This window comes from Scyliorhinus canicula, chromosome 8 (assembly GCF_902713615.1).
Source record: "Scyliorhinus canicula chromosome 8, sScyCan1.1, whole genome shotgun sequence".
Taxonomy (NCBI): Eukaryota; Metazoa; Chordata; class Chondrichthyes; order Carcharhiniformes; family Scyliorhinidae; genus Scyliorhinus; species Scyliorhinus canicula.
Window position 1 is genome coordinate 47,428,166 of NC_052153.1, and position 143,397 is coordinate 47,571,562.

Below are 143,397 nucleotides of genomic sequence, written 5' to 3' on the forward strand. Positions count from 1 at the left end.
TGCCCTGCCTCAGCCCATCAACTGCCGAGACCCTCATCCAGACTTGACTATCCCAGAACTCCCCTGGCAATTCTCCCTTCTCATGTCCTTAAACTTGAGTTCATTCAAAAGCCCTGCTGCCCATATACTAACTTGCACCAATTCCACTCACCCATTACATCTGTGCTTGTTAATTTACATTGCCTCCCGGTCTACCAACACCTTGGAATTTCAATTTTCATTCTTGTGTTCAAATCCTTCCGTGACTTCACTTCTCCCCACTTTTGAAATCTCCTCTAGTCCTTCAGCCGTCCAGGAACTCTACATTCCTCCTGCTCTAGCCTCTTATGCATCCCTCATTTTCTGACTTCTGTAACATCCTCCTTCAATCTCTCTGCTTCTCCAACTCGCTTATTTCCTTTAAAATGCTCTTTATAATCTATCTCTTTGACCAACAATGCTAACGTCTCCAGCTTCAACTCACTGTCAATTTATTTGTCTGATTTTGCCTTTGAATAAAACATCTCAATGAGCTTCAAAGTTGAAGTGCTAGAAATGCGTGTTGTTGATGAAATGGCTGAAGTTCATGTCGCTAAGATGAATAATTCATGGTATCTATGTTTACATACAAAAAAGCTTTTAATGGATTTAACAATCCTAAAGATAGCAATCCCAACAGTCAAATGGTTTGATCATTTCCATTTTCAGGAATGTGCAGCTCTTAATTACAAGTGACTAATTACAGTGACAGTAATGATTTTCAATGTGGTTCATCGGTGTCTCATCAGTCATCTCGACGCATATTTCCACACGGTCCAAACTTCTGAATCATGATATCAGGTTTACCTTTTCTGAAACATAAAGAGAGCAAAGGTTAGGATGAGATCAAAATCTTAAAACAGGATTATTGTTGGTAATGTATAATGTTTGAGTCTGACACTAATGATATGGAAGTAGATAGTTACAAGTATCCTAACTCTGACAGAATCCTGTTCGCCAGTCACTCCTCTGCTCATTGGCCTACATACATTGGCCCCTGGCCCAGCATTGCCGCCATTTTAAAATTCTCATCCTCATGTTCCAATTCTTCCAAAGCCTCGCGCTTCCTTATCTCTGCAACCTTCTTCAGCCTTAGAGCCCTCCAAGAACCGTGCTTCCTTCCAGTTCCAACCACTTGTTCAACCTTCACCCAACCATTAGTGTTAACACCTCAAACTGTTCTGGACCTCTCCTCAAGAATTGCAGAAAGCCTCATTGTAGGTACGGCACCTTATCTGAGATATAATTCATAGCGTGTTTGGAAAAAAAATGAAAGCATTTCCAAGTCATTGCAGTCTTACTGAAAGTTAAGTGAAAGAGGTAGGTTTAAAAGGAGAAAAAAAATTGTCTTTCCCCATCTCAGGGTGTCTCAAAGCTCGTTGGGGCAATGAAGTACCTTTGAAATATGGTCACTGTCTCCGATTTTAAGGGAAGAGAAGGAGTTAAGGGGTGTAGGAAGGAACTTTCAGGGTGTGGGACCCAGGTGGTTAAAGGCATAACTGCCTTCTGGTGAGGGGAGAGGATGCACAAGTCAGGTTGGGAAAACATTCAATTGCAGTGTGTGTAATATTGAATTGTTTCACTGCACCGACACCGTAGTGGCTGAAACTGTTGAACAATCCGGAAGAAACAAACTAGAATTATGTCCATATAGGGTAGAAATTGATCACAGTGCACAGATTGGCCAGCGTAAATTATTCCCTGGTCATTGGAATGCAATGTGGAGCTAGGTCTGTACAATAAACTGTTCTAATGGGGAAGGGCAGTACCTTTGTGTTCAAATCCCTCCACAACATACTCCAGGAGTAGCAAAAACAGAACAAAGGATCAGGAATCCTGAATACATAGTCCCCTTCTCCCCAAAGGATTGTGGTAATGTCTATCTTTTGTACTTACGGCCCCATCATCCTGTGTAGCTCATTACATGTAAGTAAAGTTACTGATCGCTATTTTCATTACCTATTTTCATTACTCTACTGTTCTAACCTGCAGAGACCTACAGGGATGGACCAATTATCCTCCCCGTAAGTCTCGTAGAATACAAGCTTCCCTGTTGAGGAACGGGGGCCCATTAGCGGAGTAATGGGGCTGGATTCTCCTTTTTGGGACTAATCCCCACGGCGTCATGAAAACTGTGGTCATTTACGCCAGGAAAGCTGGCATCAAAAGGCCACAGATTCACCATTTTGCGGGGGGCTAGCAGGCAGTCGTCATAGAGCTCGCAGCTCTAGCTGCCGATATGGCCCCCAGCACTTCCGGGTCAGAGGCCGCGCATGTGCACGGCGGTGCTCCATGGCGGACTCAGCCCGCGGACCTGGCCCGGCAAAATAGTGCCCTGCATCAACCGCTTGTTCTCCCCGGACTGCCCGCCCACATTGCCCCCAGCCCCTACCCGCCAATCGGTCCTCCCCCGACTGTGGCGACCCTGGACTGAGTCCGCAGCCGCCACGCAAGGATCCCAGACTTTGAGATCACATGAGTCCCACACCGTCGGGAATTCGGCCGGTCGGCAACGGAGCATCGTGGGGCGGGCCTCAGGCAATGGCCTGAGGTGGTGGATACTCGGCGCGGTGTACTTCATGAGTACGCCGATTATCGGAGGGGTGGTTGGGGGGGGGGGGGGGGGGGGGGGGGGCGGAGAATTTGAAAACTGGTGCCGCTTCCGATTTCGGCACCAAAACGGATTCTCCGCCCCATCCCCGAATGGGATTTTGGCGTCGGGGAGCGGAGAATCCAGCCCATGGACTCTGGCAATAAAAGCTCGGCCCAAAAGCTCGGCTCGGTTGGGACCTGATGTGTATGGTGTAAATAGTTGTTTATTAATAAAAAACAAGTTTCTTTTCGCCTCTCGTTGTGGATTCCTCTGTGGTCACTAAATCTGCACAAGCTAAGGTGGCAGCAAGGATGATGCCCTCTAGACACAGTAGTCTTGAAAAAGAAGTTCCCATCTTTTAGATAAAGCAGCATTCTACATTTCCAAGCAGCAGATATCTCTTGTCCATAAGGTGAAACTTACTGAACTGCATTGCAGAGATGGCATTCATTATCATAGGTGATCCCATCGGTTCCACAGACGGGGATATAGCTCTTTGGGCATGTTTGGAACAGCTCTCTTAGCTGATCACAAATGGGCTGAAACAGAGAACACAGTCACTTGTAGTCACACAAAGCTCTGAAGCAAAAGTGGAAAAGAAAATGAGAGGTACATATGCACGAGAAAGTAAACCGGTCACAACTCACCTCAGTGGCTTCATCAGAAAATGTGTATTCAGTAGCTGGAAGACAAAACACGGAGGGAAGATCACCATTGTGTGTGGGAACAACGCATTGGGAAAATAAACTCAACTCCCAGCTCTGGCAACTTCATGGGAGGCTATTTTAGAGTTTGGATTGGAAGGTTACATCTGTCAACCTTTGAGTTCAACTTTTCACACCAAGGATATAGAATCAGAGAATCAAAGAATCCCTGCAGTGCAGAAGGAGGCCATTCGCCCCATCGAGTCTGCACAGACCCTTCGAAAGACCACTCTGCCTAGGCCCAATCCCCCACCCTATTCCTCCAACTCCACCCTAAGGGGCAATTAGCAAGGCCAACCCAGCTAACCTGCACATCTTTGGACTGTGGGAGGAAACCGGAGCACCCGGAGGAAACCCAGGCGCACACGGGGAGAACATGCCGACTCCGCACAGAAAGTTACCAAAGTCAGAATCGAACCTGTAGGTGCAAAGGCACAGACATGATGAGCCAAGTGGCCTTTTTCCGTACCGTAAACGTTCTTTGATTCTATGATTGCAGGTCTAGAATTCTCCCATCCCCCCCCCCCCCCCCCCCCCCCCCCCCCCCCCCCCCCCCCCCGGCAAAAGGAGTGAATGCTTGGATAATTGAAACTTTCAAGACCGAGATAAAAAGGGCAGGATTCTCCGACACTGCGGTGGATCGGAGAATCGCCGGGGGGGGGGATCCCGCGACGCCGCTTCATGTTTCGCCGGGGCCGGTGCGGAGACGGCAACCCACGCGCATTTGCGAACTCGCGGCGCCCGTACCAGCAGCTGGAGCTGCGTGAAGCGTTCCAATGCCATCCTGGCCCCCTGTGCAGCGCAGGATCACTGATCTTAGTGGCCAGATGATGCCGTCGTAAAACACTCCGGCGTTTACGACGGCATCAACACTTAGCCCCAGGATCGGAGAATCCCGCCCATAAACTTTTATTAGGCGAGGGATATGGGGAAATACATGCAAGTAAAATGGAAATACTACCAAGTTTCAATTATTCAGCAGTTTCCCTACGACACATTAAGTGTTCTGCAATGGATTGATTGATTAAATCTGAACCTGTCCAGCTTTCCCCTCAACTCCTTCCCCCTTTACCCTCTCCCAAACTCACTGGAAACACTGGACACAAGGGATTCCCAAATATTCCTTGTGACTGCTGGTGAATGCACTGCATCATACAGCACCACCTCAAAGAGGACAAGGGATGGAGACCATCATTGCCTTTCATGTCAACCCCACTCCACTCCATTCATTAATTTACGTTAGGGTCAAAGAGGTCAATCAACTGGGCCCTGTGTCTCTGCCTGAGAGGATAGTTACTGGGCACTAGCCACAATTTCACAACAATAGCAGCAGGCTGTGCCAAAACCTGTGAACCCAAACTCGTTACCACAAAATTAATAAAAAGACATTGCTGGAAAAACTCAGCTGGGCTGGCGGCACCTGCGGAGGGAGGAGCACGTTTCAAGTTGAATCTGTCTCTACTTCAGAACTGAAGAACTGAGTTCCGAAGAAGACACACATTCAACATGAACTCAGTTTCTCTCTCCACAGATGCTGTTGAGCTTTTCCAATGTTCCCTGTTTTTATTTCAGATTTATTGCATCTGCACGATTTTCCTTTTTTTTAAAAGTGAGCAGGAAATACTTGCACCCACTATGTGGCTGAGCAGAGCTCCTTCTGTCTAGCGATGGGTGTACTCCAAAGTCCAGTGCATTTCACAAAGCAATTTTTAAAAACAGAGATAGGAAATTGAAGAGCCCACAGTACCTAGGCCAGCCATGAGTGAATAGCAGAGCAGACTCGATGGGCCGAGTGGCCTAATTCTGCTCCTAGGTCTTATGGTCTAATGGAAGCCTGGGATCTACATCCGTTCAGTTTGTGAGAGCGACTGTCTATTGAATATATTATAATATACGTTGGTTATGTGAATGGACAATTTGTCCATGGTGTCTGACTAGGTGCTATCAGCCTAATCCCACATTCCAGTTCTAGCCTTGCAGTGTATGGCACTTTGAATGCAAGTCCAAGCACTTTGTGAATGCTATGGGGTTTCTCATCTTACCACCCTTTCAGGCAGTGAGTTGCAGATCCCCATCACACTCTGGGTGAAAATATTTCCTCTAAACCTTCTATCTCATACACTAAATCTATGCCCCCTGGTTATGGACCCCTCAAGCAAAGGGCCTTCCTATCCACTCCAACTAGACCCCCTCATAATCTTAGACATTTCAATCAGGTCCCCTCTTCAGCCTCCTCTGCTCCAAAGAAAACAACACTAGTTTATTCAATCTTTCCCGTAACCAAAATTCATCAACCCAGGCGGCATCCTTTAGAAATCTCCCCTTTCCCTTTCCCCTCTCTTGTTCACTTACATCTTTCTTCCAGAGTGGTAGCCAGGACTGCACACAGCACTCCAGCTGTGGCCTGACTACTGTTTTATACATAACTTCCTTACTCCTCTATTTTAACTCAGCTAATAAAGACAAAGGCAGCAAGGGTATAGTATATATGACCCTTTATCAAGTCACCTGGACTTGAAACGTTAGCTCTTTCCTCTCCCTACAAATGCTGCCAGACCTGCTGAGATTTTCCAGCATTTTCTCTTTGGTTTCAGATTCCAGTATCCGCAGTAATTTGCTTTTATAAAGGCTATAGTATATACTCTGGACTTCAATGATCATCATCAAGAGTGGCTCAGCACCACGACTGACCCAGCTGGCTGAGTCCTGAAGGACATATATGCTAGACTAGATCTGCAGCAGGTAAAAAGGGAACAAGAAAGGGACAAACCTACAATAATAATCACCTTTATTGTCACAAATAGGCTTACATCAACACTTCAGTGAAGTTAGACATCACCAATCAATCTATCACAAATGCATCCATCCATGACAGCATTGATAGGAATGGCCACCAGATAATGAGAATGAAATCAAAGCCCCATCTTTATAATGAGGACTGAATGCTGTATGGCACTGCCACTGTGTTAAACAGCATGGATTCAAACAGATCTAGCCACTCAAAACTGCATCCATGAGGCCCTATGGACCATCTGCAGCAGAATTGTATTCAACCACAAGCTGTTTCAATACAGCTGCAACACTGGCATCTACCCAACCATGTGAATAATTGCCCAGGTATGTCCTATCCACAAAAAGCAGAACAGATTCAATCTGGCCAATTGCCACCCCATCAATCTACTCTCGATCATCAAAGTGACAGAAGGTTCAAGCAGCACTTACACAGCAATAGCCTGCTCTCTGATGTTCAGTCTGGATTCCGCCAGGTCCACTCAGCTCTTGGCTTCATTACTGCCTTGGCCCACACATGGACAAAAGAGCTGAACTCAAAAGGAGAAGTGAGAGTAACGTCAGGGCAGCATTTCACTGAGTGTGGCTTCAAGGAGCTCTTGCAAAACTGAAGTCAATGCAATCAGAGGGAAATCTCTCCACTGGTTGGAGTCATACCGAACACAAAGGGTGATGGTTGTGGTGGTTGGAGGCCAATCATCTCAGCCACAGGACACTGTTGCAGGAATTCCTTAGGGCAGTGTTCTGGCCGCATCCATCATCAATGACCTTCACAAGGTCAGAAATGGGGATGTTTGCTGATGATTGCACAATGTTCAGTGCCATTGCACAATGTTTACTAACTCCTCAGATACTGAAGAAGTCCATGTCCATATTCAGCAATACCTGGACAGTATTCAGGCTTGGGTGAGAAGTGGCAAGTGATATTCGGGCCATACAAGTGCCAGGCAGTGATCATTCCCAACAGGAGAGAATCTAGCCACCTCCCCTTGAGATCCAATGGCATTGCCATTGTTGAATCCCCCACTATCAACATCTTATGTGTTACCAGTGACCAGAACCTAAACTAAACCTGCCATATAAATATTATGGCTACAAGAGCAGGTCAGAGGCTGGGAATTCTGCAATGTGTAACTCACCTCCTGACTAGCTAAAGTTTGCCCACCATCCATGAGACATAAGGTTGGAATACTTGCCTGGATAAGTGCAGCTTCAACAACACTCAAAAAACTCAGCACCATTCAGGCCAAAGCAGCCCGCTTGATTGGCACCCCATCCACCAATTTAAATATTCAGTCCCTCCACCGCGGTACAGCTGTGTGTACCATATGCAAGATGTACTGCAGCGACTCGCCAAGCCTCCTTCGGCAGCACCTTCCAAATTTACCTCTCCCACCTAGAAGGACAATGCCGAAGATGCCAGCTGCGAGTACCCCTCCAAAATACACACCATCCTGAGCTGGAATTATATCACCATCCTTCACTGTTGCAGGCTGAAAATCCTGAAAAGCCATCTCTAACAGCTCTGTGAGTGTACCTACAGCAGATGGACTGCAGCAGTTTAGGAAAACTGCTCAGCACCATCTCCTCAAAGGTAATTAGGGATGGGGAACAATTGTTGGCTTTGCCACTGATATCCCATGAAAGAACACAAATAAAGTTTTCTGTATGCCTTCTTGACCATCTTATTTACCTGTGAGGCCACCTCCCAGGAGTTGGACTCCCAGGTTCCAAGGTGTCTCTGGCACTTATTCTTTCATGGGATGTGGGCATCACTGGCAAGGCCAGAAATTATTGCCCATTCCGAATTGCACTTGGGATGGTGGTGCTGCAATCCATGCACCGTAGTGACTCCTGCCACTGCTCAAACTCTGAAACCCGGAGTTCAAGCTACTCTTGGTGAGGCTTCCTGCACGTGTAGATGTTCAGACCATGACAAACATTTTGAGTTTCCCACATGACACAGGACATGCACCCCATGGGACTGAGGTTCACTGTCAAACATCTACTTTCTTGACTATTAACTAGAAACATTGAGCAGTTGCTCAAAAATTGGCTCCTTCACTGGTTGCGATGTCAGTTTAGCTGTTGGAGGTGGAAATGTTACTGGAGGATTTCCTTCAGTAATGTCTTTCAGGAAAAGGGAACTTGCCATCCATTCTCTGTCTGACCCAAATGCAACTCCTGTATCACACTACATGGCTGACTCTGTATGGATGATAAATACACCCCTGTCCATGTCACCATCTCGCAAGAACAAGCTTATGTCACCATCTCGCAAGAACAAGCTTAACAGCGTTGCTGTCCCACTAACTAACCACGTCACCAACTCTACCCCAGTTCACAGTGACACTTTACCTTGGAGCCAGACCTTTGAGGTAACTTTTGGGCAGTGATACTCCACCTGGTCTGCCGCAAATTCCTTTGGTTCCTTGATTTTGTTTTCTTTCTAAAAAGCTAAAGTAAACTAACATTGAAGCTGTACAGAGCTCCGGTCAGACCTCACCTGGAGTGCTGCATCCAGTTCTGGGCATAATACCTGAAGAAGGATAAATTGGCCTTGGAGGAAGTGTAGCACAGATTCACTTGAACAATATTGGGGCTTAGAGTATTAAAGTCATGAGAGAAGGTCGCACAATTTTTACTGGTATTCCTTTGAGTATCAAAAGTTGAGGGGGGATATGATTAAAGTGCTTAAAATATTAAATGATTTATTTGGGTAAATGCAGAGAAATCATTTCCTCTGTTGGGGCATCAAGAATAAGGAAGCATAATCTTAATATTCGAGCTGGGCTCTTCAGGAATGAGCTAGGTTATACAGCACAGAGACACATTGTTCAGCCCAACCAGTCAATGCTGACATTAATGTGCAACTCGAACCTCCTCCCATCATTCCTCATCTATAACCCTGTATTCCTTTCTCCCTCATACACCTATGTAGTGTTAGCTTAAATGCATCGATACTATTCCTGTAAATATCCCTGGAGCAGCAAGTTCCACATTCTCACCATTCTCTGGATGAAGAGGTTTCTTCTTAATTTCCTATTAGGTTTCTTAGTGACTATCTTATATTGATGGCCTTCATTGATGGATCTGGTTCCATCAATGTCAGCCTCTGACCTGCTCTTGTAGCCATAACTTTTGATACTCAAAGGAATACCTGGGGGCTGATTTAGCTCACTGGGCTAAATCGCTGGCTTTTAAAGCAGACCAAGGCAGGCCAGCAGCACGGTTCAATTCCCGTACCAGCCTCCCCGAGCAGGGGCCGGAATGTGGTGACTAGGGGCTTTTCACAGTAACTTCATTGAAGCCTACTTGTGACAATAAGCGATTTTCATCTTCCCCACAGGAGGAAACATTCTCTGTATCCACTCTCTCAAAACCTTTCAGAATTTTAAAGACCTTTATTAGGTCACCCCTCAGCCTTCTTTGTTCAATGGCAAAGCGATCCAGCCTGGCAAGTCTTTCCTGATTTGTACACCCATGAATTCCGATATCATCCTCTCATGAATCGCCTTTGCACCCTGTCCAGTGCCTCGATATCCTTTTTAGAATATGGTGACCAGAACTGTGTAGTCTAACCAAGTTTTATTACAAATTTAGCATAAATTCCCTACTTTTCAGTTATAACTCTCTGGAAATAAACTCACGTTTCATTTGGTTTTGCTGTACCTCTGTTGACTTGTACCATGACTTCAAGTGATCTGTATATTTACACTCACAGGTCCCTTTGCCTCTCTATCTACCCCCATATTTTCCAAGCAATGTGGGGATCTCATTTTTCGTACCAAAATGCAATACTGCACTTACTTATCCAGGTAGTTCAAGGGACATCTTTTGACCCAGTGGGTAGTATAAATATGATCTGAAGTAGATTAAGGTATAGGAACAGGAAGGCCTTATGACTTGCAGGATTGAGCTGCCATTCAATGATATCATATGGCTGAACCACCTTCCTGCTCTTTCGCCATTTCCCTTAACTCCCCTAATGCCCAAAATTGATTTATCTCATTCCGGAACATAGTTAATAACTGTCTTGTTGACTTGTATGGTATTCACGGACTCCATTTTCAAAACTTCAAACATCAGTCTCCATTCGAGTCAGAATCTAGATCTGAAAGTGTGAGGCCCAGCGGAATGATCTGAGTCCAATTCATTAGTTGCTTAGAGATTATTTAACTTAAAATGGTAATAAATAAAATCAGGTGATGGGAGGTATGAAAGTCCATGACTATAGACAGCGACATTGTGGGTCAAGTGAGAGGCATTGGCGTAGTGGAATTGTCGCTGGACTAGTAATCCAGAGACCCAGAATCATTCTCTGGGCATTGGGGTTCGAATCCCACACCCATGGCAAATGGTGAAATTTGAATTCAATAAAAACAAATCTGGGATTAAAAGTGTAAAAGGGGACCATAAAACCATTGTCGATTGTCGTAAAAACCCATCTGGTTCACTCATGTGCTTTAGGGAAGGAAGTCTGTCATCTTTACCTGGTCTGGCCTACATGTGACTCCAGATCCACAGCAATGTGGTTACCTCTTAATTACCCTCAGGGATGGGCAATAAATGCTGGCCCAGCCAGCGACGTCTACATCCCATGAACAAATTTTAAAAATGAAGAAGAACTTACCATCAGTGCAGAGAAAATACACGAAAAGAAGAGCAAAAGCTGAGCATGGTTTCATTCTCCAGCAGCACAAGCCCTGAGTCAGTAGCTTGCAGCTTTCGTTTCGTACTGACACTTGTCTCTCAATATTACACCGTACAACACAGAGCTGGTCTATATAAAGGGAAGGCTGCTCAGTGACTCATTGGGCAATGCGAATCGTGCAGGAGGCAAATATAGAGTGAGGATGGCTGAGTGTTATGTGTGAGGCAACAGATAACAGTAATATGCTGGAACAAGTGGTACAGTGTTGAACAACACAAGATGAACCTGCAAGGACGCGGTCGACTGATGGTCACCCACGGATACCATCGCTTCGCTAGAGTACAGTGAACTCTTTGTTATGCCCTAACGCTGAATGTAGCAAATAATGACAACTAACTGTGTCCTTGTGTATAAACCAGGGTTGCCAGTATGTTAGCCACAAGCCACAAAAGGCTAATTGGGAATCCAGATGTGATTAATTGCAGTTTGGATTATTAAGTAGTATCATAGAAATATAAAGTTAAAGACGGAAATAGGCCATTTAGCCCACTGTGCCTGTGTCAGCCCTTTGAAAAAACTACTAATTGGTTCCACTCCCTCACCCTTTCCTCATAGCCTGCAAAGTTTCTCACTAAAAAGTACCCATCAATTGATCAACTTGTCCCTCGATTCGAGGATGACGTGTACTCAGGGCTTCGTGTTTCTGCCACGGATCTTCACGAGGCTGAACAGACGGATTCTTCACCCACCAATCTTTGGGCATGGGGGCAGAACATCCAATGAGCCTGTGGGATTCGGAGTTCACAGTTTCCTTCCTTTTCTTTCCTTCTCTGCCACCTCTCTGCCTCATCACTAAGGCATTAAGGGACAAACTCCTCTCGGTCATTAATGTCAATGCTGCCGTTATCAAGGAGCACTTCAGAGTGTCATTGTAGCATTTCCTTTGTCCTCCCCTGAGACGTTGGTCATTTGAATGTCGAGAATACAGGACCTGGTGGGGAGGTGCTTTTTGGCCATCGGGACATCGTCCAGGATATCAAAACTGATTTTACAGGAAATTTGCCTCAATGCATGTGGGTCTGGCTTCAAGGGAGGGGGGGGGGGGGTGGGGGTGGGGAGGGGGGGCTAGTTTGTTCAATGGTCCTTCTATTTAATCTGGAGAATGCGTCTGAGGTCTTGCTGGTGTGTCCCAGATACATAGTCCAGGTCTCACTGTAGTACAGGAATGCAGTGACAACTGCTCTATACACCAGGACTTTGCAAAGCACCCTGTTGTCAAACACTCACTGCTATAGTTTGCAGAAAGCTAAGCTAGCGCAGCTGATCCGGTTTTGGATCTACGCACCAATGGTGGCCTTTTGAGAGACATGACTGCCAAAGTATGGGAATGCCCAACATGTTCCAGAGTCTCTCCTTCAACATATATGGGGGGTAGAATATTTGGCTGATCAGATGTGGGTTAATATATGAGTTTTGTTTTGTCAACATTTAGGGGCTGGCTAAATCTCTTACATGAAGAAATCAAAGAGGTCGAAAATAACTTACAAATATGGTGTAGAGTGGGCAATGACACTTCAGTCATCTGCAAATTGTTGATCATGAATGTGTATGGTGGTCAGATTAGTTTTGGCATGGAGGCAACTGAGGTTAAAGAACCTCTAGATGGTATTTAATACTCACACCAGAGGGCAGTTGATCTTTAATGATGTGAATAGTCACTGTCAAGTAGATTGTGAATGGCATGGGGGCTATCACACAGACTTGCCTGACATTGGTCTGGACTTTGAAAGGGACTGTTTCAGATCTCTCACGCAAGACAGTTACAGTCATATCATCATGAAGCTGTTTTAGGATTGTGATGAAGCTTCTTGCACATCCAAATCCCTGGAGCACAATCTACAGAGCCTTGCAATTTACTGAGTCAGTCAAATGTTTTGGCCAGGTTGATGAATGTGACGAAGAGTTCCTGGTGTTGCTCTTGACATTTTTCTTGGATTTGTCTGGTAACCAAGACCATGTCAGAGATTCCTCTGATAGGTCTAAAGCCACACTGTGTCTCTACGAGGATTTCTTCAGCCACAGGAGGTACGCTATTTGGGATCTATCCAATTTCTCTTTGAAAGAGATTACTGAGACTGCTTGCTTTCAAGCAGTGTGTTCCATATCATAATAATTCACCATGTATAAAATTTCTTCTCATCTTGTTTCTGTCTCCTTTGCCAAACACCTTGGGCGGGATTCTCCCCTACCCGGCAGAGCGGGCCGTATTGGCGCCGAGGAGTAGCGTGAACCACTCCGGCGTCGGGCCGCCCGGAAGGTGCGGAATCCTCCGCATCTTCAGGGGCTAGGCTGGTGGGGTTGGTGCCACGCCAGCCGGCGCCAAAGGGCTTGGCACCACGCCAACCGGCACAGAAGGGCCTCTGCCGGCTGGCGCGAGTTGGCGCATGCGCGGGAGTGCCAACATGTGCTGGTGTCATCCCAGAGCATGTGCAGGGGGGTTCCTCTCCGCGCCGGCCATGGCGGACCGTTACACCGGCTGGCGCAGAAGGAAAGAGTGCCCCCACGGCACAGGCCTGCCCGTGGATCGGAGGGCCCCGATCGCAGACCAGGCCACCGTGGGGGCCCCCCCAAGGCCAGATCTCCCCCCCCCCCCCCCCGCCCCCCTTGAGGACTCTGCAGGTCGCATGCAGAGCCAGGTCCCTCCGGTACGGACCTAGTGTATTTTACGCCGGTGGGACCCGCCGAAAACGGGCGGCCACTCGGCCCATCGCGTGCCGGAGAATCGCGGGGGGGGGGGGGGGGGGGGGGGGGGCGCTGCCAATGGCCCCCGACCAGCGCGGCGCAATTCCTGCCCCCGCTGCAAAACTGGTGCCGCAGAATCTGGCAGCCGGCATCGGGGCGGCGGGGCGTGATTCACGGCACCCCCCCCGGAGATTCTCCGGCCCAGCGGGGGGGTCGGAGAATCCCGCCCCTTAAATCTGTTTCATCTGGTTACTAACTCTGCTTGCTGATCCACCTCGTTCCTTGTTATTTACTCTCTCAAAACCAATTATGCCTTTTAATACCACGATTAAATCTCCCTTAGTTTCCTCTGCTCTCAGAGACCAGCCTCAGTTTCCCTAATCCTTCCATGTAACTGAAGTTCCTCACAACTGGTATTATTCTAGTAAATCTCTTCTGCTTCCTCTTAACATTCTTTCTAAAGTCTGGTGCCCAGAATTGGACACAATACTGGGACCTAATCAGTGATTTATAAAAGTTTAGTGTAAGTCTGTTTTATGCACAATGGTCCAGACTTTTGTCTCCAAATGGAGGCGGGAATGGGATTGGAAAACCTGAAATATTCAATTTTTAAACATAAATTAGAACTAGAGGACTGCAGGATGTCGTAGATTATAATGTTAGACTTTGTAGATGTAGGCCGCAGCATGAAATTTAATGAAATGAGTAGTTGAAATTCAAAGTGCTATGTAGCTCATGCAATGTGGGTCAAAGATATGTAAATAGATCTTAGTGCAGAACAGAATATGTATTGCTGTGTTTTGAACGTGGAATTTTGCGGGGGATGGGTGGCCATTGGAATAATTGAGGAGGAATTTCTTCTCTCAGAGGGTAATGAATCAGTGGAACTCCTTACCGAAGAGGCTGGGTCATCGAGTATATTCAAGGCTGAGATAGACATATTCTTAATCAGTGAGAGAATCAAGGGTTATGGGGACAAGGCGGATTTGGAGGATTATATCAGATCAGCCATGATCTGATTGCATGGCAGAGCAGACGTGATGGGCCAAATGGCCTACTTTTGCTCCTACGTCTTATGGTCTTAAAATTGTCTGAAGGTGACAAATATTGGATAAGGGTCGTAGTGGCAGATGAGTGGCAATTTTGCAGTATAAAAGGATTTGCAGAGTTTGTTTTAGTCTGCTCTGGGAAGGGGCTGAATTCAGTGGGCTGAATTCTCCACCTTGCGAAGCCGCAAACGTGAACCGTGATCGGGTGGAGAATCTGGCATCCGGCCAAAATTGAGGTCTGCGCCCGGGTAACGGTTTAGGCGCCATGCTCCAGTCCCTCCCTCGCCACGAAAGCGAGATTGGTGCCCCGTGCCAGCAAGAACATGCAAAACCGACATTTGCATGCATGTGATTGGCGGGTTGGACACAGCATGCTCCACCCTTCCGCTCCACTCCGCTCCTCTCAGACAACGTCTCGCGAGTGTGAAATACTACAAGTATTCACAAACGAGGTGGGCACCATGATTGCGGAGGGGAATTAGCAGGAGCCTAAAAAAACACTGAAACCCCGTTGAAAGAGTTGGGCTTGCTGAGGGATGGCTGCCTGGGCCGGGGGAAGTAGCGGATAGTGTCTTGGTGCCAGGTCCCTGGATTTGGGGTGTTACCGTCGGGATAGCGATGGCCTGGCTCAGACCCTCATTGCTTCAGTCTGTCTTTGCTGCTACTCACAGGCTCCTGGCTGCTCACACTGCTGGTGCTGCCTGTGTGCCAGGTTAACCTGGTCTTTTAGGACTTCTTACTGTGCCCACCCCAGTCCAACGCCGGCATCTCCGCATCATAACTTGTATGCGTTCATTATACTTTTGAGCTTGTTAAATTTGCTTGGTTATTAAAGGGATTAAGATATTAAACCTGTCTGCTAGTTGGGGTGTGCAGACAGCAGGTAGATCCAGGAGGCGGCTACATAAACAATAAAGTTTGGGATCTTCTGGACTCCAACCTCGTCAGTATTCCAGGGAAAATATATCAAGCGTGTTGCTTGTCAGTTCAAATTTCCACCTTGCTTCCACTCTGACCTTTCTGTCCTCGACCTGCTGCAATGTTCCAAGACTCTGGCTTGAGGAACAGCAATTCATCTTTCGATTTGGTACTCTGCAGCAGCGATGGGCAATTTAGGCTAGTGAGTGGGCCACATGAGTGGCCCTCCTTCACCTCATTAAGCAGCAAGATTGAAATCGGGCTGTTTATTTACCATCACCCCATGATTAAGATTCAATACATTTAATACATGCAAAATATTTGATATTGAGTTACAGAAAATGCTCAACCATTTATATATTAATAGAACTATCAAATGATAAAAACAAAATAAATATAAACACTGGACGCAGAGGAAGCACGCAGCTCTGACAGTCAATGTGTGCGATCAGCACGCACCTCACTTCACGTGCCCTTGCTTTATGTGTGTATCACTTCAGTCATACCAGGAGGAAAAAACTACACGGATGGAAATCAGTGGAATGTGGCAATCCTGCGCGTGCGCAACGGTCAACAGAATGTCTTGTGGGCCACACTAAGAACCCAGATGGGCTGCATGTGACCCCTGGGCTGCAGGTTGTCCACCACTGCTCTACAACCTTCTGGAATCAACATTGAGTTCAACAATTATAGATGATAACCTCTGCTTCCATTTTGTTCTTCTTTTTGATGGTTCAATGTTGATTCATTTCTTCCTTTATCCCTCGATGTTCCATTCAGGCCTCATCTGGACACATCTTTTGCTTCTTTACTGTATCCATCACCAATTTCTTTGACTCTTGCACCACAAAACCTTTAATCTCTTCTGCCTTCCAACTAATCACAAACCTCTCCTTTTGCTTTTTCTGCCCGCTCCCCCTTTCTACTGACTCAAAACCTATCACACCTTTATCTCCCAAAATTCAAATCCCATCGTGCCTTTGTTGTGGAAGTGAATTTGTTAAATCTAGCAACATATTAAGATTCAAGATGGCGCCGGAACGTGGTGACTCTCTGCGAGCTCTTCCAAACAGATCCTCTTCCTACACCTCACTTCCCTTGCCCTTGCTAAAAGTTCTAACCGTTTAAAACTTAATTATAACACTTATATAATCACTAACCATGTTTTTTTACATTTACTTTCAGGTCTGGAGGTTCTCTGACTTCCGAGGATCAACCCACATGACCCGGCCCAACCACCCGGCAGGACTCGAAAGGTGAGCTGATCCCAACCTTGAACTGGAAGCGGGAGAGGCCCAACAGAGAATCCTGACCCCGACCTCGCATGGAAAATGCCTGACCTGGCAACTAGACCCGTCATCCAGCCACATGACCCGGCCCAACCTGAGCCAGAGAGGCCCACTCAGCACCCAGACTCACCTGAAGAAAGAAAGGAAGAATATTGACGTGGATGCCGGATCAGGACGAACTAGAGTCCAGATCCCAGGAGCGCCCGATCCAACCACCGGTGCTAGATCCGACCACATGATCCAGCCTGACCTGACCCGGCCGGACCTGACCCAGAAAGACCCTGCTAGCGATCCAAATACAACATAATCATCCCCAAAGCAGAGAAGACCCCACGCAAGGGCCTGAACATACCAAAAGGAAGACCCGACCGCACGGAACCCCAGGACCCAACCGGATCGCAAACCTGCCCCCCTGGCAACTTAAAAATCCCAAACGGAGCCCAGGACATCGCCAGGTGCAATCACTTACTTTCCACAAGGTCAGACATCTCATCAGATCTTGGGACCACCCAGAAGCAGCTGCCGACCAAGGAAATGAGGGAAACATGCTGGTCAACAGCAACGTGGTTGCAAGTCTCCTCTCCACAGCTACTCCTAGCAAACATCCAAGTGATTGAAAACAAGCTGGAGGAGCTTAACACTAAACTTACCTCTCAGAGGGAAGTGAGAGACTGCTGTGTGCTCTGTTTCACAGAGACATAGCTCATTCCTGCCTCACCGGACTGTGCCATGCAACCTGATAGCTTCTCAATTCACTGGATGGACCACAAGGCGTCCTCGGGCAAGGCGAAGGGTAGAGACCCTGGTAACTGCTGCTCCTCAGACCTGGAATACCTGACCGTGAAGTGCCGCCCGCACCACCGTCCACCGGTTCTCACTTCTGCCATTATCATGGCAGTCTGCATCTCACCCCAGGTGGAAATGAAGAAGGTGCTTGATGAATTGTACATCGCTGTAAACAACCTGGAAACGGAATACCCGGAGTTCTTGTTCATCGTGGCCGGGGACTTCCACCAGGCCAACCTCGAGAGTGTGCTGCCAAATTTCCATCAACTCATCCCCTGTTCTTCCAGGGGCCCTAACATCATTGACCACTACTGCACAACCATCAAGGGCGCCTACCACTCCATCCCCTGACCACATTTCGGAAAATCAGACCACATTACGGTGCACCTTCACCCGGAATACAAGCTGAAACTTAAGCAGGAGGAATCCGGTTAAGAAGGTCATGCAGTGCTGATCCGGGGCAACAGAAGAGCTCCTACACGACTGCTTGGAGTCAGTGGACTGGTCCATATTCAAGAGTGTGGCGGCCAATTTAAACAAGTATACCACCCCTGTCACAGACTTGGGCTTTTCACAGTAACTTCATTACAATGTAAGCCTATTTGTGACAATAAAGATTATTTATTTATTATTATTATTAAGTGTGCTGAGGACTGCATGCCAAAGAAGGTGGCATGCGCGTTCCCCAACCTGAAACCATTGTTTAATCGGGAGATCCACCCCCTACTGAAGAACAGGTCTGAGGCATTCAAGGCAGTTGACCCTGACCTATACAAGAAATCTAGGTACGATCTCTGCAAAGCCATCAGAGATGCCAAGGGGAAATACCAGACTAAGCTAGAGTCCCAGACTTACAACACAAACTCTCGTCAGTTGTGGCATGGCTTAAACAACATAACAGGCTACAAAGCAAAGCTGATTAGAATCTCCAGCAACAGAACACCCCTCCCTGATGAACCCAATGCATTTTGAGCAGGATGCCAATGAACCGATGTCAACTTCCCCAATAGACTCAGAGACACCCATACGTACCGTCACACACTCCGAAGTTAGATTGGCCGTCTCGGAAATTAACCCATGGAAAGCAATGGGTCCTGATGGAGCCCCTAGTTGTGCACTCAGATCCTATGCGGACCAACTGGTGGGTCTGTTTTCGGACATCTTTAACCTCTCCCTACTCTGTTCCGAGGTTTCCACCTGCTTCAACAAGACCACTATCATACCGGTGCCAAAGAGCAACCAGGCAACGTGCCTCAATGACTACCGTTTCGTGGCCTTGACATCTATAATTATGAAGTGCTTTGAGAGGTTGGTCATGAGACACATCAACTCCTTCTCCCAGAATGCCTTGATCCACTGCAATTCGCATACCGCTACAACTGGTCCACAGCAGATGCCATCTCCCTGGCCCTACACTCATCCCTGGTGCATCTCGACCTCAAGGACACCTATGTCAAACTCCTATTCATTGACTACAGCTCCGCCTTCAACACCATAATCCCAGCCAAGCTCATATCAAAGCTCCAAAACCTAGGACTTGGCTCCTCCCTCTGCAACTGGATCCTCGACAATCTGACCCATAGACCACAATCAGTAAGCATAAACAACAACACCTCCTCCACTATAGTCCTCAACACTGGGGCCCCATAAGGCAGTGTCCTCTTCCTCCAGCCCTGGTCTGGCAAGTCCTCAAATGACAGATACTGCTGGTACACATGAGGCCTTATGTGGCGCCTCTTTCCCACCTCCTTCTTCTTGGCCTGTTAGGCGGCTGGCTCTCCATCCTCACCAACTAACTCCTCTTCTTCTGGGGCAGGCATCACTGCTGCAGGGAATCTCCTCGAGGAGCCCCAGCTTGTATAGCCTCAGTGCATCCCCCCCGGGCCATTTGTCTGCAAAGGGTGAAAGTCAGCCAGACATAAATAATAATAATCTTTGTTAGTGTCACCACGAGGCTTACATTAACACTGCAATGAAGTTACTGTGAAAATCCCCTAGTCGCCACTTCTGCTGCGACGCTTTGGGCTCGTTCCAGTTTACTGGCAAATACATGAGAGGACTTCAAGACTTCATAGATAGCATTACACTGTGCTCTGTGCTCACAATGAGAAGATGTCCCTTGGCAGTGGCATAAACTTCAGGGGGCCCAAAGTACTTTACAGCTAATGGGGAACTTCTAAAATGTAGCCATTTGTGGTGAATGTATTGCTGTAACAATCCACCATATGCTTATCTGTATCACGCTGTTGCCCATGTGGGCTCCACCTATGGACTATTGTATGGTATTACCTACAATGTAGCATGCTGGGGCCTGTGTGGGCTCCGCCCCTGACTCCACCCCTTGAGGGGAGGTATAAAGAGCAGTGGCCCTGTAGGCGACTCTCAGTAACAGACCAGTCGCAGGCAGGCACTGTTCTAGTTGATTAAAGCCACAGTTTACTTCTACTCCTGGTTTCGTGTGAATTGATGGTCACATCACCATTATTATAACGTAGGGAACAATGGCGGCTAATTTTTGCACAGCAATGTCTCACAAACAGGAATTAAATAAAGGGTCTAATGATCTGTTTTAGATGTTTGTTTAGCAAAATAGTCTGCCATCATAATGCAGTCTCCAAGACCCTGGCTGAATTTCTGATGGGTTCAATGAGCTGCCAGGATTCATATCGTGTGAAGCATTCCTGTCCCAATCTATACTTTGTCCAGCCAGATTACACTGACAAATCCAGGCCCATTTGTACCTGATTTTGAGGCAGAGGGAGCATTCATTGTGATATGTCACCCCATCAGTTCCACATACTGGTTCATATTTGCTGGGGCATTTCAGATTTGTCTGGGTCCTCCCGCAGAGCGGCTAGAACAAAGAAGAGAATGACTTGCAGAGGTTCGTAACTCCAGAATTATACATACCAAAGCATTGCTGAAATCGAAAGTGGAAATGTTTTTAATTTACCTGGACAGAATTTTCAGTCATGTCTGCAGCTGCAGGTGTAAGGAGAAAAATAAATCAGTTCATTGATCCAGTGGATTGTTGCTGATTAAATCAAATAAATATATCTTGAGGGGAGAGAGAGAGGAAAAATAGGAAGTAAGAGCACAACACCTTTCCTGATATCAGGGCACCCGAACTAACCCCCTTTCACTGCCATCAGAGTACTTTGGAAGCATCGTTAATATTGGAATGATGGAAACACGAGAGTCAATTTGCACACAACATTCTCTCAAAAGACAGCAAAGTGACCAGGGTTTGATTGATAAATATCATACAGGACATGCTGTTTGTCTTTGAAATTTTTCCATGAAATGTTTTATGTTCACTAGAGAAGGCAGTTAAACATCACAACACTTCTAACAGTGCAGTGCTGCCTCAGTATTACAGTGAAATGTAAATCAAGGTTATGAGCTTAGGACTTCCGGTGGCGGCAATGCGCAGTTGAGCCGCACGTTCGGCGATCCCGCGATTAACGGACTTCGGGGCTTTTTTAAAGGCCCCCAACGGAGCTGAGGAGGCAAATCCCGACGGGGGAAGAGGCCAGGAGTCGCCCCAGTGGTCCCATGGTCCGGACCAGGAGCGGGGCAGGGAGAAAATCGACGGAAAAAACACCCAGAAAAAATCGGGACCTGAAAAACAAAATGGCGGCCGGCGAAAGCTTCGAGGAGCTGAAGAAGTGGGTCCAAGAGCAGCAGACGACTCTGCTGCGCTGCTTCCAGGAGCTGAAGGTGGAGCTGCTGGAGTCCATCAAGGTAACCAACAGGGAACTGATGGAGACCCAGACAGCCCAGGGGGCTGCGATCCGGGAGCTGCAGCAGCAGGCCGCCGAAAGGGAGGACGAGGTCGTGGCCGTGGTGGGGAAGGTGGAGGTGCACGAGGCCCTCCATAAAAGATGGCAGGAGCGGTTCGAGGAGCTGGACAAACGGTCGAGGAGGAAGAATTTACAGATCCTGGGCCTCACGGAGGGGCTGGAGGGGTCGGACCTAGCGGCCTATGTGGTGATGATGCTAAACTCGTTGATGGGGGCTGGGTCCTTCCAGGGGCCCCTGGAGTTGGAGGGGGCCCACAGAATTCTGGCTAGGAGGCCCAAGCCGAACGAGCCGCCGCGGGCGGTGTTGGTGAGGTCCCACCGGTTCGTGGATCGTGAGGGTATGCTCCGATGGGCCAAGAAGGAGCGGAGCAGCAAATGGGAGAACACGGAGGTGTGGATCTTCCAGGACTGGAGTGCAGAGGTGGCGAGACGGAGGGCCGGGTTTAACCGGACAAAGGCGGTGCTCCACAGACGGAAGGTGAAGTTTGGAATGCTGCAGCCGGCGCGTCTGTGGGTCACCTATAAGGATCGACACCACTATTTTGAGTCCCCGGAGGAGGCGTGGGCCTTCGTGCAAGCCGAGAAACTGGACTCAAACTGAGGGTCCCCCGGATGGGGGACGCTGTAGAATACTGTATTTATTTATACTGTAGGTGTATTTGTGGGGTTTAGGGTAAGATGTGGGGTGGCCGGAGGGTGGGTGGGGTGATATCGTACGGGTGTTTTCTTTATGGGTTTTCTAGCAGGAGTTGGGTGGACGGGTTTGGACTGAGGGGTAAACGGGGTGTTTGGGGAGCTGGAGGAGTGGACTGACAATGGGAGTGGCCCTGGAGGAGGCGGGGCCCGGCAGGGCAAAAGCGCGGGCTTTCTGCGGGGTTCCCGCGCTGGGAGAGGGAGGGGGCGGGTTTTCTTTTCCCGCGCAGGAGCGGGGGAGGGTGGACTGGTTGATAGGCACTATGGAGGAGGGGCAGTCCCATGTTGGGAGGAGCCGAAAGTAGGGCGGGAGCCGCCGGGGTCAGCAGAAGATAGCTGGCTCACGGGAGTGCTGTAGAGGGGGGGCGCGGTTAGGAGGGGTCCTAGCCTTTGGGGGGGGGGGGGGGGGGGGGGGGGGGGGGGGGGGGGGGGTACCGGGTTGCTGCTGAAATGGTCAGGAAGGAGCTGGAGGATGCAGGGGGTGCTGGAGGGGGGGAGTTGCCACCATGGGAAACTGGCAGAGCATGGGACGCTGGCCGGGGGTGGGCAAGGGATGTGGTATGGCTAATCGGCAGGGGAAGGGGGCAGGGAGCCCTCGGATCCGGCTGATAACCTGGAATGTGAGGGGGCTGAATGGGCCGGTCAAAAGGGCCCGAGTAGTTGCGCACCTGAAGGGACTGAAGGCGGATGTGGCCATGCTCCAGGAGACACACCTGAAGGTGGCGGACCAGGTCCGGCTGAGAAAGGGGTGGGTGGGCCAAGTATTCCACTCAGGGCTGGACGAGAAGAGTAAGGGGGGTGGCGATCCTGGTGGGGAAGAAGGTGTCGTTTGAGGCATTGAAGGTGGTGGCTGACAGTGGCGGGAGGTACGTGATGGTGAGTGGCAAGCTGCAGGGGGAGCGGGTGGTGTTGGTGAATGTTTATGCCCCAAATTGGGACGATGCGGGGTATATGGGGCGTATGTTGAGCCGCATTCCGGACCTGGAGGTGGGGGTCCTGATCATGGGGGGGGGGGGAGACTTTAACACGGTACTGGATCCCCCATTGGATCGATCCAAGTCCCGGACGGGTAGGAGGACGGCGGCGGCTAAGGTGCTGAGGGGATTTATGGACCAGATTGGGGGGATGGACCCTTGGAGGTTTGCGAGGCCAAGGGCCAGGGAATACTCGTTTTTCTCCCAAGTACATAAGGCCTACTCGAGGATTGATTTTTTTGTCCTGAGCAGGGGCTGGTTTCGAGGGTGGAGGATGTTGAATACTCTGCCATTGCCATTTCGGATCATGCCCCGCACTGGATGGACCTCGGGCTGGGGGAAGAGAGGGACCAACGTCCGCTCTGGCGCATGGAGGTGGGGCTGCTGGCAGATGAGGAGGTGGCCAGGAGGGTCCAGGGGTGTATTGAGAGATACCTCGAGGCCAATGATAACGGGGAGGTCCGAGTGGGGACGGTCTGGGAGGCATTGAAGGCGGTGATGAGGGGGGAATTGATCTCCATCCGAACCCATGGGGAGAGGGGGGAGCAGAGGGAAAGGGAAAGACTGATAGGGGAGATGGTGCAGGTGGATAGGAGATATGCGGAGGACCCAGAGGAGGGGTTGCTGGGGGAGAGGCATAGCCGACAGGCCAGATTTGACCTACTGACGACCAGAAAGGCGGAAGCCCAGTGGAGGAAAGCACAGGGGGCGGTGTATGAGTATGGGGAGAAGGCGAGCAGGATGCTGGCACACCAGCTCCGGAAGCGAGACGCGGCCAGGGAGATTGGGGGAGTGATGGATAGAGCTGGGAAGGTGGTGCGGAGGGGGGTAGATGTCAATGGGGTCTTCAGGGACTTCTATGGGGAACTGTACCGGTCTGAACCCCCGGTGGAGGAGGGTGGAATGGGGCGCTTCCTGGACAAGTTGCGATTCCCGAGGGTGGAAGAGGAACAGGTGGAGGGACTAGGGGCGCCGATTGAGTTGGAGGAGGTGGTCAAAGGGATAGGGAGCATGCAGTCGGGGAAGGCGCCTGGGCCGGACAGGTTTCCGGCTGAATTCTATAAAAAGTATTTGGACCTGTTGGGCCCCCTGTTGGTCCGGACCTTTAACGAGGCAAGGGGGGAGGGGGGCTCTGTCCCCAACTATGTCACGGGCGCTGACTTCCTTGATCCTGAAGCGGGACAAGGACCCTCTGCAGTGTGGATCATATAGGCCGATTTTGCTGCTGAACGCCGACGCTAAGCTGCTGGCAAAGATCCTGTCCACTAGAATAGAGGATTGTGTGCCGGGGGTCATACATGAGGACCAGACGGGGTTTGTGAAGGGAAGGCAGCTGAACACAAATGTGCGAAGGCTCCTCAATGTCATTATGATGCCGGCTGTGGAAGGGGAGGCGGAGATAGTGGTTGAGTGGGAGTACTTGTGGGAGGTGTTGGAGAGGTTTGGGTTTGGGGAGGGGTTTATCCGGTGGGTGAGGCTGCTCTACGAGGCCCCGATGGCAAGTGTAGCCACGAATAGGAGGAGGTCGGAGTACTTTCGATTGTACCGGGGGATGAGACAGGGGTGCCTCCTGTCCCCCTTGCTCTTCGCGTTGGCGATTGAGCCCCTGGCCATGGTATTGAGGGAGTCAGGGAACTGGAGGGGCCTGGTGCGGGGTGGGGAGGAGCATCGAGTGTCGCTGTACGCGGACGACCTGCTGCTGTATGTGGCGGACCCGGTGGGGGGGATGCCGGAGGTGATGAGGATCCTTGGGGAATTCGGGGGTTTCTCGGCGTATAAGCTGAACCTGGGCAAGAGCGAGGTGTTTGTGGTGCATCCGGGGGATCAAGAGGAGGGGATTGGTAGGCTCCCACTGAAGCAGGCAGGGAAGAGCTTCAGGTACCTAGGGATCCAGGTGGCTGGGAGCTGGGGGGCCCTGCACAAGCTCAACCTCACAAGGTTGGTGGAGCAGATGGAGGAGGAGTTTAAGAGATGGGATATGTTACCGCTGTCACTGGTGGGGAGGGTGCAGTCCATCAAGATGACGGTGCTCCCGAGGTTTTTGTTCCTGTTCCAGTGCCTCCCCATCCTTATCCCGAAGGCCTTTTTCAGGAGGGTCAACAGCAGTATCCCGGGATTTGTGTGGGCGCATGGAACTCCGAGGGTTCGAAGAGTGTTCCTGGAACGAGGCAGGGATGGGGGGGCTGGCGTTGCCTAACCTCTGTGGGTACTACTGGGCGGCCAACGCAGCGATGGTGCGTAAGTGGGTAATGGACGAGGAGGGGGCGGCGTGGAAGAGGATGGAGGCGGCGTCTTGTGTGGGCACGAGCCTGGAAGAGCTAGTAACGGCGCCGTTGCCGCTCCCTCCAACGAGGTATACCATGAGCCTGGTGGTGGCGGCTACCCTCAAAATTTGGGGGCAATGGAGACGGCACAGGGGAGAAATGGGGGGCTCGATGGAGGCCCCGATACGGGGGAACCATCAGTTCGTCCCAGGGAGCATTGATGGCGGATTTCTGGGCTGGCACAGGGCAGGGGTTAGGAGGTTGAGGGACCTGTTTGTGGAGGGGAGGTTCGCGAGCTTGGGGGAGTTGGAGGGGAAGTTTGGGCTCCCCCCGGGGAACATGTTTAGGTACATCCAGGTGAGGGCGTTTGCCAGGCAGCAGGTGGAGGGGTTCCCCTTGCTGCCCCCACGAGGGGTGCGGGATAGGGTGCTCTCGGGGGTGTGGGTCGGAGGAGGGAGGATCTCGGACATATACCGGGTAATGCAGGAGGTAGATGAGGCCTCGGTGGAGGAACTGAAGGGGAAGTGGAAAGAGGAGCTGGGGGAGGAGATTGAGGAGGGGACGTGGGCGGATGCCCTGGAGAGAGTGAATTCCTCCTCTTCCTGTGCGAGGCTTAGCCTCATACAGTTCAAGGTGCTGCATAGGGCCCACATGACTGGGACAAGGATGAGTAGGTTTTTCGGGGGCGAGGACAGGTGTGCTAGGTGCTCGGGGAGCCCAGAGAACCACGTGATGTACCATCGATTGTACGCGAGGCGAGTGATTTACCAAAGTCTGGCTTTAATTGACTAGAACACAGCTCTGCGATCGTCTACAGTGGAAAGGGACGATCGTCAGGCGTCTGAGCATTTATACCTCGTTAATAGAGGCGTGGTTAACTCAGCCTCTCGGCCAATCGGTCGAGAGGCACATGACCGACCAGGGCCAATGGTAAGCCGACGTTCTGGCCCAATGGCAGACGAGTATGCAGATCATATCACCACACCACGCCCATATGTTTTGGGCGTGCCCAGCATTGGGGGAGTTCTGGAAGGGGGTAGCAAAGACGGTGTCGAGGGTGTGGGATCCAGGGTCGAGCCAGGCTGGGGACTCGCAATTTTTGGGGTTGCAGTGGAGCCGGGAGTGCAGGAGGCGAAAGAGGCCGGTGTTCTGGCCTTTGCGTCCCTAGTAGCCCGGCGGAGGATCTTGCTCCAATGGAAGGATGCGAGGTCCCGAAGCGTGGAGGCCTGGATCTCGGATATGGCGGGGTTCATTAAATTGGAGAGGGTGAAATTTGCCCTGAGGGGATCAGTACAAGGGTTTTTCAGGCGGTGGCAGCCTTTCTGGACTTCCTGGCGGAACGGTAGGGAAATAGGCCGACAGCAGCAGCAACCCGGGGGGGGGGGGGGGGGGGAGGGGGGGTAAGGATTGGGAGGAGGGGAGGAGGGATAACTGTGCACATGGGTTTGTGGAGGGTGCTAGCTCTCTCCTTTGTTTTTTTTTCTTTTCTCTTTTTCTTTGTTTTTGTTCTTTCCTTTTGTTTGAAGTTGCTCTTGAAGCTGGGGGGGTATTGTTCATGGGGTGTTACCCCATGGGGTTGTATGTTAATAGAGTTAAGATGTTTATGTTTTGTATTTTGTAAAAATTTCAATAAAAATTATTTATTAAAGAAAAGAAACAAAAAAAGGTTATGAGCTTATGTTTCTGTAATGGGGTTTGAGTTTATGGCCTTTAGTGTCATTGGGAAGAAACCGATCACTCAGCCAAGTTACCTCAAACACAAATGTAGCTGACGGCAGAAATCAGCTGTATTAATCTCGAGATCCTGGGCACATTTGCAAGAACCCGCTGTTATGTCTTTGTGTACATTTATTAGGTTGAGTTGACCGTTCTGTTTTATGCGTGACAAGAATCACATATAAATGAGGTGTAAATCAAAGCACCCTTGGTAAAAGGCCATGGAACCCGTGGCACCTGAGTGTTTGGCCCTTACCAGAACTGTATTGCTCTATCTATTAAGCCTGGCTCCTGAGCCAGGGGTGGTGGGATTGAGGCACCCATACAGATGGTGTCACACTTCGCAACCACATGCCATGCAGGGCGGTCAATGGGGTGCGCAGCAAGATGGCTGCCTTGCAAGCTGTGGCAATGGCTGTCTGTGCCTGATGGCTTGGTCCCATGGGTGACCACCCCCACCCCTTCCCCTGGTCACCCCCATCACTCCCAGCCCCCGCCCTGCTCAGCAATCCCTGCCAGTGGCAGGTCTGGCATCCTGCAGTCATGCCTCTGCCTGTTCTATCTCCTCTCTCTCCCTCATCAGCCACGGTGCCTGTTTCCCGATTTTTAAAACCACAAGTGAAATTTGCCATTGGTAATTTCTCATGCCGGAGACGGAGGTGGAGGGGGAGCATCACGGAGGCCTCGGAGAATACCGGGTCAGGCCCGTTAATGATATGCGGACGACGTTTACTTTATGTGCGGAGTAGAACGCTTTGACGCCGCTGTCGAGACGCTGGAGCATGGCATTCCATCAGGAACTCGGGGCCAGCCATCATTTCCGCCTCACATACAATTCTCCACCCAATCATTTGTTCCGATTCCGAATTCGGCCTGTGGAGAATCCTGCCCATGTCTTTCAAATGATGAATGTTTTGATTCTGTGGATACAAAGTGAATGTTCCGCCCCCTCAAAAACAGCGTACGAGTTCGCCACACGCCGTCCGAATGGCCTCAGGATCTCACCTGAGGCCCTCCCCCAATTCTCCGCCCCCTGTGGGCTGAGTCCCCAATGGCATGGGGCGCGTAGCCTCTCACATTTTGGGGACCTCGCATGGCAACGCCGCTACAGTCGGGGGGGGGGGGGGGGGGGGAGTGGGTAGAACCGTTCCGTTGGCAGGGGGGCTTCAGTGGGGGCTGGGGGCACTGGTGGGGGATGGTCCAGGTTGGCAAGGGGGGTTACAGAGAGGCTGTTTTTGGCAGGCCAGGTCCGTTCCCGGCCTGCGCCATATTGTATGGTGTGGCTGCCGCAGGTTGCCGCTGTGCACATGCGTGGCCACAGACCTGGCCATTCTGCGTCCGTATCGGCAGTAAAGCTGGAGGTTTTATGTGGTGCGGTTGCTAGCCCTCCTCCAGATGGAGAATTGGTGCGGGGGTGTCGCTGACTTTATGGTCACAAGACAGGCCGATGCTGCGCGCCCAGGCAGCGAAATGAGGCGACTAGGGGCTTTTCGTAACTTCATTGAAGCCTACTCATGACAATAAGCGATTATTATTATGAGGAGTGAGAAAGTGGATCTTGCAATAAGAGGGAGTGGGTGAAGTGAATAGTATAGTGGCATTTACGAGGAAGCTAGACATGCGGGAGAAGGAAATAGAGGGTTACAATAATCACGGGAGAAGAGGAAAGATGGGAGTAGGCTTGAGTGGAGCATAAAAACCCACATGAAGTGTTTGGGGTGAATGGCCTGTGCCTGTACCCTCGGTGTAATCCTATGTTAGACTCTGCACACCATCATTCTCAGAGTCCCAGATCTCATCGATGGCAGGGACAAAAGAAGGCTGAAAATACCGGGGCAAATTCCCACCCATACCTGCATGTGTAGGCATGTGACACTGTCCTCCTGCACGCAGATTAGCTAACTCTAGTTTGTATCATGTGGGTTTCTAGTTTATATACGGTCAACTCTCCATTTCTATAACTGTTTCCCCCCCCCCCCCCCCCCCCCCCCCAGTACACAGGAGAACTTCACCAAACCTTTATACAAAAGGATGTGACTAGTTGCCAGTATTTGTTACATTCAGCCTCAGGGAGGAGGGAAGTGAGATAAAGGGCTTGTTGTGTACGTCAGTAAAAGGATGGCAACTCTGGGTGGCCTTCAAGTGATTGTATCCTTGTAGGTTCTCACTGTCCTGGACTTGTCCATTGTTCAACATTGTAGCACTTGTCCCAGTTTAGTGCCAGTACCTTTTTAGTTGCCTCACACATACACTTGGCCTTCGTCTGCCTCACACATCTTCTTAGTCCATGTTTCCCACATTGCTGAATGAGTCAGTGACCAACCTCCCCTTTATATAAAGCAACTCCACCATGTGCAGTGTAACACTGAGAGACAAGTGTCGATACAAGAAGACGATTGCCTGCAACTGACCCAGCGCGTCCGCTGCAGGGGAATGAAACCATTGTCCACTTTAACTCTGCTCTCCCTGTTCTTACTCTGCATCATGGGTAAGTTCCTTTTCATTGAGCTGGTTTTGGTCATGGACTTTCATTTTTCCCACTGCCAAGTTTGACTTCTTATCATTTTAATTTCTTAGTTTAATTATGTGTGTCCTGCTAGTGAACTAATTCTAGTGATGCCTTTAATCATCCTCAGGATGTTCCACACACTTTATTACCAACGGATTTCGGGCAATATTTTTACACATGCCAGTATGGCAGTCAATGTACACAGCAAGATCCCACAAACTGCTAATGAACAAACAACCAGTTAAATCATCATTTATGAAGCCTGCAACCACCTGGGATTCCTATGAAAATTGTGTATGGGCAAGTTCAATGTCATGGGCAGATCTTTGCAGGATTTTGTTTGAAGACCCTGTGCAAGATTGATTTGCCCAGAAGCAGGCGGGTCATCTTTCATTCTAACTCTCTTCCCGCACTTGGCAGTGCACAGAGGCAGAACCTTTGTCTGTTTCCAAAGCCACTGATCCCTGGAACAGATCACTAGTCTGCCGTCTGGAGTTTTCGCTTGAGGGGCGCATTGCCACATCAAGCGTGGATGGTCATGAGTCTCGCCCGCTCTTACCGCCAGCCATTGGCGTGTTTGGAAGGATTTGCAGGTTGTTACTCAGCCTGTTTCTGGTGCCAAGCACGCCCTTTCCTCACCCATCTGGTCCTGGGTGGCACATGAACCCGAAGCTTCCTGCTGAGGCAAGGATGCTACTCCTACCATCTTTAATCATTTAAGGATAACAAGGCCCACAAGCAGTTTATAGACACTCCTTAAAGTAAATGCTGCAAACCAGGCCCAACAAGGTAGGATTACCTGAATTATACAGCTGGACAGAACAAGGTCCTTAGAGTATGAGCCACTGTTTGCAAATTCCCTTACATTCCCATCACTAGCCCTCCCTTCTGACCATACCCCTCCTTCTGACTTGTTGCCATTCTTCCTCAGTGCTGTTGCAATGCAAGCACAGCTTGAATTTTGATTTTGCTTCACCTACGAGCTGCCTGTGCCTTTCTGCAATTTGCTGGCTTGACAGAACTGAGGGCTGGCATCCAAATTTATTAGGAAGTCACGACGGGGGGGGGTCGCAATTAAAAACAGAAAAAATAGGAGCATGAGACGGCCATTTGGCCCTTCGAGTCTGCTCCGCCATTCATTCTGATCATGGCTTATCATCCAACTCAATAGCCTAATTCTGCGTTCCCCCCATATCCTTTGATTCCCTTTGCCCTAAGTGCACACTCTAACTGCTTCTTAAAAACAGGTAATGTTTTGACCTCATCTGCTTCCTACGGTAATGTATTCCATAGCCTACTACTCTCTGGGTGAAGAAATTTCTCCTCATCTCTGTCCTAAATGGTTTATCCATATCCTCTGCCAGTGGCCCCTGGCTCTGGACACACCCACTATCGGGAACAGCCTTCCTGCATCTACCCTATCCAGTCCTGTCCGAATTTTATAGGTTTCTATGAGATCCCCCCTCATTCTGCTGAAGTCCAGCAAATACAATCCTAACCGATTCAATCTCTCCTCGTACGTCAGTCCTGCCATCCCAGAAATTGTGATGATAAGTAGATTGTCATCTGTATTATCATCTGAATGTAAATAATAATATATGTATATTTGAAATGAAATGAAACGAGAATCGCTTATTGTCACAAGTAGGCTTCAAATGAAGTTACGGTGAAAAGCTCCTAGTTGCCACATTGTGGCTCCTGTTCGGGGAGGCTGGTACGGGAATTGAACCGTGCTGCTGGCCTGCCTTGGGCCGCTTTCAAAGCCAGCGATTTAGTCCAGTGAGCTAAACCAGCCCCAACTACAATTGTCGTTGTTGCAGCATCCAACCAGCAGGTGGTGGGAGTATGCAGGCACATGACCCGGATGCACCATTGGGTGGATTCTCCGACCCCCATGCCGGGTTGGAGAATCCCCGGGGGGGGCAGCGTGAATCCCGCCCCACCGCTCCGATACTGACTGCTGACAGCGACCACCTGGCAATTCTCCGGGCCCCAGTGGGCCGAACGGCTGTCAGTTCTTGGCCAGTCCCGCCGGCGTGAAATGGACATGGTCCCAAACGGCGGGACCTGGCTTTTAGGCTGTCTAGTGGAGTTCTCGGCGGGGTGGGGGGGGGGGGTTGTCTGGCCCGGGGGGGGGGGGGGGGGGGGGGTTCACTGTGGCCTGGCCCGCAATTGGGGCCCAACGGGGTCCTTCCTTCCGCACCGGCCTCTGTAGGACTCCACCATGGCCAGCGCAGAGAAGAACCCCCCTGCGCATGCACAGGAAACACGCTGGCCGGTCCACGCATGCATGGAACCACGCCGGCGGTTCTGCGCATGTGCCAACTCGCGCCGTCCCTTCGGCGCCAGTTGGCGTGCCGACAATCCCTCCGGCGCCGGCCTAGCCCGCGGAAGTGCGGAGGTTTCCGCAACATCGGAGTGGTTTGCGCCGTTCTTGGCGCCGGCGTTGGGCCATCCCGCCAATTGTGGGAGAATCCCACCCCATGTGATCCAGGAGAAGGTGTTGGTAAGGAGTTTGTAGCAGTCGCAATAATCACCACGTAAGCCCTATTTCCATACAATTAACGAGAGCCATCCCATATCCAACAGCCTCCCGCGATCCAATGGCCTTCCCAGCAAGTGGTCACACGGGCACCTCCTTTTTAAGAGCATGAACCCGATGGAAGGGCTGCTGCGGGAACCCGAGAAGGGGGGCAGCCATCTTCACTCACAGGCAAAGTGCCCGGGGGCACTGGGCTTGCTGCCTCTGTGCTCAGAGGGGCTGGGGGTCCAGCCTCGGTTGGGGTGGTCTGCCATGGGGGGTGGGGGTATTGGAGCTTGTGGGGGGGGGGGAGTTCTCTGCTGGGGGGGAACTGGGTGCGGGTCCACCATGCCAAACCCTGAATCGTGTGTACCCGATCCGGGGCAACCCTTGTTCCTGGCTGTCTGCCCCACCGACCACCCATAACCCCCACTGACTGCGGAGGCCTCTGGCCATGTGGCTGAAGGCCATTGTGAATAGGGAACTAGCAGTCGTAATTAGGTGAGCACTTCACACACCCCAAGTGGATTCCCGTGGGTAGATGTGCCATTTAGCATCTGGGAGTTATTACCCAGCAACCCAATCAGACCATGATACCTGGTCACTGTGCCTGAACATTGCAGGAGGCAACACCACACACACAGCAGCCAAGATCCGAACACCCCGGGGCTCAGCCCCAGTCCCTGAGACATTGCCTTGAACAGAGGATGGGTGAGTGCAATAAGGAGGGGACCAGCGCCGGTCCAGGTAATGTTATGTCCTAGTGCCAGGGGTACAGGGTCTGGACTCTGGTGAGCGGGGGCCCCAGTTACGGCCAGATGTGCGAGTGCAGGGCGTGCTGGGGATTTTTGGGGGTGTGGGGCAATGGAGGGTCCTGGGATGGAAGACACCGCTGTTTGTCAGTCTCTCACCCTCTCCCAATTCCTTACAGATATTGAATGGAATGGACAGTATTTTTTTTTTTTAAATAATTTTTATTGAAAAAAAAATTTTTTAAATAAAAATATTTACCCCAACTAACTATAGAATATTACAAAATATTCCCTCTTAACAAATATCCCCCCCCCCGCCAGAACTCGCGCGCGCGTTGTCCCTCCCCCCCGCCCACCTCCCCAAAAACAAACAAAGCAACAATCAACATCAAATATGAACTGCGAACTAATTTGCCCGCATTACAACCGTAAATAACCCACCACCCCCGTTGTGCCACCCCCCCCCCCCCCCGGGTTGCTGCTGCTGCGACCTCTGTACCCTATCTCTGAGCCAAAAAGTCGAGGAAAGGCTGCCACCGCCTGAAGAACCCTTGTACCGACCCTCTCAGGGCGAATTTGACCCTTTCCAACTGGATAAAGCTTGCCATGTCATTAATCCAAGTTTCCACGCTTGGAGGCCTCGCGTCCTTCCACTGTATCAGTATCCTTCTTCGTGCAACTAGGGACGCAAAGGCCAATACTCCGGCCTCTCTCGCCTCCTGTACCCCCGGCTCCACCCCAACCCCAAAGATCGCTAGTCCCCATCCTGGTTTGACCCTGGATCCCACCACCCTCGACACCGTCCTTGCCACCCCCTTCCAGAACTCCTCCAGTGCCGGACATGCCCAAAACATATGGACATGGTTCGCTGGACTTCCCGAACACCTGACACATCTGTCCTCACCCCCAAAAAACCGACTCATCCTTGTCCCCGTCATATGGGCTCTATGTAGCACCTTAAATTGAATGAGGCTAAGCCTCGCACATGAGGAGGAAGAATTAACCCTCTCCAGGGCATCCGCCCATGTCCCATCCTCTATCTGCTCTCCCAGCTCCCCCTCCCACTTGGCTTTCAGCTCCTCTACTGATGCCTCCTCCGCCTCCTGCATTACTTTGTATATGTCCGATATCCTCCCCCCTCCGACCCAGACCCCCGAGAGCACCCTATCACTCGCCCCCCTACTGGGGAGCAAGGGAAACCCTTCCACCTGGCGTCTAGCAAACGCCTTCACCTGCAAATGTCTAAACATGTTTCCCGGGGGAAGCCCGAATTTCTCCTCCAGCTCTCTCAGGCTCGCAAACCTCCCATCTACAAACAGATCCTTCAGCTGCCTGATGCCCACCCTATGCCAGCTCTGGAATCCCCCGTCCATGTTCCCCGGGATGAATCTATGGTTCCCTCTTAACGGTGCCTCCATCAGACCTCCCACTTCCCCCCTGTGTCGCCTCCACTGCCCCCAGATCTTGAGGGTGGCCGCCACCACCGGGCTCGTGGTGTACCTCGTGGGAGGGAGCGGCCATGGAGCCGTTACTAGGGCCCCCAGGCTTATGTTGCCACAGGACGCCCTCTCCATTAGTTTCCAAGCCGCCCCCTCCCCTTCCATCATCCACTTGCGCACCATCGATACATTAGCCGCCCAGTAATACCCCGAAAGGTTGGGTAATGCCAGCCCTCCACTCTCCCTACTCCGCTCCAAGAAGACCCTCCTCACCCTCGGGGTGCCGTGCGCCCACACGTAGCTCATGATGCTGCTCGTCACCTTTTTGAAGAAGGCCCTAGGGAGGAAGATGGGCAAGCACTGAAATAAAAACAAAAACCTCGGGAGGACCGTCATTTTAACGGACTGCACTCTGCCCGCCAGCGACAGCGGCACCATGTCCCACCTTTTAAATTCCTCCTCCATCTGTTCCACCAGCCTGGAGAAGTTCAACTTGTGGAGAGTCCCCCAGTTCCTTGCCACCTGCACCCCTAAATATCTAAAACTCTTTCCTGCTCTCTTCAACGGGAGTCTCCCGATTCCCTCTTCCTGGTCCCCTGGGTGTATCACAAATACCTCACTCTTACCCAAGTTTAGTTTGTACCCCGAAAAGTCCCCGAATTCTGCTAACAGTTCCATCACCTCCGGCATTCCCCCTTCTGGGTCTGCCACGTATAGCAGCAGGTCGTCCGCGTATAGCGATACCCGGTGCTCCTCCCCGCCCCTTGTCAGCCCTCTCCACCCCCCTGAGCCCCTCAGTGCCATCGCCAACGGTTCAATTGCCAGTGCGAAGAGCAGGGGGGACAAGGGGCACCCCTGTCTGGTCCCCCGGTGGAGCCCAAAATACTCCGATCTCCTACCATTCGTCACTACACTTGCCGTCGGGGCCGAATAGAGCAGCTTCACCCATTTAATAAATCCCTCCCCAAATCCAAACCGTTCCAGCGTCTCCCACAGGTACTTCCACTCCACCCTATCAAATGCTTTCTCCGCGTCCAATGCCACCACTATCTCCGCCTCCCCCTCCACTGCCGGCATCATGATGACGTTTAGCAGTCTCCGCACGTTCGTATTAAGCTGCCGCCCTTTCACAAAACCCGTCTGGTCCTTGTGTATCACCCCTGGCACACAATCCTCTATCCTGGTAGCCAGGATCTTTGCCAGCAGCTTGGCGTCCACATTCAGGAGCGAGATAGGCCTATATGACCCACACTGCACGGGGTCCTTGTCCCGCTTCAAGATCAGAGAGATCAGTGCCTGCGACATTGTCGGGGCAGAGCCCCCCCCTCCCATGCCTCGTTGAAGGCTCGCACCAGCACGGGGCCCACCAAATCCGCATATTTTTTGTAAAATTCCACCGGGAACCCGTCTGGCCCCGGCGCCTTCCCCGACTGCATATGCCCAATCCCCTTGACTAGCTCCTCTAACCCTATCTGCGCCCCCAGCCCCTCTACCAGCTCCTCTTGGACCTTGGGGAACCTCAGTTTGTTCAAGAAGCCCTCCATCTCCCCTCCCCTCGTCGGCGGCTCTGACCGATACAGCTCCTTATAGAAGTCTCTGAAAACCCCATTTACTTCTGGCCCCTTCTGCACTACGTTCCCACCCCTCTCCCTCACTCCCCCAATTTCTCTAGCCGCATCCCGCTTGCGGAGCTGATGCGCCAACATCCTACTCGCCTTCTCCCCATACTCATAAATCGCGCCCTGCGCCCTTCTCCACTGTGTCTCCGCCTTTCTGGTGGTCAACAGGTCAAACTTAGCCTGCAAACTGCGCCGTTCCCCCAACAGCCCCTCCTCTGGTGCCTCCGCATATTTCCTATCCACGTCCAGAAGCTCCCCCACCAGCCTCTCCCTCTCCTGTCTCTCCCTCCTTTCCCTATGTGCCCGTATGGAGATCAGCTCCCCCCGGATCACCGCCTTCAGGGCCTCCCATACCATCCCCACCTGCACCTCCCCCGTGTCATTAATGTCCAGATATCTTTCAATGCTTTTCCGGACCCTCTTACACACCTCCTCATCCGCCAGCAACCCCACATCCAGGCACCACAGCGGACGCTGGTCTCGCGCCTCCCCCATTTCCAAATCTACCCAGTGTGGCGCGTGGTCTGAGACCGCTATGGCCGAGTACTCCGCTTCCCGTACTTTCGGGATCAGTCCCCTGCTCAATACAAAAAAGTCAATTCTAGAATAGACTCTGTGGACATGGGAGAAAAAGGAATACTCCCTCGCCCTCGGCCTCCCAAACCTCCAGGGGTCTACCCCTCCCATCTGCTCCATAAACCCCTTTAACACTTCTGCCGCTGCCGGCCTCCTACTCGTCCTTGAACTCGATCTGTCCAGCACGGGGTCCAGCACTGTGTTGAAGTCCCCCCCCCATGATCAGGCCCCCTGCCTCCAGGTCCGGAATGAGGCCCAGTAGGCGCCTCATGAAGCCAGCGTCGTCCCAATTCGGGGCATACACGTTAACCATCACCACTTTCTCCCCCTGCAGCCTACCCTTCACCATGACATATCTACCCTCTTTATCCGCCACCACCTCCGCCGCCACGAACGACACCCTCTTCCCTACCAGGATCGCCACCCCCCGGTTCTTTACGTCCAGTCCTGAGTGGAACACCTGTCCCACCCACCCCCTTCTCAGGCGGACCTGGTCCGCCACCTTCAAATGGGTCTCTTGCAGCATTGCTACATCCGCCTTCAGTCCCTTCAAATGCGAGATTACTCTCGTTCTCTTGACCGGCCCATTCAGCCCCCTCACATTCCAAGTGATCAGCCGGGTCGAAGGGCAGCCCGTCCCTTTCCCCTGCCGACTAGCCATATCCTGTCACCTGCTCGCCCCGAGTCAGCCCTCCCTTTCTGACCCGCTCCCCATGGCGATGGCGCCCCCCCCCCCCCCCCCCCCCCCCACCCCTCCAGTCCTCAACTTCTCCTCCCTGGCCTTTTCAGCAGCAACCCGGTAGCCCCCCCCTTCCCCCCTCCCCCTCCCCCCCCCCCCACCCCCCTCCCCCCCAGGCTAGGACCCTTCCTAGCCGCGATGCACCCTCCATAGTACTTCCGTAAGTCAGCTGGTTTACGCTGACCCGGCTGCCCCTGCCACACTCCGACTCCTCCCGGCATGGGGGACGCCCCCCCCCTTACCACCCCTCCTTGACCCCGCTCCAGCGCGGGAAAGGGAGCCATTGCTGCCCACGCCCCTTACTCTCACCCCCCTCCCTCCTCTGCCCCGTGCGCGGGAAACCAGAGGAAAGCCCGCGCTTTCGCCCTGCCCCTCCCCGCCCCTCCATCTTCAGTTCCACCCCCGTCCCCGATCTCACCCCGATAAATACAAAACAACCAAAAACCCCACAAGAAACACATACCCCCGGCACTCCCCCCCCACCCCGCCCCCCCCCAACATAACAATATAAATAACAGAAAAAGAGAGAAAAAACTGGTAGAGAGAAAAAAAAAAAGGGTCCAAAAATACGGCCAAGTGAAAAACCAACCAAAAGAAAGCCACGTGTCCAGCTTAAAGTACCAGAGCGGCAACGACCGCCAAGTATCCCCTGGTTCTAGTTCGAGTCCAGCTTTTCTTCCTGGACAAAGGCCCACGCCTCCTCCGGGGACTCGAAATAGTGGTGCTGGTCCTTATAGGTCACCCACAAGCGCGCTGGCTGCAGCATCCCGAATCTGATTCTCTTGGCATGCAGCACCGCCTTCGTCCGGTTGAACCGGGCCCGCCGCTTTGCCACCTCCGCACTCCAGTCCTGAAAGATCCTCACCGTCGAGTTCTCCCATTTGCTGCTGCTCTCTCTCTTGGCCCACCTCAGCACCCTCTCCCGGTCACTGAATCGCTGGAACCGAACCAGCACCGCCCTCGGGGGTTCGTTTGCTCTTGGCTTCCTGGCCATTATTCTGTAGGCCTCCTCCAACTCCAGGGGCAAAGGGATGGCCCCTGCCCCCATCAGTGAGCCCAGCATTTCTGCCACATACCTCGGGAGGTCCGACCCCTCCAGCCCTTCTGCCAGGCCCAGGATCCTCAGGTTTTTCCGCCTCATGCGGGTATCCATCTCCTCCAGTCGGTTTTGCCATCTCAGGTGGAGTGCCTCGTGCACCTCCACCTTTCCCACGAGGACCGTGGCCTCCTCCTCCCTCACAGCCATATCCTGCTGCAGCTCCCGAATTGACGCCTCTTGGGTCGCCTGTGCCCCCATCAGCCTGGTGGTCGTCGCGTTCATCGACTCCAGCAGCTCCACTTTCAGCTCCGTGAAGAAGCGCAGGAGAACGGCCTGCTGCTCCTCCGCCCATTTCCTCCAGTCCTCGGGTGCGCCGCCGGCCGCCATTTTGGATTTCTTCCCCCGCTTTTTTCGGGGAGCTGCTGCCGCTTTTTTTCCTGCCCCATTTCGGGTAACGACCATAAATTCTTCAGGGTTCTCCTCTGGGAACCTTCCCCCACCGGGAGTTGCCGTTCCAGCGCCGTTAGGGGCCCTCCAATCGGCCCGAAAACACCTTCCTCACAGGAGCAGCCAAACGTGCGACTTAGCTGGTCATAGCCGCAACCGGAACCCGAATGGACAGTATTTTTGACATGGTGGAACTAGTCCTCATGGTGCTGGGCAGCCAGGCGCCAGAGATGGTGGTAGCAGCGTCGGCAAAGGCTCAAGGCAGGGCCCACCCCACACCCAGAGGACCCAGCCGTCCATCAGGCCAGGGTGAGACCCACAGGGGGAGGCCTGCGGCTGCCCAGGGTGCACCAGCTTCGCTGATCTTTGAGCAAATGACGGACAGCGTGTGCCACAGGAGGCTCTGCCTCAACAGGCAGATGGTGCGGCACCTGTGCCATGTCCTCATGGACTTGGCACCATGTGGAAAAGGAAGACACCCGCTCCCAGTGGATGTCAAGATCACCGCATCCCTGAACATTTATGCCTCAGGATCATTCCAGGCTGGGGACCTGTGTGGCATCCCTTAGGCTGCAGCCCACATGTGCATCTGACAGATCACGGACACCCTGTTTGTAAGGGCAGAAAATTATATACACTTTGACCTGGAACACGCCCAACAAAAGTCCGGGCAGCGTGATTCTGTACCATCGCCGGGATGCCCAGCTACACTAACTGGGCCATCTGGGAGTGCCCTCCATTAACAGGAAGGGATTCCACTCCTTGAATATTCAGCCCGTGTGTGACCAGCATCTTAAGATCACGCACGCTTCCCAGGGAGTGTGCACAACAGCTACATCCTGGGGCAGCTGGTCATCCCCGGCCTCTTCGAGAAGCACCCCAGGGTGGACAGCTGGTTGTTGGGGAATAAAGGGTACCCGCTTAGGACCTGGCTAATGATGCCACTACGGAGCCTGGAGGCCGAAGCTGAGACCTGGTAGAATGAGGCCCAAGTGGCCACTCAGATTCTCATTAAGCAGTGCATCGGACTCCTCAGGATATGGTTCCAATGTCTGAACTGCTCCGGTGGCACCCTACCAGGGAGGCCCTCATCCAAGTCTGCTTCTCATAGGACATGGCCTAGTCCATCATCACTACCCTTCCCCCCAAACCTCCCCTCCCCTCTCCCTTCCCCACTATTTCCGACCCTCCCAGTGTCTGTGGTGGATCACTCCAGGGTGCTGGCACATTGTTAGCGGGTCACTGTCGAGGGCAGGGGTGGGGGTGGTGATGATAACCCGCAGAGAGCTGAGCGCTGGTGCTCCTCAATCTATGCCATAGTCTGATCCCTGCCTGTCTGCTGAGTGATCGCTCACGCCCATCACCTGCACACGGTGTGCCAGTGTAGGGAGGGGTAGGTCCCCCATGCCTAGGGAGATAGGCAAGGGTTTGATGGTCATCCCATATTGCATAAGAAAGTGCCAGAGGTGTCATACTGGTGGTCGTGAAGGTTTTTTTAGTGTATCTCACATCACCACTGCCCACTCTCATGATGGTGCCGCCCTACTCTCATCACCACCCCGTCAAAACCCCACCCCCTCCCCAACTCACACTGCCCACCCCACACCCTGCGTGCTCCTCTTCCCCCTCCCCCCCAGTGCCACCTCAATGATCCACGACGTGCTTAGCTTTCCGTGCTCCACCCCTGCCTCTAGGTGTATCTTCTTGTGGCACTTAGTGTCACTCCTGGTGATACTGCCCAAGCTGATGGCCCCTGCCACTTCCTTCCAGGAAGCATTGACTGCCCTGTGGTTCACCCTCTGGGACTTTCAGGGGAACAGGACATCCCTCCTGGCCTCAACCGCCTCTAGGAACCTTCCCAGGTCTGCATCCCCAAATCATGGGGCCGGTCATCTCGGCTCCATGGCTGTGAGCTGAGTGGGGTTGGCTGTGCAAGAGCAGTTTATGTTCTGCTCTTCCTTGTTAGTGGGGGGCTGGCGAATGCGGTGCCGGTGAATTGGCTGGCGATCCTTGATCCGTGGGGCTTCCTTAAGTGGACCAATTAACGTTGGATTGTGGTGATGGTCTCGCCTGGCCAAGTACCGGGAAGCTCACGGCAGTTCCTGCTCGCTACCACACTTTCGTTGAATTGTGCCCCAGTGGCGCGATTCTCTGCTCCCGCGGAGAATCGCGGAAGCCATCGTGAAAGGGGCCGTCTTTCACGATGGCCTCGGAGCCTGCTCCCGGCACCCGATTCACCCCCACCGGCGGGGCTAGGAGCGGGGCTCCGGATTTCTCGCCAGCGCGGCCTTGACGCTGCCGTGAAGGCAGCGCGCCGAGAATGACACGCGGCCGGCGCCTATATGATGTCAGCCGCGCATGTACAGGCCTATCCCCTCCCGAGCACAGTGGTGGTGCTCTTGCCCCAATCGGACGCCTAGAAGCCCCAAACGGACTTCTGCCGCCCGTTTCACGACGGCAGCGACCAGCTGTGTTTGCCGCCGTTGTGAAACGGTCGTGAATGGCCGGCCGCTCGGCCCATCGGCCGCCGTGAAAAACGGCAAGCAGCGATTCGGCCAGCGGGGGGGGGAGGGGGGGGGGGGAGCATTAGTCAGTGATCACCAGTCTAACATCATTACCATTATGCCACCAATGCTGACATTGTAAAAGTTGTGGGGCGAGATTCTCCGCACCGTGGGACAGGCCGTGACCCACGGCAGCCTTCACGCCCACTTCCGGGGCCGATTCTCCCCCCCGGGCGGGGCTAGGAGCGCGGCTCCGTGCGTCACGGCTGCGCGGCCTTGACGACGGTCGTCAAGGCCGCACGTCAAGTGCACGGCGGCTGACGCGGCCGATGACATCAGCCGCGCATGCGCAGGTTGGACAACGCCAACCCGCGCATGCGCAGTTGGCGTCTTTGTCCTCAGCCGCCCGGCAAGACGTGGCGGCTTGACCTTGCCAGGCGGAGGAGGGGAAAGAGTGCTTCTGTTTTGGACGCTGGCCCCTCCCGAGCACAGTCGTGATGCTCCCGTGCCAATCGGGCCTCTAGATGCCCCAAACGGGCATCTGGCACCCGTTTCACGACGGCAGCGACCAGGTATGTTTGCCGCCGTTGTGAAACGGTCGTGAATGGCCGGCCGCTCGGCCCATCGGCCTCGGAGAATCGCCGTTCGCCGTGAAAAACGGCAAGAGGCGATTTGTGGCGTGGGTCGGGCGTGGGGGGGTGGGAGAATAGCGGGAGAGCATGAAAAATGTCGGGAGGCCCTCCCGCTATTCTCCCACCCGGCGTGGGGGGCGGAGAATTGCGCCCGTGATACGGATGCAGGTATTTCTTTTGTAAACCCCCTTCTAATTTTGCCAAAACACCACTCCCTGCATTCTCCATAAGCCTCCCTCTGTCTCTGTCAGAGCTCTGCTGAAATTTAAAAACCTTACTTTCCATTCACATGACTACCCCATGGCCCCTGACCTTAAGTGACAAGGACAATTTTTATTTCATGTTATTGAACAATCCTTATACAATCTGTTTTGCTCAGGAACTTTCAAACATACTGCAGGAGTGGAGATGGACTCAAAATGAAAGCAAAAATGTTCCGACGCTCTCTCTTCATTGAAGTTACGGCATCAACGAGGGAGAAGGGATCAGAAAAGAAATGGGTGAAATTTAGTGATTTGTAGTTTAAGCTATTTGTAGAAAATCCTCGAACAGGTTCACAAAATACAGGTTGGGAATGAGATCATATATCATCAACACCAAGAGATGGGGCTAAATCACAATCATAATTCAGAAAGAGGCCATTCTGTCCATCATGTCTGTGCCAGCTCTCCTTGGGAGAAACCTAGTGCCACTCTGTTGCCTTCTCACCGTGACCCCACACATTCTTTCCCTTCAGAAAGCAATTCCCTCTTTTTCTTTTAACAAACAATTTTATTGAGGTATTTTTTGGCATTGTAAACAGTAACAGATAACAGAAATGTGAAAACATCAACGGAAAACCAATACTTCAATCAAACCATACTGCACATGCCTGCTCCTCTCCCATAGACACTACCCGCCTATTTATCCCTCCTACTGTATTCCCCCCCCCGCTGACGCTCACTCTCCCGCGAAGAAGTCGATGAATGGTTGTCACCTTCGGGCAAACCCCAGTACAGATCCCCTCAAGGTGAACTTAATTTTTTCCATATCCAGAAAACTTGACATGTCCGAAAGCCATAGTTCGGTCTTCGGGGGTTTTGAGTCCCTCCATGCCAGCAGTATTCGTCGCCTGGCTATTAGGGAAGCAAAGGCCAGAACAGCGGCCTCTTTCTCCCCCTGGACTCCCGGGTCTTCTGAAACGCCGAACATTGCCACCCCTGGACTCATCACCACCCTTGTTTTCAGCACCCGGGACATGACCACCGCAAATCCTTCCCAGTACCCCCTAAGCTTAGGACATGCCCAAAACATGTGAACGTGGTTCGCTGGTCCTCCCATCTAGCGCACTTGTCCTCTACCCCAAAAAATTTGCTCATCCGAGCTACCGTCATGTGGGCCCGGTGAACAACCTTAAATTGAATCAGGCCGAGCCTGGCACATGTTGCGGTTGCGTTTACCCTACTCAGGGCTTCCGCCCACAGCCCGTCCTCCATCTCCCCGCCAAGCTCCTCCTCCCATTTGGGTTTCAGTTCCTCCGTCTGGGACTCTTCCCCCTTCATGAGCACCTTGTAAATATCCGAGACTCTACCCTCTCCTCCTTCTCCTCTAGAGACTATTCTGTCCTGGATCCCTATTGGCGGGAGGCATGGGAAGGATGGGACCTGTCTGCGTACAAAGTCTCGCATCTGTAAGTACCTAAAGTAATTTCCCCATACCAGCCCAAATTTCCCCTCCAAACCCCTCAGACTCGCAAAGCTCCCCTCCAGGAACATATCGCCCACCCTCCTCACCCCCGGCCGCCGCCATGTTCGAAACCCTCCATCCATGTTCCCGGGGGCAAATCGATGGTTATCACATATTGGAGCCCAGACAGACGCACCCACCTCCCCTACATGCCTCCTCCACTGGCCCCATATCCGCAGGGCCGCCCCCACTACCGGGCTGGTGGAGTACCTGGCCGGTGACAGCGGTAGGGGAGCCGTGACCAGGGCTGCCAAACTGGTGCCCCTGCACGAAGCCACCTCTACCCACTCCCAGATAGACCCCGTACCCACTGTCCATTTCCTTATCATGGTTATGTTAGCCGCCCAGTACAGTAGTAGTTAATCAGACTCGGCAATGCAAGTCCTCCCTCGCTGCGGCTCCTTTCAAGCATCGCCTTCTTCACCCGCGGGGAGTTTCCCGCCCAGACAAAGCTCATGATGATTTTGCCAGTCCTTTTGAAGGAAGACCGTGGGATAAAGATCGGGAGGCACTGGAAGATGAACAGGAATCTAGGGAGGATTGTCATTTTTACAGTCTGCACCCTCCCCGCCAGTGACAGCGGGAGTGCAGCCCATCTCCGTAACTCCCTCTTCATTTGTTCTACCACCCTGGTCAAATTTAACTTGTACAACCTGCCCCAGTCTCGTGCCACCTGTAACCCCAAGTACCGGAATCTTTCCCCAACCAGCCTAAATGGCAGCTCCTTCAGCCTATTCTCCTGGCCCCTTGCCTGCACTACAAACATCTCACTCTTGGCCATATTTAATTAACACCCTGAAAACCGGTCAAACTTCCTCAATGTTTCCAGTATATTTTCCATCCCGGCCAGTGGGTCCGACACGTACAGGAGCAGGTCGTCCACATAGAGAGAGACCCTGTGTTCCCCCCCCCCCCCCCCCCCACCCCCCCAGTCATTCCCTTCCACCCCTTCGCAGCTCTCAACGCAATCGCCAATGGCTCTATGGCCAGCACGAACAGCAACGGGGAGAGTGGCCATCCCTGTCTGATCCCGCAATGCAGTCTGAAACAATCTGACATTATCCTGTTCGTCCTAACGTTGGCTTTTGGGGCCTGGTACAATAGTCTGACCCAATTAACCAGTCCCTCCCCGAACCCAAACTGTCCAAGCCCCTCCCACAGATAGCCCCACTCCACCCTGTTGAAGGCCTTCTCAGCGTCCATTGCAACCACTACCTCCACCTCCTTGCCCATTGGGGGCATCATGATCACATTAAGCAATCTTCTCAAGTTAGCTGTCAGCTGCCTGCCTTTCACAAACCCTGTCTGATCGTCCCCAATCACCCCCGGTACGCAGTCCTCAATTCTAATCGCCAGGACCTTGGCCAGGAGCTTGGCATCCACATTAATCAGGGAGATTGGCCTGTATGACCCGCAGGATTCCGGGTCCTTGTCCCGCTTCAATATCAGCGAGATGGTGGCTTGTGACATCGTCGGCGGCAGGGTCCCTTTGTCCCTTGCCTCATTAAAAACCATAGTCAGGACGGGTCCCACTATCTCCGAGAACTTCTTGTAAAACTCTACTGGGTATCCATCCGGCCCCGGGGCTTTCCCCGACTGTATGGCCTCCTCCGCTCTAATCGGGGCCCCCAGCTCTTCCACTCGCCCCCCACCTACGTTTGGGAAGGTTAGTCCGTCCAGGAACCTTTTCATTTCCTCCTGCTCCTCCGGGGGTTCTGAAGTGTAGAGCTTACTATAAAAGTTCCAAAATACCTTATTCAGTCCTGCCGGGTCCTCCACTCTGCTCCCCTCCCCATCAACCACTCTACTTATTTCCCTGGCTGCCTCCCTCTTCCTGAGTTGCTGCGCTAGCAATCTACTGGCCTTCTCCCGATGCTCATACACCACTCCCCTCGCCTTGCTAAGTTGTTCCACGGCCCTACTCGTGGATAGCAACCCCAGTTCCGCCTGTAATCTCCGTCTCTCCCTGAGTAGGTCCTCCTCCGGGGACCCCACATGCTCCTCGTCTATCCGGTAAATCTCCCTAACCAATCTGTCCATTTCTGCTCTGTCCGCCCTGACCCTGTGAGCCTGAATTGAGATCAGCTCCCCCCTCACTACCGCCTTCAGCGCCTCCCACAGGGTCGCTGCTGAAACCTCCTCCGTATTGTTCACCTGCAGGTAATTTTGCGTACACTTCCGCAGTCTCTCACATATCCCCTCCTCCGACAACAATCCTACGTCTAACCTCCATTGCGGCATTGGTAGTTCATCCCGCACCCCCCCCCCGACCTGCAGGTCCACCCAGTGCGGGGCATGGTCCGAGATAGTGATTGCCGAGTATTCCGTATTCTTTACCTCCCCTACACAGTCCCTGCTCAAGATTAAAAAATCAATCCTAGTGATGCAAGATCAATTGCAGAAAGACTCTACCACTTGGGCTCTCCAGGGGCTGTCGCTGGGAGCGACATGGCAGTGGCGACGATGTTTGGTGCTGGCGGAAACCACTGAATTCTACACCCTGGACTGTGAGAGTGACCGTACAGAATCCTTGGATCGGGACAGAGTGGGATCCGGAGGCCAGGGAGATCCTTTCATTGGTGGGGTGGACCACGAGGGAGCAGCGCCTTACCGTATCCGGGTGTATGAAGCTTTCGGTGCTCCCGGAGTCCAGCAGGCAAGAGGTCACGTGGCCGGTGATTTTCACCATTGTCGAAGCGGTGGGCAGGTTGTGTGGACGAGACTGGTCCAGCGTCATCGAGGCGAGCTGCGGGTGGTCGTCAGAGGTTTCGGATGGAGAGCGTCGGCGGCCCAGGTCATGGGATGTCGTTGATGTTCCTGCCCCGTGGGGAAGATAAGATGGTGGCGTCCGGAGGTCCTGTGGGGAACAAAACGGCGGCGTCCATGGGACGCACATTGGGACAAGATGGCGGCACCCACATTGCGGGGGCAGGACAAGATGGCGGCACCCAATGGCTGCACGTGGCCCCGGGAGGAGAAGATGGTGGCGGCCTTTGTGCGTTTGGCAGGGGGGAGGGGGCGATAGCGGCGACTACGCGGACCTGGCACACTGCTGTGAACATAGAACATAGAACATAGAACAGTACAGCACAGAACAGGCCCTTCGGCCCTCAATGTTGTGCCGAGCCATGATCACCCTACTCAAACCCACGTATCCACCCTATACCCGTAACCCAACAACCCCCCCCTCCCCTTAACCTTACTTTCATTAGGACACTAAGGGCAATTTAGCATGGCCAATCCACCTAACCCGCACATCTTTGGACTGTGGGAGGAAACCGGAGCACCCGGAGAAAACCCATACACACAGGGGGAGGACGTGCAGACTCCACACAGACAGTGACCTAGCCGGGAATCGAACCTGGGACCCTGGAGCTGTGAAGCATTTATGCTAACCACCATGCTACCCTGCTGCCCCTTTTTTTTTCTTTTTTTTTTTTTTTTTTTTTTTTTTTTTTTTAGTTCCACATTTGTTTTTATTTCTCACAGCTCTCCTGACAGTTCTACAAATCTGTATAAGAACATATTGCATACACACAGATATGAAGCCAGAAACTGAAACCGTACAAAAATGTTCTAATCAATGCACAACTACTGGTAAAAAAGTTTGCAGCTGAACCCCGTGCTCACTGCTGACTAGTATCGATCAATCATTTAAATACATAGTAAAATACAATCTTTCAGCAAATGGAGCTTTTGTGCAGACTACAAAAAAGGGAATTTATTATAATACTTGATTATCTTTTATAGGCAGTTTTGTTAATGAGTTGTGGGAACAACTCTCATTAAGGGGTAAAGAAGGAGAGAGCTCTGTTTACGTGAAGTGGCCCTTTTTGCTACAAAACTTGCAAGTGGTGGCGCGGGCCGGGCAGCATTGGCCGGGGTGGTTCTGTTGGCCGCAGAAGTAGCAACGGGGACCCCCGGGGTGCGCGGATTGGCATGTGGCGCAGGCGTATTGGCTAGGCAGGGCCCCAGCTGGGGGGGTCATTTGCAGGGTCCAGGAGGGATAGGACGGGTGAGCCGCGTGGCGAGGCGGGGAGGCCTGAGCATTACGGGATGCGACCATCATGGAGAGGACTAAAGTTTTTGTCTCTGCTAGGTCGAGCGTGGCCCCTTCCAGCAGTCGTTGTCGGATGGGGTCCAACCCAATCCCCGTTACGAACTCATCGCGCATGAAGAGATTAGAATGTTCGGTGGCCGTAACAGCCTGACAGTCACAGTCCCGGACGAGTGGGATTAGGGCCCGCCAGAAGTCTTCGATAGACTCACCAGGAGTTGAGAGCGAGTGGCGAGTACGTGCCTGGCGAAGATCGTGTTCGCTTTCTGCACGTAGTTCTCTTTTAGGAGTGCCATGGCTTCCGCGTAATTTGGGACGTCCTGGATCAACGGGAACACACCTGAGCTCAACCTGGAATACAAGACCTGTATCTTCTGAGCCTCCATCGGTGTGGGGGTCGCAGCGTTGATGTAAGCCTCGAAACAAGCTAGCCAGTGATTAAAGTCCTTTCTGGCGTCGGGCGAGTGCGGATCCAGCTGCAGGCGATCTGGTTTGATTCGGATATCCATCTTGTTGAAAATCTGACTGCAATATATTGATGCACGATCAATTGCACAAAGACTAAGGTTGGGTACAACTGTGGCTTTATTGCAATCAGATGCGTGGCCTCCTGCTGCAGCTGGCGAAATGGCAGATCAATGGAGGACACGCATATTTATACAGCTCCTAGTGGGCGGAGCCAGCCGGCAGGGGCCACCGGCGAACCTGTAGTACAGGTCCTACCTTACATCACCTAACAAAGGTGTACACAGTGGTTCACCAAACCTAGAATATACTTTATGAACATGCGAGTAGAACGAGTAGCCCCTTCCCGGCGGCTGTCTGGCTCTCCATGAGTCCACTGCCCTCATTTGCTCCATGAACCCTTTCAGCTCCCTTGCCATTGCTGGGAGTCTACCCGTTCTGGGACATGATTGATCCAGCCCTGGGTCAAGGACCGTATTAAGGTGTCGTATTCAATATTTTCCCCGCTTCTTGACTGTGATAGAGAAATTCAAACAGCATTCATTAGGTAAGCAAAACTGAACTTTATTTACGAATTAGAACTGGCTGCTAGCAGTATGGCTGAGACTTGAAGTCGGAAAGCAGTCAATTACAAACTGCTGAGTCCGTCCCAAGTCTGCGATATTACAGAAGAATAAGGCGATTTTTATACATTATAGGATCAAGATAACATGAATACAGCTTGGTCAGGAATTTGATCGAAAGTAAAACATAAGTAATAATCGTTACAATGGCGTCACCTTGCTGACCTTTAGAGGACTCGGGTCTCATGTCATTATCTTGTCTTTGTTTTAAGCGATGGACAAATTTGTTTAAGTACAGGAAGAGACAGTTTTTTAGCTTATCGTATATATTTAGACTCCTCTGGTCTCATGACGAACGCGTCTTATCTGAGTTTTAGAGTCAGCCAGTTCTCGGGTCAAGTTGACCTCGGCTGTTTGTATCTGGGCCTTAGGTTATGCGAAGTCAGTTTAAATTCAATTGTACCAAGAAGACTTGACTAGTTTTCCCATCATGCCATTATTTGCTTCACACAATACCACAAAGGTCCCTCCCCATTATCAACTTACGTGAGTCTAGATCTGGGATCTACCCCAGCACTCTTTTGATAAAGTCAACGTCATCCCAGTTCAGAGCATATAATGTTCACCAGCACCACTCTCCTCCCCTCCAGCTTGCCCCTTACCATAAGGAATCTGCCCCCGCCGTCTGCGACTACGCCCTCCGCCTCAAATTCAACCCGCTTATTGATCATAATTGCTATCCCCCTGGAATTAGACTCCAAGTCCGAGTGGAAGACCTGGCTAATCCAGCCCTTCCTTACCCTAGTCTGGTCAGACACTTTCAGATGTGTCTCCTGCAACATAATTACGTCCGCCTTCAGAGCCCGCAAATGCGCGAACACACATGCCCTTTTGACTGGCCCATTTAGTCCCCTGACATTCCAGGTGGTCAGCCTGGTTGGGGGGCACACCGCCCCCCCTCCCACGCCGGTCAGCCATAACCTTTCTTGGGCCCGCCCCGGTCCATGCGTCGCGCCATTCTTGGCTCGCCTCTTGGCCGCCTCCACCCCCGACCTCCTCTCCATTACCTACTTCAGATCCCCCCCCCCCACGTCAGCAGAATAACTCCCACCCCTTCCCCCCCCAGCAACATCCCCCGATAACCCCACCCCTGCCATCTACTGGCTGTATTTCCCCCCCCCCCCCTCCCCACCTGACTCCCTTGACTAGCCAATCTGCTAGCCCGGTGACTCATCCCTCCGGCGCCCACTTGTCTCGCTCCCATTGTTTCCCCGACTTCATCTCCCCACTCCCCAGCACACCATCCCCCACTCCAACCCACTGGAGCAATCTCACTTTAAATGGGAAAGATCAAACAAGATGGAAACATCAAACAGCACCGCGAAGCTGCTCCAGGTGTAATACAGTTCCAGCCTTGTGCACAGAAAAGTGTTAACCCCCGTCCCTTTCCGAGCATTAATAAAATAACACCGCAATAACCCAGTACCCATACATCACCCATCCGAAACAGACATAAAAACCATAGACATAAATGAAACGAAAGCCCCCAACCAACATCTTTAATCCCTATTACTGACCGGCCACCCTTATGTTACAATGAAGGCTCCAGCACACCCAGAGAACTCGACAAAAGATACCCACCACAGCAGAAAAAAAAAGAAAAGCAACAAAAAAGGAAAAAGACCATACGAGGGGGAGTCATAAACCCAGTCATAATTTTGATTACCTCTTTTCACCCTCTTTCCTCCAAGGAAACCACTCCCAACTGCTCCAATCTATTTGTGTAACTGGAGTTCCTCATCCCTGGGCAATTCCTGTTAATCTTTTCTGCACTCTCTCTAATGCCTCCACATCTTTACTCAAGCAGGAACGAGTAGACTGCCGCGGAGTGAACCTTCTTTGGATATAATTTGGAAGAGAAAACCTGAAATTCGATCCCATTACCACGGTAGCACAGTGATTAGCATTGTTGCTTCACAGCAGCAGGGCCGCACGTTCAATTCCCGGCTTGGGTCACTGACTGTGCGGAGTCTGCATGTAGTCCCCGTGTCTGTGTGGGTTTCCTCCGGGTGCTCCAGTTTTCTCCCACAGTCCAAAGACGTGCAGGTTAGGTAGATTGGCCATGATAAATTACCCTTAGTGACCAAAAAGGTTAGGGGTTGTTGGGTTACAGGGATAGGGTGGAAGTGAGGGCTTAAGTGGGTCGGTGCAGTCTCGATGGGCCAAATGGCCTCCTGCACTGTATGTTCTATATTCTATGTGCTTGTTAGGTGAATTGGACATTTTGCGGCAGGATTCTCCCGATCAGCGAGGTGGCCCGACGCCGGCGTAAAAAACGGCGCGAACCACTCCGGCATTGGGCCAACTGGAAGTTGCGGACTTCTCCACACTTTCGGGGACTAGGCCGGCGCCGGAGGGGTTGGAGCTGTGTCAGCTGGCGCAGAAGGGACTGCGCGAGTTAGTGCATGCACAAAACCGCCAGCGTGGTTCGGCGCATGCGCAGACCGGCCGTCGTATTCTGGCGCATGCGCAGAGTGGTGTCATCTCTGTGCCGGCCATTGCGAAGCCCGACAGGGGCCGGCGTGGAAGAAAGAAGTGCCCCCATGGCACAAGCCCGCCTGCAGATCGGTGGGCCCCGATCACGGGCCAAGCCACCGTGGGGGCCCCTCCCGGGGTCGGATCCCCCTGCGTCCCCCCCCGAGGACCGTACCAGCCAACTTACCTGCCAGGTCCCACCGTGTGGGACCATGTCCAATCCACGCCGGCGGGACTGGCCAGAAACTGACGGCCGTTCGGCCCATCGGGACACGCAGAATTGCCGGGTGAGCCGCTGCCAATGGCCTCTGATCGGCATGGCGTGATCTACGCCGCCGCCCGAAAACCGGCGCCGGAGAATACGGCAGCCAGCGGCGGGGCAGGATTCTCGCCGCCCCCTGGGGATTCTCCCATACGGCGGGGGGTCGGAGAATCCCGACCCAGAATTCTCCCACTGTGTACCAGAACAGGCGCCGGAAGGTGTCAACTAGGGGCTTTTCACAGTAACTTCATTGCAGTGTTCATAGAATTTACAGTGCAGAAGGAGTCCGCACCGGCTCTTGGAAAGAGCACCCCACCCAAGGTTAACACCTCCACCCTATCCCCATAACCCAGTAACCCCACCCAACACTAAGGGCAATTTTGGGCACTAAGGGCAATTTATCATGGCCAATCCACCTAACCTGCACATCTTTGGACTGTGGGAGGAAACCGGAGCACCCGGAAGAAACCCACGCATACACGGGGAGGATGTGCAGACTCCACACAGACTGTGACCCAAGCCAGGAATGGAACCTGGGACCCTGGAGCTGTGAAGCGGTTGTGCTATCCACAATGCTACTGTGCTGCCCAATGTAAGCCTACTTGGGACACTAAGAAAGATTATTATTATGTCATTTATGTCTAAACGTCTTCCCAGCCTCATTAATTTACCCCTTGTGGTAAAAAAATCAGTGTAAATAATTGAAGCCTTGGGAAGTTCACAACTCATCATTATTTGTAAAGGGTGGAAATGAATGTTTTAAGCTACCTCGATATCAGTCATGCACTCCAATGACATGTTGATGAACTGATGTCCAAAGAAGCTTTTCAATCTTTGGCATCACAGAAATCTATTGAAAATAACCGATAAAATGGACCCCAGTGAGGTTCAGTTAAAGAAAAATTAATTTAAAGAAATCAAAATGAAATAATAAAAGGGACTTTGATTCTTGCTGTGCCTCAAATACTTGAGTAATCTTACATCCTGTTTTCAACCAGGGTTAATTGGTGAAGATTCATGTATAAATCCCTTTAGCCTGGGTGGGTTATCATGAGCTCAGGAGCCAGGCTCAATAGATAGACCAATACAGTTCTGGTAAGGGCCAAACACTCAGGTGCCACGGGTTCCATGGCCTTTTACCAAGGGTGCTTTGATTTACACCTCATTTATATGTGATTCTTGTCACGCATAAAACAGAACGGTCAACTCAACCTAATAAATGTACACAAAGACATAACAGCGGGTTCTGGCAAATGTGCCCAGGATCTCGAGATTAATACAGCTGATTTCTGCCGTCAGCTACATTTGTGTTTGAGGTAACTTGGCTGAGTGATCGGTTTCTTCCCAATGACACTAAAGGCCATAAACTCAAACCCCATTACAGAAACATAAGCTCATAACCTTGATTTACATTTCACTGTAATACTGAGGCAGCACTGCACTGTTAGAGGTGTTGTGATGTTTAACTGCCTTCTCTCGTGAACATAAAACATTTCATGGAAATCCTTCAAAGATTATCAATCAAACCAACATCTGGTCATTTTGCTGTCTTTTGAGACAATGCTGTGTGTAAATTGACTCTCGTGTTTCCAGCATTCCAATATTAACATACATAGAACATAGAACAGTACAGCACAGAACAGGCCCTTCGGCCCTCGATGTTGTGCCGAGCATTGTCCGAAACCAGGATTAAGCTATCCCACTCCCTGTCATTCTGGTGTGCTCCATGTGCCTATCCAATAACCGTCTGAAAGTTCCTAAAGTGTCCAACTCCACTATCAGAGCAGGAAGTTCATTCCACACCCTAACCACTGTCTGAGTAAAGAACCTACCTCGGATATCCCTTCTATATCTCCCACTCTGAATCTTATAGTTATGCCCCCTTGTAACAGCTACATCCACCCGAGGAAATAGTCTCTGAACGTCCACTCTATCTATCCCCCTCATCATCTTATAAACCTCTATTAAGTCACCTCTCATCCTCCTCCGCTCCAAAGAGAAAAGCCCTAGCTCCCTCAACCTTTCCTCATAAGACCTATCCTGCAAACCAGGCTGCATCCTGGTAAATCTCCTTTGCACCCTTTCCAATGCTTCCACATCCTTCCTATAATGAGGTGACCAGAACTGCATACAATACTCCAAATGTGGTCTCACCAGGGTCATGTATAGTTGCAGCATAACCCCGCGGCTCTTAAACTCAAGCCCCCTGTTAATAAACACTAACACACTATAAGCCTTCTTCACGGCTCTATCCACTTGAGTGGCAACCTTCAGAGATCTGTGGACATGAACCCCAAGATCTCTCTGTTCCTCTACATTCCTCAGAACCCTGCCGTTGACCCTGTAATCTGCATTCAAATTTTTTCTACCAAAATGAATCACCTCGCACTTATCAGGGTTAAACTCCTTCTGCCATTTTTTGGTCCAGCTCTGCATCCTATCAATGTCCCTTTGCAGCCTACAACAGCCCTCATCTCATCCACTACTCCACCAATCTTGGTGTCATCAGCAAATTTACTGGCCCACCCTTCAGCCCCCTCCTCCAAGTCATTGATAAAAATCACAAATAGCAGAGGACCCAGCACTGATCCCTGTGGTACACTGCTGGTAACTGGTCTCCAGTCTGAAAATTTTCCATCTACCACCACCCTCTGTCTTCTATGTGATAGGGAATGCTTCCAAAGTACTCTGATGGCATGGTGATATCTGATGGTAGTTCGGGTGCCCTGATGTCAGGAAAGGTGTTGTGCTCTTACTTTCTATTTTTCCTCTCTCTCTCCCCTCAAGATATATTTATTTGATTTAATCAGCAACAATCCACTGGATCAATGAACTGATTTATTTTTCTCCTTACACCTGCAGCTGCAGACATGACTGAAAATTCTGTCCAGGTAAATTAAAAACATTTCCCCTTTCGATTTCAGCAATGCTTTGGTATGTATAATTCTGGAGTTACGAACCTCTGCAAGTCATTCTCTTCTTTGTTCTAGCCGCTCTGCGGGAGGACCCAGACAAATCTGAAATGCCCCAGCAAATATGAACCAGTATGTGGAACTGATGGGGTGACATATCACAATGAATGCTCCCTCTGCCTCAAAATCAGGTACAAATGGGCCTGGATTTGTCAGTGTAATCTGGCTGGACAAAGTATAGATTGGGACAGGAATGCTTCACACGATATGAATCCTGGCAGCTCATTGAACCCATCAAAAATTCAGCCAGGGTCTTGGAGACTGCATTATGATGGCAGACTATTTTGCTAAACAAACATCTAAAACAGATCATTTGACCCTTTATTTCATTCCTGTTTGTGAGACATTGCTGTGCAAAAATTAGCCGCCATTGTTCCCTACGTTATAATAATGGCTACAGGTTAGAAGTTCCCCATTAGCTGCAAAGTACTTTGGGCCCCCTGAAGTTTATATCACTGTCAAGGGACATCTTCTCATTGTGAGCACAGAGCACAGTGTAATACTATCTATGAAGTCTTGGAGCCCTCTCATGTATTTGCCAGTAAACTGGAACGAGCCCAAAGCGTCGCAGCAGGACCAGGCACATTCTTGTGAAACAGTGCTGGGCTTCCCCACCCATCTCACCCGGCAGCCCGGTAGCACGAGTGGATAGCACTGTGGCTTCACAGCGCCAGGGCCCCAGGTTCGATTCCCTGCTGGGTCACTGTCTGTGCGGAATCTGTATGTTCTCATAGATTTCATAGAATTTACAGTGCAGAAGGAGGCCATTCGGCCCATCAAGTCTGCACCGCTTCTTGGAAAGAGCACCCTACCCAAGCCCACACTTCCACCCTATCCCCATAACCCAGTAACCCCACCCAACACTAAGGGAAATTTTGGACACTAAGGGAAATTTAGCATGGCCAATCCACCTAACCTGCACATCTTTGGACTGTGGGAGGAAACCGGAGCACCCGGAGGAACCCAGGCACACACGGGGAGAAGGTGCAGACTCCACACAGACAGTGACCCAAGCCGGGAATCGAACCTGGGACCCTGGAGCTGTGAAGCAATTGTGCTAACCACTATTCTCCCTGTATGTGCGTGGGTTTCTTCTGGGTGCTCCAGTTTCCTCCCACAGTCCAAAGACGTGCAAGTTAGGTGGATTGGCCATGATAAATTGCCCTTAGTGACCAAGAAAGGTTAGGAGGGGTTATTGGGTTACGGGGGTGGGGATGAAGTGAGGGCTTAATGTGGGTCGGTGCAGACTCGATGGGCCAAATGGCCTCCTTCTGCACTGTATGTTCTATGTTCTATGTTCCCTACTGGCTACAAAAAGGTATGTAACTCTGCATTAGAGTATTTCAAAGAAAATCATTCTTGGGATATGGACGTTGCTGTTAAGGCCAATATTTATTCGCTAAGCCCAGTTGCCCTTGAGAAGGTGGTAGTGAGCCTTCTTCTTCAGCTGCTGTAGTCCATGTGCTGAAGGTGCTTCTGTGATGCTGTGATGTGTAGTGTCCCAGTATCCTGGGTTGGAGGTTGGTGGTGTATTAACTTCCTTATGGAAGTGACACACCTAAGACTGAAATCAAAGTGGAATTGAACTTCTGCTCACAGTCTGTCTCCCCTGACTTGTACCAGTTAACCCCCAAAGGCCCAGCACACTTTTATTCCTTCCTCGCCAGACTTGATTAGCTCGATATGAGAATGTCACACAATGTGTTAATATCCAATTTAAGTAGAAGCTGTGCTGGAGTGATAGAGTTAGAGAGGAAATAGCACATTGTGGGTACATAAGGACACTCCATTTGGATACCACATTGGGTCAGGAACACAGCAAGGTGGCCCGCTTTCTCTGCAACCCCACCTGGTAATGCTTCAAAGCACAACATCCTTGTTGATATAATTTCGTCCTTGTAAATGACACAAGGAAACTCACGTCTTCCTAGCCTTTCAGGTAGTGGATGATTAACTTGATCAGACCGTAGTCTGTACAAATGCTAAGTGTCTGCGCTGGGAGTGCTGTTTTGACTGAGTGAGAGTACATTTTGGAGTTAGGTGGAACTGGGAGAAGGTGAAACTGGCAGCTGAGACTACTTGGGAGAGAAGTGATTGGTAAGTCTGCAGGGAGCAGAGTCGGAGAGAGGAGTTCCAGACATTGCAGCGGAGAGGGGAACAGCTGACCGGTAATTAAACAGATTGCAACTCGGGAAGGTAAGGAGGTGCTCTCTCTCTCTCTCTCTCACTCGCACTCTCACTCTCACTGAAACTGACAGAGTTTCAACTGCGGAAAAAAAGAAAGGATGGCCCAGGAAGGCAGTGATATGATTGGCTAATAGGGAAAGTGTATCAAATTTGAAAAACCCCCCGGGCAGCACGGTGGCCTAGTGGTTAGCACAGCTGCCTCACGGCGCTGAGGTCCCAGGTTCGATCCCGGCTCTGGGTCACTGTCCGTGTGGAGTTTGCACATTCTCCCCGTGTTTGCGTGGGTTTCGCCCCCACAACCCAAAAATGTGCAGAGTAGGTGGATTGGCTGCACTAAATTGCCCCTTAATTGGAAAAAATTATTGGGTACTCTAAAATTTAAAAAAAAAATAAAAAAATTTGAAAACCCACTTTATTACAGTTTATAAATCACTTTGACACAGAGGTAATAGGGAGAGATTGTAAGCGAACGTTTATGAAGTAAATAATTAGGGTTTAAAAATTCAATCAAAAGCTAATTAAATAAAATAGAGATGGAGAGTCAGGTGATGTGTTGTTTCTGCATGACGTGGGAGATGGTGGAGCCTATTGCGGTTCCCAGTGAGCGTGTCTGTAGTTGCTTGTGCAACTCTGGCTCAGAGTTGATGAGCTGGAGTCTGAGCTTCGGATACTGCCACACATCCGGGAGGGGGAGAGGAACCTGGACACTGTGTTCCAGGAGGCAGTCACACCCCTCAGAATCACTAGGGTTGCAGGAGCCTCAGCCTTTATCCCTGTCCAACAGGTTTGAGATTCTTGCTCCCTGTGTGGACGGGAAGGGAGACTGCAGGGAGGATGAGCAAACTGAGCACAGCACCGTTCAGGGAGCCATTCAAGTGGGGGGGGGGGGAAGAATTGTAGTCGGAATCGGGGATAATATAGTCAGAGGCATTGACACTGTTCTCGAGATGGTCCCATGATGATCGAGAATTCTAATGGTTGTGTTGCCTATCTGGCGCCCATGTTCAGGGGGCAGGATTCTGTGAGCCTGAGGCTAAGTGTTGACGCTGTCAGAAACGCCGACAGCCTCCTGATCAGATATTCTGACCCCTACAGGGGGCTAGCACGGCACTGGAGCGGTTCACGCTGCTCTAGCTGCTGATCCCTGTGTGAACTGGGCGCTGCGGGATCCTCGCATGCACAGTAGCACTGACGCCAACGCGCGCATGCACATTGGCTTACCTCAAAGTGCCTGCCCCAACGCAACATGGCGCAGGACTACAGGGGCAGGCGCGGAGGAAAGGAGGGAGCCAGCCAGAGAGGCTGGCCCGCCGATCGGTGGGCCCCGATTGCGGGCCAGGCCACAATGGAGGCCCTCCCCCAGGGTCGGACCTCCCCTCCTCCACCCAACAGGCCGCCCCCTGCCCCTTCCACGGCGAGTTCCCGCCGGCTGAGAGCAGGTTTGGATGGCGCCGGAAGGACTCGGCGTTTTTATGACGGCCGCTCGGTCCATCCCGGGCCGAATACCTGCTCTGCGCTGTCGGGGCGGCATGGCACGATTCGCGCCAGTCGCGGGGATTCTCCGGCCCGGCCCCGGGCTGAGAGAATCCCGCCCAGGATATCTCATCTGGGCTGCAGAGGAATTTGGAGTGGGAGGGTAAAGATCCAGTTGTTGTGGTCCACATTGGTACCAATGACATAGGTAGAACAAGGACAGAGGTTCTTCTAAGCAGGTATGAACAGCGAGGAGCTAAATTAAAAAGCAGAACTGAAAAGGTAGTAATCTCTGGATTGCTACCTGAGCCACGAGCTAATTGGCATAGGGTCAATAAGGTTAAGGAGGTAAATGCGTGGCTCAAAGATTGGTGTGGGAGAAATGGATTTGAATCCATGGGACATTGGCACCAATACTGGGGCAGGGAGGACCTGTTCCGAAGGGACGGTCTTCATCTGAACCATGTTGGGACCAGAGTCCAAGCGAATCGCGTAACTAGGGCTGTAGATAGAGCTTTAAACTAAACGGTTCAGTTGTAGGGAAAACTAGAAAGCCCAATTTAAAGGAGGAGGTAAGAGTGCAGGTTAGCAATATGGTAGATGGTTACCACTAGTCCCAGCAAGGTGAGAGACAGAACAGGTGAATGTCTTTATGCACCAAGGAATTATAGAAAAGTGGGGAAATTTAACATTTAAAAAAAAAAAAATTTTGAGTACCCAATTGTTTTTTTTTCCAATTAAGGTGCAATTTAGCGTGGTCAATCCATCTGACCTGCACATCTTTGGGTTGTGGGGGTGAAACCCACACAGACACGGGGAGAATGTGCAAACTCCACACGGCAGTGACCCGGGGCCAGGATCGAATCCGGGTCCTCAGCGCCGTAGGCAGCAGTGCTAACCACTGAGCCACCATGCCACCCAAGGGAAATCTCACATTAAAACAAATTTAAATGCTTTGTATCTAAATGCAAGGTGCATTTGTAACAAACTTAATGAGCTAACGGCGCAAATAGGGAAACGGTATTCAACAGACTCTTGGGATTGAGGGCAGACCAGTCCCCAGGGTATGATGGCCACATCCTCGGGTGTTAAAGGAAGTGGCAGCAGAGACGGTGGATCCATTGGTTATAATATTCCAAAATTGCACGGACACGGGAAAGGTCCCAGTAGATTGGAAAAATGCTAACGCAAAGCCCTTATTTAAAATGGGAGGGAGGCAGAATGTGGGAAATTACAGACAAGTTAGTTTAACATCTGTTGCTGGAAAATTGTTAGAATCAACTATCAAGGATGTAATGTCCAGGATATTTGGAATGCCAAAGTGCTTTCGATCACAGTCAGCATGGTTTTATGAAGGGCAAATCATGTTTGACTAATTTGCTTATGTTCTTCAAATATGTAACAAGAAAAGTGTATAATGGGGATCCTGTAGATGTAATATATCTGGACTTCCAGAAGGCATTTGATAAGGTGCCGCACAGAAGGTTAATTCACAAGGTGAGATCACATGGGATTATGGGTAACTTGTTAGCTTGGATAGAAGACTGGCTGACAGACAGGAGACAGAGAGTCAGGATAAATGGGTCTTTTTCTGGATGGCAAGTTGTAAGTAGTGGAGTGCCACAGGGTTTGATCCTTGGGCCCCAGCTATTTACAATCTATATAAATGCTTGGATACAGGGATAGAAAGTTCTATAGCCAAATTTGTAGATTACATAAAAATAGGTGGGGCAGTGAGTTGCAATGAAGAAATAAGAACCTTACAAATGGATATAGATAGGCTTGGAGAGTGGGCCAACATGTGGCAGATGGAGTTTAACATGGAAAAGTGTGAGGTCATGAATTTTGGTCAAAAAAATGGAAAGGCAACTTATTATCTAAATGGGGAGAGACTTCGGGGTGCTCCGATGCAGAGGGATCTGGGTGTCCTGGTGCATGAGTCACAGAAAATGAGCATGTATGTGCAGCAGATAATAAGGAAAGCAAATGGAATGTTGGCATTTATAGCAAAAGGAATTGAGTATAAAGTTAAGGAAGTGTTGTTGCAACTGTACAAGGCATAAGTAAGACCGCACCTGGAGTATTGTGCACAGTTTTGGTTCCCTTTTTTGAGGAAAGATGTAGTGGTGTTGGAGGCAGCTCAGAGGAGGTTCACTACATTGATTCCAGAGATGAGGGGTTTGTCGTATGAGGAGAGATTGAACAGTTTAGGCCTCTACTCTCTAGAGTTTAGCAGAATGAGGGGAGATAAAATTAAGGTATACAAGATGCTAAAAGGTATGGATAAAGTAGATGTGGAGCTGATGCTTCCTCTTGTGGGACATTCAAAATGAGTGGTCATAATCTTAGAATAAGAGGTAGCAAATTTAACACAGATTTGAGGGGAAACTACTTCTCCCAAAGGGTTGTGAATCTGTGGAATTCGCTACCCCAGAGTGCGGTGGATGGAGGGATAGTGAGTAAATTTAAGGAGGAGTTAGACAGATTTTTAATTGGTAATGGGTTGAAGGGTTATGGAGAACAGACAGGACAGTGGAGTTGAGGCCAGGATGGGGCCAGCCATGATCACACTGAGGGAGTTAGGCTCGGGAGGCTAAATTGCCGACTCCAGCTCCTAGGTCATGTGTTCTGGGGAGGAGTTGCTCTGGCTGATTTTGCAATCCAGCTCTTGGTCTGTAGCATTGTAGGTAGAAGATAAGGAACATGTCAGCCACGATAGAATGGCGGTGCAGACTCGGTGTGCCGAATGGCCTCTTCAGCTCCTATATCTTATGAACTTATTTGCAAAATATCAACCCTGCAGATTTTGTAGTTGAAATGGAGGGAATCAGTACCTTCCAATTCCTGCAGGGCCCAGACGAGACTCAAGTTTCTTTGTTTGCTGGTATTATTCAAGCATTTGCAGGGTAGCTATGCCCATACACGATGGAATATAAGCTTCTCGATCAACTACAATACATCATTCTTATACTGTTACACAGATAATAGTGCATTTGCATATAGAAATCATAAATGAACATGATTTGATACTTCAATACAGTTACCCAATCAATATTCATACACGTATACAGTGATTATACCATCACGTTTACACCATAGCTATGACCTTCAGCACAGAGTTACAATGGATAAAGTCGCATCTTGTATCTTTGTCACAAGACTCCCACCGGGACTCAGTTCCCACATAGTCTTGCAGCTGCATCTTGAGTCCCAATAATACAATTTTACTTATATATTGTTATTAACCCTTACCTTCCCCTTTCAATACTCCCGCAATACACAATAATTAATAATAATGAACATAGAGCATTAACTGTAACACAGAATTTGTACATGACGGGCAGCAGTCACTCAAAATGTTGTGGTTGAAATGCCTCTCCAGAGGCGCTGCTGACCCTTCCCTGAGGGAGTGCCAGACAGTCGGAGATCTTGGATGGAATCTTCGTAGCACTTTCGAAGCAGCTTTGGAGGCAAAGGGCCAGCAAAGAATCTTAAACCCCCAACCGGACACCCCCCAAAATTGCCTTGTTCTTGAATTTCCCCGCGGTGGGTTGCCTGGGGAAACGGCGTGCTGTTCCACGGAAGCCGCCCTCGCTAGGCTTCCCAACTCGCCATCCGTAAGGGCAGAGAAGGTGGTTGGGTCTTGTTAATGATTCACCTCCCGTCAGATCGCGACACCATGCAGTTGGCAAACGGCAGCAATGTCCCAGGCCTGGAAATTTCCATGCATTTCAAATGATTTCCAACGGAGGGAAGATTTTGCCTGTTGCCTTTCAGCCAAGACTTTCAAAGGTCTGTCTGCCATCTCATCGGGCAGATGTAAAATATCCCATAGAATTCATAATTCATGACTGGAATTATTATTGAAAAATGTTGTCAAAAACCTTAGGAGCGTCGGTAGTTGGATTTGTGCTTCTGAGTCAAAGGTCAAAAGACAAACCTGTGGAAAGTCTCAGCGCATTAGAAACGTTTTGTTTGTGAATCAGTCGTGCCCCTTTATTGTGCTGCTCTGTGTTGTCCAAGATACGTTTGCCTGTCTATGAGAGGTTGATCTTGACTCTCCCTCCCAACAGGCCTCTGTTGCCTCCCTTTGCCCTCGATCACATTGTCACTCTCGGCCAGGTCGATTCCAGTATAACAGATGTTTTTTGCATTTCAGGACTACCAACAGTATGATCAACATTCAGAAGTTTGAAAAATGTTGAACACAAGGATCTCCAAAGAATCTCAGCTGAACATTGAACCGACATGATCTTTCTGACCCATTGCAATTCAGAATCATTCACTTTGCAGCATAAAATGAATCATTTGCACATTGTCAATTTCTGAATAAACTTGTTGCGTTCTGCATTCTGTTTGAAAAAATAGATTCCCAAACTGTAGCACTGAATCTTAACTCCCAAAAGCAGGCGGGGTGGAACCTTGTCACAGGTTAACTCACAAGAAATGTGGAAAATGAACCAAATCTGCCTTAGACTTGCCCCATTTCAGTTTTAACGGATCTAGGACAAGGAGTGGGAATATTATGCTTGTGGGAAGTGGGTTATCCATATAAGTATTATATTGTGCTTTGATTCTAACAGTCCTTTTAATTTAACTATTGGTTCTCGGGAAATTTGACGGCTTAAAAGAGGCAGAAGGACTTGGAGCAAGAGCAGGTCAGAGGCTAGGAATCCTATGGTGATAAACACACCTCCTGACCTCCCAAAGCCTGCCCGCCACCTACAAGGCACAAGTACAGATTGGAATGATATACTGTCCATTTACCTGGATGAGTGCAGCTCCAACAACACTCAAGAAGCTCGACACCATCCTGGGAAAAGCACCCCACTTGATTGGCACCCCTTCCACAAACATGCACACTCTCTACCACCAATGTATGGTTGCAGCTGTGTGTACCATCTACAAGATGCACTGCAGTAACTCACTGAGATACCCTCAATCACGACACAGGAGAGAAGATAGATGATTCAAAGGCTTTAATCATCTGAGAACTGTACAGTAGCCGAGAGGTGTGCTCATCACATGTGGCCTGAGTGAGCCTGTCTTATATACCGTTTCCTGGGGGCGGAGCCAGAGGCGGAGTCCCCCAGGGTTCCAAGCCCGGTCTTAAAGGGCCAATGCATTAAAGGTAAGGAACCATTATATCAGCTACTGATAGCATTCATCGCACTTACCAAGGTTCCTTAGACAGCAGCTTCCAAACCCATGACCACTACTATCTAGAAGGACAGGAGCAGCAGACACCTGCGAACCCAACAACCTAGAGGTTTCCCTCCAAGCCACTCACCAATCTGACTTGGAAATATATCGCCGCTCCTTTACTGTCACTGCGTCAAAATCCTGGAACTGCCTTCCTAACAGCACTGTGGGTGTATATCGTGGAAATCATGATAAAGACAAATTCCTCGAGGTTCGATTTAAGGAAATTTATGTACACAAATATATTTGCGGCGAGAGAGTGCTCCAGCTGCAAAAGTCAGTGCACTGCACTCTGTGATTTGATTGAAGACAGCATGTTTTATAGTCTGAAAAAAACAGCTTGAAGTAAACAGGCATGTTTATATTAAATAGACCTTGGAAAGTACGTAAGATGAAATACGTAGTACGTATGTTCTTGCCCTTGGCTAAAAACAACTCGAGTACACATTTTATCTTTTGGAGGATAATGTATTTTCATAATAAGGTCAAGACCAGAATATTAAGCAGTATTTTGTTTATGTTACCTGACCTACTTATTTTAGTCCAAATGCAGGGTTGAACTATAGTCAAGCATTTCCCAGCATGCTTCAAAGTTGGTTTATGTTAATTTCCCTTCCACAGCGTACCTACACGACATGAACTACAGTTCAAGAATGCAGCTCACCACCACCTACTCAAGGGCAATAAGGGATGGGCAGTATTACAATCACAGGAGTCCCAGGAAGGATTCAAATCAATAGGTTATTGAACAAGCCAAAGCAAAGCCGCAAAATGGCGGGGAGTACAACCAGTCCCAGCCGGATTATACGAAGATGTTGGTTCCCTTCCTGGCTGGTTTTAATTGGTGTGTTTCAATGACCCCTGCTTTTAGATATCCAGCCCTCAGCAGGGAAGCTCGTATTCCAGGGGCCCCATAGGGAAATTAATCTGAGCATCCCCGTGGGTCTCGTAGGGTTATTACATGCCTACCCCACCAAAGTCCGTAAGCCCCTCTATCGTAGAGGGTGGGGGAAGCCTCCTCCTTCACTTCAGCCATGGTTCCAGTTCCAGTGGTTCCGGAGTTGAGTCCGGGTGTGTGTAACACGTTGGGGAGTATCACTTCCACATCAATCGTCTGGGGGTGCTAACGGTGACCGCTCCCTGCTCAAATGCACAAACTGTTGTCCAAGACCATGGACGCTTGTGTCTCCATGTCTGACCCTGAGTCTTCCACTTCGCGCAAATCCTTGTTCTGTCCTCTGAGGGGTGTTGCCACTTGGCCCTTGGGTGACAGGCAGGAGGGATGGAGGGCCGACTCATTCGGCTGGGCCGGTCCTGGTACGGGCTCCCTAATTTTAAAGTATTACATGTACTTTCTCACCATCAGCTCCTAGGTTTTCACCGTGAATGAGCCCAGTCCAGTCCTTTCCATTATGGTCCCTTGTAGCCACCGGGCACCACCTCCGAAGTTCCGCACATATACCGTGCCCTCTGGCAAACACCTCTGTCCTGCGGCGATCTCCTGTGGTATTGTTTCTGAAGATCCTGTCTCTCTCCCGTCTCCTGCCAATGTCAGGAAGTGTCAGGCTAAGCCTTCGGCCCATCAGAAATTCTGCCGGCGCGGCTCCGGTCGTTGTGTGTGGTGTGGTACAATAGCTGAATAGGAACCGCACCAACTTAATATGCATGGATCCCATGGCCTACTTTGTATGCCTTTCTTAAATGTCTGTACTGCCCGCTCAGCCAGGCCATTTGAAGAGGGATGGTCAGGGGTCACCCGAATGTGTTTCACCCCATTCACTCTCATGAAATGTGAGAATTCCTTGCAAGTAAATGTGGTGCCTTTATCTGTAACCAGCCCCTGTAGGATGCCATGGATACTGAAAGAAAAGTGCAACTGCCTGATGGTCACTCTCAAACTGGTGGATGGCATTTGATAGATATCCAACCATTTTGAGTAGGCGTCCGTTATTAGTAGGAACATCGAGCCTTGAACAGGTCTGATGAAGTCAGCATACAACCATACCCACAGTCGACCTGGCCACTCCCAGGGATGAAGGGGCACTGCTGGTAGGAGCATTTGATGCTCCAGACACACGGTGCACTGCTGGCCAACCGCTCGAGGTCACCATCAAGTCCTGGCCACCATACGTTGCTCCTGGTGAGCATCTTCATCTTGGATACTCCCAGGTACCCGTTGTTCAGATCCTGCAATATGGTCTTTCTGCCTTAGCTCGGGACCAGAACACGGGCTCCCCACAAGAGGTTGTTGTCCTCCATGCCAAGCTCATTTTGCTTAATGGTGAAAACCCGCAGCTCCTCGAGCAGTCTCCCCTGCTATCCCCCATGCAGGACGATGTGACGTAATTTCGCTAAGATTGGGTCCTTTTGCGTCCACTCATGAATCTGTGAGGCTGTGACCGGCAAGGTGTCCGTAAAATTCAAGGCCATTGTGACTTTGTTTGCTACTGGTGGGTACAGGGGGTGCATTGGAAATGGGAGATTCCCAGGCTTTCCAGCCAGTTGAGCTCATCATCCACCTTCGTCAACAAGGCCCTAAATACAGATTTGTTTACGTTTATTTTCATTCTGTATAAAGAGAAAAAAACTAATGAAAACATTTTAAAAAGAGGAAATGTCAATCAATAAAGGAATTTCCTGCCTTTAAATTAAATGAAGGCCTGCATGCAGTTCAAAACATTCAGTGCTTGCTATTTTGCTTTGTCTGTTGATATATGCCTGAAGGCGAACATTATAGGATGTGCTGCACAACTGATTTCACAACCTATCATTATCACAGAGGGGTATCTGTCAGTTCACAGTATGATTAAGAGATCCAGTTGGTTATACATTCTTTAGAATGGGGCTTTGATACAAATGTTTATTTTCATATGGGATTAAGGACTTGAATTAAATGCTTGCTTTTATAGTGGATTATAGTGTCAGCACAGTAGCATAGTGGTTAGCACAATTGCTTCACAGCTCCAGGGTCCCGGCTTGGGTCACTGTCTGTGTGGAGTCTGCACGTTCTCCCCGTGAGTGCGTGGGTTTCCTCTGGGTGCTCCGGTTTCCTCCCACAGTCCAAAGATGTGCAGGTTAGGTGGATTGGCCATGCTAAATTGCCCTTAGTGTCCAAAATTGCCCTCAGAGTTGGGTAGGGTTACCGGGTTATGGCGATAGGGTGGAATTGTGGGCTTGGGTCGGGTACTCTTTCCAAGAGCCGGTGCAGACTCAATGGGCCGAGTGGCCTCCTTCTGCACTGTAAATTCTATGAAATTCTATGAAAGTAATTTAAGGAACTTAAGTGTAGTGAATGGATTTCTAACCAATGATTTTTTTAAAAAATGTGAGGTCATCAGTAGATGCTTAGAAATTTATTTAATTTCAATTAAAAATATCAAAAATGATGGACTAGGAGAGAAACAGGAGTGGAATTGTTCTGGAAATTAGTTGATTAAAACGGCAGAGTGATCTTCTGCGCTGAATTTAAACTTTAGGATTTATTACTCTTGGGGATAACTTCAAGTGACAGGAACTCACCTTCTATACGGTCTATAATTGGTGAATGGGTATGGAAGAGTTGGAGCTTAACATGGGGCATGAGGGGCCATAAGGATTGTTTGGGGGACATACCCTGGCATGTGAGACATGAGAGGTCATGGAACTGTTTGAAAGGCACATGTTGGCGTGGGCTCAAGAGGGACCATAGGGGTTGATTAGGGCATAAATTGGTATGGGGGGGGGGTACCTTTAGAACTTACCTTTCAGAATGCAGACTATGGGGTGCCATGAACCACGATTCTTTGAAGGGTGGCCTGGCTTCATCAAATTGCCTATCCCTGTAGTGAAGCCAGCCAGGTGGGGAGTGCAGAGTGCGGGTTAATGACCCAAACCATTCCCCACCCGTTAAAGTCACTCCTGAAAATCAGAAACCTTGGGAATGGGGTCAGAAATTCCAGTCATCCCTACTGCGCAAATACCCAGCCCCAGGTGTCAAAAAGTCTTAGGTGGGCATTGGTGAGGCGTTCCAGAGCATGTCCCAGTCACTCAGGATTATGTCCCAGAGGCAGGTGGGCATTGGTGAGGCACTGCAGAGTGTGACCCGGTCACAGAGGGGCATCGCTGAGGGCATCGACAGCATGGTGCAGACAATGGCGAGCCACCACGGCTAGCACAGCCAAGTGATACAGAGGCCTCTGGAGATCAATCCAGCTTCATGAAGGGAGCTGTTTATTTACATTATTTGCAATGCACATTGATCTGAAGCAATGCTCAAGGTTAAATTTCTGTCTGATGGTCACATATCAGCTGCACGTTCATCGAATGGAACCCCTTTCGATTTGTATAGAGCCGCCTGTCATCTGCAGCTGCTTGTAGAGTGACAAGCATCTCGTCGATCACCTCCTGGGCCTGTCGACAATGGCAGTAGACCCCGCTGCACGGACATCCTGGTGGGCTCGGTGCACATTGAAATGGATGTAGTGCGGCAACTGGGCATCTCGGGCCTGCATGATGGCGCGGAAGCACCCATGCACCGAGCTCTGTGAGATACCAGATAGGTCCCCACTTGGCACCTGGAAGGAACCTGTGGCGTAAAAGTTCACCTTGACGGCCGCTGGGAGTGGGTGTCCTCCCCATTCCCCCACAGTATCAGGTGTGGCGTGACCTGGCAGATGTGTTGCACTGGCCCCTGCTCAGCTGGAATCTTCCATGGCATGTCCGGTCCGGCAGATCCTTGAATAAACGGTGCTGTCAGTACATGCGAGGCCTCATTTGGTGCCTCCTTTGCACCTCCTCCTCCTTGGCCAGCTCTCCATCCTCAGCGGCTGCCTCCTGTTCCTCGGCGATAGGCTCCATTGCTACGGCTTCCTATTCCTTGAGCAGCGCCAGCTCGTACAGTCGCAGGGAATCCCCCAAATCTGCGGTGACTAGCAGGAAGGCCACCATTGCTGATTGAATTCCAATATCCATTGACTGCAGGGGGTGAAAGGCCGACATGTTAGCATGATGCATACTCCTGTGTCCAACCAGTTCCAATGGGCTACATGGTGCCCCCGGTTGGCACTTCATACTCTGCCCCTGCATGTACCCCCCCACCCCCATCACCGCACTCCTGGCCCCATCGGTGCCTGGCATCGATAATGTGGGTTGTTAGTGGGATGCACTGCAAGATGGCTGCCTTGCAGGCTGCAGCAATGGCGGTCCGTGCCTGGACACCACCCCAGCCCTGTCACCCCGGCCACACGCCCCGTTCGCCCGTCACCCAACCCGAGGCCATGGCACGGACCCCCACCAGTCAGCCCGGCCAGTGTTCGGCCCAGCCGCCCATGTCGCTCCGTGTCGCTCCTCCTCTCTCTCCCTCAGCTGCCACACCACCGGTTTCACGATTTTTTAATGCACAAGTGAACCTCACCACCGTGAATTTGCCCCAGTGGAGGCGGAGAATAGCAGGTCAGGCCCGCTGATGCTATGCCAAGGCCTTTTACTGTACGTCTGGAGTGGAATGCATTGACACCACTGTCGAGCAGACGGAGAATTGCGATTTTGTGTGAAATTAATACCCGCCACAATTTTGGCGTCGGAACTGATTCTCTGCCCAGACACAGAGTATCTCCAGTGGGTGGAAGCTGCCTGCGCAGCACCAGGGGAAAAACCAGGTCACAGTCATGTTGAGGGCTGCCATGCTGAGCGGCACCGTGGCACAGGGGCTAGCACTGCTGCCTCACAGCTCCAGGGACTGTGCAGAGTTTGCACTTTCTCCCTGTGTCTGCGTGGGTTTCCTCCGGGTGCTCCGGTTTTCTCCCACAGTCCACATATGTGCAGGTTAGGTGGACTGGCCATGCTAAATTGCCCTTAATGTCCAAAAGGTTAGGGTGGGGTTACCGGGATACAGGGATTGGGTGGAGGAGTGGGCTTAAGTGGGATGCTCTTTCCAAGGGTTGGTGCAGACCCGATGGACCGAATGGCCTCCTTCTGCACAGTAAATTCAATGATCTAGGATCACCGGGGAAATCCATGGAGGTGAAACGAGACAGACCGGGGTATTGCACGACAAGGCCGGCCCAAGACAAGTGCAGAGATAAGCATTTATGTCCTGGGCGAACCTCAGAGCTGGGCACTGAAGTGTACATGACTGGACTTGTCAGGAAAAAAGCTTAAATTGGCATTGAGGAACATACAGGCCCTTCATAAATTCTGTAAGAATCATAAGACTCTGTTATTTGCAGGTTTGCGTGTTCCTCAAATCTTCCCCCACCCCTTCCCCCTTTGTCGGAGGCAGCACCGACCCCAGCCCATCTTCAACTCCAATATGTCAAAACGCTGCCAGCTGACACATCAGGAAAACTCCTGACTCCTGTTTCACAACGCAAACATGAATATCCAACCAAAAGAGTTGATTGTTTATTGCAGGGAGCAGACTGGAACTCCAGGTGGCCCTCTTGTGGTTGTATCCTTGAGTGTTTGATCTTCACCTGTATCATTGATGTACTTTTTTGCACTGATGCATTTTGGCTCAGGAACGCTCAGCCTGTCATTTTGGGTAAACATTAACCAGCTGTATGTTTCACTGAGCAGCTTTCCTTTATATAAACTAGCTCCGTTATACGAGACAAGTGTCAATACAAGTGGACGACTGACTCAAAGCTTCCTCTGCAGGAGAATGGGGTCGTTCGCAGCCTTTGCTCTTCTCTCCATGTTCTTATTCTCTGAAATTGATAAGTGCCTCTTAATATTGCTGTTTACAGTCATGGGTCCGGATTCTCCACTTGCTGACGCCGATATTGTAATCGGTGATCGGGCGGAGAACCCCTGTTTATGACTGAATTGGGGGCAGCACCTGTTCTTGGATGTTCTGCCCCCTCCAAAACGGCATAATCTAGGAGTACGGCACACGCCATTGGGACGGCCTCAGGACGTTACCTGAATGCCCTCCCACAATGCTCCGCTCCCGATGGGCCGCGTTCACGATGGCGCAGGACAGGTGTGCTCTGTTTTCCTGAACCCGGCGTGGTGGATGCGGATTGCGTCCAGCGCCGCCACAGTCGGGGGGGTGGGCGGGTGGTAGCCGTGCTGCTGGCTGGGGGGAGGGCAGGGGGGGGGGGGGGCTTCGGCAAGGACTGGGGGGACTGTGGGGGCCGCCCGGGGGTGGCGAGGGTGTGTCCTAGGGGGCACTATCTGGCAGGTCGGGAGCATGCATGGCTGGCGCGGCCACGGAAACTGCAATTTCCCAGGCCTTTATATCAGGAAGGCCGTGCGTTATACGTGACACGGCTCGCTCGCCCCTTACCGGCTGGAGGATCGGTGCTGGGACCCCGACGATTGTTTCGTCATAAAACCAGACTCTTCCTCTGGACATAGCCGCAAAATCGGAGAATCCAGCCCAAAGACTTTAATTGCTTCTCACGCTCATATTTATTTATTACCATTTTGTTTCTGAGTTAAATAAGGACTGGAGTCTGCACATTCACATTATATCATTTGATCTGCAATTGCTTAAGGCTTACGGCTCTGGTAGTTCTGGACGGCGGCTTCATCAACACATGTGGGTTTTTTAAATGTTTCTGCGATGCTGCTGCACTTGTTCATTGAGCATTTCACGTCCCATTGCTGATTGGTGAAGAGTCTGACTCGCAGCTTGAATGGTGATTGTGACTGAGTGAGAGTGTTGGGGACGGTGTTAATCTTTCCAAAACACCCACTGTAGCCCACGCCAAGCAGGGATGGCACTCCAGGATATTTAGTGAAGGGTTCTCAGTAACATAACATTAAAGTGATTTCACGCCCTTCCATATTCACGGGTAAGCTCCAAAAGAGGCCAGTTCCAACAAGCAGTCTTGCAATAGTATACGTATTTCCCATCTGCACTGTTAATGAATTGTAATTTAGGACAATATCCGTAGATATTGAACAAGACAATTGTGACATTATGGGAATGTTCAGAATGCAATGGGTTAATGTCATATCATAATTAACCACTAGATGGAGCTAGATGCAGAACCATATAAGGCACTGACTCACAGGCTTCTGATAGATGGCTGGAGAGGAGAGCACAGGAAAGTGAGAGAGATCAGAGTATAGTTATAGGTAGAGTGTAGAGACTAGTATTAGCTGAATGTAGATTGTACATTACGAGACTGTTGCTTACTATAGGAGTAAGTGGTCGAGCTTTAATAAGTAGTGTAAATAAATGTGAGCTTTGTTAATGAACTTAGCTTCTGTGATCTTTGTGAACATTGCAACATCCACCCTGAGAACAAGAATCACAAAGAACACAGCAATGATGACCCTTCCTTCAGTTCCTAATATGTATCAATTCTGAGAGACTTGGCCACGCAGCCCCCGGGCTCTCAGGCCTCTTGATCTTCCAGTATGGCGGGTGGGAAGTGCACACTGACTACAAACAGGAAGCATATCTCTCACCATATTGGCAAAAAGTGGATATGGTTGTGTCAGGAATGTGCGACCTGATTATGCTAATAACAGAACTTGTTATTTAGATTAAGGTCCTGGGTGATTTGTAGGGCCCATGTTCAATACAGTTCTGCTCCATTACTCACAACACTCTGAACTCAATACAACATGGCACTAATCGCCTGGAAGGCCCTGATACTTAACACAATGCAGAATGTGTGGGGATGTTCCTCTCAAACCTAGATTACAAGAATGTGGGCAACTCACCCCCCAGACATAAATCACCCCCCCCCCCCACTGACCACTGCCACCCACCCCCCCCCACCCTCCACCCCAAATCATCGAATGTCCTTGACCCCCACCCCAAAGCCCAGTCACCCAGCCTTCCTCATTCAGCTGAGGGCACAGCGATTCCAGCAGAAATTTTATCTTTATTAATGATACTGCATCCACTGAAATGAGGTCTGAGGACCAATATCAGGATCTTCATCAAACTCATTGGCACTAACCCGTGCTTGACTTTCTGGGACAAGCTGAACTCCACCCCGGCTGCCTCCCTTTCCTCCGGGCCACCGGCCACGTCCAGGGCCCTCTGCTCTGCCACTGTGAGGGGGCCGCAAGCCCAACAGTCCCCCTCCAGTCTTCTCTTGCTCCCAGCGGTTGTGGGCAGCCTTCTCCTGCGGAGGGTGGGGGGATATGACAGTGTTAGACAGTCTGACGCATGCAGCCCAGGGGGTGGGGAGCTGGTGGCCTCAGTGGCCAGGGCACCCGGCCATGGCAGCCGGTATGGGTGGGGGCATGCAGTGCAGGGTGAGGGTTCGGCTGCCCTCTGGGTTGGGGGTTAGGGTTACGGGTGTGTGTGTCAGGTGTTGTTGCCAGGGGCACAGTGCTGCCTACTCACCTTGGCCGTCCTGAGGAGGTTGTATGCAGTTCTTTCTTGCACTGCTGGCTGGTCTGGACGGTGGTACTCACGGCGCTCACCGCCTGTCACCCGCGCCCGGGCACAGGGAATAGCGGCCTCCCTCCCTGGCCAGGCTACAGGGTCATCTGCCTCTCCTCCACCGCGTCCAGGAGGGTCTCCAGCTCGACCTCGGTAAAGCATGGAGCTGCTCTCCTTGCTGCTATCTTGTTGGCTAGGATGAGTGTGTGGGGAGTGAAGTGTGTAAATGTGGCTGCAACTTGTCAGCCTCCTGAGTGTCAATCTTGGGCCCGGCGAATCCCGCACCGTTTCTCATTGGAATGGATTGTGTTCCACGTGGTGCCAGTGCCAGCCCCTCAACAGTAGCTGAATCAGTCCAGGTGCCGCACTAGTTTTGCTGTCGTGGAACTCCATGAATTTGCACTGGCGTCAACACTTAGCCTCAGAAATGGGAACTGCGCCAATGCAACTTTATCCCTCCTCAAGTCAGGAGACCAAAACTGTACAGAATACTCCAGTGCTCTCACCCAATGCCTTATACAGATGCCACCACAATTCCCTACTTTTATACTCTATTCCTTTATCCATAAATGCCAGAATTCCATTTGTCTTCCTTATTAGCTGCTGTGCCTGCATACTAGTTTTCTGAGATTCATGCACAAGGACACCCAGATCCTTCTGCACTGAAGCATTCTGAAGTTTATCTCCGTTTAGATGATGGGTTGCTTTTGTAGTTTCCAGCCAAAATAGAAAACCTCGCATTTATTTCACATTTCTCCCTCTTTTATTTTTATGCTCACTGATTTTCATGGTTTTATTTTAAAAGTTTCTTCTCCGGTAGTTTTTAAAAATCTCTTTGCTGTGCCAATGATCAGCAAACTCAATGATAGCCTGCTCAACACAGACTGCACAGAACCACAGGAAGGGAATAGTTTAAAGATTAGATAATCACCATTACAAATGTAGCCCTATTTTTAGCATAAACAGCAGTGATCAATTTATTAACAAATATCACCTGTTTTAATTGACAAGGTCTTCTCCATTTATCGCTGTTGTATGAAATACCACATTTAAATAATCATGGGGTGCATTCCCTGTTTTCTAGAATAATTTGCGTTTTACGGCAAAACTAACGGCGCAACAGCTGCGCCTATGGTCCGCCCGGTGGGAGCTAGCAGCCACGCAGCCACCTGCGGATACGGCTGGAGAATTGCCAGGTCCAAGGCCACACATGCGCACGGAGGCAGCCTGCGGCGGCTGCACTGTGCAACATGGCGCCAGCCGCATGCGGACCCGGCCTACCAAATAATGTCCCACAGTGACCCTCCTCGCCACCCCCAGACGGCCCTCCACCAGTTCTCCCAGCCCTCACTGAACCCCCCCTAGCCAATGGCATGGCTCCCCCCCCCCCCCCTCCCGGCGCTGGACACAGTCTGCAGCCGGGGTCCACAAAAAAAAGTACCATAAGTGTTCCACGCCATCGGTAACCCGGCACATCGGCAGCCAAGCATTGGGAGAGGACCTCAGGTGATGTCCTGAGGCCGTCCATACGGCGTGTAATGTACACCCTGAGTATGGCATTTTTGAGGGGGTGGAGCATCGCAAAAGCGGCGCCGTCCCCGATTTCGGCGCAAACAGGGATTCTCCAGCAGATTGGCGAACGCAATTTTGGCGTCAGCGACCGGAGAATCCCGCCCCATGTGTCAGCTCTCTCTAACGTGTGTCTTGAAGTCCCATTCCAGAGATTTGATCAGATAACCTGGCTGGCATCCCAATGGTGGCTTGGTAGCATCTATTGACCAAGTTGGTCAGGTCCTAAAGGGATAACTGTTAGACCTGGTCTGTGGCAGATGGGGAGGGAACTAATAAAAGAAAAAACCATATTTGGTCTCATCCTCACCATCCACCTGCTGAAGGCACATCTGTCCATGATAGTATCGGTGGAAGTGACCACCATACAGCTCTTGTAGAGACAAAGTCCCATCTTCACATTGAGCATGCTCTCCATCATGTTGTGAGCAACAACCACTGTGCTAAATGGGATAGATTTTAAACAGATCGATCAACTCAGTACTGGGCAACCATGGGGCACTGGGTGACAACATCAGCAGCAGAATTGCATTCAACCACAATCTGTAACCTCATGGCTACCAAGGGCTGGATTCTCCGATTTTGAGGCTAGGTCCGGTGGAAGTGTCTAAGTTTACGACGAAAAAATCGGCGAGGCCCCCAGCACCGATCCTCCGACAGGTGAGGGACGAGCAGCCGAACCACGTAAAGCGCACAACCTTCCCGATAGAAATGCCCTTGGAATTGCCAGGTCCATGGCCACGCGTGCGCACAGCGCCGACCTGCAGCGGTTGCGCCGTACAACATGCCGCATGCGGACCCGACCTGCCAGATAGTGCCGCCCTGGACACCCTCTTGCCACCCCCTCGCCACCCCCCGGGCCACCCCCACCAGTCCCCCCAGCCCTCTCCGAAGCCCCCCCGGCCAGCAGCACAACTTCCGCCTGACTGTAGCAGCACTGGATACAGTGCACAACCACCAGGCAGGGTTCACAAAAACTGAGAACTCATGTGTCCCACGCCATCGGGAACTTGGCCTATCGGGGGCGAGCACTGGGGAGAACCGTCAGGTAACTTCCTGAGGCGGGCCCAGCAGCGTGCGGCGTACTCCTCAATGGAGCTGTTTTGGAGCGTGCTGAGCATCCGAAAACAGGTGCTGCCCCCGATTCAGAGGGGAATGGGTCCTGGAGCTGCCAGCCACGTTGGGAGCAGAACCCCGGAGGTGGACTTCCTGGGGAAGGCGAAAAGACCTTCATGGGTTGTTCCGTTAGTCGTGGTGCACAGGAGCAACCGAATGGAGTGAAAGGAATCGGGGAGGACCTCCTGCCAGTGAGAGGCCGGAAGATTTCTGGACCGTAGGGCCAGCTGGACGGCCCTCCAGACCGTCCCATTCTCTGTCTCCACCTGCCCGTTTCCCCTTGGGTTGTAGCTGGTCGTCCTGCTCGAGGCAATGCCCTGTTGAGCAGAGTGTCTGTGTTTCACTCTCCATTCCAGAGTGTCCGTGTTTCTCTCTCCATTCCAGAGTGTCTGTGTTTCTCTCTCCATTCCAGGGTGTCTGTGTTTCTCTCTCCATTCCAGAGAGTCTGTGTTTCACTCTCCATTCCAGAGTGTCTGTGTTTCACTGTCCATTCCAGAGTGTCCGTGTTTCTCTCTCCATTCCAGAGTGTCTGTGTTTCTCTCTCCATTCCAGGGTGTTTGTGTTTCACTGTCCATTCCAGAGTGTCTGTGTTTCACTCTCCATTCCAGAGTGTCTGTGTTTCTCTCTCCATTCCAGGGTGTTTGTGTTTCACTGTCCATTCCAGAGTGTCTGTGTTTCACTGTCCATTCCAGAGTGTCTGTGTTTCACTCTCCACTCCAGGGTGTCTGTGTTTCGCTCTCCATTCCACAGTGTCCGTGTTTCGCTCTCCATTCCAGAGTGTCTCTGTTTCTCTCTCCATTCTAGAGTGTCTGTGTTTCGCTCTCCATTCCACAGTGTTTGCGTTTCACTGTCCATTCCAGAGTGTCTGTGTTTCACTGTCCATTCCAGAGTGTTTGTGTTTCACTGTCCATTGCAGAGTGTCTGTTTTTCACTCTCCATTCCAGAGTGTCTGTGTTTCACTGTACATTCCAGTGTCTGTGTTTCACTGTCCATTCCAGAGTGTCTGTGTTTCCCTGTCCTGTCCAGAGTGTCTGTGTTTCCCTGTCCTGTCCAGAGTGTCTGTGTTTCACTCTCCATTCCAGAGTGTCTGTGTTTCACTCTCCATTCTAGAGTGTCTGTGTTTCACTGTCCATTCCAGAGTGTCTGTGTTTCCCTGTCCTGTCCAGAGTGTCTGTGTTTCACTCTCCATTCCAGAGTGTCTGTGTTTCACTCTGCATTCCAGAGTGTCTGTGCTTCACTCTCCATTCCAGAGTGTCTGTGTTTCTCTCTCCATTCCAGAGTGGATGTGTTTCACTCTCCATTCCAGAGTGTCTGTGTTTCACTGTCCATTCTAGAGTGTCTGTGTTTCACTCCCCATTCCAGAGTGTCTGTGTTTCTCTCTCCATTCCAGAGTGGATGTGTTTCACTCTCCATTCCAGAGTGTCTGTGTTTCTCTCTCCATTCCAGAGTGTCTGTGTTTCACTCTCCATTCCAGAGTGTCTGTGTTTCACTGTCCATTCCAGAGTCTGTGTTTCACTGTCCAATCCAGAGTGTCTGTGTTTCACTCTCCATTCCAGGGTGTCTGTGTTTCACTCTCCATTCCAGAGTGTCTGTGTTTCACTCTCCATTCCAGAGTGTCTGTGTTTCACTGTCCATTCCAGTGTCTGTGTTTCTCTCTCCATTCCAGAGTGTCTGTGTTTCACTCTCCATTCCAGAGTGTCTGTGTTTCACTCTCCATTCTAGAGTGGCTGTGTTCCACTCTCCATTCCAGAGTGTCTGTGTTTCACTGTCCATTCCAGAGTGTCTGTGTTTCACTCTCCATTCCAGAGTGTCTGTGTTTCACTCTCCATTCCAGAGTGTCTGTGTTTCACTGTCCATTCCAGAGTGTTTGTGTTTCACTGTCCATTGCAGAGTGTCTGTTTTTCACTCTCCATTCCAGAGTGTCTGTGTTTCACTGTCCATTCCAGTGTCTGTGTTTCACTGTCCATTCCAGAGTGTCTGTGTTTCCCTGTCCTGTCCAGAGTGTCTGTGTTTCCCTGTCCTGTCCAGAGTGTCTGTGTTTCACTCTCCATTCCAGAGTGTCTGTGTTTCACTCTCCATTTCAGAGTGTCTGTGTTTCACTGTCCATTCCAGAGTGTCTGTGTTTCCCTGTCCTGTCCAGAGTGTCTGTGTTTCACTCTCCATTCCAGAGTGTCTGTGTTTCACTCTCCATTCCAGAGTGTCTGTGTTTCACTCTCCATTCCAGAGTGTCTGTTTTTCTCTCTCCATTCCAGAGTGGATGTGTTTCACTCTCCATTCCAGAGTGTCTGTGTTTCACTGTCCATTCTAGAGTGTCTGTGTTTCACTCCCCATTCCAGAGTGTCTGTGTTTCTCTCTCCATTCCAGAGTGGATGTGTTTCACTCTCCATTCCAGAGTGTCTGTGTTTCTCTCTCCATTCCAGAGTGTCTGTGTTTCACTCTCCATTCCAGAGTGTCTGTGTTTCACTGTCCATTCCAGAGTCTGTGTTTCACTGTCCAATCCAGAGTGTCTGTGTTTCACTCTCCATTCCAGGGTGTCTGTGTTTCACTCTCCATTCCAGAGTGTCTGTGTTTCTCTCTCCATTCCAGAGTGTCTGTGTTTCACTGTCCATTCCAGTGTCTGTGTTTCTCTCTCCATTCCAGAGTGTCTGTGTTTCACTCTCCATTCCAGAGTGTCTGTGTTTCACTCTCCATTCTAGAGTGGCTGTGTTCCACTCTCCATTCCAGAGTGTCTGTGTTTCACTGTCCATTCCAGAGTGTCTGTGTTTCACTCTCCATTCCAGAGTGTCTGTGTTTCACTGTCCATTCCAGAGTGTCTGTGTTTCTCTCTCCATTCTAGAGTGTCTGTTTTTCACTCTCCATTCCAGAGTGTCTGTGTTTCACTCTCCATTCCAGAGTGTCTGTGTTTCTCTCTCCATTCCAGGGTGTCTGTGTTTCACTCTCCATTCCAGAGTGTCTGTGTTTCACTCTCCATTCCAGGGTCTCTGTGTTTCTCTCTCCATTCCAGAGTGTCTGTGTTTCTCTCTCCATTCCAGAGTGTCTGTGTTTCACTCTCCATTCCAGAGTGTCTATGTTTCACTGTCCATTCCAGAGTGTTTGTGTTTTTCTCTCCATTCCAGGGTGTCTGTGTTTCACTCTCCATTCCAGAGTGTCTGTGTTTCACTGTCCATTCCAGGGTGTCTGTGTTTCTCTCTCTATTCCAGAGTGTCTGTGTTTCACTGTTCATTCCAGGGTGTCTGTGTTTCTCTCTCCATTCCAGAGTGTCTGTGTTTCACTCTCCATTCCAGAGTGTCTGTGTTTGACTCTCCGTTCCAGAGTGTCTGTGTTTCACTGTCCATTCCAGAGTGTCTGTGCTTCTCTCTCCATTCCAGGGTCTCTGTGTTTCTCTCTCCATTCCAGAGTGTTTGTGTTTCACTCTCCATTCCAGAGTGTTTGTGTTTCACTCTCCATTCCAGGGTGTCTGTGTTTCCCTCTCCATTCCACAGTGTTTGTGTTTCACTCTCCATTCCAGAGTGTCTGTGTTTCTCTCTCCATTCCAGAGTGTCTGTGTTTCACTATCCATTCCAGAGTGTCTGTGTTTCACTCTCCATTCCAGAGTGTCTGTGTTTCACTCTCCATTCCAGAGTGTCTGTGTTTCACTCTCCATTCCAGAGTGTTTGTGTTTCACTCTCCATTCCAGAGTGTCTGTGTTTCACTCTCCATTCCAGAGTGTCTGTGTTTCTCTCTCCATTCCAGAGTGTCTGTGTTTCACTATCCATTCCAGAGTGTCTGTGTTTCACTCTCCATTCCAGAGTGTCTGTGTTTCACTCTCCATTCCAGAGTGTCTGTGTTTCACTCTCCATTCCAGAGTGTCTGTGTTTCACTGTCCATTCCAGAGTGTCTGTGTTTCACTCTCCATTCCAGGGTGTCTGTGTTTCACTCTCCATTCCAGAGTGTCTGTGTTTCTCTCTCCATTCCAGAGTGTCTGTGTTTCACTGTCCATTCCAGAGTCTGTGTTTCTCTCTCCATTCCAGAGTGTCTGTGTTTCACTGTCCATTCCAGTGTCTGTGTTTCTCTCTCCATTCCAGAGTGTCTGTGTTTCACTCTCCATTCCAGAGTGTCTGTGTTTCACTCTCCATTCTAGAGTGGCTGTGTTCCACTCTCCATTCCAGAGTGTCTGTGTTTCACTGTCCATTCCAGAGTGTCTGTGTTTCACTCTCCATTCCAGAGTGTCTGTGTTTCACTCTCCATTCCAGAGTGTCGGTGTTTCACTCTCCATTCCAGAGTGTCTGTGTTTCTCTCTCCATTCCAGAGTATCTGTGTTTCACTCTCCATTCTAGAGTGTCTGTGTTTCACTCTCCATTCCAGAGTGTCTGTGTTTCACTGTCCATTCCAGAGTGTCTGTGTTTCACTCTCCATTCCAGAGTGTCTGTGTTTCTCTCTCCATTCCAGAGTGTCTGTGTTTCTCTCTCCATTCCAGAGTGTCTGTGTTTCACTCTCCATTCCAGAGTGTCTGTGTTTCTCTCTCCATTCCAGAGTGTCTGTGTTTCTCTCTCCATTCCAGAGTGTCTGTGTTTCTCTCTCCATTCCAGAGTGTCTGTGTTTCTCTCTCCATTCCAGAGTGTCTGTGTTTCTCTCTCCATTCCAGGGTGTCTGTGTTTCACTCTCCATTCCAGAGTGTCTGTGTTTCTCTCTCCATTCCAGAGTGTCTGTGTTTCAATCTCCATTCCAGGGTGTCTGTGTTTCACTGTCCATTCCAGAGTGTCTGTGCTTCTCTCTCCATTCCAGAGTGTCTGTGTTTGACTCTCCGTTCCAGAGTGTCTGTGATTCACTCTCCATTCCAGAGTGTCTGTGTTTCACATTCCAGATACATTCCAGAGTGTCTGTGTTTCACTGTCCATTCCAGAGTGTCTGTGTTTCTCTCTCCATTCCAGGGTGTCTGTGTTTCACTCTCCATTCCAGAGTGTCTGTGTTTCACTCTCCATTCCAGAGTGTCTGTGTTTCTCTCTCCATTCCAGAGTGTCTGTGTTTCTCTCTCCATTCCAGAGTGTCTGTGTTTCTCTCTCCATTCCAGGGTGTCTGTGTTTCACTCTCCATTCCAGAGTGTCTGTGTTTCACTGTCCATTCCAGAGTGTCTGTGTTTCACTCTCCATTCCAGGGTCTCTGTGTTTCTCTCTCCATTCCAGAGTGTTTGTGTTTCACTCTCCATTCCAGAGTGTCTGTGTTTCTCTCTCCATTCCACAGTGTTTGTGTTTCACTCTCCATTCCAGAGTGTCTGTGTTTCACTCTCCATTCCAGTGTCTGTGTTTCACTGTCCATTCCAGAGTGTCTGTGTTTCTCTCTCCATTCCAGAGTGTCTGTGTTTCACTCTCCATTCCAGAGTGTCTGTGTTTCACTCTCCATTCCAGAGTGTCTGTGTTTCACTCTCCATTCCAGAGTGTCTGTGTTTCACTCTCCATTCCAGAGTGTCTGTGTTTCACTCTCCATTCCAGGGTGTCTGTGTTTCTCTCTCCATTCCAGAGTGTCTGTGTTTCACTCTCCATTCCAGAGTGTCTGTGTTTCTCTCTCCATTCCAGAGTGTCTGTGTTTCACTGTCCATTCCAGAGTGTCTGTGTTTCTCTCTCCATTCCAGAGTGTCTGTGTTTCTCTCTCCATTCCAGGGTGTCTGTGTTTCACTGTCCATTCCAGAGTGTCTGTGTTTCACTCTCCATTCCAGGGTGTCTGTGTTTCACTCTCCATTCCAGAGTGTCTGTGTTTCTCCCTCCATTCCAGAGTGTCTGTGTTTCACTGTCCATTCCAGAGTCTGTGTTTCTCTCTCCATTCCAGAGTGTCTGTGTTTCACATTCCAGATACATTCCAGAGTGTCTGTGTTTCACTGTCCATTCCAGAGTGTCTGTGTTTCTCTCTCCATTCCAGAGTGTCTGTGTTTCACTCTCCATTCCAAGGTGTCTGTGTTTCACTGTCCATTCCACAGTGTCCGTGTTTCTCTCTCCATTCCAGAGTGTCTGTGTTTCTCTCTCCATTCCAGAGTGTCTGTGTTTCACTCTCCATTCCAAGGTGTCTGTGTTTCACTGTCCATTCCACAGTGTCCGTGTTTCTCTCTCCATTCCAAGGTGTCTGTGTTTCACTGTCCATTCCAGGGTGTTTGTGTTTCACTGTCCATTCCAGAGTGTCTGTGTTTCACTGTCCATTCCAGAGTGTCTGTGTTTCACTCTCCATTCCAGGGTATCTGTGTTTCACTCTCCATTCCACAGTGTCCGTGTTTCGCTCTCCATTCCAGAGTGTCTCTGTTTCTCTCTCCATTCTAGAGTGTCTGTGTTTCTCTCTCCATTCCAGAGAGTCTGTGTTTCACTCTCCATTCCAGAGTGTCTGTGTTTCTCTCTCCATTCCAGAGTGAATGTGTTTCACTCTCCATTCCAGAGTGTCCGTGTTTCACTGTCCATTCTAGAGTGTCTGTGTTTCTCTCTCCATTCCAGAGTGTCTGTGTTTCACTCTCCATTCCAGAGTGTCTGTTTTTCACTCTCCATTCCAGAGTGTCTGTGTTTCACTCTCCATTCCAGAGTGTCTGTGTTTCACTCTCCATTCCAGTGTCTGTGTTTCACTGTCCATTCCAGAGTGTCTGTGTTTCCCTGTCCTGTCCAGAGTGTCTGTGTTTCACTGTCCATTCCAGAGTGTCTGTGTTTCACTCTCCATTCTAGAGTGTCTGTGTTTCACTGTCCATTCTAGAGTGTCTGTGTTTCACTCTCCATTCCAGAGTGTCTGTGTTTCTCTCTCCATTCCAGAGTGTCTGCGTTTCTCTCTCCATTCCAGAGTGTCTGTGTTTTTCTCTCCATTCCAGAGTGTCTGTGTTTCACTCTCCATTCCAGGGTGTCTGTGTTTCACTCTCCATTCCAGGGTCTCTGTGTTTCTCTCTCCATTCCAGAGTGTTTGTGTTTCACTCTCCATTCCAGAGTGTTTGTGTTTCACTCTCCATTCCAGGGTGTCTGTGTTTCCCTCTCCATTCCACAGTGTTTGTGTTTCACTCTCCATTCCAGAGTGTCTGTGTTTCTCTCTCCATTCCAGAGTGTCTGTGTTTCACTCTCCATTCCAGAGTGTCTGTGTTTCACTCTCCATTCCAGAGTGTTTGTGTTTCACTCTCCATTCCAGAGTGTCTGTGTTTCACTGTCCATTCCAGAGTGTCTGTGTTTCCCTCTCCATTCCACAGTGTTTGTGTTTCACTCTCCATTCCAGAGTGTCTGTGTTTCACTGTCCATTCCAGAGTGTCCGTGTTTCTCTCTCCATTCCAGAGTGTCTGTGTTTCTCTCTCCATTCCAGGGTGTTTGTGTTTCACTATCCATTCCAGAGTGTCTGTGTTTCACTCTCCATGCCAGGGTGTCTGTGTTTCACTCTCCATTCCAGAGTGTCTGTGTTTCTCTCTCCATTCCAGAGTGTCTGTGTTTCACTGTCCATTCCAGATTCTGTGTTTCTCTCTCCATTCCAGAGTGTCTGTGTTTCACTGTCCATTCCAGTGTCTGTGTTTCTCTCTCCATTCCAGAGTGTCTGTGTTTCACTCTCCGTTCCAGAGTGTCTGTGTTTCACTCTCCATTCTAGAGTGGCTGTGTTCCACTCTCCATTCCAGAGTGTCTGTGTTTCACTGTCCATTCCAGAGTGTCTGTGTTTCACTCTCCATTCCAGAGTGTCTGTGTTTCACTCTCCATTCCAGAGTGTCTGTGTTTCACTCTCCATTCCAGAGTGTCTGTGTTTCACTCTCCATTCCAGAGTGTCTGTGTTTCTCTCTCCATTCCAGAGTGTCTGTGTTTCACTCTCCATTCTAGAGTGTCTGTGTTTCACTCTCCATTCCAGAGTGTCTGTGTTTCACTGTCTATTCCAGAGTGTCTGTGTTTCACTCTCCATTCCAGAGTGTCTGTGTTTCTCTCTCCATTCCAGAGTGTCTGTGTTTCTCTCTCCATTCCAGAGTGTCTGTGTTTTTCTCTCCATTCCAGAGTGTCTGTGTTTCACTGTCTATTCCAGAGTGTCTGTGTTTCACTCTCCATTCCAGAGTGTCTGTGTTTCTCTCTCCATTCCAGAGTGTCTGTGTTTCCCTCTCCATTCCAGAGTGTCTGTGTTTTTCTCTCCATTCCAGAGTGTCTGTGTTTCACTCTCCATTCCAGAGTGTCTGTGTTTCTCTCTCCATTCCAGAGTGTCTGTGTTTCAATCTCCATTCCAGGGTGTCTGTGTTTCACTGTCCATTCCAGAGTGTCTGTGCTTCTCTCTCCATTCCAGAGTGTCTGTGTTTGACTCTCCGTTCCAGAGTGTCTGTGATTCACTCTCCATTCCAGAGTGTCTGTGTTTCACATTCCAGATACATTCCAGGGTGTCTGTGTTTCACTGTCCATTCCAGAGTGTCTGTGTTTCTCTCTCCATTCCAGAGTGTCTGTGTTTCTCTCTCCATTCCAGGGTGTCTGTGTTTCACTCTCCATTCCAGAGTGTGTGTGTTTCACTGTCCATTCCAGAGTGTCTGTGTTTCACTCTCCATTCCAGGGTCTCTGTGTTTCTCTCTCCATTCCAGAGTGTTTGTGTTTCACTCTCCATTCCAGAGTGTCTGTGTTTCTCTCTCCATTCCACAGTGTTTGTGTTTCACTCTCCATTCCAGAGTGTCTGTGTTTCACTATCCATTCCAGAGTGTCTGTGTTTCACTCTCCATTCCAGAGTGTCTGTGTTTCACTCTCCATTCCAGGGTGTCTGTGTTTCTCTCTCCATTCCAGAGTGTCTGTGTTTCACTCTCCATTCCAGAGTGTCTGTGTTTCACTGTCCATTCCAGAGTGTCCGTGTTTCTCTCTCCATTCCAGAGTGTCTGTGTTTCTCTCTCCATTCCAGGGTGTTTGTGTTTCACTGTCCATTCCAGAGTGTCTGTGTTTCACTCTCCATTCCAGGGTGTCTGTGTTTCACTCTCCATTCCAGAGTGTCTGTGTTTCTCCCTCCATTCCAGAGTGTCTGTGTTTCACTGTCCATTCCAGAGTCTGTGTTTCTCTCTCCATTCAAGAGTGTCTGTGTTTCACATTCCAGATACATTCCAGAGTGTCTGTGTTTCACTGTCCATTCCAGAGTGTCTGTGTTTCTCTCTCCATTCCAGAGTGTCTGTGTTTCACTCTCCATTCCAGGGTGTCTGTGTTTCACTGTCCATTCCACAGTGTCCGTGTTTCTCTCTCCATTCCAGGGTGTTTGTGTTTCACTGTCCATTCCAGAGTGTCTGTGTTTCACTGTCCATTCCAGAGTGTCTGTGTTTCTCTCTCCATTCCGGAGTGTCTGTGTTTGACTCTCCGTTCCAGAGTGTCTGTGATTCACTCTCCATTCCAGAGTGTCTGTGTTTCACATTCCAGATACATTCCAGAGTGTCTGTGTTTCACTGTCCATTCCAGAGTGTCTGTGTTTCACTGTCCATTCCAGAGTGTCTCTGTTTTTCTCTCCATTCTAGAGTGTCTGTGTTTCTCTCTCCATTCCAGAGAGTCTGTGTTTCACTGTCCATTCCAGAGTGTCTGTGTTTCTCTCTCCATTCCAGGGTGTCTGTGTTTCACTCTCCATTCCAGAGTATCTGTGTTTCACTCTCCATTCCAGAGTGTCTGTGTTTCTCTCTCCATTCCAGAGTGTCTGTGTTTCTCTCTCCATTCCAGAGTGTCTGTGTTTCTCTCTCCATTCCAGGGTGTCTGTGTTTCACTCTCCATTCCAGAGTGTCTGTGTTTCACTGTCCATTCCAGAGTGTCTGTGTTTCACTCTCCATTCCAGGGTCTCTGTGTTTCTCTCTCCATTCCAGAGTGTTTGTGTTTCACTCTCCATTCCAGAGTGTCTGTGTTTCTCTCTCCATTCCACAGTGTTTGTGTTTCACTCTCCATTCCAGAGTGTCTGTGTTTCACTCTCCATTCCAGTGTCTGTGTTTCACTGTCCATTCCAGAGTGTCTGTGTTTCTCTCTCCATTCCAGAGTGTCTGTGTTTCACTCTCCATTCCAGAGTGTCTGTGTTTCACTCTCCATTCCAGAGTGTCTGTGTTTCACTCTCCATTCCAGAGTGTCTGTGTTTCACTCTCCATTCCAGAGTGTCTGTGTTTCACTCTCCATTCCAGGGTGTCTGTGTTTCTCTCTCCATTCCAGAGTGTCTGTGTTTCACTCTCCATTCCAGAGTGTCTGTGTTTCTCTCTCCATTCCAGAGTGTCTGTGTTTCACTGTCCATTCCAGAGTGTCTGTGTTTCTCTCTCCATTCCAGAGTGTCTGTGTTTCTCTCTCCATTCCAGGGTGTCTGTGTTTCACTGTCCATTCCAGAGTGTCTGTGTTTCACTCTCCATTCCAGGGTGTCTGTGTTTCACTCTCCATTCCAGAGTGTCTGTGTTTCTCTCTCCATTCCAGAGTGTCTGTGTTTCACTGTCCATTCCAGAGTCTGTGTTTCTCTCTCCATTCCAGAGTGTCTGTGTTTCACATTCCAGATACATTCCAGAGTGTCTGTGTTTCACTGTCCATTCCAGAGTGTCTGTGTTTCTCTCTCCATTCCAGAGTGTCTGTGTTTCACTCTCCATTCCAAGGTGTCTGTGTTTCACTGTCCATTCCACAGTGTCCGTGTTTCTCTCTCCATTCCAGAGTGTCTGTGTTTCTCTCTCCATTCCAGAGTGTCTGTGTTTCACTCTCCATTCCAAGGTGTCTGTGTTTCACTGTCCATTCCACAGTGTCCGTGTTTCTCTCTCCATTCCAAGGTGTCTGTGTTTCACTGTCCATTCCAGGGTGTTTGTGTTTCACTGTCCATTCCAGAGTGTCTGTGTTTCACTGTCCATTCCAGAGTGTCTGTGTTTCACTCTCCATTCCAGGGTATCTGTGTTTCACTCTCCATTCCACAGTGTCCGTGTTTCGCTCTCCATTCCAGAGTGTCTCTGTTTCTCTCTCCATTCTAGAGTGTCTGTGTTTCTCTCTCCATTCCAGAGAGTCTGTGTTTCACTCTCCATTCCAGAGTGTCTGTGTTTCTCTCTCCATTCCAGAGTGAATGTGTTTCACTCTCCATTCCAGAGTGTCCGTGTTTCACTGTCCATTCTAGAGTGTCTGTGTTTCTCTCTCCATTCCAGAGTGTCTGTGTTTCACTCTCCATTCCAGAGTGTCTGTGTTTCACTCTCCATTCCAGAGTGTCTGTGTTTCACTCTCCATTCCAGAGTGTCTGTGTTTCACTCTCCATTCCAGTGTCTGTGTTTCACTGTCCATTCCAGAGTGTCTGTGTTTCCCTGTCCTGTCCAGAGTGTCTGTGTTTCACTGTCCATTCCAGAGTGTCTGTGTTTCACTCTCCATTCCAGAGTGTCTGTGTTTCACTGTCCATTCTAGAGTGTCTGTGTTTCACTCTCCATTCCAGAGTGTCTGTGTTTCTCTCTCCATTCCAGAGTGTCTGCGTTTCTCTCTCCATTCCAGAGTGTCTGTGTTTTTCTCTCCATTCCAGAGTGTCTGTGTTTCACTCTCTATTCCAGAGTGTCTGTGTTTCACTCTCCATTCCAGGGTGTCTGTGTTTCACTCTCCATTCCAGGGTCTCTGTGTTTCTCTCTCCATTCCAGAGTGTTTGTGTTTCACTCTCCATTCCAGAGTGTTTGTGTTTCACTCTCCATTCCAGGGTGTCTGTGTTTCCCTCTCCATTCCACAGTGTTTGTGTTTCACTCTCCATTCCAGAGTGTCTGTGTTTCTCTCTCCATTCCAGAGTGTCTGTGTTTCACTCTCCATTCCAGAGTGTCTGTGTTTCACTCTCCATTCCAGAGTGTCTGTGTTTCACTCTCCATTCCAGAGTGTCTGTGTTTCACTGTCCATTCCAGAGTGTCTGTGTTTCCCTCTCCATTCCAAGTGTTTGTGTTTCACTCTCCATTCCAGAGTGTCTGTGTTTCACTGTCCATTCCAGAGTGTCCGTGTTTCTCTCTCCATTCCAGAGTGTCTGTGTTTCTCTCTCCATTCCAGGGTGTTTGTGTTTCACTATCCATTCCAGAGTGTCTGTGTTTCACTCTCCATGCCAGTGTGTCTGTGTTTCACTCTCCATTCCAGAGTGTCTGTGTTTCTCTCTCCATTCCAGAGTGTCTGTGTTTCACTGTCCATTCCAGATTCTGTGTTTCTCTCTCCATTCCAGAGTGTCTGTGTTTCACTGTCCATTCCAGTGTCTGTGTTTCTCTCTCCATTCCAGAGTGTCTGTGTTTCACTCTCCATTCCAGAGTGTCTGTGTTTCACTCTCCATTCTAGAGTGGCTGTGTTCCACTCTCCATTCCAGAGTGTCTGTGTTTCACTGTCCATTCCAGAGTGTCTGTGTTTCACTCTCCATTCCAGAGTGTCTGTGTTTCACTCTCCATTCCAGAGTGTCTGTGTTTCACTCTCCATTCCAGAGTGTCTGTGTTTCACTCTCCATTCCAGAGTGTCTGTGTTTCTCTCTCCATTCCAGAGTGTCTGTGTTTCACTCTCCATTCCAGAGTGTCTGTGTTTCACTCTCCATTCCAGAGTGTCTGTGTTTCACTGTCCATTCCAGAGTGTCTGTGTTTCACTCTCCATTCCAGAGTGTCTGTGTTTCTCTCTCCATTCCAGAGTGTCTGTGTTTCTCTCTCCATTCCAGAGTGTCTGTGTTTCTCTCTCCATTCCAGAGTGTCTGTGTTTCACTGTCCATTCCAGAGTGTCTGTGTTTCACTCTCCATTCCAGAGTGTCTGTGTTTCTCTCTCCATTCCAGAGTGTCTGTGTTTCCCTCTCCATTCCAGAGTGTCTGTGTTTCTCTCTCCATTCCAGAGTGTCTGTGTTTCACTCTCCATTCCAGAGTGTCTGTGTTTCTCTCTCCATTCCAGAGTGTCTGTGTTTCACTCTCCATTCCAGGGTGTCTGTGTTTCACTGTCCATTCCAGAGTGTCTGTGTTTCTCTCTCCATTCCAGAGTGTCTGTGTTTGACTCTCCGTTCCAGAGTGTCTGTGATTCACTCTCCATTCCAGAGTGTCTGTGTTTCACTTTCCATACATTCCAGGGTGTCTGTGTTTCACTGTCCATTCCAGAGTGTCTGTGTTTCTCTCTCCATTCCAGAGTGTCTGTGTTTCTCTCTCCATTCCAGGGTGTCTGTGTTTCACTCTCCATTCCAGAGTGTCTGTGTTTCACTGTCCATTCCAGAGTGTCTGTGTTTCACTCTCCATTCCAGGGTCTCTGTGTTTCTCTCTCCATTCCAGAGTGTTTGTGTTTCACTCTCCATTCCAGAGTGTCTGTGTTTCTCTCTCCATTCCACAGTGTTTGTGTTTCACTCTCCATTCCAGAGTGTCTGTGTTTCACTATCCATTCCAGAGTGTCTGTGTTTCACTCTCCATTCCAGAGTGTCTGTGTTTCACTCTCCATTCCAGGGTGTCTGTGTTTCTCTCTCCATTCCAGAGTGTCTGTGTTTCACTCTCCATTCCAGAGTGTCTGTGTTTCACTGTCCATTCCAGAGTGTCTGTGTTTCTCTCTCCATTCCAGAGTGTCTGTGTTTCTCTCTCCATTCCACAGTGTCTGTGTTTCACTGTCCATTCCAGAGTGTCTGTGTTTCACTCTCCATTCCAGGGTGTCTGTGTTTCACTCTCCATTCCAGAGTGTCTGTGTTTCTCTCTCCATTCCAGAGTGTCTGTGTTTCACTGTCCATTCCAGAGGTCTGTGTTTCTCTCTCCATTCCAGAGTGTCTGTGTTTCACATTCCAGATACATTCCAGAGTGTCTGTGTTTCACTGTCCATTCCAGAGTGTCTGTGTTTCTCTCTCCATTCCAGAGTGTCTGTGTTTCTCTCTCCATTCCAGGGTGTCTGTGTTTCACTGTCCATTCCAGTGTCTGTGTTTCTCTCTCCATTCCAGAGTGTCTGTGTTTCACTGTCCATTCCAGAGTGTCTGTGTTTCACTGTCCATTCCAGAGTGTCTGTGTTTCTCTCTCCATTCCGGAGTGTCTGTGTTTGACTCTCCGTTCCAGAGTGTCTGTGATTCACTCTCCATTCCAGAGTGTCTGTGTTTCACATTCCAGATACATTCCAGAGTGTCTGTGTTTCACTGTCCATTCCAGAGTGTCTGTGTTTCACTGTCCATTCCAGAGTGTCTCTGTTTTTCTCTCCATTCTAGAGTGTCTGTGTTTCTCTCTCCATTCCAGAGAGTCTGTGTTTCACTCTCCATTCCAGAGTGTCTGTGTTTCTCTCTCCATTCCAGAGTGAATGTGTTTCACTCTCCATTCCAGAGTGTCCGTGTTTCACTGTCCATTCTAGAGTGTCTGTGTTTCTCTCTCCATTCCAGAGTGTCTGTGTTTCACTCTCCATTCCAGAGTGTCTGTTTTTCACTCTCCATTCCAGAGTGTCTGTGTTTCACTCTCCATTCCAGAGTGTCTGTGTTTCACTCTCCATTCCAGTGTCTGTGTTTCACTGTCCATTCCAGAGTGTCTGTGTTTCCCTGTCCTGTCCAGAGTGTCTGTGTTTCACTGTCCATTCCAGAGTGTCTGTGTTTCACTCTCCATTCTAGAGTGTCTGTGTTTCACTGTCCATTCTAGAGTGTCTGTGTTTCACTCTCCATTCCAGAGTGTCTGTGTTTCTCTCTCCATTCCAGAGTGTCTGCGTTTCTCTCTCCATTCCAGAGTGTCTGTGTTTTTCTCTCCATTCCAGAGTGTCTGTGTTTCACTCTCTATTCCAGAGTGTCTGTGTTTCACTCTCCATTCCAGGGTGTCTGTCTTTCACTGTCCATTCCAGAGTGTCTGTGTTTCTCTCTCCATTCCAGAGTGTCTGTGTTTGACTCTCCGTTCCAGAGTGTCTGTGATTCACTCTCCATTCCAGAGTGTCTGTGTTTCACATTCCAGATACATTCCAGAGTGTCTGTGTTTCACTCTCCATTCCAGAATGTCTGTGTTTCACTGTCCAGTCCAGAGTGTCTGAGTTTCTCTCTCCATTCCAAAGTGTCTGTGTTTCTCTCTCCATTCCAGGGTGTCTTTGTTTCACTCTCCAGTCCAGAGTGTCTGTGTTTCACTGTCCATTCCAGAGTGTCTGTGTTTCTCTCTCCATTCCAGAGTGTCTGTGTTTCACTCTCCATTCCAGAGTGTCTGTGTTTCTCTCTCCATTCCAGAGTATCTGTGTTTCACTCTCCATTCTAGAGTGTCTGTGTTTCACTCTCCATTCCAGAGTGTCTGTGTTTCACTGTCTATTCCAGAGTGTCTGTGTTTCACTGTCTATTCCAGAGTGTCTGTGTTTCACTCTCCATTCCAGAGTGTCTGTGTTTCTCTCTCCATTCCAGAGTGTCTGTGTTTCTCTCTCCATTCCAGAGTGTCTGTGTTTTTCTCTCCATTCCAGAGTGTCTGTGTTTCACTGTCTATTCCACAGTGTCTGTGTTTCACTCTCCATTCCAGAGTGTCTGTGTTTCTCTCTCCATTCCAGAGTGTCTGTGTTTCTCTCTCCATTCCAGAGTGTCTGTGTTTTCTCTCCATTCCAGAGTGTCTGTGTTTCACTCTCCATTCCAGAGTGTCTGTGTTTCTCTCTCCATTCCAGAGTGTCTGTGTTTCAATCTCCATTCCAGGGTGTCTGTGTTTCACTGTCCATTCCAGAGTGTCTGTGCTTCTCTCTCCATTCCAGAGTGTCTGTGTTTGACTCTCCGTTCCAGAGTGTCTGTGTTTCACATTCCAGATACATTCCAGAGTGTCTGTGTCTCACTGTCCATTCCAGAGTGTCTGTGTTTCTCTCTCCATTCCAGAGTGTCTGTGTTTCTCTCTCCATTCCAGGGTGTCTGTGTTTCACTCTCCATTCCAGAGTGTCTGTGTTTCACTGTCCATTCCAGAGTGTCTGTGTTTCACTCTCCATTCCAGGGTCTCTGTGTTTCTCTCTCCATTCCAGAGTGTTTGTGTTTCACTCTCCATTCCAGAGTGTCTGTGTTTCTCTCTCCATTCCACAGTGTTTGTGTTTCACTCTCCATTCCAGAGTGTCTGTGTTTCACTCTCCATTCCAGAGTGTCTGTGTTTCACTCTCCATTCCAGAGTGTCTGTGTTTCACTGTCCATTCCAGAGTGTCTGTGTTTCACTCTCCATTCCAGAGTGTCTGTGTTTCACTGTCCATTCCAGGGTGTCTGTGTTTCACTCTCCATTCCAGGGTGTCTGTGTTTCTCTCTCCATTCCAGAGTGTCTGTGTTTCACTCTCCATTCCAGAGTGTCTGTGTTTCACTGTCCATTCCAGAGTGTCCGTGTTTCTCTCTCCATTCCAGAGTGTCTGTGTTTCTCTCTCCATTCCAGGGTGTTTGTGTTTCACTGTCCATTCCAGAGTGTCTGTGTTTCACTCTCCATTCCAGGGTGTCTGTGTTTCACTGTCCATTCCAGAGTGTCTGTGTTTCTCCCTCCATTCCAGAGTGTCTGTGTTTCACTGTCCATTCCAGAGTCTGTGTTTCTCTCTCCATTCCAGAGTGTCTGTGTTTCACATTCCAGATACATTCCAGAGTGTCTGTGTTTCACTGTCCATTCCAGAGTGTCTGTGTTTCTCTCTCCATTCCAGAGTGTCTGTGTTTCACTCTCCATTCCAGGGTGTCTGTGTTTCACTGTCCATTCCACAGTGTCCGTGTTTCTCTCTCCATTCCAGAGTGTCTGTGTTTCTCTCTCCATTCCAGGGTGTTTGTGTTTCACTGTCCATTCCAGAGTGTCTGTGTTTCACTGTCCATTCCAGAGTGTCTGTGTTTCACTCTCCATTCCACAGTGTCCGTGTTTCGCTCTCCATTCCAGAGTGTCTCTGTTTCTCTCTCCATTCTAGAGTGTCTGTGTTTCTCTCTCCATTCCAGAGAGTCTGTGTTTCACTCTCCATTCCAGAGTGTCTGTGTTTCTCTCTCCATTCCAGAGTGAATGTGTTTCACTCTCCATTCCAGAGTGTCCGTGTTTCACTGTCCATTCTAGAGTGTCTGTGTTTCTCTCTCCATTCCAGAGTGTCTGTGTTTCACTCTCCATTCCAGAGTGTCTGTGTTTCACTCTCCATTCCAGAGTGTCTGTGTTTCACTGTCCATTCCAGAGTGTCTGTGTTTCACTGTCCATTCCAGTGTCTGTGTTTCACTGTCCATTCCAGAGTGTCTGTGTTTCCCTGTCCTGTCCAGAGTGTCTGTGTTTCACTCTCCATTCCAGAGTGTCTGTGTTTCACTCTCCATTCCAGAGTGTCTGTGTTTCACTGTCCATTCCAGAGTGTCTGTGTTTCACTCTCCATTCCAGAGTGTCTGTGTTTCTCTCTCCATTCCAGAGTGTCTGCGTTTCTCTCTCCATTCCAGAGTGTCTGTGTTTTTCTCTCCATTCCAGAGTGTCTGTGTTTCACTCTCTATTCCAGAGTGTCTGTGTTTCACTCTCCATTCCAGGGTGTCTGTCTTTCACTGTCCATTCCAGAGTGTCTGTGTTTCTCTCTCCATTCCAGAGTGTCTGTGTTTGACTCTCCGTTCCAGAGTGTCTGTGATTCACTCTCCATTCCAGAGTGTCTGTGTTTCAGATTCCAGATACATTCCAGAGTGTCTGTGTTTCACTCTCCATTCCAGAATGTCTGTGTTTCACTGTCCATTCCAGAGTGTCTGTGTTTCTCTCTCCATTCCAGAGTGTCTGTGTTTCTCTCTCCATTCCAGGGTGTCTTTGTTTCACTCTCCAGTCCAGAGTGTCTGTGTTTCACTGTCCATTCCAGAGTGTCTGTGTTTCTCTCTCCATTCCAGAGTGTCTGTGTTTCACTCTCCATTCCAGGGTCTCTGTGTTTCTCTCTCCATTCCAGAGTGTTTGTGTTTCACTCTCCATTCCAGTGTGTCTGTGTTTCCCTCTCCATTCCAGAGTGTTTGTGTTTCACTCTCCATTCCAGTGTGTCTGTGTTTCACTATCCATTCCAGAGTGTCTGTGTTTCACTCTCCATTCCAGAGTGTCTGTGTTTCACTCTCCATTCCAGGGTGTCTGTGTTTCTCTCTCCATTCCAGAGTGTCTGTGTTTCACTCTCCATTCCAGAGTGTCTGTGTTTCACTGTCCATTCCAGAGTGTCCGTGTTTCACTCTCCATTCCAGTGTGTCTGTGTTTCCCTCTCCATTCCAGAGTGTTTGTGTTTCACTCTCCATTCCAGTGTGTCTGTGTTTCACTATCCATTTCAGAGTGTCTGTGTTTCACTCTCCATTCCAGAGTGCCTGTGTTTCACTCTCCATTCCAGAGTGTCTGTGTTTCACTGTCCATTCCAGAGTGTCTGTGTTTCACTCTCCATTCCAGGGTGTCTGTGTTTCACTCTCCATTTCAGGGTGTCTGTGTTTCACTCTCCATTCCAGAATGTCTGTGTTTCGCTCTCCATTCCACAGTGTCCGTGTTTCGCTCTCCATCCCAGAGTGTCTCTGTTTCTCTCTCCATTCTAGAGTGTCTGTGTTTCTCTCTCCATTCCAGAGTGTCTGTGTTTCACTCTCCATTCCAGAGTGTCTGTGTTTCTCTCTCCATTCCAGAGTGAATGTGTTTCACTGTCCATTCTAGAGTGTCTGTGTTTCTCTCTCCATTCCAGAGTCTGTGTTTCTCTCTCCATTCCAGAGTGTCTGTGTTTCACTCTCTATTCCAGAGTGTCTGTGTTTCACTCTCCATTCCAGGGTGTCTGTCTTTCACTGTCCATTCCAGAGTGTCTGTGTTTCTCTCTCCATTCCAGAGTGTCTGTGTTTGACTCTCCGTTCCAGAGTGTCTGTGATTCACTCTCCATTCCAGAGTGTCTGTGTTTCACATTCCAGATACATTCCAGAGTGTCTGTGTTTCACTCTCCATTCCAGAATGTCTGTGTTTCACTGTCCATTCCAGAGTGTCTGTGTTTCTCTCTCCATTCCAGAGTGTCTGTGTTTCTCTCTCCATTCCAGGGTGTCTTTGTTTCACTCTCCAGTCCAGAGTGTCTGTGTTTCACTGTCCATTCCAGAGTGTCTGTGTTTCTCTCTCCATTCCAGAGTGTCTGTGTTTCACTCTCCATTCCAGGGTCTCTGTGTTTCTCTCTCCATTCCAGAGTGTTTGTGTTTCACTCTCCATTCCAGTGTGTCTGTGTTTCCCTCTCTATTCCAGAGTGTTTGTGTTTCACTCTCCATTCCAGAGTGTCCGTGTTTCACTATCCATTCCAGAGTGTCTGTGTTTCACTCTCCATTCCAGAGTGTCTGTGTTTCACTCTCCATTCCAGAGTGTCTGTGTTTCACTATCCATTCCAGAGTGGATGTGTTTCACTCTCCATTCCAGAGTGTCCGTGTTTCACTCTCCATTCCAGTGTGTCTGTGTTTCCCTCTCCATTCCAGAGTGTTTGTGTTTCACTCTCCATTCCAGAGTGTCTGTGTTTCACTCTCCATTCCAGAGTGTCTGTGTTTCACTCTCCATTCCAGGGTGTCTGTGTTTCTCTCTCCATTCCAGAGTGTCTGTGTTTCACTGTCCATTCCAGAGTGTCTGTGTTTCACTCTCCATTCCAGGGTGTCTGTGTTTCACTCTCCATTTCAGGGTGTCTGTGTTTCACTCTCCATTCCAGAATGTCTGTGTTTCGCTCTCCATTCCACAGTGTCCGTGTTTCGCTCTCCATTCCAGAGTGTCTCTGTTTCTCTCTCCATTCTAGAGTGTCTGTGTTTCTCTCTCCATTCCAGAGTGTCTGTGTTTCACTCTCCATTCCAGAGTGTCTGTGTTTCTCTCTCCATTCCAGAGTGAATGTGTTTCACTGCCCATTCTAGAGTGTCTGTGTTTCTCTCTCCATTCCAGAGTGTCTGTGTTTCACTGTCCATTCTAGAGTGTCTGTGTTTCTCTCTCCATTCCAGAGTCTGTGTTTCTCTCTCCATTCCAGAGTGTCTGTGTTTCACTGTCCATTCCAGTGTCTGTGTTTCACTCTGCATTCCAGAGTGTCTGTGTTTCACTCTCCATTCTAGAGTGTCTGTGTTTCACTCTCCATTCTAGAGTGTCTGTGTTTCACTGTCCATTCTAGAGTGTCTGTGTTTCACTCTCCATTCCAGAGTGTCTGTGTTTCTCTCTCCATTCCAGAGTGTCTGTTTTTCACTCTCCATTCCAGAGTGTCTGTGTTTCACTCTCCATTCCAGAGTGTCTGTGTTTCACTGTCCATTCCAGTGTCTGTGTTTCACTCTGCATTCCAGAGTGTCTGTGTTTCACTCTCCATTCTAGAGTGTCTGTGTTTCACTCTCCATTCTAGAGTGTCTGAGTTTCACTGTCCATTCTAGAGTGTCTGTGTTTCACTCTCCATTCCAGAGTGTCTGTGTTTCTCTCTCCATTCCAGAGTGGATGTGTTTCACTCTCCATTCCAGAGTGTCTGTGTTTCGCTCTCCATTCCAGAGTGTCTGTGTTTCACTCTCCATTCCAGAGTGGCTGTGTTTCACTCTCCATTCCAGAGTGTCTGTGTTTCACTCTCCATTCCAGGTTGTCTGTGTTTCACTCTCCATTCCAGGGTGTCTGTGTTTCACTCTCCATTCCAGAATGTCTGTGTTTCGCTCTCCATTCCACAGTGTCCGTGTTTCGCTCTCCATTCCAGAGTGTCTCTGTTTCTTTCTCCATTCTAGAGTGTCTGTGTTTCTCTCTCCATTCCAGAGTGTCTGTGTTTCACTCTCCATTCCAGAGTGTCTGTGTTTCTCTCTCCATTCCAGAGTGTCTGTGTTTCACTGTCCATTCTAGAGTGCCTGTGTTTCTCTCTCCATTCCAGAGTGTCTGTGTTTCACTCTCCATTCCAGAGTGTCTGTTTTTCACTCTCCATTCCAGAGTGTCTGTGTTTCACTCTCCATTCCAGAGTGTCTGTGTTTCACTCTCCATTCCAGAGTGTCTGTGTTTCACTGTCCATTCCAGTGTCTGTGTTTCACTCTGCATTCCAGAGTGTCTGTGTTTCACTCTCCATTCTAGAGTGTCTGTGTTTCACTCTCCATTCTAGAGTGTCTGTGTTTCACTGTCCATTCTAGAGTGTCTGTGTTTCACTCTCCATTCCAGAGTGTCTGTCTTTCTCTCTCCATTCCAGAGTGGATGTGTTTCACTCTCCATTCCAGAGTGTCTGTGTTTCACTCTCCATTCCAGAGTGTCTGTGTTTCACTGTCCATTCCGGAGTGTCTGTGTTTCTCTCTCCATTCCAGAGTGTCTGTGTTTCACTCTCCATTCCAGAGTGTCTGTGTTTCACTCTCCATTCCAGAGTGTCTGTGTTTTTCTCTCCATACCAGAGTGTCTGTGTTTCACTCTCCATTCCAGAGTGCCTGTGTTTCTCTCTCCATTCCAGAGTGTCTGTGTTTCACTCTCCATTCCAGGGTGTCTGTGTTTCACTGTCCATTCCAGAGTGTCTGTGCTTCTCTCTCCATTCCAGAGTGTCTGTGTTTCTCTCTCCATTCCAGAGTGTCTGTGCTTCTCTCTCCATTCCAGAGTGTCTGTGTTTCTTTCTCCATTCCAGAGTGTCTGTGCTTCTCTCTCCATTCCAGAGTGTCTGTGCTTCTCTCTCCATTCCAGAGTGTCTGTGTTTCACTGTCCATTCCAGAGTGTCTGTGTTTCACATTCCAGATACATTCCAGAGTGTCTGTGTTTCACTGTCCATTCCAGAGTGTCTGTGTTTCCCTCTCCATTCCAGAGTGTCTGTGTTTCTCTCTCCATTCCAGGGTGTCTGTGTTTCACTCTCCATTCCAGAGTGTCTGTGTTTCACTGTCCATTCCAGAGTGTCTGTGCTTCTCTCTCCATTCCGGAGTGTCTGTGTTTGACTCTCCGTTCCAGAGTGTCTGTGATTCACTCTCCATTCCAGAGTGTCTGTGTTTCACATTCCAGATACATTCCAGAGTGTCTGTGTTTCTCTCTCCATTCCAGAGTGTCTGTGTTTCTCTCTCCATTCCAGAGTGTCTGTGTTTCTCTCTCTATTCCAGGGTGTCTGTGTTTCACTCCCCATTCCAGAGTGTCTGTGTTTCTCTCTCCATTCCAGAGTGTCTGTGTTTCTCTCTCCATTCCAGGGTGTCTGTATTTCTCTCTCCATTCCAGAGTGTTTGTGTTTCACTCTCCATTCCAGAGTGTTTGTGTTTCACTCTCCATTCCAGAGTGTCTGTGTTTCACTCTCCATTCCAGAGTGTCTGTGTTTCACTGTCCATTCCAGAGTGTCTGTGTTTCTCTCTCCATTCCAGGGTGTCTGTGTTTCACTCTCCTTTCCAGAGTGTCTGTGTTTCTCTCTCCATTCCAGAGTGTCTGTGTTTCACTGTCCATTCCAGAGTCTGTGTTTCTCTCTCCATTCCAGAGTGTCTGTGTTTCACATTCCAGATACATTCCAGAGTGTCTGTGTTTCACTGTCCATTCCAGAATGTCTGTGTTTCTCTCTCCATTCCAGAGTGTCTGTGTTTCACTCTCCATTCCAGGGTGTTTGTGTTTCACTCTCCATTCCAGTGTGTCTGTGTTTCCCTCTCCATTCCAGAGTGTTTGTGTTTCACTCTCCAATCCAGAGTGTCTGTGTTTCACTATCCATTCCAGAGTGTCTGTGTTTCACTCTCCATTCCAGAGTGTCTGTGTTTCACTGTCCATTCCAGAGTGTCTGTGTTTCACTCTCCATTCCAGAGTGTCTGTGTTTCTCTCTCCATTCCAGAGTGTTTGTGTTTCACTGTCCATTCCAGAGTGTCTGTGTTTCCCTGTCCATTCCAGGGTGTCTGTGTTTCTCTCTCCATTCCAGAGTGGCTGTGTTTCACTCTCCATTCCAGAGTGTCTGTGTTTCACTGTCCATTCCAGAGTGTCTGTGTTTCACTCTCCATTCCAGAGTGTCTGTGTTTCACTCTCCATTCCAGGGTGTTTGTGTTTCACTGTCCATTCCACAGTGTCTGTGTTTCACTCTCCATTCCAGGGTGTTTGTGTTTCACTGTCCATTCCAGAGTGTCTGTGTTTCACTCTCCATTCCAGGGTGTCTGTGTTTCACTGTCCATTCCAGAGTGTCCGTGTTTCTCTCTCCATTCCAGGGTGTCTGTGTTTCACTCTCCATTCCAGAGTGTCTGTGTTTCACTCTCCATTCCAGAGTGTCTGTGTTTCTCTCTCCATTCCAGAGTGTCTGTGTTTCACTGTCCATTCCAGAGTCTGTGTTTCTCTCTCCATTCCAGAGTGTCTGTGTTTCACATTCCAGATACATTCCAGAGTGTCTGTGTTTCACTGTCCATTCCAGAGTGTCTGTGTTTCTCTCTCCATTCCAGAGTGTCTGTGTTTCACTCTCCATTCCAGGGTCTCTGTGTTTCTCTCTCCATTCCAGAGTGTTTGTGTTTCACTCTCCATTCCAGTGTGTCTGTGTTTCCCTCTCCATTCCAGAGTGTTTGTGTTTCACTCTCCATTCCAGAGTGTCTGTGTTTCACTCTCCATTCCAGAGTGGCTGTGTTTCACTCTCCATTCCAGAGTGTCTGTGTTTCACTGTCCATTCCAGAGTGTCTGTGTTTCACTCTCCATTCCAGGGTATCTGTGTTTCACTCTCCATTCCAGGGTGTTTGTGTTTCACTGTCCATTCCAGAGTGTCTGTGTTTCACTGTCCATTCCAGAGTGTCTGTGTTTCTCTCTCCATTCCACAGTGTCCGTGTTTCGCTCTCCATTCCACAGTGTCTCTGTTTCTCTCTCCATTCTAGAGTGTCTGTGTTTCTCTCTCCATTCCAGAGTGTCTGTGTTTCACTCTCCATTCCAGAGTGTCTGTGTTTCTCTCTCCATTCCAGAGTGAATGTGTTTCACTCTCCATTCCAGAGTGTCTGTGTTTCACTGTCCATTCTAGAGTGTCTGTGTTTCTCTCTCCATTCCAGAGTGTCTGTGTTTCACTCTCCATTCCAGAGTGTCTGTGTTTCACTCTCCATTCCAGTGTCTGTGTTTCACTGTCCATTCCAGAGTGTCTGTGTTTCCCTGTGTTGTCCAGAGTGTCTGTGTTTCACTGTCCATTCCAGAGTGTCTGTGTTTCACTCTGCATTCCAGAGTGTCTGTGTTTCACTCTCCATTCTAGAGTGTCTGTGTTTCACTGTCCATTCTAGAGTGTCTGTGTTTCACTCTCCATTCCAGAGTGTCTGTGTTTCTCTCTCCATTCCAGAGTGTCTGCGTTTCTCTCTCCATTCCAGAGTGTCTGTGTTTTTCTCTCCATTCCAGAGTGTCTGTGTTTCACTCTCCATTCCAGAGTGTCTGTGTTTCTCTCTCTATTCCAGAGTGTCTGTGTTTCACTCTCCATTCCAGAGTGTCTGTGATTTTCTCTCCATTCCAGAGTGTCTGTGTTTCACTCTCCATTCCAGAGTGTCTGTGTTTCTCTCTCTATTCCAGAGTGTCTGTGTTTCACTGTCCATTCCAGAGTGTCTGTGTTTCACTCTGCATTCCAGAGTGTCTGTGTTTCACTCTCCATTCTAGAGTGTCTGTGTTTCACTGTCCATTCTAGAGTGTCTGTGTTTCACTCTCCATTCCAGAGTGTCTGTGTTTCACTCTCCATTCCAGAGTGTCTGCGTTTCTCTCTCCATTCCAGAGTGTCTGTGTTTTTCTCTCCATTCCAGAGTGTCTGTGTTTCACTCTCCATTCCAGAGTGTCTGTGTTTCTCTCTCTATTCCAGGGTGTCTGTGTTTCACGCTCCATTCCAGAGTGTCTGTGTTTCACTGTCCATTCCAGAGTGTCTGTGTTTCTCTCTCCATTCCAGAGTGTCTGTGTTTGACTCTCCGTTCCAGAGTGTCTGTGATTCACTCTCCATTCCAGAGTGTCTGTGTTTCACATTCCAGATACATTCCAGAGTGTCTGTGTTTCACTGTCCATTCCAGAGTGTCTGTGTTTCTCTCTCCATTCCAGAGTGTCTGTGTTTCTCTCTCCATTCCAGGGTGTCTTTGTTTCACTCTCCAGTCCAGAGTGTCTGTGTTTCACTGTCCATTCCAGAGTGTCTGTGTTTCTCTCTCCATTCCAGAGTGTCTGTGTTTCACTCTCCATTCCAGGGTCTCTGTGTTTCTCTCTCCATTCCAGTGTGTCTGTGTTTCCCTCTCCATTCCAGAGTGTTTGTGTTTCACTCTCCATTCCAGTGTGTCTGTGTTTCACTATCCATGCCAGAGTGTCTGTGTTTCACTCTCCATTCCAGAGTGTCTGTGTTTCACTCTCCATTCCAGAGTGTCTGTGTTTCACTCTCCATTCCAGAGTGTCTGTGTTTCACTGTCCATTCCAGAGTGTCCGTGTTTCTCTCTCCATTCCAGGGTGTCTGTGTTTCTCTCTCCATTCCAGAGTGTCTGTGTTTCTCTCTCCATTCCAGAGTGTCTGTGTTTCTCTCTCCATTCCAGAGTGTCTGTGTTTCACTGTCCATTCCAGAGTGTCTGTGTTTCTCTCTCCATTCCAGAGTGTCCGTGTTTCTCTCTCCATTCCAGAGTGTCTGTGTTTCACTCTCCATTCCAGAGTGTCTGTGTTTCGCTTTCCATTCCAGAGTGTCTGTGTTTCTCTCTCCATTCCAGGGTGTTTGTGTTTCACTCTCCATTCCAGAGTGTCTGTGTTTCACTCTCCATTCTAGAGTGGCTGTGTTTCACTCTCCATTCCAGAGTGCCTGTGTTTCTCTCTCCATTCCAGAGTGTCTGTGTTTCACTATCCATTCCAGAGTGTCTGTGTTTCACTCTCCATTCCAGAGTGTCTGTGTTTCACTGTCCATTCCAGAGTGTCTGTGTTTCACTCTCCATTCCAGGGTGTCTGTGTTTCACTGTCCATTCCAGGGTGTCTGTGTTTCACTCTCCATTCCAGGGTGTCTGTGTTTCACTCTCCATTCCAGAGTGTCTGTGTTTCACTGTCCATTCCAGAGTGAATGTGTTTCACTCTCCATTCCAGAGTGTCTGTGTTTCACTGTCCATTCCAGAGTGTCTGTGTTTCTCTCTCCATTCCAGAGTGTCTGTGTTTCACTCTCCATTCCAGAGTGTCTGTGTTTCTCTCTCCATTCCAGAGTGTCTGTGTTTCACTCTCCATTCCAGAGTGTCTGTGTTTCACTCTCCATTCCAGAGTATCTGTGTTTCTCTCTCCATTCCAGAGTGTCTGTGTTTCACTGTCCATTCTAGAGTGTCTGTGTTTCTCTCTCCATTCCAGAGTGTCTGTGTTTCACTCTCCATTCCAGGGTGTCTGTGTTTCACTCTCCATTCCAGAGTGTCTGTGTTTCACTCTCCATTCCAGAGTGTCTGTGTTTCACTGTCCATTCCAGTGTCTGTGTTTCACTGTCCATTCCAGAGTGTCTGTGTTTCACTCTCCATTCTAGAGTGTCTGTGTTTCACTGTCCATTCTAGAGTGTCTGTGTTTCACTGTCCATTCTAGAGTGTCTGTGTTTCACTGTCCATTCTAGAGTGTCTGTGTTTCACTCTCCATTCCAGAGTGTCTGTGTTTCTCTCTCCATTCCAGAGTGGATGTGTTTCACTCTCCATTCCAGAGTGTCTGTGTTTCGCTCTCCATTCCAGAGTGGCTGTGTTTCACTGTCCATTCCAGAGTGGCTGTTTTTCACTCTCCATTCCAGAGTGGCTGTGTTTCACTCTGCATTCCAGAGTGTCTGTGTTTCTCTCTCCATTCCAGAGTGTCTGTGTTTCACTCTCCATTCCAGAGTGTCTGTGTTTCACTCTCCATTCCAGAGTGTCTGTGTTTCACTATCCATTCTAGAGTGTCTGTGTTTCACTCTCCATTCCAGAGTGTCTGTGTTTCGCTCTCCATTCCAGATTTCCTGTGCTCCCCTCTCTGTTTTGGGCAGGATTCTCCAAATTTGGTGCGAAGGCCCGAAGCCGGCGTCAACAACGGCGCGAACCACTCCGGCATCGGGCTGCCCAGGTGTTGCGGAATCCTCCGTCCCGGAAGGGGCTAGCACCGGTACGCCAATCGCGACGGCATGAGCCGGGTTCGGGGTCACAGACGTACGTGCCATCGGTCCACAAAAGACAGCACCGCCGGAGAGATGGCAAAATGGCCGCCCGCCGTGCAGCGCCGAGGTGCTAGGAGCGGGACATTAAGGCGCTCCTGGACCCAGTGGAGCAGAGGAGGGAGGCCCTGTCCCTGGACACGGCCACAGGGTCGCACCACACCTCAGCCGGCGCCTGTGGAGGGAGGTGGCAGAGGCCATCAGCGCCGTGGCCTTAACAGCCGGGTTAGGCCGCCAGTGCCACAAGAAGGTCAATGACCTAGTCAGGGTAGCCAGGGTGAGTACCCCCCGCCCCCCCCCCCCCCGCGCATTCCACCCCCCCCCCCCCCCCCACTCCCCCAGGATGGGTGGCACAACCCTAGCTGGAACCGACATGGCTGCACCCACCCATGCAGGCTGCATTGGCAGGATAGGGTGTGAACCTCTGCCAACATACACACAACCGCTGGTCCGCATGTATATGTCTGCCAAACACTGTTGTGCATTATTCCTGCCCCCCCCCCCCCTCCCCCCCCCCCCCAGGGGAAAAGGACTCAAAGCAACCGGGAGCGTGAGAGGACCGGAGGGGGTCAACCCGAATTGTACGACTCACCATTCATGAAGATGGACCTTGGAGGCGGACCCGAGGACCGGGAGGTTACAGAAGCAGAGGACTGGGGGGGGTGGGGGCGCAGCACCGAGTGAGACCCCCCACAGCCTGACCCCCTTCCCTCCATCCCGCCTTCCCCAAGCCCCTTCACCCATACCCCTTCCCCCTTCCCCCATCCCCTCAACTCCCCATCCAACCTCCCCCCTTCCACCCAGCACTCCCCCCCCCCCCCCATCACCCCCCTTCCCCCCCCGTCTGCATGCTGTATTGTGTATTGCAGGACCAAACCTCGACCCATCCGTCCCTGCGGATGCCGACCTCCCCCAGGACGTGCCGGGGTGCCCACGAGACAGGGACCGACCTGGGTCGCCAGGCATACGGTGCCCCCACCCAGTGCCGGGGCGCCCACAAGCCAGGGATAGACCCAGACCATCAGGCGCACGCCGCCCCCATCTAGTGCCAGTGCGGCAACACCGTAGGGCCACACCCAGCCGCGGGGAGGGCAGCCACACCAACAGGTTCCCGTCCCAGTCGACCCAGGACACTGACACACAGGACACACCCACTCAGGACACACCCACCCAGGACATCAACACACAGGACACACCCACCCAGGACACTCAAAGACAGGGGACGGACGGACAGGAAACACCACCCCAGGGGACCCCGGACTTCGGGTCCGATGAGGACCTCGACATGATGCCACCAATAACTCCTGCACCCTCCACCATCGCAGAGACACTCACCTCGGTTGGTCACTTTAGCGAAGAGGCCTCTGGTACACTCACTGATGCGCATGACACAACCATCCCGGTACAGCAGGTGGAGGTAGGAGCAGCCGAGGGGCTGGACGGTCGGAGGGCATCCCGGTCCCAGCAACCTTCTGCCGCCCAGATGCATCCCGGGATCCTGGAGTTACCACACCCACCCATAGACCCAATGCAGTCAACGGACCCAGGGATGATCGAAGGAGTGACGGCCGGCTTGCAGCGGCTGCGGACGCAGGTGGAGGAGTGCACCCGCGTCCAGGAGCTGGGAGTGGTGCTGGTCATGCGTGCCATCCAGGCCAAAACCGCACGCGTGGCATCCGCGGTGGAGGCAATGGGTGCGACGGTGTCAGACATGGGGAGCAGTATGCAAGGTCTGGGGCTTTCCATGCAGGCGCCGTCCGTGGCCCAGGACATAGCTGCCCTCTCACAGGAAGCCATAAGCCAGAGCCAGCTGCAGATTGCAGCGGCACTCAACGCTGTAGCCCAGTCTCTGCAGGCCATGGCGCAGTCCCAGCCGGCCATGGGCCAGTCTCAGCAGGCCATGGGCCAGTCTCAGCAGGCCGTGGCCCAGTCCCAGCAAGCCATGGCGCAGTCCCAGCAGGCCATGGGCCAGTCTCAGCAGGCCATGGCGCAGTCCCAGCCGGCCATGACCCAGTCCCAGCCGGCCATGGGCCAGTCTCAGTAGGCCATGGGCCAGTCTCAGCAGGCCATGGCCCAGTCTCAGCAGGCCATGGCCCAGTCCCAGCAGACCATGACCCAGTCTCAGCCGGCCATGACCCAGTCTCAGCAGGCCATGGGCCAGTCTCAGCAGGCCATGGGCCAGTCTCAGCAGGCCGTGGCCCAGTCCCAGCAAGCCATGGCGCAGTCCCAGCAGGCCACGGGCCAGTCTCAGCAGGCCATGACCCAGTCTCAGCAGGCCATGGCGCAGTCCCAGCCGGCCATGACCCAGTCTCAGCAGGCCATGGGCCAGTCTCAGTAGGCCATGGGCCAGTCTCAGCAGGCCATGGCCCAGTCTCAGCAGGCTATGGCCCAGTCCCAGCAGACCATGACCCAGTCTCAGCAGGCCATGGGCCAGTCTCAGCAGGCCATGACCCAGTCTCAGCAGGCCATGGTCCAGTCTCAGCAGGCCATGGCCCAGTCTCAGCAGGCCATGACCCAGTCTCAGCAGGCCATAGCCCAGTCCCAGCAGGCCATGACCCAGTCTCAGCAGGCCATGGGCCAGTCCCAGCAGGCCATGACCCAGCCTCAGCAGGCCATGGGCCAGTCCCAGCAGGCCATGGGCCAGTCTCAGCAGGCTATGGGCCAGTCTCAGCAGACCATGGCCCAGTCCCAGCAGTCCATCGTTAAGGGCATCGGCTCCATTGCCCAGGTGCTGACCGGCGTCGCCCAGACACAGACAGGGATGGCCAACTCCCTGAGCTCCATGGCTGCAAACTTCCAGACCCTGGTCGATACCAGCGCGGGCTTCCAGGACTGGCAGTGCCAGGTGTCGGGGCGGGGGGGGGGGGGGGGGGCATTGGATGGCCGGTTCATTCGCACCCCCGACCCATGTAGAGGCCCGGGGGCCATCGGGCACCCCGAGGGAGGAGGGGATGCTGAGGCCCGTTCCGCTGCCCCTGCAGGGGAGGTCCTGGAACACCGCGGCACCTCGGACTCCCCCCTTTCCGTCCCAGGTGCATCTGGTGGGCAACGGGCAGGACAGGCTGGCAGCTAGCCATCCCAGTCGCCCGAGCAGCAGCCTGGCCCATCCAGGCTGGGCCTCCCCAGGAAACAGCCACCAAAGGGGACCCTAGTCACAGGGCAGGAATCACAGCAGTCAACCTCCAGTTCAGCTGTACCCTCTGGGGAACCACTGGCACCCCCGATCCCCACCCCGGCACCCCCGATCCCCGGCACCCCCATCACCGGCACCCCCAATCCCCTCCCCGATACCCGGCACCCCCATCACCGGCACCCACGATCCCCTCCCTGGCACCCCCGACCCCCTCCCCGGCACCCCCAATCCCCACCCCGGCACCCCGACCCCCTCCCCGGCACTCCCATCCCCGGCATCCCCCATCCCCGGTGTCATGATATACACACAAGTATATGATGGTGCATAGACACACACTGTCTATCACTGTCAATCAACACACACAACACAGCAGCCAATCACCAGACAGGGCACGGTCACTATAAAGTCAGAGGGCACTAATTTTCCCGCACAACTGGTTGACACCATTTAAAACCTACTTTGATTTACGCCGGTGTGACCTGCGATCACGTCGGCGGGACCTGGGCCAATCCAGGACGGAGATTTACAGCAGCCCCGGGGACCATCGCGTTGCGCCGATTCTCGCCATTCTGCGATGCGCGCTGCACCATTCCCGGCGGCGGGCTGTTTCACAGGCTGGAGAATATGGCAGCCGGCGTCGGAGTGGCGGGGAGGGATTCACAGCGCTCCCCGGGGATTCTCTGACCCGCCGGGGGGGGGGGTCGGAGAATCCCGCCCGCCGTGTTTCATTCTCAATTCTTGTTTTTAATTTTCCATTGGGGGGGTGCCTGTATCTCCCTCTCTGTCCTGCGATACTGTCAATGTTTCACTCTGAAATTAACGAGTTTCTATATTTCAGTATCAATACTGGAAAACCTTTATTCCTGTCCAATGGTGAACAATTCTGCATCAAAATAATCAATCATCACAAATGATTCTGTTTGATATTCCAGCCAAACTGTGATATTTACAACGATGATATCGGATGTAACGATGAATATGATCCAGTCTGTGGAACAGATGGAGTTACTTACACAAATGAATGCCAGTTGTGTGCAGCGAGAAGGTATAACCACATTCTTGATACTCTTCTTGCAAAAATAGAAACTTGATGCCCTTGACTATTTTAGGATTTGTAAAATGGGGGCATCCTTATCACCACAAACTGGAGCATTGTTTCCTGAATGTTAACATACAACATTTAGAAGGTTGTTACATATTGGGGCTGTGTCTTCAATTAAAGATAAAGATGAAGGAATGAAGACGGTCATGTGAGTTGCTCTGAATTCTGTCAGGGTGGCTTGCATTCTTTAGGGACAAGAGAGGCTGAAGTCAAGAGACTTGCTCAGAAGGTGCAAGATGTGAAAAATGGCAAGAGAATGCAGGCTAACTGTGCAAGACTATTAGACCCCAAGTCTCAGAGGGTGATGTTAGGAATATCCGGTTTTGTAAATGGTTATACTTTAAACTGGTGATAAACTGCCCAAGGCAGAATTATGTTGGGAGTCGAGAGGATAGCAAATTACCATTTTACCCGGATACAATTGCCATGTGATTCACATTGTCATGGAGATGGGGTTTGAGAATCCATAACAAGCCATTGTAATATCAGGTTAGAGGGCTCCCTATAATATCACTGACCCTCACAGACAGAAATCAGTCTGCATGAATGTGAGGGAGAGGGCAGGAAAACGCAGGCAGCCAGTCCTACACATGAAGCAGAGGAAACACTGACCTTAATTTTCATTACAATGAATGCTGGGAGCTCATGCTCAGATTGAAGAGATTGAGTTAATGAGGATTTAAAGGAGGCTGGAAGATTCAGCTAACATGGGTTAGAGATTAGGAATGTCCAGTAGAACCCTTACAGCAAAAGTCAGATCTGGGATTAGACGCTACCCTGCTGGGAAAGGAATATAAAAGGAAGCCATTGGGAATGGAGAATAGCTTTGAACAGGTTCTGAGAGGATGAAGTGTTCACTTAAAGGACAGAGTAAAGTTGAACGATGGAGTGGGATTGTTGGTTGTGTAAAGTCACAGGAGGAAACATTTCTGTCATTTAGAGCACATGCGCCTAAAAATAGTCTTGAGTCAAAGCTGCTTTTCACTTTGTAATCTTGTTGTGTGATCCATTCCAGTCAGTTACTAGAAATTCAAATATAATTTTAAAAGTTATTTGTCTCTTCTGGAATCGTACCACTGCCATTATTCTGGATATATTATACTTGGGGACTCTGGGAAAGTTAGTGGCAGAGTGGTATTGTAACCGGACTAGTAATCCAAAGATTCGGAGTAATGTTCTGGAGGCCCGGATTCAAATCCCACCACGGCAGATTGAAATTGACATCAAACAATCTGGATTAAAATTCTAATGATGTTCGTTAGGGCTATTGTTACTGGGAAAACCCATCTGATTCACTAATGCCTTTTGGGGAAATACACCTGCCTCCCCTGTCGGCCTAGCTGAGCCTACATGTGAGTCCAGACCCACAGCAATGTGATTAACTCTTAACTGCTCTCTGAAATAGCCTGGCAAGCCACTCAGATATATCAGCTCACTAGAAAGTCAATAAGGAAAGAAACCAGACAGAGCACACTCCATCCCCCTCGGTACCTGAAATGACAACAGCAAACTCAGCCCTGTTGACCCGACAAGGCCTTACTGAGTAATATCTGGAGTCCTTACCAACATTGGGAAGGTACCTCACAGATTAGTCAAACAACAGCCTGACATAGTTATACCCACAGAATCATACCTGACAAAAAATATGTCAGACCATCCCTGTAGGTGCTCTGTCCCAGCTTTTAATTGGTGAGACCTGCACCAGCTGACAATTTTGCAGCTTCAGGCTGCCCCTGGACAAACAAACTCTGCCCAACTTTCCTGCCTAACACCATTGCCGTTGACATCAGACCTGAGAGCACAACAATGGTTTTCAAAAGTAAATTTCTCTTGTAAACATTTCACGTTACATGGGTTTCACTTTATTCATGAGTGGATCATTGTTGTTTGTCGAGATTAACTTAGTCAGAGAATTAAACGTATAGAAATGCCTCATGGCCAGCCGGCACTGCTGGTTACAGAAGTGTAGAGACATTTCCTTTATTGTTTCTTCCACAATGCTGTTTTTTTTTTCATTATTTATGGAATATTCGTATTAGTGTCCAGGGTTGTAGCCACCACTCTATGGATATAATTTAACATGCAGGCTCAGCCAGCCCTCCCTTCAACGCATGTTAAAGGACATTAGTAAGAACACAAAAACTGGGAGCAGGACTCCTGTGGGCCTGGACTCACAGGTGGGCTAGGCTGGGCAATTCAGACTCTCAACTCCATTCTGCCTTTCAATACCATCATGGCTAATCTTTTCTTGGCGTCAACTTCACTTTCCTATTCATTCTCCATAACCCTTCAAACCATTACTACTTAAAAATACGATTACCTCCTTCTCAAATTTATGTCTCAGCTGTTGTAGGCAACTCACTTTATTCTCCACTCTCCATTTTAAAAAAAAATCTTTATTGTCACAAGTAGGCTTACATTAACATTGCAATGAAGTTACCATGTCAACCCCCTAGTTGTCACATTTCTTCGCCTGTTTGGATATACAGAGGGAGAATTCAGAATGTCCAATTCACCTGACAGCACATCTTTCAGGACTTGTGGGAGGAAACCGGAGCACCCGGAGGAAACCCACGTAGACACAGGGAGAACGTGCAGACGGCGCACAGAATGGGTGGCACGGCAGCACAGTGGTTAGAACTGTTGCTTCACAGTTCCAGGGTCCCAGGTTCAATTCCCAGCTTGGGTCACTGTCTGTGTGGGGTCTGCACGTTCTCCCTGTGTCTGTGTGGGTTTCCTCCGGGTGCTCCGGTTTTCTCCCACAGAACAAAGATGTGCAGGTTAGGTGGATTGGCCATGCTAACTTGCCCCTTAGTGTCAAAAACGGTTAGGTGGGGTTACTGGGATAGAGTGGAAGCGTGGGCTTAAGTAGGGTGCTCTTTTCAAGGGCCAGTGAAAACTTGATGGGCCGAATGGTGCATGGATTGTGGGTGGAGTTCCAGGGGCATTACAGCTGATACTAGAGGTGTGTAACGTACTGGAGACTGTGGCTTCCACAAAGAATGTTGCAGCTTCCCACAACTTTTAATAGATTTTGGTTATGGGGACCACAAGGGCCCACTCTACAGGTGTGATGCAACAGAGATCTAAAGTACTTTTAAAACAAAACCATATTTATTTATGAATCTAGTTGACACTTTATAAACCCACAGTAAACATCTTAACAACACCAATTATCACCGCAGATACAATATTCTATAAGTAACCAAGTAACCCTTCATAACTTTCCTAACAACATCCATAAGTCTAAAAGACCCTTTTTACAGAAAGAGAGACAGAAAGACACCCCATTGTCGCACACCTCGGGCAGTTCGTGCATGCTAAAAATAACCCTCAATCGTTGTCATTTGAGTGGTCGCCGTGGGGACTTGGTGTACTTCCAGCCACTTTGACTGGGCATCCACTACTATAAGGAATGTGCCCCCCTGAAACGGGCTGGCAAAGTCGATATGTAGATGTAACCAAGGCATCCCGGGCCACTCCCAGGGGTGCATCGGAGCCACCGGTAGGGCCTTCTGGTGTGCCTGGCATGAGGTGCAATTTTAGGCCACCCGCTCAATCTCAGCATCCAGTCTAGGCCCCAAACATAGCTGCTTTTCACCTTGGCCACCCGGGGTGCCTGTTATGGAGGTTTTTCTCCAGAGGCACCCAACCCTGTTCAGGTACGACCACCCGCCGCCCCCACAGAAGGACACCATTTTCGATGCTCATCCCAGGTAGCTTGGCATGTACGTCCTCAGCCCATATGACATCGCCCTATTTCGGGACCCGCATTGGACCATATGTCGGACCATCGACAACTTGGGGTAGGTCTGTGTCCATTCTCTGATATGAGCTGCAACTAGTAGCAAAGTGTCCATGAAATGGAACACGGCTATCACCTCGGCAGCTGGGGTGGGAGCTGGAGGCTTCCTGGGTAGAGGCAGGCAGCTCAACGTGTCCACATGCGGGATTCTTGTGCCGGGCAAAGCTCCATAATGGACGTGCAGGCCATCAGCAGCAGGGCCCACCGTAGAACCTGGGCAGATGCTATTGGTGGAATCACCCGATCTTCTTTAAACAACCCAGCAAGGGACTTGTGGTCGGTATAAACCGTGAGCGGCCGCACAATAACGTACTAGTGGAATTGCCACACCGCGGACACCACTGCCAAGCCTTCCTTCTCTATCTGGGCGTAGTTCCGCTCGGCTTCTGCCAGCGCCTGGGTCACAAAGGTGAGAGGTCGCTCTGAGCCATCAGACATGTGGTGTGTCAGGACCGCCCCGATGGCGTGCGGTGAGGCATCGCACGTGAGGAGCAAGGGCTTGTCCGGGTCGAAATGGGTCAGGAATTCCTCTGACGAGAGAGGCTGCTTCACCTTGTGAAATGCCTTCTGGCGCGGGGGGCCCAATCCCACTTCTGTCCCTTCTTCATTAGTTGGTGGAGTGACTGAGCACCGTGGCCATCCTGGGTATGAACTTCCCATAATAGTTCACCAGACCGAGGAAAGAGTGGAGCTCCATTTGGTCACGAGGGATGGGGCCTGGCGAATCGCCCGTACCTTGTCCTCCACTGGGTGGAAGCCTCTGCTGTCCGCCTGGTAGCTGAGATACATGCCCTCCAGCATGTGGAAAATGCACTTCTCCCTCCGGAGGAAGGCCATGGCCCGAGAGAACCGCTCAAGGACCTCGGATAGGTTCTCCACGTGTTCCTGATGCGAGGTCCCGGTGATGAGAACATCGTCCAGGTAGATGGCCACCCTTGCATTCCTCGCAAGATGTTCTCCATAACCCTCTGGAATATCACACAAGCCGAGGAGACTCCGAAGAGTCTCCGATGGGTATTGATCATCACATATTTCCGAGAACTTTGCTCGAGCTCCAGCTGCCAGTATGCATGGTTCATGACCAGCTGAGTGAACATTTTTCCACCGCTGAGCCGGGCATAGAGATCCTCGATCCGAGGGACCGGGTTACGGTCAAGGTGGGACACTTTTTTTTTAAACAATTCTTATTGAGATTTTCAAAAAAATATCAAAAACAGAAAATAACAACACGAAGACAGTATTAACAATATCAAAAAGAAAAACACAATAACCCCCAAAACCAAGCCCCCCCTCCCAGTAACTACAAAAAGAAGAAATATATAAGCACCCGGCATACTCAATAAACACATATACACATTCCTCCCCCCCTCCCCCCCACCCTCCCCGGTTGCTGCTGCCGGCCTATTTCCCTACCGTTCTGCCAGGAAGTCAAGGAAAGGCTGCCACCGCCTAAAGAATCCCTGTACTGACCCCCTCAGGGCAAATTTCACCCTCTCCAATTTAATAAACCCCGCCATATCATTGATCCAGGCCTCCACACTTGGGGGCCTCGCATCCTTCCATTGAAGCAAAATCCTCCGCCGGGCTACTAGGGACGCAAAGTCCAGAACACCAGCCTCTTTCGCCTCCCGCACTCCCGGCTCCACCGCAACCTCAAAAATTGCGAGTCCCCAGCCTGGCTTGACCCTGGATCCTACCACCCTCGACACCGTCCCTGCTACCCTCTTCCAAAATTTCCCCAGCGCTGGGCATGCCCAGAACTTATGGACATGGTTCGCTGGGCTCTCCAAGCACTTAGCACACCTGTCTTCGCCCCCGAAAAACCTACTCATCCTCGTCCCGGTCATGTGGGCCCTATGTAGCACCTTGGACTGTATGAGGCTAAGCCTCGCACAGGAAGAGGAGTAATTCACTCTCTCCAGGGCATCCGCCCATGTCCCCTCCTCAATCTCCTCACCCAGCTCCTCTTCCCATTTACCCTTCAGCTCCTCCACCGAGGCCTCATCCACCTCCTGCATCACCTGGTACACGTCCGAAATCCTCCCCCCTCCAACCCACACCCATGAGAGCACCCTGTCCCGTACCCCACGTGGGGGCAGCAGAGGGAACCCCTCCACCTGCCGCCTGGCAAACACCCTAACCTGCATGTACCTAAACATGTTCCCCGTCATGCGTTACCCCCTCCGTAGCACTCCCGTGAGCCAGCTAACCTCTGCTGACCCCGGCAGCTCCCGCCACACCTCCGACCCCTCCCAATGTGGGGCTATTTCTCCTCCCCAGACCCATCAGGTGACCCTCCTCCTCCCCCTCCCGCTCTCGCGCGGGAAAAAAGGCCCACGCTTCTCAGCTCCGATCCCGCCCCTATCAACCCTCAGCGCGGGAAACAGAAGAAAAGCCTGCACTTTCCCGCTGCCCGACCCCGCCCACACAAAAAAGACAGCACCCCACCCGCCACAGAAACAACACACAACCAGCTTAAAACAGCATGAAACAGCATAGAACAGAGACCCTTCCCACCAAAAGTTAACACAGTTATTTACAAACCCCCGACCCTCAGTCAGAGTCCAACTTCTTGTCCCGCACAAAGGCCCACGCCTCCTCCGGGGACTCAAAATAAAAGTGCCGGTCCTTGTAAGTGACCCACAAATGCGCCGGCTGTAACATGCCAAACTTCACACTCTTTCTGTGGAGCACCGCCTTCGTCCGGTTATACCCGGCCCTCCACTTAGCCACCTCCGCACTCCAGTCCTGGTAGATCCACACTACCATGTTCTCCCACTTGCTGTTCCGCTCCTTCTTGGCCCACCTAAGCACGCACTCTCGGTCAACGAACTGGTGGAACCGCACCAGCACCGCCCGTGGCGGCCCATTCGGCCTGGGCCTCTGAGCCAGTATTCTGTGGGCCCCCTCTAGCTCCAGGGGCCCCTGGAAGGACCCAGCTCCCATCAGCGAGTTCAGCAGCACGACCACATAGGCCCCCAGGTCTGACCACTCCAGGCCCTCCGTGAGGCCCAGGATCAGCAAATTTGTCCGTTATGGAGCACCTCATGCATCTCCACCTTTGAAAATGAAATGCAAATCGCTTATTGTCACAAGTAGGCTTCAAATTAAGTTACTGTGAAAAGCCCCTAGTCGCCACATTCCGGCGCCTGTTCGGGGAGGCTGGTACGGGACCGCGGCCTCATCCTCTCTTTCGGAGGCTTGTTGTCGGAGCTCCTGGATCTCCACCCCCTGGGCTGTCTGCGTCGCCAGCAGCTTGTCCGTACTCACCTTTAGCGAGTCTAGCAGCTCCATTTTGAGCTCCCAAAAACAGTGCTGGAGAGTCTCCTGCTGCTCCTGCGCCCACTGCCTCCATTCCTTGAGGCCTCCGCCAGCCGCCATCTTGGTTTTCTACCCCTGCTTTTTCTTAGGCGCTGCCACCGCTATTTTGCTGGCCCCGCTCCTGGTCAAGACCATAGACCACCGGGGATCCGCTACAGACACCTTCCCATGTCGGGAACCGTCGAGCACGTACTGCTGGGGGCCCTTAAAAGATCCCAAAAGCCCGTTCCTGGCGGGAGCTGCCGAACGTGCGGCTTAGCTCCGCATAGCCGCAACCGGAAGTTAATCAATCAAGGTGGGACACTTGGTAGACGGTCATTTTATACTCCCCACAGTGCCGCACTGACCCGTCCGACCTCAACACGAGGACCACGGGCACAGCTCAATGGGCATAGTGGACAATGCGAATAATCCCAGCTGCTCCAAATGGTCCAATTCTAGGACTACCTCGGCGCAAACTGCATATGGCACAGGGAGGGTGTGGAAATGCAGGGACTGGGCATTTTCCTCCACATCTATCGTGGCCATAGCTCCTTTAACGGAGCCGAGGCCTTCGATGAAAACCGAAGGGAACTTGGACAAAACTCCATCCAGTCCACGGAGATACAACTGGCACACGCGTTGCCAATCCAAATGTAGGTGACGCAGCCAATCTCACCCCAATACCCTGTGTCCATTGCCTCGGGCTACCTCCAATGGTAGGTATGCGGACTGATCTCTGTAAGCTACGGGTACACAGGCGGTGCGCTTAATTAGATCGCTCAGGGCTCCCCGGTGTGCATGATGAGGCGGGCCCCTGTGTCACGAAGCTCTAGCGGCTGAAGACCTGCTCGGATGGCGGAAAGCATGCGTAGGCTGACGACCAAACCTGCCACTACCGTGTCCAGTTCCATCAGGTTTGGTGCCCGTTTAACAGCAGTGTCACTCGGATAGGTGCCGTTCTGGGGCCAGTCACACAGAGCAGCGTAGGTTTGGCTCCTCAGCGTCCAAGTCCTCCAGGAAATGCATGCGGCCTCTTGCGGGGGAAATGGCGACTTCTTTGTTGCCTGGGGACAGCGCCCTCACACCATTGTCCGGAGCCTCATGCCTGGCTTTGGTTTTCCGCTCAATACTGCCGTCTGTCATCCAGGAATGCTGAGTCGGAGAAAGCTCTAAGGTTGCTCCGGGGTGAGTTGTGGCGACAGTTGCGGGACCTGCGATGGCTCCCAACCCGGTAAGTCGCCGTCACCTCTTTTCTGGTAGCCGGTGGCCAGGGGTCTCGGTGATGCCCAATGTTCAGGATCAGCAGGCCTTGAAGTTGTTGGGGCCTGCGGTTGGTGCTTTCCTGAGTGAGCACTATTGTGACGGCCTTGCCAAGGGTCAGGAGGTCTCCATTAACAGCTTCCACTACGTCTCCCAGTACCAAAACCCGCAAACAAAGTAGTTCCGCAGCGATTCAGCCAGGGTGGCTCTGAACCTGCAGGGGACAGCGAGTCCCTGTAAACATACAAAGTATTCCCCTATGGACTCCGTTGGCATCTGTGATGTGGTATGGAAACGGTACAGTCAGACCATAATTGGCGGCTGTGGATTTAGGTGACGGCCCACCTGGTCGATCAGCGTGGCGAATGACAACCCGTCTGGCCTGTGCGGTTATGTCAAGTTCCTGAGTAGTGAATAAGTCGGTCCGCCAACAGCAGTCAGTGAAATGAAGGTCTGTCGCTTGTCACTGGTAATGGCATCGTGAGGAAAAAAAGTTGAAGTGTTTTGACGTACTGGGCCCAATCGTCCGAGTTGCGTCAAAAGGCTTGAGTTTACCTATGTGTGCCAGTTGGAGAGCGGTCCTTTGAGGTGGTTGACAAATGATTCAAGGTCGCAGGACTTGCCTCTTACAGCAGAACAAACAAAATTACAGCACAGGAACAGGCCCTTTGGCCCTCCAAGCCTGCGCCAATCCAGATCCTTTATCTAAACCTGTTGCCTATTTTCCAAGGATCTACATCTCTCTGTTCCCTGCCCGTTCATATATCTCTCCAGATGCATCTTAAATGATCCTATCATGCCCGCCTCTACCACCTCCGCTGGCAAAGCGTTCCAGGCACCCGCCACCCTCTGCCTAAAAAACGTTCCACGCATATCTCCGTTAAACTTTCCCCCTCTCACCTTGAAATCGTGACCCCTTGTAATTGACACCCCCACTCTTGGAAAAAGCTTGTTGCTATCCACCCTGTCCATACCTCTCATAATTTTGTAGACTTCAATCAGGTCTCCCCTCAATCTCCATCTTTCCAACAATGGACCTGAACTCCCAGATCTCTCTGTACATCAGTTTTCCCCAGGACTCTTCCTTTGACCATATAGGCTGCTCTTGAGTTAGATCTTCTAAAATGCATAACCTCACATTTGCCTGGATTGAACTCCATCTGCCATTTCTCTGCCCAACTTTGGGGCAGCACGGTAGCATGGTGGTTAGCATAAATGCTTCACAGCTCCAGGGTCCTAAGTTCGGTTCCCAGCTGGGTCACTGTCTGTGTGGAGTCTGCACGTCCTCCCCGTGTATGCGTGGGTTTCCTCCGGGTGCTCCGGTTTCCTCCCACAGTCCAAAGATGTGCGGGTTAGGTGGATTCGCCATGCTAAATTGCCCGTAGTGTCCTAAAAAGTAAGGTTAGGGGGGTGGGGGGGTTGTTGGGTTACGGGTATAGGGTGGATACGCGGGTTTGAGTAGGGTGATCATTGCTCGGCACAACATCGAGGGCCGAAGGGCCTGTTCTGTGCTGTACTGTTCTATAACTCTCCAATCTATCTATATTTTGCTGTATTCTCTGACAGTTCTCCTCACTATCTGAAACTCCACCAATCTTAGTATCATCTGCAAACTTGCTCATCAGACCACTTATACCCTCGTCCAGATCATTTATGTATATCACAGACAACAGTGGTCCGAGCACGGATCCCTGTGGAACACCACTAGTCACCTTTCTCCATTTTGAGACTCCCTTCCACCACTACTCTCTGTCTCCTGTTGCCCAGCCAATTCCTTATCCATCTAGCTAGTACATCCTGAACCCCATACAGCTTCACTTTTTCCATCAACCTGCCATGGGAAACTTTATCAAATGCTTTACTGAAGTCCATGTATATGACATCTACAGCCCTTCCCTCATCAATTAACTTTGTCACTTCCTCAAAGAATTCTATTAGGTTTGTAAGACATGACCTTCCCTGCACAAAACCATGCTGCCTATCACTGATAAGTCTATTTTCTTCCAAATGTGAATAATCCCATCTCTCAGTATCTTCTCCAACAGTTTGCCTACCACTGACGTCAAGCTCACAGGTCTATAATTCCCTGGATTATCCCTGCTACCCTCTTAAACAAAGGGACAACATTAGCAATTCTCCATCCTCCGGGCCCTCACCCGTGCTCAAGGATGCTGCAAAGATATCTGTTAAGGACCCAGCTATTTCATCCCTCGCTTCCCTCAGTAACCTGGGATAGATCCCATCCGGTCCTGGGGACTTGTCCACCTTAATGCCTTTTAGAATACCCAAAACCTCCCCCTTCCGTATGCCGACATGACCTAGAGTATTTAAACATCTATCCCTAGCCTCAACATCCGTCATATCCCTCTCCTTGGTGAATACCAATGCAAAGTACTCATTAAGAATCTCACTCATTTCCTCTGACTCCATGCATAAATTCCCTCTTTTGTCTTTGAGTGGGCCAATCCTTTCTCTAGTTACCCTCTTGCTCCTTATATACGAATAAAAGGCTTTGGGATTTTCCTTAACCCTGTTAGCCAAAGATATTTCATGACTCCTTTTGGCCCTCTTTATTGTGCGTTTGAGATTTGTCCTACTTTCCCAATATTCCTCCAAAGCTTCGTCAGTTTTGAGTCGCCTCGATCTTATGTATGCTTTCTTTTTCACCTTAGCTAGTCTCACAATTTCACCCGTCATCCATGGTTCCCTAATCTTGCCATCTCTATCCCTCATTTTCACAGGGACATGCCTGTCCTGCACTCTAATCAACCTTTCCTTAAAAGACTTCCACATTTCAAATGTGGATTTACCCTTAAACAGCTGCTCCCAATCCACATTCCCGGGCTCCTGCCGAATTTTGTTATACTTGGCCTTTCCCCAATTTAGCACTTTTCCTTTTGGATGACTCTCGTCTTTGTCCATGAGTATTCTAAAACTTACGGAATTGTGATCGCTATTCCCAAAGTAATCACTGACTGAAACTTCACCCACCTGGCTGGGATCATTCCCCAATACCAGGTCCAGTATGTCCCCTTCCTGAATTGGACTATTTACATACTGCTCTAAAAAACTCTCCTGGATGCTCCTTACAAATTCTGCTCCATCTACGCCTCCAAATCTACATGAGTCCCGTTCAATGTTGGAGAAGTTAAAATCTCCCATCACAACCACCCTATTGCACCTACATTTTTCTATAATCTGTCTTCATATTTGTACCTCTACTTCACGCTTGCTTTTGGGAGGCCTGTAGTAAAGTCCCAACAATGTTACTGCACCCTTCCTATTTCTTAGCTCTATCCATATTGCCTCAGTGCTCGAATCCTCCATCGTGCCCTCCTTAATCACAGCTGTGATATCATCTCTGACCAGTAATGCAACTCTTCCACCCCTTTTACCTCCCTCTCTATCCCTCCTGAAGCATCTCTACCCTGGGATATTTAGTTGCCAGTCTTGCCGATCTCTCAACCAAGTCTCAGTAATACCAATAACATCATATTCCCAGGTACTAATCCAAGCCCTAAGTTTATCTGCCTTACCTGCTACACTTCTCGCATTAAAACAAATGTACCTCAGACCACCTGTCCCTTTGCGATCATCATCTCTTCCCTGTCTACTCTTCCCCTTAGTCACATTGAGTTTATTATCCAGTACCTTACTGGCTTTAGTTACTGACCTCTAACTTCATAATCTGGTTCCCATCCCCCTGCCACATTAGTTTAAAACCTCCCCAACAGTGTTAGCAAAAGCACCCCTGAGGTCATTGGTTCCAGTCCTGCCCAGGTGTAGACCATCCGATTTGTAATGGTCCCACCGCCCCCAGAACCGGTTCCAATATCCCAAAAATCGGAACCCCCCCTCCCTCCTGCGCCATCTCTCAAGCCATGTATTAATTCTGACTATTCTTGAATTTCTACTCTGACTGTCTCGCGGCACTGGTAGCAATCCTGAGATTACTACCATTGAGGTCCTACTTTTTAACTTATCTCCTAACTCCCTAAATTCTGATTGTAGGACCTCATCCTGTTTTTTACCTACATCATCGGTGCCTATATGCTCCACGACAACTGGCTGTTCACCCTCCTCCTTCAGCATGTCCTGCAGCCGATCTGAGACATCCCTGACCCGTGCACCCGGGAGGCAACATACCATTCGCGAGTCTCGTTTTCGATCACAGAAACGCCTGTCTATTCCCCTTACGATTGAATCCCCTATGGCTATAGCCCTGCCAGTCTTTTCCTGCCCTTCTGTGCAGCAGAGCCAGCCATAGTGCCATGAGCCTGGCTACCACTGCCTTCCCCTGGTGAGTCATCTCCCCCAACAGTATCCAAAACGGTATTCCTGTTTTGGAGGGAGATGACTGCAGGGGACACCTGCACTGCCTTCCTGCTCTTTCTTTGCCTTTTGGTCACCCATTTCCTGTCTCCCTCACCAATCCTAATCTGCGGTGTGACCAACTCACTGAACGTGCTATCCACGACCTCCTCAGCATCGCGGATGCTCCAAAGTGAGTCCATCCGCAGCTCCAGAGCCGTCATGCGGTCTAACAGGAGCTGCAGCTGGACACACTTCCCGCACATGAAGGAGTCAGGGGAATCGGATGGATTGTAATAATTTCCCAATGACAGACATTAAACTAACTGATTGATAGAATCCCACTTTCTGCCTCCCTCCCTTTTGGAATGAGGCATTTTTCCAATCTAATAGAATCTTTCCAGCAACAAAGGAATTTTGGAACATTATAATCAATGGATCCATTATCTCTGCTACCACTTCCTTTAAGACCCTAGGATGTAGGCCATCAGGCCCTGGGGACCTGTCTGCCTTCAATCCCAATAGTTTCTTTAGTACTTTTTCTCCTTTGGTGATGCTTGTCCGAGTTCATTCTCAGTGTGAAGAGTTGATATTTTGGAGGTGAACTCAAAGCCCTGTAAAGACTCTGCCAGCCAACACCCCCAGATGAACCCCCTCCCCACCATCTCAGCACCGACTCACCCTTGCTGGTCCTGAGCTGCTATTCTCCTGCTCCCTGATGATTGTGCTGTCGGGTTTAACACGGACAACCACTTACCTTAGTCACAACTGCACAAAGCTGACTAATACAGGCCACCTTTAAGTGATTGCCAAATTGATGGCACGAGATGCTCATGTGCCACCGCCGACTTCATCCTGAGTGTAGGACTTCATTGAAAACTGTTTCACATCAATGAGTATTCATGCATGCAAATGTATTTGGAGTATGAACACGCCACAGGTCAGTGTGAGGCTTGACACAACGCAGTCACACCACGATCATATCTCTGCATCCCAATCCATCACTGGGAATTCAGAACTTCACATTCCACCTGATTAAGTCACCCCGCATGCTACTCCTGTGGTATTTTACAGGGGCAGAGGAGTCAAGACTATTTCTATTTAGGAAGCTGTGTTGAAAGTGCAGAGGAGAGGGTATCATTTCAATCTATCATGGGGGACAGAATGGGGGTTGGGGGGGTCATCGGTTAGTGGCGAGAAGCTAATGTAAAGTACTACTTTGTTGAGGAAAGTTAAGAATTTGCATTTATATAGCACCTCTCACTTCAACATAATTTCCTAAGATCTTTCATAATCAATGGGTTACTTTAATGTCAGCAAACTGAACATCTAAATTATGTACACCTCTCCCCCCCCCCCCCCCCCCCCCCCGCGCAGACCTGTTCTTGGGGTATAGACAAGGCTACATTTATTGCCCATTCCATATTGTCCCGAGAAGGTTGTGGTAGTGGACCCGATCCTTCAGTGATTGTTGACAACTGGTTGTATGCACACTTTTACACCTTATCTACAGGACAGGAACAGGCCATTCAAGCCAACAGGTCAATGCCAATGTGTCTGCTTCACACAAGCCTCCTCACACCTTCTGTCAACTCACACTATCAACATGGGGTGGCATGAAAAATGGGAGATAGCATGTCAGAGCTCCATTGTACATCTCTCCAATGAAACACACTGAAAAGGAAATTGAACGAGATGTGAAGTAAGCATCCTCTTTCCTACAATTCATTTAACCCAGTAATGAAGTAAAATAACCCCCATTCCTTTTGGCGGTTAATAGAGCTAGTAAAATAAGCGAGGGCTGTTTGAGTGCTCCATAACCGAGCAGCCCAGCCTGTACTACAGGGGGATTTTCCAACATTGTGTATTGGAAATAACTGTCTTCATTTTACACTGTGATTGTACTGAAGTTCTGCTGTTATTCCAGGTTAACCAATCAGGATATCTTGGTCGATTCGCAACATCCATGTTAAAGGATTCCATCAAACCAGGATTTCTGTGATTCGGATTGACTTTGTTGTTTAAGTATCATTCAGTCTTTCATGTGTAATTAAATAACCCATTTTAATGTTGGTGTTAAAATTGAAAAACAATAAATCATGTGCATTACAATGCTGTTAAAGAATGTTGGTTTCTCACCAATTTGTTGGTATACTGCTGATATTACAATTTTAAGTTTGCTTAACGGCAATCCCTTCTGATCACAATCCCCTGGAAGGAACAATTTTTTTGAAACTATGCAATTTGAATATATCTCCCAAGATCAGAGAAATTTGCAGGTGAGGACGCGATCTTCATCCATCCTGAATCCCATTTCAGTGTTTAATTGGTTCTTAAACAACTTTATCCAGGAGTGTATCTTAGGGTGATCTTTTTGTGGTTATTCAATTTAGATTTTACTATGTATTTATATCTCTTTGCTCTCCTCTCACTCCTTGAAGTAACATTCTGGGTTGAACTGGGTTGAACTTCTAAGGTGTCAACAAGTAGTAGAATTTATGGATCTGATTTTAGAGATTGTGTCTATAAGTCCTGCACCAGAGACTCGAGCTCATAATCTTGGAGCAGGTGCTGCAAAAATGGGATTAAAATGAACAGCGAGTTTATTTTGTCTCTATTTTGGCCAGTGCAGACATGATGGGCTGAATGGCCTTGTTCTGCACCATAATTAATCTATGGGTTCTAGGCTGGCAGTCCAGTGCAGCGCTGTTACATTGTCAGAGGAGTCATGTTTTGGATGAGATGTTGAGCTGTTATTGTGTTCCTCCAAGATTGAAGAGGTCCCAACATTGAACCTTTACAACTCGGCTCTTCACACCATCCCAACGTAACTCCTTCAACAAGTTGCCATTGAGTTGTAGCCTTCACCCAATTCCCTATTCACTCCGACAATTTATTTTGTATCACCATGTGACTGCACGATGAGTGCTGCTTGGCGAAATGAGAGTGCTTTTGGAGTGGGGTGAAAAGCGAGGGGGGATTCTCTGTTGGCAATACCGAAATTAGGAAAGACGATTGGGTGGAGAATCGGTTTTGACGCCAAAATTGTGGCGGGCGCTGGGTTCACGCCAAATCGCAATTCACCGGTGCCTCAACAGCGACGTCAGTGCGTTCCACTCTTCACGTACAGTAAACGCCATTTGTATATCATTAGCGGGACTGACCTGGTATTCTCCGGGGCCTCCGCGATGCTTCCCCGCCACTGGGGGGAGTTCCCAACAGCGAGTTTCACTTGTGCTTTTAAAAATTGAGAAACAGGCATCGAGGAAGATGAGGGGGGAGAGGAGGTAAGACATGCAGAGGCACGACCATGGCTGCCGGTCCTGCCACTGCCCGGGCTGGCTGGGAGAGGGGGCGTGGTGACAGGTGTGACATTGGGCTACACACCCCCCTGACCTTGGCCCATGGTTCTGCAGAATGACAACGGCCGTATGGGTGACCCATCCCACCACCCCCTGCACCCCAGTGTAGCCAGTGACTGTGGCATCTCTCTGGGACTGGGCCGCCTCCCTCTGTGTGTGTGCCACGTAGGTCTGCGTCTGGGCAATGCCGCCGACTTTCCCAGCCATGGCCTGCTGTGACTGGGCCACACTCAGGAGGGCAGCTGCAATGTCCAGGTGGCTCTGGGACATGGCTGGGATAGGGCAGCCCTGCCCTCGGCATCCTGACCCATGGCCAAAAGCTTCACCTCCAAGACCTCCACCACAGACTCCACCCATGCAGTGCTGGCCTGGGTGGCACGCGTGTTTGACACCACCTCCTGCTCCTGCACACGGTTGGACTCCTCCTACTGAAACCTGCAGGTTCTGGATGCTCGCCAACAGTAGGGTGCTCTTTCGAAGGGCTGGTGCAGACTCGACTGCACTGTAAATTCTATGATTCTATGACTTGGGTGTACAGGAGACTATTTCAAAATTTGTGGATGTCACAAAACATGGTCGTGTTGTGAACTGTGAGGAGATTGTGCTAAACGTGAAGAGGATACAGGCTGGTGGAGTGGGTGGACACATGGCAGATGAAACCTAGTGTCAAATGATGCATTTTGAGAGAAAGAATGAGGCAAGGCAATAAAGCATAAAGGATGGTTTCCTCCGGGTGCTCCGGTTTCCTCCCACAGTCCAAAGATGTGCGGGTTAGGTGGATTGGCCATGCTAAATTGCCCGTAGTGTCCTAATAGGGGTAAGGTTAAGGGTTGGGTTGCGGGTATGGGGTGGATACGTGGGTTTGAGTGGGGTGATCATGGCTCGGCGCAACTTTGAGGGCCGAAGGGCCTGTTCTGTGCTGTACTGTTCTATGTTCTATGTTCTATGATACAATTTGAAAGAAGATACAAGAGCAAAGGGAACCTGGGATATATGTGCGCAGATTAAATAAAAAGGTACACTTGCTAACTCTTTATCATAGAATCATAGAATTATAGACCTTACGGTGCAGAAGGAGGCCATTCGGACCATCAAGTCTGCACCGGATCTTGGAAAGAGCACCCTACGCAAGCCCACACCTCCATCCTATCCCCATAACCCAGTAACCCCACCCAAGACTAAGGGCAATTTTGGACACTAAGGGAAATTTATCATGGCCAATCCACCTAACCTGCACATCTTTGGACTGTGGGAGGAAACTGGAGCACCCGGAGGAAACCCACACAGACACGAGGAGAACATGCAGACTCCGCACAGACAGTGACCAAAGCCGGGAATCGAACCTGGGTCCCTGGAGCTGTGAAGTAATTGTGCTAACCACTGTGCAACCATGCTGCCTTATAATCTACCGGATGTCCATCCACAAAAGACACAAACAGCCTGGTTATCTTGAGTTTTTAAAAAGAAAAGAGATTAGATTTTCATTGCACTTAAACCAATCCAAACAAAATACTAAAGAAGAAAATGCTCTAACTTTCACACTTAGTTACACACACTCAAAGTTCACACAGGAGAATAAATTACGTAATTTCTTACGTAGAGTCCAGTGAAACGAAAGAGGTTTACGACCCTTGAATGTTGATGACGTGGCTGGCTTCAGTCTGAATATTGTGGTCCTGATGTTTTTAGACTTGAGGTGATTTAAAGCTGTATATTTATCTGTTCTTCAGGGTATAAAGGTGCCAGTTTGAGTTCTTCCTCGAATCTCCATCTATGACACCTGGATAGTCAAAATCAGCAGGCAGGGTTCAAAATTTGCAGGTTGAATGGAGGGAATGAGAGTGGGGATGTAATCCATGGTGGTGGTGGGGGGTGTTGTTGCACAAGGGGTTTAATGTTCATGGGGGTGGGGTGGAGTTCTGTAGTTGTGGGGCAGTTCTGGGCCGGGGGGGTTGCATGGGGTCGTTGCATCAGGGGGATTTTATATTTTTATTTTGAAAAATTGAGGTGTCCTTTGAACCAGGCTTTGTTTAGGTCTTGCAGCAGAAGGGGTCACACTCAAGAACGTGAGAAAGTTCTCCCTGAGCGCTGTGTAACTGTCAGCAAACATCCCCATTCCCCATCATTATGAGCACAGTAAGAAGTCTTACAACACCAGGTTAAAGTCCAACAGGTTTGTTTCAAACACGAGCTTTCGGAGCGCAGCTCCTTCCTCAGGAAGTTGTAAGACTTCTTACTGTGCTCACCCCAGTCCAACGGCAGCATCTCCACACCATCATTATGAGGGAGACAAGGTCATTCAGGAAGCAGCCGAAGATTGTTGGGCCTAGAATCCTGCAACGATATCCTGATGATTGGCCTCCAACAACCACAAGCTACCCTATTAACTGTATATTAGACCTGGATCTTATCAAATATCATTATTCTGAGCATGCTGTGGAATTGGTAATTTAGTAAGCCACCTTTCTACACTTAATGCAATTATGATATCTGTTGACAAGTAAGTTATGTACAAGAAAGCTCAGCACTGATCTCCTTTCAGAATAAGTTTATCTCCATCTTAACTGAGGGACTGTATTGTTTAAGTGTTTATTTATCTTTGGAGAATCAGGTTATTTTGTGTTGTCAGTCTAAGTTAAATAAAGAGCAGCACGGCGGGATTCTCCGTTTACCGACGACGAAATCGCTAAACGCGATTGGGTGGAGAAAAGGACCCGATGCCAAATTACTGTTGGATTCAACAATTATAGGGGGGGGGGGTCCTTTAAGAGAATTAGCTAAAATACACTGGATAATAAATTGATTCTTGAAAAGTACTGAATCTGCAAATATGATCAAGTTATAAAAATTGGTTAAACTATTGAATCCTGATCATGACTACCTATAGATGCTGACAAATGTTGCAAAAGATGGACTGTTAAGAAGCGATATGAGGGACTTCCGGTGGCTGCTATAAAGGAGTATGTCACACATTTGGTGGCTCCCGCTCTGGTCGGACATTTGGACCTTTCCCCTCCGACTTTTTTTCCGGTTTTAAACTGTAAATTCGAAGACTGAGGCAATTGGGCACCGTTTCCATGTATCGGTGTGTGGATAAAAGAACCAGAAGCGCACAAAAAGGCAGGAATAAAAAGACATGCAAGGACTGTGCTGAAGCTGCAGCAGGAGGCAGCATGGCCGAGGACCGGACCCCTGGTGTGTCAGCCCAGCGATCAACGGAGCAGTTGATGCAGGTCATCCAGGACGGCTTTGCCAAGCAGAAACGGGACTGTCTGGACCCGATTAAAGAGTCGATTAATCGGCTGGAAAACAGATTGGACGCCCAGGATCGGGCAATCCAGAAGGTTAAGAAGGTGCTGGCTGAGCAGGAGGAGCATCAAACTGTGGTGGAGCTGGGGGTGGGGATTTTGAGGGACCAGCAGAAAAGGCTCCTGGAGAAGAGAATCGGCAGAACGTAAGAATTGTCGGGCTCCCGGAGGGGTCTGAGGGAGCTGATACTGGGGCATACATAGCGGGTATATTTGAGAAGCTGCTGGGGAGGGGACATTCTCTCGACCCTTGGAGGTGGACAGAGCGCTCGCGAGGAAGCCACGAACGGGGGACCCTCCGAGGGCAATGGTGGTGAGATTCCACAGGTTCCTGGACAAGGAATGTATTCTTCAGTGGGCCAAGCGAACGTGGAGCTGTAAGTGGGACAACAGCATCCTTTTGCTTTGATGTGCACTTTTGTGGGATGGAGACGTGCTTGTTTGGATTTTGGTGTTTTTCTTTCAGTTGGGTGATTGTGTGGGGATCGTTAGATGAGGGAATTTGCTTGTATGAGCGGGGGGCGTAGCCACCTGAGGTGGCCACGTCCCGATTACAAAATGGACACTTTGCAAAGAATGAAGGGAAAAATGGACAATGCTGAGAAAGCAAGCAGGTAGAACACACACCAACAGACTCAAAAACAGCTTCTTCCCCACTGTCACTAGACTCCTAAATGACCCTCTTACTGACTGACCTCACTACACCCTGTATGCTTCATCCGATGCCAATGCTTATGTAGTTACATTGTATATCTTGTGTTGCCCTATTATGTATTTTCTTGTATTTTCTTGAATTTTGTTTAATTCCCTTTTCTTCCCATGTACTGAATGATCTGTTGAGCTGCTTGCAGAAAAATACTTTTCACTGTACCTCGGTACACGTGACAATAAACAAATCCAATCCAATCCAATCCAGGTGCAAGGTTTGTCTGCTAATTGGAGTTTGCAGCTCCCAGACAAGACCAATACTGCAAAGCCATTACCATACTAATTAGCCATCTCCGGGACAAAAGTGTAAACGATACTAAAGCAGACGCCCCGGCGTCAGAGGAGACTAGAACAAAGCAGGCCAACGGCCACCTAGGGCCCGCCCAGCAATCAGGACAGCCACCCCTTTATTGTAGGAAATCGATACCAATGATCAGGATATGGCCCAATTAATTGGGACCAAATTCAAGGACCACCCAAAATCGCGCGAAGCCACCTTTGGGTATAAGAAGAAGCCCCCAAGAGAGAATCGTTCTTCTTGGCCTTGGCTCTCAGCGACGAGAGGCCTGCCTAGCAGCTGCACCAGAACAAGTAAGTCCAAAGTCAACGCACGCTACGAGATAGACGCTCCTAGGTACCATTCCGTACCAGCTCGGCCCCAGCAGCCTCAGAACCGGACATCGGCCATTGTTCCTCTGACTGAGTGGGCGCCCAAAGCTAAGTATAGCCTTTAGTAGTAGTGATAGTTTAGTTGGTAGAGTTTGTGCATGAGTATAATTGATTATGTGTGTAAATAAATGAGCATTGATTTCGAACTTACTAACTGGTGTATCGAGTCTTTGATCAGTATTCAGTTTTGAATCTTGTGCCGGTATCGAAAGATACCTGGCGACTCTTGAGCAAACGTAATTAGAATTAAGGAAGGCGACCATATCAACCGCCATAAACAGAGCCAATTAAGGAGAGAACACAACAAGCAACATTTACTGGCACGCCAGATGGGACTCGATTTAGAAGTGGCCTAACCACTCCGAGAAAACCCAAATTTGAATTGAGAATCCAATTGGAAACAGAAAAACCACAAGCGTTTGAGCAATGTTGTTGAAGCCTCCGAGATTCGGAAGTGTGTTAATGCATGCGTACTAACAGGGATATAAGCTAAACCTGAGAGATTTTGTTGCGTAAAACTGCCGGGAGATTTGTAGGCCGGAAAATAGTGTAAGCCATACCCGTGTTTACATCACCACTTTATCACCCCCGTTCCAAATTCAGTAGAGAACCCAGAGATAGAAAAGATGACAATGAAGGCAATGGAACGCCTTATGAACCCCCAGGAATTCGAGGTCGCAGCGACCAGTAGAGTAGGACAGTGTCCCGTTTGGGAAGACGAGATCAGGAAATATCTCAAAGGGAAAGGTTGGCCCCTTTGGAGTGAATTCTGCACTAATGAGGAAACAGGTCCCGGGAGTATAGGACATACTTGGTGGGAGAACCTGTCAGAGATCCACAAGAAGAGCTTAGGGAAATCTCGCAAGCCAATGGCAATCGTGTCTTGCTTGGCACAATTGCGAGGCGCAGAGGAGGTTGTTAGGACTACGTAGAGAGATTGAGGAGAGAAACAGAAATAGTGAGGTAGATGTGAGCGAAGTTGAGAAGGAGAATAAAGACTTAAGAGGGAAGTTAGCAGTGAAGAACAGAGAGGTGCATGATGCCAAGAGGGCACACCAGCCTTGTCTTGCGCATTTGAGTAGTTTCCAGACCCAGTTTGATAAGGCCTACCAGGACACACAACGTGGGGTTTTGGTAAGACAAGAGGCCGAGCAACAAGTAGGGAAATTGCAGAAACAGTACAATGATTTAAAAGCAGCCCTACGAGTACTCCATGCTTCCACAACGGAACAAAGGCAGAGCTCCGTAGACCACGCAAAGTGCCGGAAGCAAATTCCAGAATTGCAATCTCTGCTTTCTGTTCAGAATGTTTTTCAAAGTACATTTGGACCCCAGTTAGATCAGGAAAATGGGCCCGATTGGCAGGAATTGAATGAGACGGCCCATAGATACGTACATGGAATGGTACGCAGGAAAACCCCCAGAAAAGGAGAGGACCCCAACCTCCCACTGAACAGGCAGAACATACCCCCATGAACCCTGTAACCATACACCGCAGGGCCGCATCAGAAGGAGACGCAGATTCCCTTTAAACAACCCCGTTAACCGTAACCCAATTACGGGACGCGTGTGGAAAAATTACACCGTTCCTTCCCACATCAGACCCCCACCAGTTTTTCACTAGCGTTAAACAGCAGGCCACCATGTACGGCCTGGACGAGAGAGAGCAGGTAAAGCTCACAGTTTTAAGCCTCGACCCTTCAGTTGTGGCAGCCCTTCCCGACCCACAGAATGTAGGAGGACGCACACTCCAAGAGATGCACACAGTGATCCTTGATGCGATCGGCTACAACAGAGGAGACCCGGTAAAAGGCCAAAACAAGTGTAGGCAAAAGAAGACGGAGCACCCCACAGCGTTTGCTGGACGCTCGTGGATACACTTCACAGCAGTTTTTGAAGAGTTAGCCCGCGCCCATTTGTCCGCAGATAATATGGCCAAATGGACTCGAATCCTAGTCTCTCATGCAACAGAGGCAGGACAGAGAGCTTGCGCAAATTTTGACCCCCTCAGAAGAGGCCCACAATGAAAAATGGGTTTTGAAAAGGTTGTCCCGCGCTTGGGAGCAATCAGTCCAAGGCAAAACCGCATTTATCAAACCCGAGGAAGAGCAGGCAGATGCAGACATGAATCCAGTTAAAGCGCACCAGAACCCCGCATGGGTAAATGACAGCAGGAACAGTCCACCCCAGCCCAAATCACAGGAGTAGACAGTTAGGACACTTTGCACGAGAGTGCAACGCGCCCCAAAAGCAGCAGAGAGTCCAACAGACAGGCATCCTAAATAGGAATAGGGCAAAGCCGATTCATAGCGTTAGTGCCCGTTTAGATAATGAAGCCATGAATGGCACCGATTGACGGTGTTCGGGCTCCCCAACTTGGGTCTGCGACACGCTTTGGGACAAGTCCGGTCGACCGTTTGTAGCAGGCAAAGTCCGGGGACAGCCCGTAGAATTTCTTTGGGACACAGGAGGGTCCCGCACCACACTCATTTCCTCCACGATGTTCCAGAGGGACACGAGGCCCACAACAGACACCATCACACTCAGCGGTTTTACAGGTCATTTACAACAGGGACACATCACAGCCCCTGTCGCGATACAGGTAGGCAACATTACCACCAAGCACCCAATAGTTTTAATTGATCTACCCCACACAGCAGAACATATCCTAGGGATCGAGTTCCTGAGCTCCCACAACCTTTCTTTTGATCCAGTTAACAAATGTGTTTGGAGAATGGCAAAGGCAGCACGAGCCCCCGCCACGCTCACAGTTGGAGAGTACGAGGGCAGGATTAACTCAGTAGGAGACTTCTGGTTCGACCCTCGAACCATTAGTTCAGACAGACAGGTTAGGGCAGTCCTGCAGGAACACGAAGCAGCATTTGCACAGCACAAGCACGACTGTGGCAAACTGGCTGGCTCTGTGCATATCACAGGACCTGACCCCAGATCCCAGACCCCAGAAACAGTAAGGATTTCCCCAGGAAGCAGAGGGAGAAATCTCAAAGGTAATAGAGAGTTTACTTGACCAAGGCATACTGAGCAGTAGCCTCCACGAACAATGCAGTTTGGCCCGTCAGGAAACCGGATGGATCATGGCGACTGACCATTGATTACCGGGAACTGAACAAAGTAACCCCAGCAGCACCCCCCACCGTAGCCACGAGTCCCCGAGACCATGCTCAAGCAGGGACTCCATCAACATTTCTTTCGGTTTTGGACATTAGTAATGGCTTTTGGTCCATTCCATTGGATAAAGCGTGCCAGTACAAATTTGCCTTCACCTTTAAAGGACAGCAGTATACGTGGACGTGCCTTCCTCAAGGCTTCCACAAAGCCCCCTCCATTTTCCACCGACAGCTGGCAAATGGATCAGCAAAATTTTCCCGCCCCGATTATCTGGTCCAGTATATAGACAACTTGCTACTACAGACAGACACAAAGGGAGAGCACATTTCGCTTCTCGCCGAACTCCTAGGACTCCTAAAAGAAATTGGTTGCAAAGTTAATCCCAAAAAGGCCCAGATTTTGAAAGAAAAAGTGATTTACTTGGGTACAGTAATCACTCATAGCAAACGCGAGATCGAGGAAAAGAGAATTGACTCAATCGTCAAATTGCCCCTTCCCCACAATGTCTCAGCCCTCCGGTCATTTTAAGGACTGGTTGGCTAATGCCGAAACCATATTGACGGTTTTGCCACGAAAGCCACGAAAGCCCCCTATCTGAAATTCTCAAGAAGCAGGCACCTTGGGAATGGCTTCCACAGCATACGGATGCCGTGGATGCTTTAAAAAGAGCACTCAGCACAGCCCCCGCACTACATTTCCCAGATCCACTTTCCCCCTACGCTATCGAAGTAGCAAGCACCGACCAATCCATTTCGGCCGTGCTCCTCCAGGAACGCCATGACCAATTACGCCGTGTGGCATATGCCTCACGAGTGTTAGACCCTGTCGAGCAAGGATTTTCTGCCTGTGAAAGGCACCTGCTCGCAGTTTTTTGGGCAGTACAGTACTTTGCATACATAACAAGACTCAACCCCATCACCATCCTCCCTGAACACACCCCAACACAACTATTGTTCGAGGGCCGACTTAAAGATGGCACAGTCAGCCAAATCCACGCAGCTCGTTGGACCCTTCTTTTACAGGGATGGGACATTACAGTTAAACAGACCAAGACCCACACTTTCCTTGCTGATAATTTGCAGTACCCAGGCACCCCTCATGAATGTAAGATCATCACTAGCACTGGGAGAGATCATGGACAGCATTAGCTCCATGCAGGCGGGGAAGGCGCCGGGACCGGACGGATTCCCGGCGGACTTCTACAAAAAATTTGCGACAGCGCTGGCCCCGCACATGCGGGAGATGTTCACAGACTCGCTAGCTAGGGGCACGTTGCCACCCACGTTAGCACAGGCCTCAATCTCGCTGATACCTAAGAAAGACAAAGACCCAACGGAATGTGGGTCATACAGACCCATATCTCTGCTGAATGCAGACGCCAAAATACTGGCCAAAATCCTAGCCAAAAGGCTAGAAGACTGTGTACCTGAGGTGGTCACAGAGGACCAGACGGGCTTTGTCAAAGGTAGACAGCTGACCGCGAACATCAGGCGCCTGCTGAACGTGATAATGACCCCCTCCGGGGAGAGAACACAAGAGGTGATCGTCTCCCTGGACGCAGAAAAGGCCTTCGACAGAGTCGAATGGAAATACCTCATAGAGGTACTGGAGCGGTTCGGGCTTGGAACAGGGTTCACCGCTTGGGTAAAGCTCCTGTACAACGCTCCCATGGCGAGTGTACAGACCAACAATACCAACTCCCAATACTTCCAGCTGCACAGGGGCACCAGACAAGGATGCCCACTGTCCCCGCTGCTGTTCGCACTAGCAATCGAACCGCTAGCAATCGCGCTCAGGGCAGCAAAAAATTGGAGGGGGATCCGAAGGGGAGGTAGAGAGCACAGAGTCTCACTCTATGCGGATGATCTGCTCCTCTATATCTCGGACCCACAAAGCAGCATGGACGGAATCATCGCGCTCCTGAAAGAGTTTGGAGCCTTCTCGGGCTACAAACTCAACATGAGCAAAAGTGAGATCTTCCCATTACACCCGCAAGGGGGGGGGGGGGGGGGGGGGCAGCACTAAAGGGGCTGCCGTTCAAACAAGCCCGACATAAATTCCGCTACCTGGGGATCCAAATAGCCCATGACTGGAAAGGGATCCACAAATGGAACCTCACCAGCCTGACGGAGGAAGTTAAAAAGGACCTGCAAAGATGGAACACACTCCCGCTCTCCCTCGCGGGGAGAGTTCAGACGATCAAAATGAACGTACTGCCCAGGTTCCTCTTCCTGTTTAGATCCATTCCGATCTACATCCCCAAGGCCTTTTTCAAAGCGCTGGACAAACTCATCATGGCGTTCGTATGGGGGGGTAAAAATGCTAGGATCCCAAAGAAGGTCTTACAAAAAACAAAAACCAGGGGAGGGTTAGCCCTCCCGAATCTACAATTCTACCACTGGGCAGCAACAGCCGAGCGAGTAAGGGGATGGATCCAGGAGCCAGAAGCTGAGTGGGTGCGTGCGGAGGAGGCCTCCTGCATGGGAACCTCCCTCCGGGCCCTCGCCACGGCAGCACTCCCATCCCCACCCAAAAAACACTCCAGCAGCCCAGTGGTGACAGCCACCCTCCAATCCTGGAACCAACTGCGGCAGCAACTTGGCCTGACCAAAATGTCGAACAGGGCTCCCATCTGCAACAACCATAGGTTCAAACCAGCACTGACCGACGCCACCTTCAAAAGGTGGAGGCAGGACGGGGGGACACTGACAGTCAGGGACCTATACACGGACGACAGGATCGCAACACTGGACGAACTGACAGAGAAATTTCAGCTAGCTGGGGGGAACGAGCTACGGTACCTGCAGCTCAAAAACTTCCTACGAAAGGAGACAAGGACGTACCCACAACCGCCACGACAGACACTACTGGAAGACCTACTGGACGCAAGTATCCTAGAGAAAGGGAACTGTAGTGACATGTATGACCGACTGGTAGATAGGGACGACACCGTACTGGACGCAACAAGGAGGAAATGGGAGGACGACCTGGGGATGGAGATCGGGTGGGGACTCTGGAGCGAAGCACTGCATAGGGTCAACTCCACCTCCACGTGCGCAAGGCTCAGCCTGACGCAACTAAAAGTGGTACATAGAGCCCACTTAACAAGAACCCGTATGAGTAGGTTCTTCCCGGAGGTGGAAGACAGATGTGAACGGTGCCAAAGAGGCCCGGCCAACCACGCCCACATGTTCTGGTCCTGCCCCAGACTCGTGGAGTACTGGACAGCCTTCTTCGAGGTAATGTCCAAAGTGGTGGGAGTGAGGGTGGAGCCATGCCCGATAGTGGCGGTCTTCGGGGTTTCAGAACAGCCAGATCTATTCCTGGGGAGGAGGGCGGATGCCCTTGCCTTTGCCTCCCTGATCGCCCGCCGTAGAATCCTGTTTGGCTGGCGGTCAGCAGCACCGCCCAGAGCTGCGGACTGGCTGTCCGACCTCTCGGAATCTCTCCAAATGGAGAAAATCAAATTTGCCATCCGAGGGTCGGACGACGGCTTCCACAGAACGTGGGAGCCATTCATGCAACTGTTCCGGGACCTATTTGTGGCCAATGTACAAGAGGAAGAATAGTCGGGGGAAGGTAGCGGGAGGGGGGGGGGGGCTACAGGTTCGTTACGGGGGTTCGATGGCTAGCTAAGGCCCAAAACCAAGCTAAATAAACATGTTGAGGGGGGGAGGGGGGGGGGGGGCGCAGTTACTACTACGAAGATGCTTACCTGTAAATATGTATGTTAATTTTTGCGTGTTTGTTTTTGTTTGTTTTTTTTTCTCTCTCCTAACAATTTGTAATTTGTTCAATATAAAATACGAAAACTGAATAAAAACATTTATAAAAAAAAAAAATGAATGTAAGATCATCACCACTAAACACAACACAGGCCCATTTATACTGAAGACACCTCCCAAGAAAGCAGGTAGTACACCCCAGAGACCCCAGCCCACAGACACGTGCACACCCCTGAAAATTTATGTGGATGGCTCCTCCACAGTTTTAAAATGTAAAGAGTATCACCGGTTACGGTATTTATGTAGAGGACGCAAAGGGACACGCCCTAGATGAGATTTCACTAAAGTTGCCAGGACACTTAGGCTCGCAGGCAGCAGAACTGGCAGCAATCGCATATATTGTAGATCACCCCGACTTGTTCCCCACCCCAGCAGACATCTATTCGGACAGCTTGTATGTCTGTAATAGTTTAACAGAATTCCTACCCCTGTGGGAAACAAGAGGATTTGTTTCCGCAGACGGAAAACCCCAACCCTCAGCCCCATTACTCCGACACATCTTAGAGAAAGCGAAAGATAGAAAATATGGAATCATTAATGTTCGCAGTCATCACCGTTCCCCCCCCCCCGGTAACGTTAAAGCAGACGGTCTAGTGAAGGCAGGTTCCAGGCATGGTTATTTTTGGAAGGCCCCCCGAAAGCACCCCAGTACACGCAGTTCAGGTCTCACAGACCAACATTCAGCATCTAGCGAAAGCTCAGAAAGAAGATGAGAAACTCAGGGAACCTTCCCAGCCCCTTATGACAAGTTTAAAAATGCGATAACCACACATGACGGTGTGATTTTGAAAGACGGCATTTATGTAGTTCCCAGGCAGGACAGAAACCAGATCATTTGTCAGTTCTATGACAATCATGGACACCAAGGTATTGAACCCACCTTAGCCCACCTCAGATTGCTCTGCTGGTGGCCAAATTTAAAAGCCGATGTGACCCACTATATTGAGAATAGCTTGATCTATGCACAGAACAATCCGGACAGATATGCAAAAAAGGCTCAACTTAGTCATACCTGCCCCGTTAATGGCCCCTGGACTAATCTCCAGATAGATTACATAGGACCCCTACGCCCTTGCAGAAATGGATATAAGTATGTGTTGGTGGTCATCGACACCTTCACAAAATGGGTGGAAACTTTTCCATCACGAACGAATACAGCGAAAACTACGGGAAATATCCTAACACACCACGGGTGCGATTCTCCGCTCCCGCGGAAAATCGCGAAGGCCGTCGTGAAATCGGCCGCCTTTCACAGCGGCCTCGGAGGCCGCTCCTTGCCCCCTATACACCCCTCCTGGCGGGGCTAGGAGTGGCGCTCCGTAACTCTCGGCCGCCGGGCGGCGCGCCGAGAGTGACGCGACGGCGGCACCTATGTGACGTCAGCCGCGCATGCGCAGGTTGGCCAGTTCCAACCCGCGCATGCGCGGCTGATGTCACGACGCTGACAGCATGAACCTACACATGCACAGTGGCCGTCTTTCCCCTCAGCCGCCCCGCAACACGTGGCGGCTTAATCTTGCGGGGCGGCGGAGGGGAGATAGTGCGTCCGATTGGGACGCCGGCCCGACGATCGGTGGGCACCGATCACGGGCCTGTCCCCTCCCGAGCACAGTCATGGTGCTCTGAGTCCTGTACTCCCCCACAAGCCCTAAACGGGCATATCTCGCCGTTTCCACAACGGCAGCGACCAGGTGTGGTTGCCGCCATCGTGAAACGGCCGTGAACGGCAGGCCGCTCGGCCCATCCGGGTCAGAATATCGCCGTTAGCCGTGAAAGACGGCGAGCGGTGATTCTTCTGAGCTGGGGGGGGGGTGAGAATCGCAGGGGGGCGCCATGGGGGCGTGAATTTTGTCGGGGAGCCCTCCCGCGATTCTCCCATGCTGCGTGGGGAGCGGAGAATCGCGCCCCACATCTTTACAAGATGGGGACTCCTCCGCAGTATAGAGTCCGATCATTTCACAGGACGCATAATGAAAAATGTCCTCACGATTTTCGGGATAAGACAAAATTTCATATTGCATACCATCCCCAGTCAAGTGATATTGTAGAGAGAATGAACAGGACATTAAAAGCCACCCTCAGGAAACTGGTACAGCAGAATAACAGCACCTGGGATAAAATTCTCCCATTTGCTTTACTGTTCTTACGTAACATGGTATCCACGTCCACAGGATACAACCACCCCCCCCCCCCCCCCCCACCCCCCCCCCCCCCCCACACTCTCATGACCGGACGCCCCATGAAAGGGACAAAGTATTTATTAGGACTGGATTTGGCCAGCCCCGCAGTCACAGCCCTCACACATGAAAACGCTGTACAGCAGCTAATTGAGAATATTAAGGCAGCCCAACTCGCAGCAGCTGTGAGACTTGGAACACGGAGGAAACAGAGCAAGGCTTGTTTCAACAAGACAGTGCATGCCACTGAGTTTGCAGTAGGGCAGCAAGTGATGCTTTCCCTATACAGCCCCAGTTCATTCCTTTCCCCCACATTTCCGAAAAAGTCAGCCCCTCAGTATATAAGATTACATATCCCAATGGCAAGTCTGTGTGGTTTCACATAAACCAGGTCAAGGCTTTTGGCTCGCACACACACCACATCCTGCTCGCAGCAGCAGACGAGCATGCCCCGCCCACAGATGACGCATTCCTACCCTCCCCAGCCAGTCCAGCCCGTCCTCAGACACAACTTCAACTCCACCCCCAGAGGCACGAATCCGCCTCTCCCCGCCCCCAACCAGCAGCGACAGCGACAGTGATAGCGACAGCAATGACGACAGCTACAGCACACCACGTTACGACTATCCCCCTGTACCAGGCCCCACTCCCAGCCATTCCGAGCATGATTCCAGTGACCCCTACGAGATCAGGTACATAAAAGCCCCTGACCCAGACCCACTGCCCGACGATTACGGATTGCTCCCCAATAGCTCCAAACTCGACACACGACTCTGGCACCGAGACAATTCATTCAGGCTCATCCGGAACGATGAGATGGACCCCAATTCGCCCCATGCAGCTTTAGCAAGATTACTCCAGTTGAGAGTATGGCAGCCAGGAGAAGAAGATGACATTGAGTCTGACTCCCACCAAACGAATCCCTTTGCGACTCTGTTCGCTATTGAGCAATGAGGTGTCCAGATGATGGTAAAAAGGAACCGATGGAGAGATATGGTGTCCTTTCTGATGGAACCTGCACCATGTTTGTTGTATGTTTGTTTGTTAGTGTTACTGTTAAGTGTTGATTGTGAAAATTTGCACGTTTTTCACGGACCCACACCATCACACCTTTAACGCTCCCTGGCAGTTAATGGAACAAGTTTTGCCACAGACAACCGTTCAGAGGGACTAGTTTGTCGCAGAAACCTTTCAGAGGTAAAAGTTTGCCCAGACACCAGTTCATAATTGCTCTTCTACTTCGAGAGAGACGAGGCATAACTGCAACCCCCACGACGACCACATTCTTACCCGTTCTTGCCTGTTGCTCAGGCAGTGGAGAAACGGCACTGATTCCTGCCTTGCCTGAGGATCCCTCCCTGGTCAGCTATGCACGGGTAGAGCACATATGGCAGTGGTCACCGTCCTACCCGGGATTCCATTTATTTCTTACCCGCCGCAGCCCATACACACCCCATTTTGGCATTTTTAGTCCAAAAATGTTTTGGTTTGTTTTACACCGACCCTTAGGTTGCTCTCCATATGCTATTTACATCCTCAAACACTGGGATGGTAAATTGCACAGGCTGCGAGATGGCTCGCACTGTGTCAGTATTTTTCTAGGATGTCTTGTCCAGCAATTCGGTTTTTTAAAAAATGAGGGAGTCACAGATTGTGACCAATTATAAAGGGTTATAGCAATAAAGGACAGACAGACAAACACACGAGATCTTAAGCAAGATAATAACAGGTATTATGCTTGTGTTCACAGGATTCCGGAACCTCAGGAACCACAAGAAGCAAAGAAGAAGAAAGAGAGAAGAACGACCTCCATCTTTTTCACCTGGATCTTAGCAGGATCCCTTCGATTGCACGCGGACGCTAACCCCTTCACCCCTACCCCACAGGCCATCAATGATTCCCACCCCTGCAATACACAGAGTCCAGCGACAGTTAACAATACCCCGACCTGGTGTGATAAGTTTATCACATGGTATTCACTTTGATACATAGTAGAAGCCCTCTTAGCGCTGGTGATACTTTGCAGTGTCGCGCAGACAATTAGAATCAGAAAATGGTGAAGGAGAGCCTACCACTCTAGCACCCCGGTATACACGTTTAGGTCCCCTACTTTCGGACTTCACCAGACCCCCAAACCCCTTGTCATGAATTAAAGTGCATCCGGTTTTTTTTGTGTGTGTTTTGTTTGTTTCAATAAAGAAATGTAAACTCTGTGCTTGACTGCCAAGCCAGAGAAATTTGTGTGCTGCTATTTGTATAGTTTAAGATGTTAGAATATTTTTTGGATTGTTTGAGTGAGGATAGTTTATTGACGATAGTTAGAGGTTCCAGTTTTTTTATTTTGTAATGCATGCCTGAATGTCATAGCGCCCCGTAGAGTTTTTTGATAATGTATGTATTTAAAATGATTTTAGATAAAATTGTGTTTCATAGTATAGGGCAGTGTAGAGTCTAGTCATGGGTGCCTCGCTTGGTCAGAGAACGAAGACAATGCAGTAATGTGATCCTTCATGCTTTGCATTGAGGATCACAAGGAGGGGGTGTAGCCACCTGGGGTGGCCACGTCCCGATTACAAAATGGACACTTTGCAAAGAATGAAGGGAAAAATGGACAATGCTAAGAAAGCAAGCAGGAGCAAGGTTTGTCTGTTGATTGGAGTTTGCAGCTCCCAGACAAGACCGATACTGCAAAGCCATTAGCATACTAATGATCCATCTCCGGGTACAAAAGAGAAACATTTAGGTAAAAGATACTAAAGCAGACACCCCGGCGCCAGAGGAGACTAGAACAAAGCAGGCCAATGGCCACCTAGGGCCCGTCCAGCAATCAGGGCAGCCACCCCTTTATTGGAGGAAATCGATACCAAGGATCAGGATACGGTCCAATTAATTGGGACCAAGTTCAAGGACCGCCCAAAAGCGCGCGAAGCCCCCTTTTGGGTATAAGAAGCCCCCAAGAGAGAATTGTTCTTCTTGGCCTTGGCTCTCAGCGAGGAGAGACCTGCCTAGCAGCTGCACCAGAACAAGTAAGTCCAAAGTCAGCGCACGCTACGAGATAGACGCTCCTAGCTACTATTACGTACCAGCTCGACCCCAGCAGCCTCAGGACCGGACAACGGCCATTGTTCCTCTGACTGAGTGGGCGCCCAAAGCTAAGTATAGGCTTTAGCAGTAGTGATAGTTTAGTTGGTAGAGTTTGTGCATGAGTATAATTGTGTGTGTGTGTAAATAAATGAGCATTTATTTTGAACCTACTAACTGGTGCATCGAGTCTTTGATCAGTATTCGGTTTTGAACCTTGTGGCTGTATCGAAAGATACCTGGCGACTCTTGAGCAAACGTAATTAGAATTAAGGAAGGCAACCATATTAACCACCATAAACAGAGCCAATTAAGGAGAGAACACAATGAGCAACAGGGGGGAGGAGAGTAAAGGAACAATAGGTGGGAGACTATCTGGCACCGGGGACGGGGACTACCAAGCTCACTGGGTGAGCTAGCTCACGGAAGCGAAGTGCGGGTGTGCATATGTTTAGTTTATTGTATGGGTTAGGTTTCAGAGTGGCGTTGCCGGGGGGTGGAAGTAGTTGTTCTGCTGACGAGGGAGAGACTTTGGTTGAGGGACAGAGAGGAGGTCGGTGGCAGGGGTTCCCGGGAAGCGGGCCGGAGGAGGCGTGGCACATGGGCTGGAGGCGGGCCCAAGAAAAGGGATGGTTGATCAGCGGAGGGGATTTCTACAGCAGGTTGTGCAGGTCAGAACCCCCTACGGGTCTGGAGGGGATGAGGCACTTCCTGGAGGGGCTGACTTTCCCGAAGATTGACGGGGAGCTGGTAGAAGGACTGGGGCCCCGATTGGGTTGGAGGAGATAGTGGAGAGCTTGAAGGCCGTGCAGTCGGGTAAGGCCCCGGGGCTGAACTATAAATAGTTCTCCGGGATATTGGGACCTGTGCTGATAAAGGTGTTTAATGAGGCAAGGGAAAGAGGGGTTCTGCTCCAGACAATGTCACAGGCCATGATTTTGCTTATCCTGAAACGGGACAAGAACCCGGAGCTATGTGGGTCCGACAGGCCGATATCCCTGCTGAATGTAGATGCCAAACGGTTGGTCAAAATTTTGTCCTCCAGGATTGAGTATTGTGTACCGGACGTTATTGTGGAGGATCAGACGGGGTTTGTTAAGGGCAGGCAGCTGGTGGCCAATGTAAGAAGGCTGTTAAACGTGATCATGATGCCCCCAGAAAGTAGGGAGGTGGAGGTAGTGGTCACAATGGATGCTGAAAAAGCTTTTAACCGGGTTGAATGGGATTATTTATAGGAGGTTCTGCGGTGGTTCGGATTTGGGGGGGGCTTTATTGACTGGGTCAGGTTGCTGTACCAGGCTCCTGTGGTAAGTGTACGGACGAACTGGACGACTGTGGACTAATTTAGACTGCACCGGGGGACGAGTCAGGGATGCCCCCTGATGCGCGATCAATGAACACAGAAACGAAGGAGTAGTCCGAATCGAAGGCTTTAATCTACAAGAAGTGTGCCCAGCAGCATGAGTACAGAAAGAACGATGTTCTGCTGGGAAACACAGGTTTTTATACTCCGCCTCATAGTCGGAGCTACCTTCCTCTCAACCAATGAGAAGACAACACTTGGGCCAATGGGCAGCGAGCCTTCTACACCAATAGCAGCTCACACTCTCAGGTACCATAGTACCTCTAGTCATACTACCACACCCCCTCTCCCCACTGCTGTTTGTGATAGCTATAGAGCCGCTGGCATTTGCTCTGAGAGCCTCAAGGGGCTGGAAGGGGATGGTCCGGGAGGGGGTGGAGCACAGAGTCTTGCTTGATGCGGATGACCTGCTCCTGTATGTTTCAGATTCAATTGAGGGGATGGAAGAAATCATGGGAATTTTAGGGGAATTTGGCCAGTTCTCGGGGTATAAGCTTAATATGGGGAAGAGCGAGATGTTTGCAGTCCAGGCGAGAGGTCAGGAGAGGCGACTGGGGGAACTGCTGGTTAGATTGGTAGGGGACAGTTTCAGGTAACTAGGTATCCAAGTGGCGCGGGATTGGGACCGGCTACATAAATTGAACTTGGCCCGGTTGGTGGATCAGATGAAAGATGATTTCCGGAGATGGGATGTGCTCCCGTTGTCTCTAGCTGGGAGAGCCCAAGCGGTGAGAACGACGGTGCTCCCGAGATTCCTGTTTGTATTTCAATGTCTCCCCATCTTTATTCCACGGTCCTTTTTTAAGCGGGTCAACAAAGTTATTGCGGGAAAGTCCCCGCGAGTGAGGAGGGTAATGCTTGAGCAGAGTCGGGGAGAGGGAGGGCTGGTGCTGCCAAATTTTATCAATTATTACTGGGCGGCTAACATAGCCATGATTAGGAAGTGGGTGGTGGGGGAGGGGTCGGTATGGGTGCGTATGGAGGCAGCTTCATGCAAGGGCACAAGGGCGCTGGTAACTGCACCTCTACCATGCCCGCCGGCACAGTATTTCACCAGCCCCGTGGTGGTGGCGGCCCTGAGAGTCTGGGGGCAATGGAGTAGATATATGGGAGCAACGGGAGCATCGGTCTGGTCCCCAATTTGCGATAATCACCGGTTTGCCCCGGGGAGGATGGACGGGGGTTCTGAATATGGAGGAGAGCGGGGATTGAGAGGATGGGGGATTTGTTTATAGAGGGGAGCTTTCCGAGTATGAGGGCGCGGGGGAAACAAATTTACATATCTGCAGATGCGGGATTTTCTGCGTAGACAATTATCAACCTTCCCGCTCCTGCCGCTAAGGGGGATTCAGGACAGGGTAGTTTTCAGAGGGTGGGTAGGAGAAGGGAGCGTCTCTGACATTTGCAAGGAATTTATGGGATCAGAGGAGACACAGACCGAGGAGCTGAAGTGTAAGTGGGAGGAGGAGCTGGGGGAGAGATAGAGGATGGTCTATGGGCGGACACATTGAGTAGAGTCAACGCGTCCACAACATGTGCCAGGCTCAGCCTGATACAATTCAAAGTCATTCACTGGGCTCACATGACAGTGGCCTGGATGGGCAGACTCTTTGGGGTGGAAGACAGGTGTGCAAAATGTGCGGGAGGACCAGCGAACCATGTCCACATGTTCTGAGCATGTCCAAAGCTGAGGGGATTTTGGCAGGGGTTTGCTGACGTCATGTCCAATGTATTAAAAACAAGGGTGGCATTGAGTTCAGAGGTGGCGATTTTCAGGGTGTTGCAGGGTCCGCGAATCCAGGAGGAGAAAGAGGCAGACGTTCTAGCCTTCGCTTCCCTGGTAACTCGGAGACGGATACTATTAGCTTGGAGGGACACAAAGCCCCCGAAGTCGGAGACCTGGCTATCTGACATGGCTGGCTTTCTCTGTTTGGAGAAAATCAAGTTCACCCTGAGGCAGTCACTGTTGGGGTTCGCCCGGAGGTGGCAACCATTCATCGACTTCTTCGCTGAAAATTAATCATCAGCAACGGGGGACGGGATTAGGTTAACGTAGATTAGGGGGTTAATTAATGGTGGGACCTGTTAGGGAGGGAGGTGGTATTTGCACTATGTTTATATTTTCATGCATACTGTTTATATTGCTGCTGTTACAATGCTAAAGAATACCTCAATAAAATGTTTATTAAAAAAAAGAAGCACATTCAACAAATTTGCAACAATCTGGTAACTGAGACCAGACATGATGCAGGGAGTTCGACCATGAAACAGAATGCATGAGAATGGTGCGATGTCAGAAGGCTAATTAATTTGGTGTAATTGATTAATGTCTAACGACATTTTCCTGAACGGATCAAGGGGGGTCTCAGCTGAGAATTAGAACCAATGAAAGTAAATAAGGGGCTATACCATAGATAAAGATTCCCTTAAGAATGTGATCTGGATGACTGATTAGAAGAAGAATTTTAGCCTTCTGAGATTCCTGAAGCATTTGTGAAAATTACTTCTAAAAAACCTTTGTTGAAATTACTTTTATTTTGTAAGCCTTTTCTGGAATTACTATTATTTTGAAACCTGTTCTTTCACTCTTCAGCATCTCAAGGACTTTTCAATGTACTCACAAATGTTTTTCAATTTAATTTTGTACAAATGTATGAAGTGAATTCTTGAAAAATAAAGAGTGCTTGAAGACCTCTTGATCTGGACTGAGTACCTTATCCTGAGTAGCGATAAGGAGATCTTTCAGTTACCTTCCGGAGGAAAATCAAAGTGACGTCAAAGAGTTATTACAGACACATAGAGTTGTGTGTGGGAACAAATTAGGAGGAACAAAAGTAATTATACACGGTGTAGATGTAGGCAATGCTACTCCAATTAAGCAACATCCGTATAGTCTCAATTCACTAAAGTTGGCACCGGTACAA

General features: G+C 50.1%; 2 protein-coding genes across 2 annotated transcripts; one reads left to right on the forward strand and one right to left on the reverse strand.

Moving 5' to 3' along the window:
• Nucleotides 1-595: 595 nt before the first annotated feature.
• LOC119969982 (trypsin inhibitor ClTI-1-like) lies at nt 596-10,893 on the reverse strand. The gene is made up of 4 exons (XM_038803951.1): nt 10,739-10,893; nt 3,259-3,293; nt 3,035-3,150; nt 596-830 (listed from the first exon to the last, which is right to left on the reverse strand). The coding sequence occupies exons 1-4, from the start codon at nt 10,791-10,793 to the stop codon at nt 764-766; spliced, it is 273 nt and encodes a 90-aa protein (XP_038659879.1). The 5' UTR covers nt 10,794-10,893; the 3' UTR covers nt 596-763.
• Nucleotides 10,894-29,216: 18,323 nt separating this feature from the next.
• Nucleotides 29,217-62,359, forward strand: LOC119969983 (trypsin inhibitor ClTI-1-like). The gene is made up of 4 exons (XM_038803952.1): nt 29,217-29,481; nt 54,240-54,268; nt 54,368-54,480; nt 62,169-62,359. Exons 1-4 carry the CDS (start codon nt 29,427-29,429, stop codon nt 62,212-62,214), a joined length of 243 nt encoding a protein of 80 aa, XP_038659880.1. The 5' UTR covers nt 29,217-29,426; the 3' UTR covers nt 62,215-62,359.
• Nucleotides 62,360-143,397: the final 81,038 nt, after the last annotated feature.

Bases quoted from the DNA above. Each gene is read 5' to 3' on its own strand.
- LOC119969982 (XM_038803951.1), bottom strand. From the start codon at position 10,793: ATGAAACCATGCTCAGCTTTTGCTCTTCTTTTCGTGTATTTTCTCTGC. The intron at 3,294-10,738 runs GTAAGTTCTTCT...TTTGTCTTCCAG, and splicing joins GTATTTTCTCTGCACTGATG to CTACTGAATACACATTTTCT. The intron at 831-3,034 runs GTAAGTTTCACC...TTTATGTTTCAG, and splicing joins CATCTCTGCAATGCAGTTCA to AAAAGGTAAACCTGATATCA.
- LOC119969983 (XM_038803952.1), top strand. From the start codon at position 29,427: ATGAAACCATTGTCCACTTTAACTCTGCTCTCCCTGTTCTTACTCTGC. The intron at 54,269-54,367 runs GTAAATTAAAAA...TCTTTGTTCTAG, and splicing joins TGACTGAAAATTCTGTCCAG to CCGCTCTGCGGGAGGACCCA. The intron at 54,481-62,168 runs GTACAAATGGGC...TTTGCATTTCAG, and splicing joins TCCCTCTGCCTCAAAATCAG to GACTACCAACAGTATGATCA.